The 144,179-nt window shown below is 32.0% G+C and overlaps 7 protein-coding genes across 8 annotated transcripts; 4 read left to right on the top strand and 3 right to left on the bottom strand.

Annotated features, from left to right (window-relative positions):
- Positions 1-39,724: 39,724 nt before the first annotated feature.
- LOC128987826 (peptidoglycan-recognition protein 1-like) lies at positions 39,725-43,158 on the top strand. Of its 2 annotated transcripts, none has more exons than XM_054408860.1 (3): positions 39,725-40,177; positions 40,894-41,021; positions 42,959-43,158. In XM_054408860.1, exons 1-3 carry the CDS (start codon positions 39,972-39,974, stop codon positions 43,132-43,134), a joined length of 510 nt encoding a protein of 169 aa, XP_054264835.1. In that variant the 5' UTR covers positions 39,725-39,971; the 3' UTR covers positions 43,135-43,158. The 2 variants fall into 2 exon arrangements, with proteins under 2 accessions (XP_054264835.1, XP_054264834.1); XM_054408859.1 differs by lacking the exon at positions 42,959-43,158 and adding an exon at positions 42,018-42,217.
- Positions 43,159-56,868: 13,710 nt separating this feature from the next.
- Positions 56,869-62,807, top strand: LOC128985265 (peptidoglycan recognition protein 1-like). Its single transcript, XM_054404655.1, has 6 exons — positions 56,869-56,953; positions 57,660-57,783; positions 59,584-59,730; positions 60,681-60,808; positions 61,331-61,384; positions 62,797-62,807. The coding sequence occupies exons 1-6, from the start codon at positions 56,869-56,871 to the stop codon at positions 62,805-62,807; spliced, it is 549 nt and encodes a 182-aa protein (XP_054260630.1).
- Positions 62,808-63,225: 418 nt separating this feature from the next.
- Positions 63,226-66,871, top strand: LOC128983932 (peptidoglycan-recognition protein 2-like). The gene is made up of 4 exons (XM_054403210.1): positions 63,226-63,334; positions 64,183-64,445; positions 65,519-65,676; positions 66,673-66,871. The coding sequence occupies exons 2-4, from the start codon at positions 64,198-64,200 to the stop codon at positions 66,846-66,848; spliced, it is 582 nt and encodes a 193-aa protein (XP_054259185.1). The 5' UTR covers positions 63,226-63,334; positions 64,183-64,197; the 3' UTR covers positions 66,849-66,871.
- A 1,286-nt stretch (positions 66,872-68,157) lies between these two features.
- On the top strand, positions 68,158-70,298 carry LOC128985338 (peptidoglycan recognition protein 4-like). Its single transcript, XM_054404752.1, has 3 exons — positions 68,158-68,432; positions 68,874-69,004; positions 70,094-70,298. Exons 1-3 carry the CDS (start codon positions 68,194-68,196, stop codon positions 70,243-70,245), a joined length of 522 nt encoding a protein of 173 aa, XP_054260727.1. The 5' UTR covers positions 68,158-68,193; the 3' UTR covers positions 70,246-70,298.
- A 9,711-nt stretch (positions 70,299-80,009) lies between these two features.
- Positions 80,010-83,054, bottom strand: LOC128988215 (peptidoglycan-recognition protein LF-like). The gene is made up of 3 exons (XM_054409493.1): positions 82,706-83,054; positions 81,646-81,773; positions 80,010-80,136 (listed from the first exon to the last, which is right to left on the bottom strand). The coding sequence occupies exons 1-3, from the start codon at positions 83,020-83,022 to the stop codon at positions 80,024-80,026; spliced, it is 558 nt and encodes a 185-aa protein (XP_054265468.1). The 5' UTR covers positions 83,023-83,054; the 3' UTR covers positions 80,010-80,023.
- Positions 83,055-89,849: 6,795 nt separating this feature from the next.
- LOC128985386 (peptidoglycan-recognition protein 3-like) lies at positions 89,850-92,901 on the bottom strand. The gene is made up of 4 exons (XM_054404835.1): positions 92,814-92,901; positions 91,654-91,861; positions 90,599-90,726; positions 89,850-89,959 (listed from the first exon to the last, which is right to left on the bottom strand). Exons 1-4 carry the CDS (start codon positions 92,860-92,862, stop codon positions 89,856-89,858), a joined length of 489 nt encoding a protein of 162 aa, XP_054260810.1. The 5' UTR covers positions 92,863-92,901; the 3' UTR covers positions 89,850-89,855.
- Positions 92,902-96,390: 3,489 nt separating this feature from the next.
- LOC128985603 (peptidoglycan recognition protein 4-like) lies at positions 96,391-99,331 on the bottom strand. Its single transcript, XM_054405236.1, has 3 exons — positions 99,154-99,331; positions 96,774-96,901; positions 96,391-96,556 (listed from the first exon to the last, which is right to left on the bottom strand). The coding sequence occupies exons 1-3, from the start codon at positions 99,303-99,305 to the stop codon at positions 96,393-96,395; spliced, it is 444 nt and encodes a 147-aa protein (XP_054261211.1). The 5' UTR covers positions 99,306-99,331; the 3' UTR covers positions 96,391-96,392.
- Positions 99,332-144,179: the final 44,848 nt, after the last annotated feature.

The following is a 144,179-nucleotide window of genomic DNA, read 5'->3' as shown; positions in this document are numbered from 1 at the left end:
GTTATGAAGTGATATCTCTAAAGGTAAGGGGCGCTTCTTATAGGGATGAAACCCTCGCTTATCTTTGATTGAATGTGTGGTTGGCTTCCAAGGCATTCATTAGCCCTCTGGGATGCTTGTGATATTGTGGCTTATTTTTGACAGTATATTGGTTTTCCCTGGCTTTTTTGTATGTAAAACCAAAATATGACTTTACATCAACCCCAAGCTTTTAACCTGCTATAAAATACGTCATAGATTTTGTATACATAATTGAATTATAATAGCATTATTAAAATATAAATGTATAAAAAGAAATTTAAACAATGAAAAAAATATTTTACTTTTTTTATTTAATTTCTAAAATATCGCCTACATATTTTATTTCATATTCGTATATCCTCACCAATATTATTTTACATTGATAATGTTTGATACGCTTTAGTTTGGTAAAACGAGCATAAATAAGCACAACATTTTGAGTCTTGGAATCCATTTTATATCGTATTTAAATTATGTTGCATTTTAGTGTCCGTTTATTGAATAATATATGTATTATGGGTAATCACATATTTTTTTAAATTGTATAGAGTAATGTATTGGATTCCCAATTATTGACGTTCTGGATTCTTCTGACAAGTTAAATTTTGTATTCTATGACTTGGTAAAACATTTATCCTACATGCACAACTTCCTTTTATATAACTTAACAATTCAAGTTTAAGACTAAGTTTGAGCATTGACTATTGTATAGTGATTTTGTTATATCAAAGAATAGTTGAATGAGCTAGTGTCTGCAATCCAGTTCATAGTCGGGTCATAACAGTTTTTATAGCTCACAATGAGTCGTTTCATCAGTTTAACTTAGTAAACACATCGTGCACTAGAAATGATTTACGTTAACACAATCTGCCGGTGGCTTAAATCAAGTTCGATAATTCCATGTAAAAAATACAACATGGGGATGGAATGGCTAGTTGCATCAATTACGAAAGGTTAAAGTCTGCTCATTAACATTATGCAAGCTTTTAGTTTCAGTTAGTAACTTGTCTGTAATAACAAGTTTACAAAAAAACTTGTATTTCACTTCCTCACAGTTGACAAGGAATATAAGACTTTCGTTGAAGTCGAAATTGAAGATTTGAACTTTGTTGCGAAGAAGTTTGCTGTGAGCTTTTTGCGTTAAGTTTGAGTTACGTATTTTACTTCACTTTAAAGGAAAATTCAGATCAAAACGAAACACTTAATTTATCTTTTTAGTTTCCTATAGTCAAAATAATCAGTTAGAAGATAAAAAACTTACATAATTGTCCGATTAATAAATAATTATGATGATTAAAATAAAATAAATAAATACAAATTTGAAAGAACATTTATAAACAAAATTATTTTACAGTCTGATTTTATTGGAATGAAGTTTCCTCTCTGTCCCATTGTGACAAAACGACCATTGTAGCATTGTTGAACGAATATAATTCACATTACATATGAACTCTTTGTAATTGAGACCTGTTTGATTGTATAGTGGATCGTAAGATCCCGTGTCTGAGCTGAGGGAGATATTAGCACCGAGATGATGTGTTAACTAACGTTGATAGGAGCAGATAGGATTAATTAGTTAAATATCACCAAATATGTGACGAATCATGTTAATTACTCGATTAGTTTGATATAAAACTCGCCCAAGCTCCGTTGAACAAATCTAACCTTAGGGGGGGGGGGGGGTGAAATAACAACGGTAATATTAGATTAATTAATTATTTCGCACTTAGTCAATGAATGTCAATATTTGTTTTATTGAAAAAAGATGCCTTATTTTATCACAAGTATAATACCCTTAAAGTTATTTCAAATGTTTTGTTCAATTACAAACCTGGTGATTCTTACTTATTTACTACTGAAAACAAAGTATCGCACTTAATAACGATCTTTGTATTTCTCGGTGAAGATATTGCCTAACGCGTATTTAGATAAAAAAACCTAATGAGTATCTGAAAGCATTTTTAACAATTTATGAATCAGATAACACCAGAAAAGTCAAAACTATAAAACAGTATTTGTCGCTTGACGTCAGTCTCTATCTAACTAAAACTAAACATTCCAAGGATCTTTGTCTTAAAACGCAACCATATTTGTTTTCATCTAGCCTTACAGATAGTGTTTATAATAAACTAAAAAGATAAAACAGTAATAGAATTTGAACTAGAATGTTTCACGCTAATAGAAATATACTTTATGTTAACAGTTGGGACGTTCGTTCAATTTACAGAGCAATAAAAATAGCAATAAAGATGCTTCAGAGTAACCTGTTAAAACACATTTAAAACATGTTATTACTTGTAGATTTACAACCATGTTATCATTTTAAACTGTATTTTTTAAACCTAAGAGAAATGTTGCAACCCTCTAAAGTATTTTAGTAATTCAAACTATGATTACCATTGAATACGTTATTGAAGTAACTAAATGAAAGGCCGTATTTTGAGAAAAAAATAAATTAGAACATTAAGCCTCTCCTAAGGAACTTTTAGTTATTTAAAGATTTTTATTTAAAAACTTTCCTTTAAAAATTGAAGCAAATTGACAGATTTACGTTAAACTTGATATCAATAAATAATCTTGTAAAACAATTCATTAAAATCGTAAATCCTTATTACTTTAATTTGTAAATTAATTGTTTAATTTTTTTTATCGTATACATTTTGGTAGAAATGGGCACTTGAAAGAGACAACATACATAATTTGCAACAGCATTTTTTTTGTATATAAAAGAGTCATGCTGAAGGTTGGCTATTCGGTTTACTGAATAAGAGTGAATTGGGTGATAATACGGATATTTAACAAAAATATCACAAGGATCACAAGGATAAAAGTGTTGGCCAGAAACTGGAAAATAAGTTACGTTCTTTAACGTTTATAAATAGTAAGAGTACACAACAAGAACCAAAGACATGCAAATTCTCAGTATCGTGTGTTTTTTTTTTAATTTTTATTTTCTAACACAGATTTATCAAAGACCACAATATCAACACGTCCTTGTTAATGTTATTAACAGCAAACATATAATTCGGAAGTAAAATTATTGTTTGACTTTAACGAGCATTTTGGACTAAAAATGATGTTCACTTGGGGTAGACAACAATACATTTCTGATTAAAATAGATTTAAAGGGACTTTTTGGCCATCCTGTAGAAAAAACAAAGACATTAGACTCAGAACCGTGTTTTTATCATTTTCAAACACAGAATTTCCAAAGACCACTCATACATATTCTAATACTAACAAATCTTCAATTAGGTGTTTAAAAAAAAACATTTCTTTTTTTCAGAGGTAAAGTTATTATTTGACTTTAACGAGCATTTTTGTGGAGAACAATATGTCATAACACATGACAGCTTTACGACCTGGTTTATTATTCCGTAAAGGTTAATAAATGTACCTGCAGTCATCTAATTTGGTTTTAGTCTCCATGAAGTTTATATTAATTACAATACTATTACATTTGGTAAAAATACCGTAATGTATTGATTATAAGAAAAAAAGTTATTCAAAAAGGATTCATTCTATGTATTTTGTTTATTGGTGAGCATTATTATACATAAACTTAATACATTTTAGCACAGTTTTTCAACCTAGCCGTTTCAGTGCAGTTCTTAGAATTGACAAAATTATTTTACCTAACAATACGAGTAACGGACCAATTAGGCCTCATCAATGATTTACAAATGATTGGGAGAAAAGAAGTAAAATTGTAATGCTCAAAATTCAACTAATCATCTGTTAGGGATAATTTATTGGGTGGTGCAATAAGTGTTTGGTTTAGTTTGGTACAATGATTCGTTGCCTCACGTTTAGTGGCAATGATAAGCAATAAACAAAAATATAACCCCTGAGTTAGTAGTGATTGTTAGTAATTAAAATAAATCTCGAAGATAAAGTACAGGGTGAGACAATGAGAACGCTACAATTTGTTTTACCTGTCACATGTTAATTGTTGCAACAATGAATGATCAGCTGTGCTTAAAACATCAATTAAACTATGCCATTTTAGTAAATATTATGCCTGAGGCTATTAACACTGAGATTTTAATGTGGAAACCTATTTATAAAATAGTGGTTCTTGTGTAAAAACCCAGAGATTGTTTGGACCGTATTCCATCCTTGGTCAAAATGGCGCTGTTCCAGATTGGAAAACAATGTTGAACTGGGTAAAATTATTTAGGATAATCGCAAAAAAAAAAAAAAATAATCGGTGGGTGCCGCAAAACTCTTTATACACCAGCAAATGTTAAAAGAATATGAGTCCAAGTAACTCAGAGTCCGAAGAGATTTGCCAGGAAGCTTTTGTTGTTGAAAGCTTTACGATGGCTAATTTTTTTGGGAGGGGGGGGGGTTGTTCTAATAAGCTACTTGACGTTCTAGGTTTTTCAAAGTCACCCGACAGATTTGCTTGAACCGATGCTAAGGATAGTCCAAAAACTAAAGTGATTCCTGAAGAAGTGCTGGAGGAGTATTTGATGGAGTTTCAAGCGGCTAAAAAGGAATGTCAAGTAGGAAAATGAAGTCACTTGTAGGATTTTGTTCTCAAGAAATGGGAAAATGACTTTGTTAAGTTAAAATTGCAAAAGATAAGCTGTGTTTTGGTGTGCTATTTATATCCATAGGGTGAATATTATTGAGTTTGTACTAATTATAAATTGGGGCGCTTTCATTGCCCCACCCTGTGCTTTACGGAACTTGCGTAAATCTTCCTTAGCAATCATTGCGTAATATACACGTTACTTTTTACATCTATATCACTGTTTGAGTGATGGCATACAATACAATCGTAATACAGAAATCGGATACTATTATTAAGACAAGTAAAGCCCTCCGAGGAATATCAGCCATCGTAAACTCACCCACGGGAGGCCTAGATACATTTCTGATTGTCTCCATTCTCCTTCCATCCCTGAGGAAATTTCCTGTTCTTTACGCTTAAAGGCTCGTCAGTTGCAACTATTTAAAATACAAAAAGTATATTTAATATATAAAACTGTAATATAAATGTATATTTTTTACTATTTCTCGTGTCAGAAATGTTGACATACCTTTTGATTTTAACGTCCACCTAGAGCTGTTGTTTAGATTTATTGACAACATAATGTTTGTAATAGTGGTTAAATATTTAATTTCTTATGTTTTATATTTAAGTAAAAAAAAAACAAATGTTACATTCAAAGGTAAACACAAATTATAACCACAATATACACCAAATATATTTGACGTGAAACATATATCTAAGCTAAAATTTCTTAGATATAAAGTGAACGAAACGAGGCAGTAAGGAGTAAATTTACCAGTTTATGCTTGCATTGAGATTTAAAACTATTTAAAATCCAATGCCTAAGAACTTTGAACGTCAAGTCATAGTGTCTTATTCTACGGTTTTAAATAATAGATTTATAATAGTTACAAATATACTTTGAAAAACGGGTGTATGTTTAAGAGTAGTATGTAATTTATTTAATACTGTATTTATAAGTTTGAAATTACTTTATACATACATATTAAAATTTGGGTTTTGGTTAATTTAAAATTTTATTAGAATTTTTTTTTTACGATATTTTATACATGGCCAGCTGTTTTCAACTGTGTATTTCTAATTTTAAAAGATATATTTTCTGGCAATTCAATCAACGAATCAATCAATTTGAATAGAACTTAGATTAACTATATTCAAAACTGTATCACAAGCTTAACTGATTAAAATACAAAATTGGACGAGGAGAAAATAACGAATTATATTACTAACTAATAATTAACTTATACAATTTTTGATCATCGTGACCCACTAATTATACATTCTCTGCATGCTCTTTTTGTAAATCATTGCTAAACGAATATATCGTCGTTAGGTTTATTTCCTCATCAGTGATGCACATTAGGAAATATATGTTATACATAACATGTATACTATTGTTTGTATAATAACTACTATAGAATATATTGACACAGTTTTATATAACAGTATAAACAGTTTGTTTCATATTACAATCAGAATAATTAATTACGCGGCTTTATTACAAAAGTTTTACTACGCTGTAAAATTCAAACGAATGTATCTGCAGTTGGAACATAAAATATCCCCTAAAACACGAAAGGTTTTAATTAATGTGTGAGTGAAATTTATTTATTTCCACGTTGAGCTTGAATTATCTTTTACTCTACGCCTACTTGGTTAATTTATTTTTGAACGTTGCTATCAATAAGTACATTAAAAGTGACTATTATTTCGGTGTTATAGTGAATTTTTTATAATATGTAGCGTAGCATCGTTAATATGAGTTCGTTTGTAAAAATTATTTTAATTGATACCTAGTAAACCGGTGTTTTATAAAAATCCGTTGTAGGGTTTTTTTACCCATAAAACTATTTTGGGAGTTTGAGAACCTTCTTAGAAAAGCAAGATTTAACTTAATGGTTTCAATGATTTCAAATGTTAAGTGGAAAGATGTTTCATAGCAAATATTGCTGATGTAGTTTTATGTCACATATGCTCAAAATGAAGATCTACCCAAAAAAAGGCTTTGCCAACATAAGTCCTAAGAATAATAAATTGCCTTGTTTATTCTTATTAAATCTTTTTAATAGTGTATCTAAGTAGTAATTTTAGTTCGTTGTGTGATTTAGATTTTACTTTTTTAATAGGTTGACACTAGATAAACAATCTAAAACCATGATTATTTCGGCATATAAATCACCAATTAATCTGGCGAATTCTTTTTAGCGTATTATAAACCACAGTAGTTCCATTATTGATTCTTGCAATCCCTAGTTCAAATTTTATATGAAGAAACTACTTTAGTGCACTTTCATTTGTTGTGTCCTTATTTATTTCTACATATTTTTTCAGTTTCTATAACCTGGTTTGAGTCAATCTCTGTTTCTACCTTAATTTTCTTTAAACTATATAATTACATATTTGAAACTGGATACATGATCAAAAACCAACTTGATATTCCTAATGACCCCAGTCACATCATAGACCATGGTTCAAGAAAACCTTGGCCAATAAGGTTTTTACTGTCATGTTTGTTAAATATTCTGTAAACTTTGTAACTTAGTATTTTTGCTTCAAAGTGAAATTAGCAAGCGTTACCAAATATAAAATTAAACATGTCCAATCTGAAATAAAATACTAATACATATTGCGGCTTAAAATTAAAAATGTCTAATAACAGATAAATTGAAAATTTTGATATAGATAAACAAAATGTTTAAACTATTGTGTTGTGCTTTATAACTAACTTTTTGTACGGTTCTCTTAAAAAATTGTTTTTTAAAAGACAATTCTTTGTTTCGTTGAACGTTTTATAAAAATAAAATCAAAATCAAAACAGCATTTTCCGTTTGATACGTAATAAAAACGTAAAGACTGTAATCTGAATGCCATTAAGGTGATATTATGCTGGAGTCGAATTTGATACAAATCTAAACTTTGTTACGAAGAAGTTTGTTGACACAAAGTTTCTTATGTGAAGTTTGAGTTACGTGTAAGCCCCTCGATGGAACACCTTTGAGGAAAAGTTTTAAACTGAGCTGGTTACTAAGGTTTTCCTCAAAACATAATGTAGTTTAAACGTTTTAGGTTGCTTGCGTACTTATGGTTATATGAAATCTACGTTTCAGCTATTGCTAATTAACTTTTAAGCTTATCTTAGCACAATCTTTTTATAGATGTAACGTACTATTAAACACAGCGTTAATAGTTTTTTTTTTTTTTTTTTTTTTTTTTTTTTTTTTTTTTTTTTTTTTTTTGGATTATTCGTTTTAAAACAATTTAAAAAATTATCAATAATAATGTAAACATTACAAAAAAAATTTGAAATCCAAAGAAGCTTCGAGCATTACCTTTGAGAGCTTTGAGTATGAAACACAAATTGTTTTGTTAATCGGTTCTTGTAAATACAAGGGATATTCTGATAATTATCGTTAAATTATATCTCGTGATTTTAATTCAAAAGCACACTCATATAATTATTTTTTTAATGCATGTTAGAGATAGTAAAAAATACTTAGATAAATACATGTATGCTGTTGTTGCAGCACTGTTTGCATCGAACAAACATGTAGAATATGCAATAACAAATTTATAATCAGATTTTGTAGAAAAGAAAAAATGTTGGCATGACAATGGATTGAGTATAGTAGTCTTTAAGTCACAAAGCACCTAGAGTAGAGGCAAACTCACATAACTGTCTGCATACATGAAAACATGTGTATGTAAAATACTTGATGACATTATGATATTGACCCACAGTCAATATCTCCAGAAGATTGTGTGGTCTATATTTTCAAAACAACAAATAACCATTGCGTGGTTTTAACAATAACTGAAAAATATAATTAAAAACAAATGAGGTTTTAGTTAACGTAAAGTCTGTATTACTTCTACACATTATCTGTGCTATTTTGCCTACATGACGCCTGATATCGGAATTGTCTGGGGACGAGGAGACAATGGATCCCTGCTTATCGCTGTAGGCTCAGTCTTGAGTGATGTTTGGGGATTTAACTCAACCTTAGGGTTCTCTCTGTACATTTACGTTTGCGTGCTATGTTACTATTATATGATTAATCTTCCATTAATATATGATTTGGATCAAGTATCATTTCAACAGTTGATTTATACTGCATGACCACTGTAGTGTTATATTGTAGCTAATACAAACGAAGCTGGTAAAGCTACTGATTTTGTAGATTAATTAAATCTTAAATCTGTTGTACAATAGTTTAAAGCTAATGATTTTGTAGACTAATTAAATCTTAAATCTGATGATCACAAGTGCAAAGGATAAAACACCGATTTATTTAAGGCTGACAATAATGTATATGGTGAATTAAATATCCAGATTTTAAAATGTTTTCAACGAGGAGATTTATTTAATTTATTTATTTAATTTATTTTCATACACTTATCCACTAATAAGAATGTATCATTTATTTACAACAACAATTCTACCAAATACAAAATTATTAACTATTTTATTTTTGATCTTACGGAAAAACGTATAATAAAACCCACCTCCAAGATTCCCTTCATATTTTGCATATAGGGTAATTGTATAAACAATTTGTTAAGTAAGTCAAGGGTAGAGGGAGGTAAGAAGGCTAAGATAACTAACGGAACTTCAGTAGCACATTTATCATACAAACGCAAAAAGGTTTTTAGAATAATGTTTTGTTAATATGTACAATGTGATTTAAAAACATACGTGCATACGTGGGACACGTCACTGTATTTCATATGACCTGAGCTTAAGAATGCTTTTATGTTCGCAACATAACAGTGTGTCCAGCATTGTACAGAGTACATAGCAACGATCTTAGGAATGTTTAGTATGATTTACTCAAACATCCTATGCAAAGACTACGTTACAACAAAATACTATATGTTTTTATTTTTTTCCTGTTTTATGTACCTTTAGGTCCATAAAAAATCTTAAAATACTTTTAAGTGGGTGAATTCAAATTAAACTATATGACACGTCATAAATGACTGGTTCTCATAATATTTGTAACTTGGGTGTAATGTTAGCGTCTAGGACTTCACTGCGGGATGAACGGGTTCAAATCCCGTCACATCTAAGAACTTTACTCTCACGTTGAAATGTTGTAAAATGTCCTCGGTGTAGACAAAAAAACATCCTGTTAACCTCTTTCAACAATAAGAATTATAACTTTTTTATACATATACAGCGCTACTTAGCATTATCAAGCAGTAACTAGCAATAACTTTAGTGTCAATTTCTCAAGCATAATATTCATTTCAGATCGGGCTAGTAACAATACCAAGTAGTAATGTTACGCTTGTTTCTAACAAGCTTTCTTAAGAATGTCAAGCAAAAACGTAACCAAGCATTCCAACACATTTTTATAGTCCTGTAATTTTGAAGACCTGACGTGTATCTGAAGCCGATGCAAGTGTCAACTTTTTATAACCACATAAATAGACCATTGTTAGGCCTATTCGCGTTCTTCAAAACAATGTTAAGGGTGAAATAATGTTGAATGTATGAGTGGAGAAAAATGAAAGTGTAATCTGGTCGTATTGTCGTAAGACACGAATCCAGATGAAAATGAGTGTTAAAGGCTCAGATCAATCATATTGCCATTCTGGTTCATGTTAGACATTAAACTGAACTTTCCGTCACATTACACACGCTGATACATGTTTGAACTGTACTGTTAAGCTGTGTTCGTAAACTGGTACAACAGTATTTCAGACAAAAGAGGTCACAAATGGTAAACCTTTTTTAGTAAAATACATAATTTGGAAAATGTACCATTTTTTTTAAGTAGCCGAAGTTTTTTTGGACTCAAACGAAATTACAACCAAGGTTAAGCTGGAAAGTCTCCTAAGGTTTTAGTAAATTGCTAAATTTCTGTTGAGGAAATTTTCATTTCTTATTATTTTCACAACTGATTACATTGAACTATTACATTTTACAATAAAAATTAGGAATTAAAACTAGTTCCAAATAGGCATTATATTTATTTGGTATATACAGTTAGGTTTTAGTAAGTGACTGGAAGGACGCAAATAGAAACCGTATAGTTTATCATTATTGACAAATATCAATATTTACAATAAACACATTGTATTTGTGTAGGAGACTACAAAGACCTCTTTAATTTTAAGGGTGTGTTTAGTAAACAAATCGTAAAACTTGAATAACATTTCTTATATTTCTCTCTCATATGAGCTTTGAACATTAATTTACATGTAAAACATCAGGCTTATTATCAAAAGATCTTTATTTTAACCAAAGTAAAACTCTTTATACATAATAGAATGAATTCAAGTTATTATTTTGAATTTTTTTTACATGTAATATAAAATTCGTAAGAGCTAATGACGGAGTATATTTTCAAGAAAACATGTAGAAGCAAACTAACAATTAATTACCAACATCGTTAACACATTCCGGGCTCGTGCGTAGCGTCCTTGGACAAAAAACATAAAAAAATAACTAAAAACCTGTACTATTAGATATTTTATAAGAATAAGAGAGTGAAAGAGATTATCCCCGAGACTTCTAAGGTGGCTCACCTCGTTATGACTCAGTCACAGTCGATTGGTTGTCCCATTCTTCGTGATTGGACCATAAACTCTATCCACAGGGATGGTGAAGAAGTCTTCGTTATTACTATAACAGTGTTCTCTTATCAAATTACAGCAAAAGTATAATGGTTCATTTTGTAACTCACGATCAAACTAAATTTTAGAATGTATGTATTATATTATAATTCTAAAATATTATTTTATTTATAGTATGTTACTGTAATGATTTGTGAAAACTTTATATCTTTGTTAATTCAGAAAGTTTTAAACATGTTTTATGTGACAATTAAAATATTTTAGTTTAAAATATAAATTCATAATTGAGATAAGAGTTAGTTGTGTTTAGAGTTTGAAATGATTGTTTGAATGTGGCATTTATTTCCTATTGACTATTTATTAAGTAGTTTTAATAACTGTCACTCTAGTATATATTATTGTTAGATTCCCAACAGGACTGTGGGGTGAGATTTCCCAAGAGCCCAGGTGGTGCCAGTAATCTATATGTGATCGTTTGCAACAGTATCCAGCTCCCCTCTGAGAGTTGTCCCAAACCATACTAGGATTATAGTTCAATCAACATATTCAACAGAGAGTATTAGACAATTTTCTTGATTTTGTAGCCTGTGTGTAAAATATTAGAACCGAAATGTAATTTTTCATTTATCCTTACCAGTGTGAATAGATATAAGTTTTTAAATAATATCTGGGATCAATCAACATTTTTTCGGATCCTAAAAAATTAACCAACCTAAAATACTTTAATTACGGAAGTAGTCTAAATTTGATACAATTACTTAGTATGACTATTGATTGTTTAAACTTAACAATCGGTCTAAATTAAATAGTAAATAATTTAAGAAACCCTCTTTGACTTTAGTTGTGTTTAATTAGTCTATCATTGCAGTCGAAAATTCCCGGAATGAATTTCTATAGACATTTAGCGTGATCGACAGCGGGAAATTCGCTTTGCAGTAGTTGGTATGACTCATGGGGAGGGCTTATCGGTAGTGGGTATAGCTGACGAGCCGTATAACAGCTTTGGTAAGCGCTTTTCATGTACCCGAAAGTCTACAGTACCGGTTGAAAAAATTGAATTTCATAAAGAGCATCATTATGTTAAGTTTTTTACTTAATTCTAGAGAAATTTATTTCTGATTTTTTTTACCGTTATATGTATTAAAATTTAACGATTAGTCGCACTCGTTATTCATTTTACGTTATTCAATACCTATCTTATGGTATTTCAAATATTATTTAAGCATTTTTAAGTTGCATTTCCGCTTGGCAAAACTTGAATATTTTAAGTTTTCACCCTTGTGTCTTCATGTATTGTATAAATATTTCTTGCATGTTTACTGTAATGTAGCATGGCATCATCGTCATTTCTTGTAAACATTGTATATAATACTTTGTACAATGTTACATAGATTAAGTAATATTACAAAAAGATGAATTAAAAAAACGCCAATGGTATAACACAAAACTGGATATTTTAAATTAAATATTCTCTATTAATTCTTTATGTAGTTATTTCTAGGTTTAATAAAATATTATTTCATATTTTTAACTAAAAGTTCTAAAAAAAACTCTAACTGTTAAAGATAATGCAAATGTCCAATGTAGAGTCACGTGTATATGGTTGTTATTCAAACAATTCATTCAAAACAAACTATTATGTATTAAACTTTTACGATTATTCGCACTCGTTATTCATTTTACGCTATCTTATGGTATTTCAAATATTATTTAAGCATTTTTAAGTTGCATTTCCGCTTGGCAAAACTTAAATATTTTAAGATTTCACCCTTGTGTCTTCGTGTATTGTATAAATATTTCTTGCATATTTAGTGTCATGTAGCAAGGCATCATCGTAATTTCTTGTAAACATTGTATATACTGTACACAATGTTTCATAGATTAAGTAATATTAACAAAAAGATTAATTTAAAAAACGCCAATGGTATAACAAAAAACTGGATATTGAAAATTAAATATTCTCTATTAATTCTTTATGTAGTTATTTCCAGGTAAAATAAAAATATTATTTCATATTTTGAACTAAAAATTCTAAAAAAAACTCTAACTGTTAAAGCTAATCCAAATAATCAATGTAGAATCACGTGTATATCGTTGTTATTCAAACAATTCAATCAATCAAAGCTATTGCACGTTAATTTATTATTTAACAGCAGCAACGCTTTGTGGTTACAGATATGAATTGTTTCATCTACGTCATAACGAGTAATGTTAGATATTTTGTTATTGTTAAGTTAACTCTAAAGAGACTATAGAAACTGTCCATAGAGTTGTAGGTTACTATTTAAATACCAGTACATGTGAAATTAAAAATGTAAAATGCAATTTTTAAATATTTAAAATCGAACCATTAAATGTGGAAGTCGACATAAAAAGCTATTGCTTAATTTTAATGTACCATAGTCCTTCTGTTTTAAATACAATACTAAAGGATGCAATGTTTGATATAAGACTGTTCTACAATTTCTTTGTGTTAAACTGTATTTTGCCTAAACCCTGTATGATACACATTGTGTACCTAAAATATTAGCGTTCAAGACATTAATTTTTGGCTGGTTATGAAAGGGGTAAAATTTTAGCAAAATGACGCAAAGCACAATTCCAACAAGTTTCAGAGTGTGAAATGTGACAGAAAGTTCAGTTTAAACGAACGCCATGACCCAAAATGACAGGATAATGGATCCGTGCTTTTAGCTCTATCATCAGTTTGAATTAGTTTCTTTTTTAATCCAAACCATGATCTATTTAAGCCTCTAACGACACCACGTGACATCATAAAAACTCAATTTGATCCTATTGTATTTTAACCTGCCCTAACAAAGTAACTGGCGTTTATGTAAAATTCAAAGCATTAAATAATTAAAGTGTGTATTAATTTGCCTTATTACTTTTTATTCAGAGATAATTCTTTAACGGCGAAATATTATGTTTCTACATGTATAATATTTTTCATGAATACGTTATCAAAAATATAAGTTTGTAATATTTATAGTAAATATGGAAAGTCTAAATAACCTGTATATTACATACATAAATAATATCACAGATTATAATAACCTTATCCACAATATATAAATGTTTATGTATGAGTTTAAAATAACTAAAGTTAATAAAAGCAAAAAGATTCATTATGAAACGATGAGGTCACTCACAATTTAATAGAAAAAACACTATTTAAAATTAATACGATGATAATTGGTTTCAACTTTTACCAACCAGGAAATATTTTGTTTTCATTAACATAACGATTTATTGAATTATTATAAAAAGATTGCGTTTATTAGTTTCCAGCAAACAGAAATAACTAAATGTTAAAATTTTTGATTCTTTATTCCCTTAGAATAAGAAAAGTAAAATACTTTTAAGTGACTCAAACTCAACGCAAGGAACTTCTCGTCAAAGAACCTCTTCGCAACTCAGTTGATGTTTTTCTTACTTTTCATTCCAGCGAAAGATCTTATTTAGTTTTACTTTAATTTTATTAAATAAAAGCAAAACATATTGGATAAAAAACACTGTCCAACAGAATGCGTACAAATATTTTTCCTTCTAGCACGTTTTAAGAGATTATTTCCCCGAAATGCACCTTTAAAGTTAGTTAACTATATTTATAAGATAGTTTTTATATCCATACGTATACTTAAACAACTTAAGGGTTTTAAAATCGGTTTTTAGGTCGACGTATCAGGAAACGAGATCGGTTCTAAACCTAATTTGACTGCAAGGTGTGCCAGAGCGAAGGATTGCACGTAACTCAAACTCCGCACAAGAAACTTCGAGTCAACACACTTCTTAGCAACAAAGTTTGGATGAGCATCAATTTCGATTTCAGCACAGAATTGCTTGAAAAAATCATTTAATTTATATTTATGTCACTTGTACTTTTGGTATTTGTGCCTATTTAATGTTTCAAGAAAGATAAATGTTGATGTTTTCAATTTAATGTCAATTCAACCATGAGTAAACACTTTTTTATTTATGTAGATGAAGATTAAAATCTTCCGAAAAATTTTGATTATGATAAAGTGAGATTTATTTACGGAATAAAAACAATTTTAGTTAAGAAATAATAATATTAGGCCTTCATGTTCCGGTGGCTGAGTCAGTAACGCAACAGGCATCATATAAAAAATAGCAAAGGCGTGGGAACAGGTTATGGATTTTGCTACTTCAAGTTATCATTTCAGTTTAACTCTACAGTACAGTACCAGACCACCCCTTTATGATGAAAACTTTCCTTTTTAAGGCCATATTCTGATGTGTTAACGGGCAGATGTATATTTCCGAACAATTAATGTTACTGATTCTTAAAAGTTATGGAAAACAAACTACGTATAATCAAGTACAACGAGCTTATAAATTTTTGTTTACAGAACAGAACACAGATATTTCAACTTATGATTCATCCATAGTACTAATACACGTAAACTTATTGCTGTCACATGTTTGATTTTAAAAGGTCTTTGATACGTTTACTGTACAGTTGTACCCACAAGGTTAGATAGTTTGGAATGAATACCCCAATGGGTACTTACCATTGTATAAAAATGTGTTTCAGTGTGTAAAGTAGGCATTTAGCCTATATAATTATTTAAATAACATGTTTTGAAATTACTAAAACTAAAATTATACTTAATCAATGCTAAGAAACACAACAAGTAAACGAGCAGAGTATTTTACCTTGTAGGTTTGTAGCTATAGTTGATAAGAAGGTCAAAGATGGTCGTGGGTTAAGCTTGCTGGAAATTGATTACTTGAAACTAGTGGTTGCTGTAGAAATTGTAAGTAAATGTTAAATTGTTTTATATGAAGATTTCAGAGAGTTTATTGTATGCAGAAGTTGTCAGAGTTATATTTGGATTGTAAAGCAAAGTAAAGTATAATTTTTAAATCATTTTAATTTGTTTTAACAAGTATAGAAAACTTGCTAAGTTCAGACAAACCTGTACATTTTTGTTCTTGAGATGCACACTTTCACAAATGGTTGTAAGGATCTTCAATCCACCTTTAATTATGCGATTGAGAGGGTTAAGCATTGATTTTGGAATACTGGAAGAATATATATTTTGGCTAAGTTTCTGTTATTAATTTCTGTCAAGTCTACTGTCAGCTTATATGGGGGAGCGAGCTGGCGTAGTGGTTAGAGCGCGGGACTTCAGTCCCTGAGGTCCCGGGTTCGATCCCCGCCAAGTCACCAATGGATTTTATCCAAGTGATAATGCCGCAACCCCTAGGTCTAGCCTGAAGTAATGTGAAAAACAATCCCAGGCTCGTGCCTAGCGTCCTAAGGACAACAAAAAAACAAAAAAACTATCAGCTTATAAGATTAATCACCAAATTAAAGAATAGTCTCTAATTGGCAAACCTGGTAGGGATATTACAGTAAACATTTAAACACTTGTCAGTCAAAAATTTACTCTTATTCCAATTTAGCTTCAATTAGATAATACTGTAAAGAAAAATAAAAACCAACTCCCTCCTACTACTTTTATATATTTAAATATTGTATTTAAATATATTTGCTCCTTGCAATGCTCTCAAATGAATCTTTACAAATGATGGTTGCCCCTGGGTTGGAAGAACTCCAGAAAATAAAAATATCAGACAGAGCTTTTTGGCAGTGGAAGCTTGATGTTATTGAAAAAATATGAGTGGGCCCTGCAAAATATAAATATTCCCAAAGGTCCTTAGGGGACGCCCTTGGCACTGTTTGTAGTTCTTCCAAAAAAGTAATACCTTTAATGAGAGCAATTTACCAGTCTTAATTCTACACCGAATTTACTTGCTCACTACTACACTAGTGTTTAGTGTTGCACTTAAAAGGTGAATCTTTTGTAGTGGCCTATTATTTACTGAATTACCTTTTGTTTACCAATTTGATACTATAGCATATAATAAAGAACTACCAGGTTATTGAGAACTAAAAGTGAGTACAATTTGATTTATTAAGCATTATTTAAGATTTACAATGATTCCAGTTTGACAATTTCTGATTGTGTGGTGCAATATAAAAATATGACCTTGAGTGACACAATCAGACGGAATTGATCTGTCTGAGAATGTTGAACGGATTTATTCAAAGGGGAATATTTGGCGCGGTTTCACACCGATCTCGAAGGTGTCAACGGAGGAGTGGTATTTAATTTAATTTGAGACGACCAGTGCCAAGCAAGTCCTGTTCGTTGGCCAACGATGTAAATATGAAGGTCGATTCTCGAAGGTCAACTGATTAAACAGTATTGCGTTTAATCGTAATAATATTTACTGGAACGTTGCTTATTGTTTTATAGCTAATTTGGCACTTTGGCGGTTCGTCTATATGCAAACTGGCACAGCCTCCGATAACACTTCCCGATTCAGCCGAACCAGCAACCTAATCCCTCCTTTGATATTAAATGATTCCCCCAAATTAAAATGCTGATTGTGACACTCTGTAACGAATTGTACTTTTAATAATGACTCTGTGCAAAATTCAAATACTATATAAAAATATTACAAAGCAACTCTGAATTACCCTATAAAAACATTTTCATATATTTATTCTTAATACTATAGAAATATCACAGTCTAATAAATAAAGCGGATTGCAACAATATGAATGGATTTAAAAATCAACAAATTGTGATCGAACCTATGAACATGTGCTTATTCTACATGAATTGACAAAACAAGACAGGAAAATTTACCAAAGTGCGACTCACTGAAAATCTCAATTTAACAAATAAATACACAAAATTACTTACAGTTTGGACGTCCACAAATATAACACAAAGGGGAAAGGATGGGAAAACGTAACTAGCCGGTATACTACAACACGCGATCAATTGAACTCGTGAATCGTTTGAGAAATTTTCAAATGGCGGACTGCGTTTGGCCGGTAACGAACTTTTGCACTTTTTGACAAAAACACTGATTCTAATTTCCGATCGCGAGGCAATTATATCACTTAGGGATATAGGCTGAACGACTTTAAGGAAATTTAAGATTGGCCGACCAAACGCCGCGAAATGAATTTAATTTCCACGAACGATAAACAATTTTACCGAACTAGCTACGATGAGACTTGGGTAAGGACTGAGTACTGATTTAAACAGATGGCCGCCCGGCTAAACCTTATCCCCTCTCCGTCTTTAGTGCGTGGTGCATTCTGGTCTATACTGATCTATTGTTGAAACCAGCTGACTGTTCTTCGCATTAACCTGTATTGATTTGTTGCCTTTTACAACAAAATCGGTACAAAATGCCCCCTAGCAGAAAAAAAATGATCCGTGATCGGCCCAGGACAGTCAAACCTATCGTACTACCTCGGAGCATTTTTGGCCTAGCCGGTGGACCACGACGATACACATGAACACAATTACAATTTACAATCAACAATAACGACAACAATCAGGCAACAACAATTTAAATAATGGTAACAACAATACTAAACTATTACAATGATCTATTTTATGACAAGGACACCAACTGATCATTTCCTCATTAAACACACAAAGGCATCCCGCGCACAGAATAGACACTATGATTTACCACATGTGGTAATCAGCAGAGCGTGTTGTCCGAGGTGGTGAACAGCTGGGCTCGTACATTGTTGTTGGTCGGCAGCGTAGTGGCACAGGTGTATTGGCTCTAGTGGATCAGTAGCACAGTGACCCAACAATGGTCCGATAGTAGTGCTGTCAGCTGGGGAGGGTGGGGCGGGCGCTCAACAATGGTTAGACAGAGAGCGGCGATAACATTGTTGTCAGTGATGCGATAAGCAGGCGATAACCCTCTCTCGACAGATGGACAATATCTCTTCTGCCGTTTTTATAAGTGTGTTTGAAGTATTCATTCTTCTTTATTGTAGTTAACGGTTGGAATTGTTTATGAAATTGTAACACTCGTACTCTGGGCGGATTATGTAACTATTGTATAAACACATTGATTTGTTTGATTTGGTTTTGATGTTGTGGGTTTCTGTTGAGGGTGGGGGGAATGGTCGAAATTATAATGTCTCTATTGCTGGCTTTAATGAGGGTTGTAATGATTTTAAGATTTGATTTGGTTTGATTCGGGGGTACTTTCTTGAATATATCATTTATGGAGCAGATAATAAAACAGGTTTTGTGGAGATGAGGCAATATGGGTCTTAATGCTGATTTTAAGTCTGTGGTTGTCCAACCGCCTCGGGTCCCACTGGCATTGAGATCAACACTGGGGTCGTCTATAGTCCATGTTTCACACATCCTTCTGGCCTGCGAGTCGCCCAGCACACTTACACCGTTGCACATCATTGATTTTTATTCACTGTCAGGGAAATCACTCACTGTTACTCCAATTTTTCACAACAATATTTATATAATACAATATAAAGATTCTTACGTTACCACATTTAAACATTTAAACACATACAAAACAATACGATACGATTCGATCCACCTACCGCTGATAATATTTTTTTCAATTGGCATACATGAACTACTCGATTTATACTGGGATCCTCGACTAATTCAATTCTGACATTTACTGAACTTAACACATTGGTTACGACGTATGGACCTTTCCATGTTTGAGTCAATTTGTGCGATACTTCGTTGGCTTTATTACTTGGTATGTACCTTTTATATAATACCAAATCGTTTTCTTGGAACGGCGATGGATTCCTATTTTTATTATATCTGGCGCTACTTTTGCGATGGGCTGATTTAATATTATCCATGATTTTTGCGATACAATCCTCTGTAACGTCAGTATCGTTTTCCTGATCGATGTCCCACTGTAATTGCAATGGATGATTAATTTCTCGTCCTAAGAAAATTCGCGCAGGCGTCGCTTTGGTTGTTTCGTGGACGGCTGAATTTAAACCCATGTTTAAATATGCGATATTTTCATCCCAGCGTTTTTGTGTTTGCGAATGGAATATCTTTAACGCTATTTTCAGATTGCGATTGACTCTTTCTGACTGATTTGAGTTTGGCCTAGCTACAGAAGTATTGATGTGTTTGATCCCTAAGCTGAACAAAAAACTTTTAAACATTTCTGACTTAAAAATGGATGCGTTGTCAGATACAATTATTTCTGGGAAACCATGTTGAGTGAAAATTTTTTCCCTTAGCGCTGCAATGATTGTTTTGGTGTTTGCCTTCTTTAATGGAATAATCCAACTAAACTTTGAAAATGTATCGACACAAACTAATGCGTACATATTTCCATTTGCGGTTCGTATTAATGGTCCAAAGGTATCGATGTGTAGTCGTTCAAAGCATCTTTCGGGAGGTTTAGAATTCATCAGGCCAATATTTAGCGCTTGAGCTGGTTTAGACAGCTGACAAAGGCTACAAGATCTGACAAATTGCTTAACCTCGTCGAAAATTTTCTCCCATGTGAATTCGCGTGTGATTCGCCCGATAGTCTTTTTTATTCCTAGGTGAGCTGATATTGAAATGTCGTGAAAATATTTCATTAACATTTTCCTCATTTGAGTCGGAACGACGATTTTAGACGGATTTCTGGGGTTTTTTTGATAACGTAGTATACCCTTTTTTATAAAATAATTCGGTACGTCGATTCCATCTTCGATGTTATTTATAATATTGAGGAGCTGTGGGTCTTCGCGTTGTTTCGAACTCAGTGACTCAAAGGTTTCAGGGAAGTGTTGTAGAAAGAAAACTTGTTCGGGGACAACATCATTTTGTGGTGTGAGAGTTTTAGTCGGCTGTTGTTTGTTGACTTTGACTCGGTCGGGGCCAACGTTGCTTTGTGGCGCTGGGGTTTTAGTCTGTTGTGGTTCATTGACTTCAAACATCCGGCTTAGAGCGTCGCTTACTATGTTTTGTGTGCCCCTACAATGCTCGATTTTCTCGCATGGAAATTGTGAAAATCGTAGTTTCCAACGCGCTAACATACCAGTAGTCTTGTCGGAGCCCATAACATATGTTACAGCCATACAATCGGTTTTAAGGACGAATGGGTTATCAGTGAGATAATCCTTGAACTTTTCCAGGCCGTACAATACAGCGGCAAATTCCTTCAAATACATGCTGTATTTTAATTGAGCACCTGAGAATGTTTTGCTGGAAAAAGCGATTGGAACATTATTGCCATTAATTTCCTGTTCCAGGACAATTCCTACGGCGTTTTCACTTGCGTCACACGACATTATAAATCTCCTGGACCAATCTGGAAGATGAAGTACGACGGGTGAGGACAATGTTTGCTTTATTTTGTCGAAACTAGATTGTTGATCGGGACCCCACCTGAATCTTACGCCTTTCTTTTTCAAGAAGTTCAATGGTCTACTGATTTCGGAGAAATTAGGTATGAACTTGGCATAAAAAGCAGCCATGCCGATAAATCGTTGCACACCCTTTAAATTGCGTGGTCGAGGAAAATTACTAATAACTTCAGCTTTAGTATCGTCCACATACAGTTTGCCATCCTTTACTATGTGTGACAGGAAACGCATGCCCCTCTTTGCCAAGGTGACCTTGCTGGGTTTGATTGTAAGTCCAGCGGCCCTTAGACGTTCCAAAACCATTTTCAAGTCATTGTAATGATCCTGTGGGTTTGCGCTATAAATGCAGAGATCGTCGACAAAGTTTATTACACATTTAAATTTTAAGTCTCCTAGCATTTCGTCGACTATGCGTCCTAACACCTGGCTACCGATTTTTATTCCTTGGGGACAAGTACGAGGCTGATATAAGGCATATCCTACATTGAAAGCGGCGTATTTCCTACTATCAGGGTGTAATAGGCATTGGTAATAGCTATTGTTCAAATCAAGTGTAGTGAAATAACGAGCATCTTTAAAATAAGGAAAAACTTTATCTACTTCTGGTTGTGGGAAACTGTCCATTTCAATAAACTTATTTAGTTCTTTATAATTGACTACCAATCTAAATTTTCCGGGTTCCTTTTTTGGTCTTAGGAAGGCGCTAGAACTAAACTCTGAAACACTTTTTTCTATTACCCCTTCATCTAATAATTGTTGCACAGTATTTCTCATTATTACCATCTTATCTGGCTGGACGTGGTAAGGTCTTTGTCGGAATGGCACAATATCCTTACTAAAACGAATTTTGTAAGGCTCAGTCTTGGCTAAGCCGATTTTGTCTGTGACAACGTCGCTAAACTGTCGAAGTAGGTTTTCGAATTTATTTCGTTCGTCGTCTGTGAGCGGTGAATCACCTAAATCGGGTTTATCACAAGTTGGGATCTCTCCTTCTCCTATCAAACAATATGATTTAACACTCTCCCTAAACTTAAACTCCGCTGTTGAATCACCTAAATTCACGGACATTCGCGCAAACTTCATAAAATCGTACCCCAATATTAACTGTAACGGAAGTTGATTGACTACCCAGAAGTTGTAGTCCCATGACAGATTATCTATCTTAAAATGAACTTTGACCTCTGTCCGCACAGTTATCTTCTGGCGGTTCGCGACTTCTACTGATTGATTAATTTTACTTGACTGTTTGATCAAATTAGCACTTCGCAACTTATTAAAAAGCGTTTTACTCATCAATGACCTACTACTGCCAGTGTCTATCAGCGATAGGCAGTCTATATTGTTGCCAAACAATACCTTAATTAGCGGCAGTTTCGCGGATACATCTGTTGCTTGCATACTTTTGTTGGGCGATAACTTTACAGTTCGACGTTGTGTGCCCTTGACAACGTCGGAATCTAGTTTAAAGAAACCCTACAGTTCCTAGCGATATGACCTTCACCTTGACAACGATAACATTTTACAATTCTTTCCCTGGGTCTGTTACGTAGATCGTTTTGCGACGTAATTGGATTGTGACGAGTTTGATTCACAACCCTAGGCGATGAATTAATCAATGGGCGTCGATTTGCATTACCAAAATATCTCTCTTCGGCACGCATTGAACTAGTGATTCTATTTGCGAATGATTTTAGCTCAAATAAGCTTTGTGGCATTTGACCGAACGAAAAATGACTTCGAACAGTTGGATTACATTTTGTCAAAGCAATCTCAATCACCTCGCCTTCTGACATTGACGATTTTAAAGCGAATGCGATAGATATGATGTGATCGACGTATTATGAAAAAGTTTCATTCGGTTGTTGTGGTCGATCTAACTCAAACGATGCAATCTCTCGTCGCCTAATTGACGGAATAAATCTGTGTAATATCTCGTCATGTAAGACATTCCAGCGTGCGTTACTCGATACTGCTTCTAAAAACAATTGGAACATTTGACCTTTGACCTTAGGGATAATAAGTTTAATGATCTCTGTATGACAATTCGGAGAAATATCAAATATTGGTTTGATGTTTTTGAGAAATGAAATTAATTCAAGTTCATCTGTGCCGTCGACTGTATTCAATTTATTAATCAGTTCAATTACCACAATTTGATCGGTTTTAGTAAGTGATTGACTAACATTGTATGCGTGAGCGTGTACGTGTGTGTCATGGTGAGTGTATGTGAGAGGTCGAGTGTGTGGGTGTGGGTGGTGTACAGTGGCACTGACCGGGGCAACAGTGGACAGTGAACCAGTCACTACAGGAAATGACGCGCGTTGTTGTGCAGTGACTATCTCCATCTCTCTCGCACGTTCGCCGTTTGAAGGTTGAATATCCACGTACGACGAGCTGTTGGCATGACTGTTATCTTGAGTTGCATTCGACGTACTTGATAGCATTTCAGTCAATTCGTGGTTGTTTAGGTCCATTAAACAACTATTAGAATTTTGTCTAATTGGAGATGGTTCGTCATCGTTTACGATCGGTAAACGACAAGCGGAATTTTGTCTATTTGACGATGGTTCGTCATCGTTTACGATCGGTAAACGACAAGCGGAATTTTGTCTACCTAAACTAACTCCATTATTATTTGGTGGAATATGCTCATTGTTTTGGTGTATCGGCGCATTTAAATCGATTAATTCCTCTAAATTTCTCCTTGACATACGATCGCGTCGGTCATTCGCAGTTGTATTATACCCAGGCCCAAATTGTTGGTGCATTTTTCCCGCTAGGAAAATAATTCAATTTACGATAATATATCTCACTTTAACAAAACGAATTTTCCACGATGACAAAAACCAATTGACAATTAATTACAGCACAATACACAACGACAATAACAATAATAATAGAATCTCTTATAATCTAAACAATTTCAGTGAATCGCACAGACACAAACAGTACCAAGAGATCACGCGATGATATCATTTATTTGTAAAGAAAAATAAAAACCAACTCCCTCCTACTACTTTTATATATTTAAATATTGTATTTAAATATATTTGCTCCTTGCAATGCTCTCAAATGAATCTTTACAAATGATGGTTGCCCCTGGGTTGGAAGAACTCCAGAAAATAAAAATATCAGACAGAGCTTTTTGGCAGTGGAAGCTTGATGTTATTGAAAAAATATGAGTGGGCCCTGCAAAATATAAATATTCCCAAAGGTCCTTAGGGGACGCCCTTGGCACTGTTTGTAGTTCTTCCAAAAAAGTAATACCTTTAATGAGAGCAATTTACCAGTCTTAATTCTACACCGAATTTACTTGCTCACTACTACACTAGTGTTTAGTGTTGCACTTAAAAGGTGAATCTTTTGTAGTGGCCTATTATTTACTGAATTACCTTTTGTTTACCAATTTGATACTATAGCATATAATAAAGAACTACCAGGTTATTGAGAACTAAAAGTGAGTACAATTTGATTTATTAAGCATTGTTTAAGATTTACAATGATTCCAGTTTGACAATTTCTGATTGTGTGGTGCAATATAAAAATATGACCTTGAGTGACACAATCAGACGGAATTGATCTGTCTGAGAATGTTGAACGGATTTATTCAAAGGGGAATATTTGGCGCGGTTTCACACCGATCTCGAAGGTGTCAACGGAGGAGTGGTATTTAATTTAATTTGAGACGACCAGTGCCAAGCAAGTCCTGTTCGTTGGCCAACGATGTAAATATGAAGGTCGATTCTCGAAGGTCAACTGATTAAACAGTATTGCGTTTAATCGTAATAATATTTACTGGAACGTTGCTTATTGTTTTATAGCTAATTTGGCACTTTGGCGGTTCGTCTATATGCAAACTGGCACAGCCTCCGATAACACTTCCCGATTCAGCCGAACCAGCAACCTAATCCCTCCTTTGATATTAAATGATTCCCCCAAATTAAAATGCTGATTGTGACACTCTGTAACGAATTGTACTTTTAATAATGACTCTGTGCAAAATTCAAATACTATATAAAAATATTACAAAGCAAACATTTTCATATATTTATTCTTAATACTATAGAAATATCACAGTCTAATAAATAAAGCGGATTGCAACAATATGAATGGATTTAAAAATCAACAAATTGTGATCGAACCTATGAACATGTGCTTATTCTACATGAATTGACAAAACAAGACAGGAAAATTTACCAAAGTGCGACTCACTGAAAATCTCAATTTAACAAATAAATACACAAAATTACTTACAGTTTGGACGTCCACAAATATAACACAAAGGGGAAAGGATGGGAAAACGTAACTAGCCGGTATACTACAACACGCGATCAATTGAACTCGTGAATCGTTTGAGAAATTTTCAAATGGCGGACTGCGTTTGGCCGGTAACGAACTTTTGCACTTTTTGACAAAAACACTGATTCTAATTTCCGATCGCGAGGCAATTATATCCCTTAGGGATATAGGCTGAACGACTTTAAGGAAATTTAAGATTGGCCGACCAAACGCCGCGAAATGAATTTAATTTCCACGAACGATAAACAATTTTACCGAACTAGCTACGATGAGACTTGGGTAAGGACTGAGTACTGATTTAAACAGATGGCCGCCCGGCTAAACCTTATCCCCTCTCCGTCTTTAGTGCGTGGTGCATTCTGGTCTATACTGATCTATTGTTGAAACCAGCTGACTGTTCTTCGCATTAACCTGTATTGATTTGTTGCCTTTTACAACAAAATCGGTACAATACTTGTGTGGAAAGAAAAACTTAAGTGAGTTTATGTTTGCTATCTACGCAGGATAGTCTACTCTGGTTTGCCATGCATTGACAAGTACCTATGACAGTTGGTCACGTAAAGGTGATATTTCAATGATAAAGCTTATCTTCCCAGCTTCACCTTAGTTAACACCTCATCTCAATGCTAATATCTCCCTCAGCTCAGACCTGAAATTCTACTAACTAGTTTGATTTAAGTTATAATGTGAAAAAGAGTTTAGCCATGAATCACAACAAAATTACATATTTACATGTATATATTGATTTAAAGTTTTATTGGTGATAAACAATTATTGCTGGACTAACACGGTTAAATGAAGTAAAAATGTTGATTTTCACACAGGATTATGTTAGAAAAACGTATCGTATAAGACTAGATGAGGAGCAATAATCATGGATGATATTAAGTATGTGATATGTTTTGACGTCACCATGATAAATTGAGTAGTGATTTAGCAAACAACGAGGAAAATTAACCGGTATATATTACCAAATATGTTACTTTTTTAATATGAAATTTTTCTGTCAGATTATTCTAAATATATTTTTTTTACGTAGACCTATAATATTTTTTTTTCTTCAATTCATTACAACCAAATTACAAAATAAAAGAGTGTTGGCAGAACATTTTATACTAACAATACACGTACAAAGGTAATCGAAGTATTTAAAATATACAATAAGCATAAACATACGATACATAAGTATATCAATGTTGAGTAAGATTTTAACAACATTATTTTTATGCTTAATATTATATTTTAGGAATATATGTATATGTTATTTAAAGCATTTATAGATACAAAGGCCGTCTTAAAATAGAAATAAAATGTTAGATAGATTGAAAAGAGAAGCTAATATAAAGTGCTATCAATAAAGGTAAGGACCGCTCTATGTTGGTCCAAAAGCCCTGCTTATCTTCGATTGCCTGGCTTCTGAGCTCTTCTTCAATCTTCCAAGAAGCTTATGAGCTTGCTTTATCTTCAAAGGTAAGGGTTGTTACCATATTGAGTTTTTTAAATTACGTAATTATTGAATATCTGTTATTCTAAACAATCTATATATTAATAGGCAAGCATGTTTCATATATATATAGTTAGATAGCTTTGTACCAATTCTAGGCCAAAGAGGGGTGATTGGGAAATCCAATAGTATTCCTCTCTCAAATTCATTTCCTTCCAAGCTATTTTTTCAGAATTTCCAATTTCTACTAAAGCACATAACATTTTGATCAGGTGTCCTACAACATCGCCCAATTCTAACAATAATTCCTACATTAAAAAACACGAGTAAAATGTTTAATGAATCATAATAAAATTTAAAATAAATGTTTGTTAAAAACTATAAAAACTGTCAATAAAATAATATTTTTTGCGAAACTATATAATATAATTAAAACAGATTTTAGTTTTTATATTTTTAAACAAATATATCGAAGTTTTTTTTTTAAGAAATAACCTAATTTAAATATTTTTTATTCGATTACCTAATGGTTTTTTTATAATAATACTAGTATATCTCTTTGGTAAATGAACTCTCTCCTGGCTTAACAACAATTGTTGTTCCATGGTTGTTAGATAATTCTTGCAATTTTGTTCTTATGTTTTTCACTTACATTTAAATTTTGCAATGGTTTACATTCCTAAAATTTTAAATCCAGGTTTTAGGAAGAAGGTTTGTGAAGAAAATCACAAACTAGTTTAATAAATTACACTGACAAGGTAAAAACATAGCTAGTAACATAACATTTTCATCTAGTCTTATAAACGCATCGACTCACAGCTTAATATATCAAATTTTGCAATAAACTTTTCTATATTAATTAAGTTTAAAGTTATGGATTTGTTAAGGGATAAAATGTATCATTAATGTAATCTATTTACATCGTAAAAGGTTATTTAATCGTCTAAGGACCTAATCAATAATGCATTATGAACAAATCTCTGATGAGAAACCAGTAACTTGTAAAAAATAGCAGTAAAAAAAAAACTTATTCGGTTAAAAAAAAGGGTAATATTGATGACTCTTTGGTGATCAAGAAGCGACAATTTCCCCAGGGATGGAAGAGGATTGAGGGAATCAGAAATATATCTTGGTGTCCCAGGGCGTAGTTTACAATGCCGTAGAAACTGCGTTCCCCTAGGGACGACATTGCGTGAGTGATGTTTTTTTTATTTGACGACCTTTTTTCAAATATACAGACATTTTAATTAAAGAGATAGTTATACAAAGTGAAAACAAATTTTTTTGTCATAGGTATTTCATAATATGAATGCCAAGAATCAGTGTGTCTTAAATCTTAACTGGTAATTAATTTTTTTAAACTCCCTATCCTTGTAATCAATTTGTAAACTTAATAATACTGATATCTAAAACACAAAAAATATATAAGTTTATGTGAATTGTTATATATTTGGATATGGTATGTTGTACGAGTAGTATAATAAAGTAAACTATAAATAATAATGTATGTGGTATTGTTCTATTTAAGTATGTAATTGATGCTATTGAGAGAGGGGAGAACTTAGTTGGAAAAAGCAATGGAACTTCATTCCAATGACTGTTTTGCGCATCGGACAAATTTTTGATACTACTGAATCTGTGAACCACCCATAGTTAATTATATTTGTTTATATTTTCATTGTAAAACATCCAGTAGTAATTTTAAACAGACACAAACGACATGAATTCTAATTTTTCTAAACAAATAAAATTTGCAGTACCTGAGGGTTCTATTCTTGGTATTTTTTTTTATCCGTTATATAAGGGAATTCTTACTTAGCTGTAACTAATTAACGCAATCCTGCTTCTATTATCGCGACGTAAATGTAATATTTTCAATTACATTAAACATATTGAAATGAATAAATGACCAAGAAAAGGCTTTAATTTACAAAAAAATATTGTTTTTGCACTAAATTACCGATACAAATTTTCAAACTTAATAATAGTCTTAATACAAATCGTAAGAATTAGAAAATACAGTGTTGTAATTATACATCTTATTTTATTAGAATAAAATTTAAAACTATTTCTAGAACAAAATAAATCCTAAATGGCCTCCGATACATATTTGAGGTTATTTAAAATTTTTTGATCAAGTATAAGTTTAAAGAATTTAATTTACTTAAATTGGATAGATAATAACTATAATATTGTTTTCTAACTATGTTGATACAGTATTTTTATGAACACTAGTTGTATGGATAAAAAATAATGTTTTGTGGTAAGGCCAGTATCATCAAAGACTTTGTTTAGGGGTAAAATACGTATTATTTTATTAACGAACATGGCTAATGTTTTGACTTTGCTTTGTAGGTTATGAAGTGACATCACTAAAGGTAAGAGGCGCTTCTTATAGGAAGGGAAACCCATCTTATCTTTGATTGAATGTGTGGTCGGCTTTCAAGCTATTCATCAGCCCAATGGGATGCTTGTGATATTGTGGTTTATTGTTGACAATATACTGGTGTTCCCCATCGCTAGTTTTTCCTGGCTTTTTTGTATGTAAAACTAAGACGTGACTAAACATGACCCAGGCTTTCACCCTACCATAAAATGCGTCGTTGATTTTGTATACATAATTAAATTATAAAATAATTATTAAAATAAAAATTTATGAAAAGGAAATTTAAACGGTGAAAAAACAAATATTATATACATTTTTATATTTTATTTAAGGTTTTAAGTCTGCTCATTAACATTATGCAAGCTTTTTGTTTCAGTTAGTAACTTGTCTGTAATGACAAGTTTACAAAAAACTTGCATTTCACTTCCTCGCAGTTGACAAGGAATATAAGACTTTCGTTGAAGTCGAAATTGAAGATTTGAACTTTGTTGCCAAGAAGTTTGCTGTGAGCTTTTTCCGTTAAGTTTGAGTTACGTATTTTACTTCACTTTAAAGATAAATGCAGATCAAAACGAAACACTTAATTATCTTTTTAATTTCCTATAATCAAAATAATCAGTTGGATGATAAAAAACTAACATAATTGTCCGATTAATAAATAATTATGACGATTGCAATCAAATGAATTAGAAAAAAGTTTTGAAAGAACATTAAAAATAATAATTTTACAGTCTGATTTTATTGGAATGAATTTACCTCTCCGTCGCATTGAGACAAAACGACCATTGTAGCACTGTTGAACGAATATAATTCACATTACATATGAACTCTTTGTGTATGAGACCTGTTTGATTGTATGGTGGATCGTAAGATCCGGTGTCTGAGCTGAGGGAGATGTGAGCATCGAGAAGATGTGTTAACTAACGTTGAACTGAGGAGATAGGATTAATTAGTGAAATATCATCGAATACCTGACGAATCTTATTAATTACTCGATTATTTTGATATAAAACTCGCCCAAGCTCCGTTAAACAAATCCAACAGAGGAGGGATGAGGGAAGGTGAAATAACAACTGTAATATTAGATTTATTAATTATTTCACACTTAGTCAATGAATGTCAATATATTTTTTATTAAAAAATATACCTTATTTTATCGCAGGAACAGTAACCTTAAAATTACTTTCAAATATTTTGTTCAATTACAAGCCATAGACTTAAAAAGAGCATTATTAATCTAGAGGTTAAATATATTGTTGTTAACTTAATTCTTGGTAGAATTAATGGCTAACGGTTTCGACACACTTATGGTGTCATTGTCAAGTCTAGACAAGTAAGTATTAAATCTACTAAGGATTACGTTGGTAACAAGGTATTTAACTTCTAGATTTGTAATTGGATTTAATCCGAAAGGCAACACCTCAGAAATGAGGAACATTATTAGTAAACAATCATAAACTATAAACCCTTTTATAATTTTGGCCAATTTCACTCTATCTCCAATCTTCAACACCTAAATTAAAATATTGAGAACACAAATATTGTTTTTAAAGTTTTTAAACTGGCCTAGATAAATATTTACAGACGTTTCGTAACACTTTTTCCTGGTTATGTAGTCTTCTAGAATCGTTGGAATAGAATCAAACAATATTTTAGACTTGTGTACCATTCGTATATCTTTGCAGGGTTATAAACCATTATAAACCATGTAGTAAAGCTGTCTTGCGTATAAAATATTGTTTTCTGCAAATACTTTCGTTGAATTCAAACTCTCAACTTTAAAATTCATTGTAGTAGCCCCGCAACTGTAACAATGACTAAAATTCATTTTATAATACCTAGGCCTACTTTGGAACTGACGACATCATCTGCTCATGTTTAGATTTCTTGTTATTATTTTAAGCTTAAGCATTAAAGCACTTATGATTCTTATAATCTGAGTTCTCCACAGTGTACTGTAAACATTGTAAAAGAACGTGCCTATTCTTCCGGTTCCTAATTAACATTTCTGTCTAAATAACATAATTATTTTAGAGTATTGCATTTAAAGACTGTTATCCTTATGTTGACCGTAAACCTTAATTTTATTCGTTTCGCTAATAAAAAGTATTTGCCTGTGAACGTTGAAATATATTTTTATAATATCACTTTGCAAAAAAAAAACATATGTGGTTTAAATACTTACCTATATCAAAAGTTAAGAACAGTATTATTTTTTTATAATATAGATAATAATGTTATATTAGCTATATGTACTTTGATAAAACTATTTTAAGTGGTTTAAATACCTGTAATGTCGATAATCCAATCGGTTGTGAAACAACTAGTTTCGGCTCACAAAGGAGCCTTCTTCAGGTTTTCCCAAGGACATTGTCACTTCTTATGAAGGTCGTCAATAGTTATAGACGAAGGTCGTATTTATATTTTGACGTGGTCAACTAATATTTTTGTTTTACGTACATTTTACAAGGTACGGTTATCCAATTACCAGATTTAATATTTTGTATGGATTTAATTATGGTAAAACGATATTAAATATGTAGTAGAGATACACAATTTTCAAAGCTATGTTACGGCTTTGTTATAACCGTTAAAATGATAACTCAACTGTAAAACAACAAGTAATAACAGGTTGTAAATTATGGTTTAACAGTTAAACCTCTAAATTTAATAACGGTGTAACTTTACTGCTATTTTTATTATCCTGTAATTTGAACACATGGATTATATTGCATATATAGTTTGAAAAGTTGTATTAAAAATGTTATTGAATATATCTTTGTTTTGGGTGTATTACAAAAACTGACTAGTGATGTTAAATCAATTAAAAGACTTTTCGTCACTATTTAAAAATATAATAAACATAAGCTACATATTAGTTTTAAATCTCTACAATATATAACCTGAACCACATTAATTTCATGTTTGTGAATTTTATCTATATATGGAAGAAAAATATAGCGTTTCATCTGTACAATAAGATTATATGTTGATAATTAGTTCAGGATAAGTATACTGTTTAGTGTATGAGAACTTACTTTTGTATATATAGATCCGTATATTAGGTGTGTAAGCTATGAATAAAGTGCAAGCTTCACTCCCAATGTTTTCGGGTACAAATCCCACCAAATCCCACCCTATTTAAATGCTCTGGGTAACGTATAAAACGATTTTCAGCTAAAGCCTAAACCTTAGAATGTAAAGGCACAACATAACAAAACAAATAAAACAATAATTTTCCAATTAGGTGTTTACTAAATATTTTGCTAAATACTAAACTACGATTTCTCAAATGGCAAATATTTTAGCCAGGCTTCAGTAATAATTTTGTATATATATATATATATATATATATATATATATGTGTGTGTGTGTGTGTGTTTTTTTAATATTTATTTTTAAATCTATGACAAAATTAGTAAACCTTTAACATAGTATGGATCCGAGCCACTTTTATTAAGCGATAGTCAGGTACGTAAACTTAACTACCTGTTATTTTTTAGCAACTATACTGTTATTTCATAGGATTTAATATTTACATTGCTTAATCCCTGATATTGATTATGTCTGGGGACGAGGATACAATAGATCCCTGCATATATTTGTAGGCTTAGCTTTAAGTGGTGTTTAGGGATTTAACTCGTTGGTCATCCTGATCAACAACAGTTGTGAACTTAATAATCATTACAATTTGTATCCATTATCTTATCACTACAAAGAAAATCTATACATGTTAATTTTCCTGGGTTTCTTCCAGGAATTTGTATTATGAAGATTTAATAGGAATGTAAAGGGAATTTTTGTGACAAATATTAAACAACGTAGGACTTAAATAAATTACACAAAGTAATATTTGTAATTACCTTTCAGCCTAGTAAGTTTCAAATCCGCCTAAACCAGCTGAGAGAAACATAAACAATGGAGACGTCGTAAAAGTCTTTGTCTAAGGCAAACTTTATTGCTTTGTTGAAGACATATAATCCATTAAACAAAAATGGACTTTTAGGTAATCTATGCAAGTGCTTATTTAGCATGAAGTTAATATGAAAACATTTGACTTTACTTGTAGCCTATATGTGTTTAGACGTAGCGAATATGTTCAGGCTTTATAAAAGAAATCTACTATTATGTAAACATGTACTATATCAAAGGAAACGTGACTAAAATCTTAAAGTCAAAGCTTCAATGGATCTGAGACTTGGGCACTAACAAGACAGTGTGGAAAAGCTCATTGACTTTGAAAAAAAGAAGGGTACTGAAAATGATTAATGAAATGGTGCAAGATTAATGGTGGACAATCCGAAAGAACCGAGAACTAAAAGACATCAATCCAATACAATATCGTTGCTAGTGTAAAAAGTATAAGAAAATTATGAACAGGAAATGTATGGAGAGGGTAAGATAAGTTTGAAATCAGAACTGAAGACCAGTATATCCCAGAAGGCAGGATACCACTCTGCAGGGCTATGCTTCGATGGAAGGGCAAGGTGCTGAGGAACCTAGCAGTATTAGGAACCACTCCCGAGAAAGCTCAAGATAGAGATCAGTTGGAGAGACATTATTGGCGATGCTAACAAACTTCTTAGGTTTCAGTGGCTAAGGAGGTAAGGTAAAGAAAACATGTGATACAACAATTACATTCAATTAAAAATAATTCCCATGGTTAGCTTAAAACGTATGGCTTTTAAACAGAATACAATTTCATTAGTTTAGGTAATTGGTGTGATTTTAGACTAATGGCAAGCCATTAAGGGTTCTGAGTTGTTGATTTTAATCTTACTTTTCGATGTTGGAGCTCAATATAGTACAAAGTGTATTGCGTTGAATGAATTTGTTGTTAAATTAACCCCTTTCTAGTTACGAAAAGTAGTATTTTTATATTTGTAAGAATTTGATTTTGCCGCATAGTCTAATACACAGTAAAAAATGTTTATTGCTCGGTATGTTGACAGTATTGTTTAAGAACCCAGTTTAAATTTTTCTTCTATAGAAATAAAACGCAAGTAATTGCATAGTAATAATAGCTTAACAAAATTTGTTAGTTATGTTTTAAATATGAAGTAAAAACATTAAACCATTTGAAGACATTTTCTGCATGCTAAATATAAAGTAGTTTTCAATATTCACTTATTAATTGCAAATTGCGAAAATCTTTCCTACAATTGACTTAGTCAAACAATAAATCTAGGGTAATATAAAGATAAGTAAGTTTACTCCAATTAACTTTTTATACATTTTTATATTACTTCTAAGTCATAAAGAATGTAGAAACAAGAATATAGTAATACAAATACAATGATACGTAATTTTACCATGTGGACACTGAAATTGTCAAACGTGGACAGTTAAAACCAGCATTAAAAAGCAAGAAGCGTTTTCCTGAGGTAGGGACGTTCTTTTAACGATCCCGGGGTTTTACGTTCCTTGCAGGCTAGTCTGGTTAATTACGTTGGAATGAAACACATTTGTTGCTACCTTCGAATATCTTTGTGTAGTAAAAGTGTATTTTTTTATATTCTTAAATTAATGGGTTTATTTGCTTATCAGTGGTAGTTGCTAGCAACAAAAAGTTTTAGATATTTGGAGGATATTCGTCAGGTTTTAGTAGGTTTTACGAGACGTAGGAATTGGCTAACTCAGGAACTCGCTAACTCGGTCGTGTGGCGGAACTGGCTAACTCTGGAACTGGCTAACCGTCTCAGTCAGGAATTGGCTAACTCCGGAACCCGCTAACTCGATTTTGTCTCGCGGCGGAATTCGCTAACTCTGGAAGTCGCTAACCCGGCCGCGCCCACTGCTCGGAGCGTTGCCAACCTTGTACGACAAAATAATCGTACACTGCCGTATTTCAAAATGTCAGTGTCTATAAAGATACAGTAAATGTTATTTTTTTTTATCAATTCCACTTTTAACAGATAACTAGCCCAAAGTAATTAAAAGACAGTTAAAAAATCATGAAAAAGTGTTTTTTATTAAACTGTACAATGGCCAGTTAAATGTTTATGATTTCGATCTTAAATATAAATGCCATCAGTATAAAAGAAAATAATAGAATATGAAAAATATTCAAAATTTAGTTTATTGGTAATAAATAATTAAACCTCTACGAAAATAAGCTAAAATACACGCAAGTTCTTAAACACGGAAAACAGATTTAATTGTAATGTCGTAATAAACCAAAACCATTAATTAATACAGTCATCAACCATCGTAACTTTCATAATTAATTCATAGATTTTAAATTAAATGTTCGTCATTGAACCGTCCAACTTACGTGTACAAATATGATGACATAGACTAAGTTTTTATCTAGGCCTAATAGTTTGAACCAAAGCATTGTAGACCTACTAGTAAATAGTTGCCTAATTCGAAAATGTGTTGATTTTTTTAGCAATAATGTTACATGTTTCAAAACAGTTTTTAGATTGTACACCTAAGCACCACTAGTAAAAAATAGGAGAAGATATAATATTCATATAATAAAACGTGACAGGGTTATTTTAATTCACGATTTTTAATAAACTAATTGACGGATTTTCCTGATTTGAGTGTAGGGTTCCTTTATATTGCTTTCACAAACGATATAAACTATACCAAGCCATTGCTCGGTTCACCATTCCCCAGTACTGAGCTACACAATAGACAATAGCTTTGTTTTTGGATAAGATAGAATCAGCCTGGAAAAAAACTCCAGACTTTTAAAAAGTAAGCCTACTGAAAGAAGTAAAATTAATATTAATTCAACAAAATTAAGAGGATGACCCGGGTTCTACACTAATAGCCTACGATAAAAGAAATTTACAAGTTGTATTTATGCATAGACTAACTTTTAATGCAATCCATGAATACATTAGGCCTACCACTTTATAATGTATTGATAAATATTTATTTAAATTCAATAGCTCTATTTAAAAATACATAACCACTACAATGTAATTCTGTAATGACGTTTAACGTAAAAATTTTATTATGATTTATGATTTAAGGTTACTACAAGCCCAGTATATAAAATACGAACTCAAAAATTTTATTTGCAGAAGTTCACAAAATGGTATTTATTCGAATAAAAGAAATAAATGGCGGACTACGAAAATAGATATTTCATAACATGTAATAGATCCAAATTAAATGTGTATTTTTATCTTTTTCATACCAATAAGCTACTATTTAAGTAAGAAACCCACATATAAAACATACTCCCTTATATTAGTACATTTCTCATCCTTATGGATGATCTGAAGACAGTTGTATTGTTAGTTCTGTCCGGTGTACTGTCTTTAGAGGTCGTGTTTGGTTTACAATTGTTTCTTGTTTTCAGTAATTTAAAACCTCGTTTAACCAAATAAAACGTTCTAATCACAACTAATAACACGTCCCCTAGTTATATAACCAAACAGTAAGGAACAAATCATGAAGTTAACTATAAAATAATCGAAACACAATTTTGTCGACACTAGCGATCAGTGTCACCGGACATGAACTAGACACGAAAAACGAGCTTCAAAGTTTACAATGGGATGTAAAGTTTACTTGTGTTGGTTAGTCTATGGTAAGACTATAATGCATTTTCCACCCTAATAATCATAAGAACTTCTCTGTGGTTAAACATACTTCAAAATATATTTATTTTATCGACTACGTTGCTCTTACTCCTAATTAAGCGTAGGATACGACATTATGGTGCCGATACGATACAGGTACTACACTTTCGGCAACACTGGCCAAAAATATTCGTGCTTGGCTCCCATTGGACGGCCCGCGAGGCCTCTGATTGGGAGTTAGCGAGTTCCGCCGAGGGACCGAGTTAGCGACTTCCGTACGAGGACGGAATTCGCTAACCCGGCTCTAGAGCGGGATAGCGGGTTCCGGAGTTAGCCAATTCCGAAACCGAACAAGTTAGCGAGTTCCTCTCATCGACCAAATTTGAAGATAGGGCATTTAACATGGGGTTAGCGAGTTCCAGAGTTAGCCAATTCCGCGGACCCGGTTTTACGTATATCACTTATGTTATGTAACACGACAATGAGAACCCCAGTGGTTCAAGAGAATGTTTCAAAATTCATCGTTCATTGTTACTAGTTTGTTTCCATTCATGAACTGCTTTTAAAATACCTTCAATAAGTAGGACTTATTTTCATGTAGGGTTTATCCATTGGTTTATCTTAAACCCCCCCCCTCCCCCTTTGAAAACTTAAATTTTTCGATTTATTTCTTTGTCATTATGAGAAGCTCAGAAAGAAAACTAATTTCATTAAATGGTCAAATAAATGTAGTTTGCTTGTTCATGGGTATATTTTTATTATTTATATTTCAATTACATAATTTACGTTTTACTGAAAAATATATTCCTTTGTAGCAGCGAATCTATGTGCTCATTAATAAACCTAATGCTATTTTAATAGCACCTAATTTTACATGTTTAGTAAAGCATTTTAGTGATAATCAGGAAATAGCAACTCGCTTAGTGTGCAAGGGTTATTGGAGGGTATTTTCATAACGACTTTTCACTTTCAAATGGATAAATGTAGAATTATTTCTCCAAATACAATATTTCTTTGTTGAAACAACATTATCAGTACTGTCCAGATTGTGATTTAACAATTAGTATCATAAACATTAAGTAATGGGACAGATAATAAAAATATAATAGCCTTACTCAACATTCTTAATATTCATTTCAAAGTATTAAATGTCAAATTAACTTGATTATCAACATAAAATATCCGTACAACAATAAATTTAAACAATTCTCCACATATTTTGAGCACAGTAAAATACTATAAAACTAGCAAAATACATAAAGGATTAAGGGATTAGGGGCCTTTTTGTAAAATACCAGTAATGAGATTAAACTAATTTTCCAAATTGATTCATTATGCAAATTGAATTACCCAATTCGTTGCCTAAACCCTTAAATTACAATCAACAAACACTAGATTCTCGCTGATTAGCAGGCATTTGAGGAAGGAATTTACATTCAAATTAGGTGTTAACCCCAACCGATGCGAAACGACTGCTTAACTTTGAAAAGATCGTAGTTTTTGGTTGTTTAACGTTTCACTAAATAATTGGACTATTGTTTGTTTTAATTAACCTATTATTAATAGGCCAATTATGGATTACATTAAATATAATTGCGACCCTAAAGCTAAAATTGCATTTCGTTACAAAAATGTAACTGTTTGTAATCAATAAACCAATTTAAAAAAAAACATAATTATATAAAATAAAATTCAAATAGTAATCATAAAGCTGTATTATATTAAATACTAATCCGGTTTTAAATACTTCATCGAATTTTCAGATACATGAAATAGAATATCTCAGCTTCTTGTAAGTATGAAAAAAAAACCTTTGGTATAAAAGGTTTACGCAATATTAGAAAAAAACTACCACAATGCTAATGTCCATTTTTGTCAACCACTTCTTCTAAACCATCGTGTTTTAACTTCCTTATTGTCCAAGGGACAAAATGGCTCTGACAAAAAGCAAGGTACAGTAGTTAGTTATGTTTATCCTGACACCTAAAGGTATAGATAGTCAACTACCAAACAATCTAATGTTTGCCAAATTTTACAGTCTCACCACGACCTAGGTCTTATAGAGTTTCAGTAATGTAATCCATTTTTATTGTTACTTAATATATTATGATTTCCAAGAATTGTATACCAATCGAGTTAGTAAGTGAAAAATCGAAAAGTGATTTTTCGTTTTTGATCATGGTATTGAACATAAATATTTTACTAATAAAAGTGTTCAATGTTACTTAAACATTAGTTTTACTTGTCATCAATTTTTCGTATTTTCGAAACGCAATAGGTATATGTTTTTGGATAGTTTTTCGCAGATTTATGAATATATTTTTTAAATAGGATTTTAGCAAAATATTGATTTTAGATTAGTAACCTAATAATTTACTAGGTAAAACAATAAACAAATTATGTCCGTTATTACAATGGTAGATACAATATTATCTAGCATTAATACAAACTAATATATATGAATAATTCTACTTATTTAACGACAGGAAATAGTTATTTCAGCTGTCTGTAAGTACAGTTCGACCTACACCCTATATTTGAAACAATATTGTAAAACAACACATGGTTTACTCCGAATATAATTATATCAGTCCAAATGAGCCGATAAATTTAGTAATTTATCTTATCAAACAAATAAATGATAGCGTTGTTCCACAAATCAGAAAAACGATAAGTAATATAAAGAATAGTTTGTAAACAAACATCAATATGGGAATGTTGAGTAATTTCTTCTCTAAAGAAGACAATATTTGCTATACTTCTTTGTTTATATGTTTTATTTATAGTTGGTACGTGAGACTAAATAATTTTGGTGTCTTTGATTTTTCAGATGACAAGTAGTGCCAGTTTGTAAATTAAAAACCTCAGACAACATAAAATATATGTTTGGATGCCGTGAATTAGTTTTAATTACTATTTTAAATATTCTGTAATCTGAAATACATCAGAGTAATTTTAATATTATGCCTCCATTAACTATTGTACCAAGAAGTGATTGGGGTGCTTTACCCCCTCAAAAGGAAATTGCTGACCTTCCTAAACCTGTCCTTAAAGTGCTGATGACTAAAACAAGGACACTACCTTGCAATAATGACGAAGAATGCAAATTTCATATTAGGAAGATGCAGGCATTTCACATGGGAAAAGGATTTGAGGACATCGCTTACAAGTAAGTTTTAAAGCTTAATTCGATGGTAAATTGTTCCATTTAAGTTGGCTGAAAAATTTGTCAATAATGTAAAGAGTTTTATAAAAAAAAAACTTTAGGTCAAAGTCATTCATATTTGTTAGATAAGGAGCAACGTAGAAAATGTTAAGTAATGGTGTATGTAGAATTACACATCAATTTGTTCATTTAATTTCTTAACATTAATATTCCTATTTTAGATAGATGTAGCGAGCAATCAAGCAATAATAGTGGGGATTTTGGCAGCATAGTTATTATTATTTGACATCAGAAACATATTGATTAATCTCATAATGTTGGAACGAATAAACTATATGTATTTTATGTAATTTAAACCAGAAGGGAACTTTGTTTTAAGTACCAGCTGGTGTGCCAATTAACAATTTCTTAAAACCCAGATTTGCATCTAGGGTGTTGATGCTGATATACTTTGTAAACAGGCTTTACGTTTGTAGCAGCCTTCTAAATTTTGGTTGTCGGAAGTGGTGTGATCATAAATAGGTTTTCTGTTGTCTTCATGTACTATGTCAAAACGATGGCCTGTCATTTTAACTCGTAATGAGTTCGAAGTCTAGCCAATGTAATATTTTGGACCATGTTTAAATTAAACTTGATAAAGATATATTATAGTTTAGTGATTTTTTTCTAAAAAATATTTTCTTCAACAACATAATTATAACTAACTGCCTTACTATCAGTTTCATAATCACCCCCGATGCTAAGGTGTATGAGGGGAGAGGATGGTACAAAGTGGCACCAACCCCTGTTGAACGTCCGGAGTTCAAGGATGCGGCTTTAGTCATCGCTCACATTGGAGACTATCCAGGTAACAGCTAAACCCATATATCAATTTAAAAGGTAGCCTGAAGAAATTATTTTCAATTTTATACTAGTAAAAGGAACTTTGTTGTAATATATTGTGTCTAAATTGTACATACTTAAAAATTCACTAGATTTTAGCAATTTTAAATTTTAAGTGTCAAGTTTACAACTACTGTAGGTAAGATTTTTTTATAAGAACCTGCAACCAGTAACGTATTTATAATGTAAAGCAACAATTTAAGAAAGGATTTTTTTGAGTTATCTCACACATAGTAAGTCAATTTTTTGTCATTTTTATTGTTGGTATTTTTTATCTATAAAAACAGGACTTATAAATGGAAAAAATAAGCAACTCATTTATTAGATTTTTTACGATCAGTTAAATAGGTTTTCTTGACAAACTAACATTAAAGCATGAATAAAACCTTTATTGTAAACTGATTATTTTTTTTAGATTTTTACAATATTTTAAATTTAAAACATTCAACAATGATTTGTATGGTAAGTATAAAAATATAGCAATAGAATTATCTTCAACCAATGGTTTGGAAGGCAAAAGCGAATACATATAACTTTAGTTAGTTATATATTGTTTTGGTAGTGAAACATTTTCACTAAGAGGACAATATACACAGAGTTAACAGAGAAAATAAGCATTTTATAAATAAGTACAACAACATATACGGCATTTAAGGCTATTTATATGATCCTAAGTATGTATAGAATCATATGGTAACCATATCTCATTTACCCCGAAAATGTCAGTTACCACAACTGTGCTTAGCAGGGCAGTATAGTTGATTATACTTTATACTCAAAGGCACTTTTTGTTTCATAAGTGTTTGTAACACTTCGTATTTGCAAACTTAGTGTAACCATAATCTTAAATTAGTTCACTGTACCCCAAAATAAATGTGTGACTAAAATACGTAATAAATAGTTTAAAATTGCCAAATAAAATGATTTAAAACTACAATTTAACCACAAAGATCTTTTTCAGCTACGGATGAAATATACAGATGGCAAGTAAGGTCCACTATGGCTATCATCGATTATGGAATTTTAAATAACATAGTGGATTTTGAAGTTAGAATGGCAGAAATGTATCCATTTGTTTGCAATGAGGGGTTCGAGTTAGAAGATCCTAATCATAAGTTTCCAATCGTAGATGTGACAGATAAGCCAGAATAAATTGTAATTTTGTGTATCCTTACTGAAAAATAAAAAAAATCCTCAATTCAATAGTGTACACATGGACAGTAACACTTTTGGTAGATGAACTTATTGAAGATAACTGCCATTTCTAAACTGGTTGATAGTTGTTTAATTGTGTTACTATTGGCAATATCAGCTTAATTAAACAAAATAATAAAAACACAGGTTTTTTTGGCATTACATTTAGATTTTGAACTATTGTACTCTGTAACGATTCACCAACAAAAGCGATAATTAAAATAAAAGTACTAACCAACAATACAACAGAATTAGAACCATACTTAAAATATGTATTAATGGTACATGTGTACTTTGTAAGTAAGTGTAACTCATTAAAAACACTCTAAAGCTTACTGAGTAAATACTAATTTAGAGGAAGATTTGTGTAAATTGTATAACGTTAAAGCTAACAAACCTTTTTAATGTAGCACGTTATGACTATATAATTAGTACAACATTTCTGTGAAATGTTAAAAACCTTTAATCATTGCTAATACACAAATTAAGTTAGATGTTAGTTTTAAAAATACAGTTGAATTAAACAAATACTAAAATCTACACAAATACAGTTCTAATATACCAAACGTTAACCACTGAAAACTTAGGAATATTTTAAGATGAATTGACCATACAGTTTTAACCAAGTATTGTTAACCTAGAGCATATATTTTGCAACATAGGTAAATGTCCTAATTTCAAATACTTCCTAAACGTTTTTCATTTCAGTACTCGATCCAGTGCGAAAACAAATGGATAAAATTATGTACAAACTGTTAGATTATGGCATGGAGTTAAAAATAATCAATGCTGGAAACTGCGATTTTGAGCTTACTGAAGAAGATCCCTGGGTGGACAATGGTATACTAGCAAAAGTGTTTGCCAGAATGTTTGATAAAGCTTGACCACTAGTTATTACAGAATAAATGTTAATATCCACAAAGAAATCATTAAATCTATAATGTTTTTGGCCAGACAGCTATCCGTTGCAAAGGGAAATGTATATAAAAGCCACAAACCTCATGGACTTTGCTGTTGCCAGCAAAATGTGGTGTGAGGAAGTCGACGTGCGGTACATAACGAATTGGATTGACGATCCTAGCTTTGAGTTACATATCAGTAAACTTGATGAGGACGTAAATAAAAAAGATGTTTTCTAACACAGTTGTGCGATTATTGAAAAGGCATCCCTTTAATGTGGACTTTTTATAGTCAGTTGTCCTTTTCAAAATATGGCCGAAAAAGATATTCACTAATAGATAAAAAAGGATTAATGCTTCTGGAAAGTATCATCCGAGTTTAAAGTGTGTTTGAGAGTGATCGTAAAATTGTTTTGTTACCCTACTTTGGTTAATAAGTATTTTTGATAGTATGAGGGTTTTAATCGTTTAGGAATGCGTATACAATATTATGTTTAAGGTAAATATTTAATGCATGGATTTTCATAGATATAAAAAAAACATGTAATTAGTGTTATATAAAAATGTTTACAGTTTAATAGCAAAAATGATAAATATAATGCTTGAGAGGTAAATGCTCTGGGCTAACAATTATTCTTTCCGCTTACCTGCTGTAATAAAAATTGACATAATTATAAAACATCTAATTAAAACATAACACGTAGCGTTTTATTTGCTATTGAATTACCACCCTTTGGCATGCCCGATTTCTCTTTATCCATGCATTGTAAAACATAATGACTATAAACAATACTGTATTTATATTTACAAGTCAAATCACTTTAAGACAACTGTAATTCAACATAAGTTTTTTATTTAACCTTAAAACCGTTTGAGGAGCTTGTCTTTTTGTACAACCAAAATCAACAACATAAAACTGTTACTATCTGGAGTTATAAAAAAATCTTTTTTTACAGTAGTACAATAAATAAATGTTATCTAAGATAATAATTTATTATTATCTTAACTAATACTCCAATATTTGGGAGTTTTTTGTAAAAATTATAAACGATTGCTTTTGATGATACGCAAATAAAGCTCTAATCGTTTAACCTAAATAAACATCAACTAGCAGAGATCAAAACTAATTAAAGCAAGGATCCGTGGTATTGTAGTAGCTATATGTTTCTTGCACTAACGCCCTGACTGTCAAATGGACACCGTTGTGACGACAAACTCAATAAAAAACAATTACATCGTTATAGTCAGTTAGCAAATACAAATTCTTCAGTTTATTGCAGCATTAGTATTGATTTTTCAACCTTTTCATCGTATTACAGAAAAAATTACTGTTTTCTGTTATGTGTTGTTGGGCTTGTTGAGAAGTTTTTCTGTCTAGCGTATTGGAAAATCAACTAGTGAATAGTAAACAATGATTGTTATGATCTTCAACATTTAGTTAACTGATTTTCCGGAAGAAAATAACCGTGATAAAAAAATACTATGTGATCTTTATAACATTTTGTGTTTATCATCTTGTTAAGTGGTTAGTTTTAACATTTCATGCATTTCCTTTACATTATAAACATATTAAAATGTATATAAATTTTGAGTATGAAGTTAATCATGAATTTGTTATCATTAGGTTGGTGGAGCTAGTACCAAATATAACATGTAAATGACAGTTACAAGCGGTTCGTTGAAAATAGAAACCGGAGAAGTAAATGTATTTTTATAGTTAAGTTACTAGATAAAGTGATAAAAAATATTAAATTTTTGGATTTGTTGATTAATAATGTTTTTTTTATCCTAGTAGTTTTTTTTTCATAATCTATAGGCTACTGAGCCTACTCTAAGTACAACCACAAAAAAACTAATTTTCGTCATATTGCAGCAAAAACAGCAGTTTTCAATGCATTCGTTGCGGGTCTAAAGTAGCATTTGTAGTCTCTATGGAGTCAAAGTCCGCTGTTGTAAAAAGTTTTAAATTTCGATTCTGACAATTTTATCGATTGAAATTATTTATCGCTTTATTTATCAGATAAGGTTTTAGCCAATTTTTGTCGATTGCTCGACATATTGGTGGTATTAACACAATCGTAATAGATGAACTAATTGAATCACTTGCTAAACAACTGCTTATTTGCATTAGCATAATTGAAAAACGACATAATTGGAGGTCGTTTTGAGAGGTTATCTTTGCATACAAATTATTTCGTTTTCTAGCTTTGTTTTTGTTAATTAATGATTGTACCATGACAAATAATATAGTTTACCACACGCGCAAAAAGTGACTTTTGTAGTACCTCGCTCATTTTTCGACCTCGGGTAAAAAAGAGACACTTTAGGCCCTAGTGATGAAATATACTATTAGCATAGCTTGCAAACTGCTTTTCATGATGATTTTATTATACGGAATCAAGATATAGGTAATAATAGAATGTATTTTGGGAGCTAAATTAACTAAGTATACAGTATTTCCTATTTCAAGTAAATTAGAATAAAGGGTATAAAGTATATTTATTGAAATTAATCTGTTTGCTAATAAAGATATTCCTCCTTATGTTAAAAGGAGTCACTTAGAAAGTAGAAGTGAAACATATCATTACACCTATTAAAGCACTAATTTTGACTTTCTATCGAGTTTCCTTTACCATTAACAGGTTTAATGTTTATATATTTTACGAATAGGTCTAATTCCAAAGAAATCTTATTGGTAATTATAAATGCTTATTTGTAAATCAGCTATATATATTCTTGAAGTGAATATGATTATTTACATTCCAGTGAAAAATGAATTCTAAGTCCAAAAATCTGGCTCAAATAGAACTAGTGACCTTTAGATGTGTAGTAGAGCACTAAGAAGTACTTCCCTGATACTCAGACAGCTAAAGAGTCAGCAAATATACTGGTTTTTTACTTTCTCCCCCTATACCATAGTATATGGAGAAAGTATTGTTTTCGTCAAAATATTCGAGTTTGAGTTTTGAGTGGATATATCCGTTTTGGGTCCTCCTGGACCCAAAAATGTGGTTTTCAAAGTAATGTCTGTGTGTGTGTCTGTGTGTCTGTGTGTCTGGATGTGTGCAGAGCTAGGGACTACACCTGTGCTCCGATTTCGATGAAAGTTTGTATGTATGTTCTAACCCATGGTATCTCCAGGCGTTTTTTTTCATTTTTTGAAATTTTGATTTTTAATAGGGATTCCCCCATAAAAACCTATAAAAAACCGGAAAAATCTGATTTTCTCAAAAATGGCCCAAAACGATTTTGATAAAAATTTAGTATGTTATAGCCCTTTAAATTCTGACCAAAATGGTACAAATCCCATTTCTTTAAAAATTACGGTTCAAAAGTTATTGTAAATTATGTGATTTTCCCATAAAAATCCAATAAAAAAACTAAAAATAGGATTTTTGAAAAAACTCCGGTTTTTATTTAACATAGTATATTACGGTCCTTACAGCTTTGATAGTTGTTTTCATTTTTTAGAAATTTTGATTTTTAATGGGGATTTTCCCATAAAACCAAATAAAATAACGGAAAAATAGGATTTTCCCAAAAATAGCCCGAACGATTTTGATAAAAATTCAGTATGTTATAGTCCTTTAAAAAATTGTACAAATCCCATTACCGTATATTTACTCTAACTGCTTACACATGATAAAGGTTGTTGACAAACTTATGGGAGAAAGTATGTGTCAGAATGCTGATACCGTTTATTTTTTATACAAAACGATTTTCCTCGTAAGGGAGTTATCTACATAACAGAAAGGCAACTATTGGCTGGAGCTCGAGCAAAGGCAAGGTAATAAAGACCGTGTCGCAACTAAAACAATAGACCTGGGTCTTGGGTTAATTAATATTGCTAATTTGCCATCTGATGTTCCTCTACCTTACACAATATCTCTTCTTGCTTTCTACGAAGTTCAACTAACTAAATGTATCTCAATAATGCTACTAGTAGAATACGTAAGTGTTTTTTACAAACAGTTGGGAAATTATCCATGTTTACCGATTATATTTTGAGAGAATTGTTTATATATTATGAGAAAACTGGTCTTTTATTATAGTGGTATTAGTGCTTATCTTTTAAATTTGGAGGCTGCTGGCACTATACCAATCGGTTATTTTTACACATAGGCATATGATATTACTATCACATTATGATTTATCTCAGACTCAGTAAATTATATTAATAATCCACACTACAAAACATTTGTATGTATGTATGTCATAAACATGTTTAGCTCTCTTAAGGTCTGCCTAGTACCTATATTGTTTTAATATTTTTAGCAATTTTATATCAGAGATAATTAGCATGCAAAACTTTGATGTACAACTATAACGTATTAACTTTTTTGTAAAACCTAGATGTTTTTTTTTATAAACACAAGAACCATTTTGATTCTTGTCATTCGCCTATTGTTTCTGATGATGATTGGAGCGACCAATCGAAATCGATCACTACATTCGAACCACTTACCATCTTGTATATATATTTATTTAACGTATTGTGAGTAAACAGTATAAGTGTAAATATATTATTTTATATTATTATAAGAGTCATTTGACGTATCTTTTATGCTTTCAGGTATCAGGTTATAATAGGTTATTTCTTGCATTTTAACATTTTTATAAAAAATATTTATAGTTAGGTTTTTTTACAATACCGTTAAATGTTAATTCGTAATAAATTGCAACAATTTATTTATTATTTCCTCAACGAAATAATTTAGCTCCGTCAAGTCCAATGCACATTATTATGATTCTTATAACCTATCATAGTTTTCTAAATCATGATTGTGTAAATCAGAAATAGTAAAACTATGCTTAAAAAGAGGAATAAATACGTTGAACTTAAATTCTCAATAGTTTAACTCTGTGACATTGCTCTGTTACATTTAACCTGCCTACTAAATAACGTATTAAATGAGTAAATATTTTTTATAATTTATTGCATTCAAAATTATTTTAAATAATCTCGTAATACTGGTTGATCATTAAAATATTCATCGGGTTCATAAATACTTTATTGATCTTACAGATACATGAGTGTTACTAAAAATTACGTGGATTAAAAGAAAAAGCTCTCAAATTTTGTTTGACATTACTTAAGTTTCTTAGCTGTCTGTTTTCAGCAAAAAATGTTTCCAGTCTATGGTGCAACTCTGAACAAACGTTGGCTTGTCACTGCAACAAGAATCCTTTGTCGAATCTCTGGCAGGGATTGAGCTAATGGCATGATGTCCCTGTCCTTCACATAACCCCAGAGAATGAAATCGCATACAGTAAGTACCGGAGAACGTGATGACTACCTTAGGAGAGCTAAGTCATCTTCAGCCCATCTAACCAACCAATCTAACCATCAGGAGGTCTCTTAATAAAAATATAAAAAAAACTTCGAAGATCGCAGTGCCAATGAGGTGGGGCCCCACCTTGCTGGAACACGAAGTGTTCCATGTCCTCTTAAACCTCTGGAAACAACATGTCCAGATATGCAACACCAGTTAGAGTTCATTAGAAACACTAATATCATATCTTAACACAGATAAGGTTTTTTAACAATTGTAGGCATATAAAACAATTGATCCAAGTAAACCCACAATGAAAACGATGAACAATAAATGATTATAAATCTTCCGATGATTGTTTTATGGATACCTGGTATTAAAATAACATAATACGCAGATGTGTTATGATAATGCTCAAAATCCCCTTATAGTACCGTAAAAAAGTTAAATTAGTTTCCTTTGTTTATTACATCTAATTTTGGTTTACTAAGCTACTCTGATCACTCTATTCTGCTATTGAAACATTAATTAATTACCGCAAATAAACACCCCGAGGCAAATTATCAAATTAATTAACCTGCAGGCCAGCCTATTGTTGCCAGAGGTAGCGTCTTTGTTTTCATCCTAACAGAGACTATTACAATATTTCATGTTAATTTTTTCGCTATATAAAGCCACTGTCTAATTATTCTTTTAGCCAGAGTAATTTGTGAAAGACCAAGCGATGCGTTTTCACAACTTAAATTTACAATTTAAGGAAAACTATTTACAATCTAACTCATATATAATCAACGAACCACATTGATGGTGAAGAATATGCATAATTAATAAATTAACTCTAATCCATATTTAGGATTTTTTGAGAGGATAGCAGGCTTACCTGAATGGGAAAGAGTCCAAACTGGCACAGGAAACACAAAACAAAACTTTACACTATATACACAAAACATTAGAATTCTAATTGTAATATTTGTGTATATTGTGTATATAGTGTAAAGTTTTGTTCTGTGTTTCCTGTGCCAGTTTGGACTCTTTCCCATTCAGGTAAGCCTGCTATCCTCTCAAAAAATCCTAAAAAAATCTAGGCCCTTGTGCTCTATGCTACACCCCTAATCCATATTTATTTTGAACCTCGAGAACAACTGATGACGATGTAAATCAACAGTTTATTTGGTGATGACGTGTAGGCTGTATACTTTTGATTACTTATTAGTTTTCGCTAAACTGCACACTTTACGTTTGTGATTTGCAGTTCCTCGTGCAGACATCCTCTTAGCAGGCTATTAATATTATGAATGGAGTAGATGCATTTAACTAAAACAGTGTATTTGTTAACGAAGAGAGGCTATATGATAAAAAAAATTTCGACAAACAAGTTGGATTTGTAGCACTGCTACCTGTACAAAAATACGTTTTTGTGGTTGAATATTTCCAGACAATTAATTTAGATTTTCTTAATAGGGACGGAAAAAGCTTCTTTACATATGCAAGTTTCGGTTTCCAAGTATAGGGGTTTTTACTTCATTTAACAGAATTAATCGAGTGAATGTTCAAAGAATTTGTCTCAAACTATATGAGAACGTTTCACATAGTGAATGGATTTTTTATACAGCCTCCAACGGTTATTAGTAAGGCAAAGAAATTTTCTCACATCCTAAATCATTGGCAAATACAGCGTGAGTAAAAAAAAATGCTACCCCACTCCAACCTTTAATTACAAAACAATAAACTGCTAAAGAAACGTGTGCATGTATTCGGTGGAATCGCAGCCCTAGCGGGTCGTCACCGTAGGTCATCAATGTATAATGTGTTAAAATGATTCTTAGGCTAGAACCTACGTACTAAAGTTTAAAGCACTAACTTTATTACTTATTAAACTATATAACCGTCCCGGGGCTTTTTCCACCCTGTATATATGATAGATAAAGTTGTTCGTAGATGATAGAAATAAAGTTTACAAATGTTAACTCAGATTTCATGTATATCTAAATATACATATTACTAAATTTAAATATAGTGCTATATTTAAATTTGTCTCATAAAATGTTATTAAACCCTTACGCTTGTGCAATGTGCATGTATGTCCTATTGTTTATCAAAAAAGCTTATTTCAAAGAAATTTTCGATAAGGAAAATTCTTTCAAGTGTACTTGACCTGACAAAGCTCCTGTCAAGGATTATGCTTTAACGTATAAGAGGGTAATGTGCTTACCCCCCTTATGTTTCCTTTTAAATGTTTCACTTATAAAGTGTTATCTGCAAGTAATGTATTTGATATATAAAATAAATACACATGTATATCAAATATATCGATTTTAAATTATTACGCAACCGTAAACTGATTACACGTTAAAAATAGATCTTAATAAAATTCGCATCTAACTTTTTGTCGCAGTTTGTTTGTTTAGAAGTTCATCGTGTATTATGATTTTAACTATTTCCATCTAAGTCAATTCTTCTGAAACTATGTACAATTTAAATGTTTAAAAGGTTTGTGTTTATACTGAATGTATAATTATTGCTTCGTATTAATAGCTCCTTGAAAATTATAACAATGTTAAAAGTTAGAGAGTACTATTTGAGAAGAACAATTTGTTGAAGTCAATATTATATTCTCTTTCATTTACTTCAACAAGAATGTTATTTAATATATATATTCTTCTGTTATCTCATGGCCATGATAAACTTACAGACAAGCGGTTTCTCTTTGCAGAGCAACAAGAAATCTTCCAAATATATTTTAACCTTGCCTTTGTTATGCTTTTATCTGAGATCATCAGATTTTATTAGAGTAAGCCTAATATATTAAACTGTAAAATTCACGTAAAAACGATAATGTATTCACATCTAAATCCGGTTATGATATTATGAAAGTTATTACTAAATGGGATTGGCTTTTATGTAGACATTACCTATCATCCCATGTTAAATCATGAAAACTCGTTTTTATTTGTAATTATGCTTTCAGGCTTTTTTTTAGCAACGTAAGTATATATTTCAATGTTTAAATACTTTATAATATAAAATATTTAAAACGATACACAGAATTTACAAACTGGCTAGCATAAAGGAAAACTGCGCTTTTCAGGTGTTATAAAGTACATATAAATATCAACAAAGGGATGATCGCTTACAGGAAACACAACACAACAGACACACGCCTGGATAGAACAAAGAACCTACGTTCAGAAAACATTTCACTTGATTTAACTCTACACTCACTCTCTTTACAGTGAATAAATCATGTTATCTCTTACAGTAGATCGAGATCGAGATCGTCTTTGAAGCCTTTAATCAATATATTTTTCATTTTAGGTAAACAATGTACTCAAAGCGAATACTAATAAAGCAAACCCTGTTAAAATATTAAATTTGTTTTTGATAATTGCTCAGGTTTTAAAGCCACAATATGCGATGTTACTAGGTTATCTTATTAAAGACAAAACTAATGTGTGGATGCTCTCTCAATTGAACTTAGTTATTAAATTAGTAAATTGATAATGTTTCGGAAGCCAAACTTATATAAGAACACTTTATGTCGTGTTAAAACATTATTACTTTCTATATGAAATGCAATTAGGGGCCTAGAGTTAGTAAAATGAAATAAAATGATGAACTTCTTTTTGGACACCATATACCTTTATAAACAATAGACCCTATTATTTCCAACAAAAATAATACTTCAACTAAATAATTTCAAATAACAAATCGTACTAATAAAAAATTCACAATTCAATTCAGTAGATTAGACATCAAACCAATTTTCTGGATTTTTCAATAAAATTGTTTGATAAGTTATCAACAGTTTCAAACATAATAAATCTTTAGTTAAACGAAAAATTTTTTAGGACAAAATAATCGTTCATGTAAATTGCTTCATAAGAAAATTGGAAGCAATATAAATTGATTTAGGTAGTAAATGATATATATCACAATTGTTAAGTTGGTTATTGCCGCATATTTTACCAGGGAAATGACACATTCATTACCAGATATCAATAAAACGACCGGCGAAAACCTAAAAATTATTGGCTTGATTGATTGGTATTGAAAATACTCCCTTTTTGTTGTATTAATAATTTTATCAAACAGTTTTTTTTGTTTTTTTTGTTTTTTTTTATAGCGAGATTAAACAATTTAGATTTTACATATTTTTAAAGCAATATCTGCACTAGTTTGGGGTAAGATTAAAATATAACTATTTTTTATCTTGGTCCATCAGTGTATTTTATAGAGCATTTATTATCACATACTTACATGATGATTTCAATTAATTACTTTATACGTAGGTTAATAGTAGTGAAGTGTTCTTAATCTAAAACAAACATGCTTACTTAAGAAATGATTTACTCGAAAGACAAATTTAAATTGTAAAAAATTCCAGAATTCTCACTCATTAAGGACATTATTTGTTTCATAGTGATACTATGTATGCTAAATGTTGATTTGACGGTATTAAAAATCCCATTTAAGTAATGAAAAATACACAAATTTTTTCCTGCAATTGTTGTTGTTGCAATGTACATAGTTATAGCATGTTCACTAATCAAATTACAAATGCAGTGATTCCAAACTCACAAAATTTAAATTTACGGCACTTGTATATAAAATTCTCTACAATATATGCATATAGAACTAACTATAAAGTGTATAAAAGCACGACTTCTATGATATTTTTAAAGCTAAAAAACCATCCATACTTAAAAAATAAAATCTAGATTAATTTTTTAGTTTTATGTTACCATACCAATAGTTGAACTAATATTTCTGTTACCATGCCAATATTTCATCTTAGATTTCTGTTACCATTCAAATAGTTGAACTAAATTTCTGTTAGCATACCAATAATTAAACCGGCTTTAGAAATCACGCAAATCGTTACGTTACTATACAAACTTTTCAAAGTTTGGTGCCCCTCATTGTTACACGCAACGTTTAGCTGAACTAACTCGTTTCCAGCGTACTTAATGCAAGTATGGCTGGTCATGGTCTGTAGCTATCTTGAAGCAATAGAGAGGTCGTTATCCTAACGAAAAGAGGATTTGAATCATCTTTCCGGTACAAGTGGGAACGTGACTGTAAAAATCAAGCGAACGACCAAATTCCTTGATGATTACTTGAAAGGTATACCATAGTATATAAATAATTAGTAGACAATAGATAAAAAGTAAAAATAAAATTAGAAAAATTCAGAAAAAAAATTGAAAAAGTAGAAAAAAGTGGAAACAAGAAGAAACAAGAAGAAAACGTAAAAAGTAAAAGTTAGACAATAATCTGAGCTAAAGAGACCAGATCTTTCATACGTGTACAAGGGTGGTAAAAGTGTAAGATCACTGCCCCAAGTAACTTGATGGGCTTTCCGTACAGACGGAAAAAATCTCGGGTGTCTGCAGTCCAGGCACTGCTTCTGTACGGTTCTGAAGTGAAGATGGATGTGCAAAAAATAAGTGTTGGTCGAGTCTTGGACGAGTGCATCGTAAAACGCACCAAATCTAGTGTCCAAAGAGATTTTAGTTAATATTTTATGGGTCTTAAACACATATGATTGGTTGTCCGAAAGTGTAAGGGGTCTACAAGTTATACAACATAATATCCATTAACACTTATCAAAAAGTAGGAAGAGGTTTAAAGTAGAATTCAACGCTGAAAAAAGTGATCATCTACGGAAACACAAACCTACCGCCTTACATGTCTGGATAGAACAAAAGGTAATGTTTCATAAAATAAGATAGGAAGAAATAGGTAAGAGCTCGTAAATAATATATTCCATTTTAAATGTTTTAAAATGTTTATTTTTTTAGCATCTTAATTTTTACTAGAATTGAATATGTTTTCTTCTACTTAATAGCCTGTAAATAATCTTTGTTCTAGTGTAAAAAAATAGCCAAACATTTATGAAATGGGTTTTGAAACATTTTACCTTTTATAAATAAAATTAGTACCAAGACTTAGATCATATAACCGATACTAATTTTCATCAGCCTCAACAATTTATTTTAATTTTGAGCAAACTTCTGATTTTATACCGTAATATTTTTATCTGCTCCCAAAATACTCCATTTTGTTTTAGTGGGAGAAATGTATATACCAAATAAAAATCAGACCTTTACACCATTTATAGGTGTGTGGAGTTACGTTTTCTTTGATATTACCTTTAAAACGTTTTGAGGAGATGTTCACACTGTTGTCTAACTCTGTTTATTAACATTAATATGAAAATTGTTTACTACTGTTTGTGACATTTAACCGCTTTATCTATTAATTATAATTTAAATTTATAAGATATTTGTTTTAAAGCAATGAAAATACAGTACTACAAGTTAAAGTGTTATAAATTGTACTAAATTTATAACTATTCAATTCATATTCACAAACATTTGAGATTAAAATATGTTTGAATAAACTCTTTCAGGTTAATTATAACATTCTTCTGTATCAAAAGAATAGTTGAAGTGAAAACAAAGACTTTTATTTGCACCCACTTGTTCCTTTGTACTTTGCTCAGCAAGACAACAGTTTCATATTTCAACATCTCAATTTTATAGATTATAAACAATTGACGTCTTCAACATATTTCTTTGAAAGGATGTTTATGATATCTTTTATAAATTAAAACTAAGTTAAGCGTTTATCAACAAGCGTAAAAATAATTTAATTATTATTCAAGGAATAATTAAGGGACATCACCTTTATCAATTATTTATGTCATTACGTTTTTTACATTTTGAAATTTGCACTCACACACTTACTTAACACTTCATTCTTTGATATTGCTATTTATAGTCGATCAACTCGCAAAGCAAATTCGATGAAGTAGGAATTGGAAATATTAAATTTAGCTTAAGAAGAAGAGATAATATTGTCATATCTGACACAAATTAGGGCAAAGTAAAACTACTCATTTCCCGTGCAGTTAGCTTTGAATTAAGCTATGTAATGTTTTTTCTGCAATACGTTTGTTATTTTAAAAAGCATATTTTTATACGACTTAATATCCTTATACCTAATAATTCGCAAATGTGCCTATCAAATCGAAGTGTACTGTAGTTATTTATGCTCTAAGAAAACAGAATAACACGAATATGAGTCTTACATTGTTTATCTATTTACTTTCCATTACATAGTGATAGCTATAACTACTTTAAAACATACAAGTGAAAACAACTGTCTTATGTCAGAGGATAAAGATGATTTAATACAAACCACAAACTCAATAACAGTAAAAACATAAAAAAACATGATTATTTCATCTGCGTAATATAACTTTTTGGGTTGATTTAAACAACAAATTATATTATCTAGAAACGTTCGATTGAAATTCAATTTTCACTTTCCCATAATATGAGTATTATTGATGGTTAATTATAGACAAACGGGTAAAATAAGTTATTTTGTAATAGCTTGTCTAGCACCTAATCCTTTCCTGTAGACTCGACATTTTTATGCTCAAGAATAATTGTTGTAATATTAATTTTATCATCCTACATATTCAAAGCTGATTCAAGATTGAACCAACTACATTCACAACATTATTTTTTCAATATTCTTAAGATTAGAATTACCTAGTACCATGGAAAAATATCATCAGTTCCAATTTTAGCAAAAATTTTGTAAAATGTTTTAATGGAAGACCGTTATCAAACATTTCAGCTCAGAAATATATGAAACTCACTATAATTGTTTGGTTGATAGTTAAGATGCAATGATACAAGCTCAATAACCAATAGGATTAGACATTATGTTGTTGATGAAATTAAGTAAGAATTGCAAGCAATTGAAAAAAGGTTGAAAGCTCCAAGTATTATTGATTTTTATTGTTATGGTACATTAACACGTAAAGGAAAAACCAAAAAAATAGAATATTAGAAAATACATTTTACAGCAATGCAATGTACGCCCATTCAAACAAAGGAACATGTGGAAACCTGTGTCTCTGGTATTTACCGATTCTTTTGTTTTAAACTCTTTTGTACCTTTAAAAATATGAAATATCCCTGTTTGGATTATCCTTACGGGTCGTTTTATTATGTTAGAGTTTACCGTGTTTGTACTCAAAAGAAAATTTACAGCACTTTTTTATTCATTTTATTTTCATTTAAAATAGAATACTTGATTCAAGCCATATAAACTACAGGCTATTGGGAAGAATATAGTATTGATAAAAAGGCAGTATTAGTGTTATTTCTCCATCGCATTTTAAAGCCATTCTCTTTATAAAAATTTTTCAAAAATCATGTATGGCCTTTTCGTTCTCTTACCTGCACTCCTCTAATAACATTTATTTATCTTTATCTTTAGATAAAACATCTTTTAGATGATAAATCTAGTGGCTGTTTTTACCTTTGTAGTTTAAGCAACAAAATGAAGTGATCTGTTTGGAAGAGTCTAGAGCAGGTGATTTATGAGCACGTTATCAATTCTTCAGATATCTTCTATCTCATCAATAATGGCTGGAGATAAGAGATCAATAAACCATCGATACATCACATTGTATATAGTCTTCACTTATGTCTACTATGCCATGTCCAATGGTGAGTATAGTTGTTGTAAACAGTTGCATTTATCTCCTGTACCATATGTACTTATAGTATTTTATATTATACATTATATTATTAAATTTCATAACACATAATAAAACCCTTCAATAAAATATTCTATTATTATTATATAGTAAACTATTAAAGCCTAACCTTTAAAAAATGTTTGGATTCTTACCCACAAAGAGTATTATTTCGATTTAATACTGAGTATAGCTGAATACCTTTTAAGCGAAGCAAGGTCTTTTTTCTTCCCAATTATGGTATGATGTAACATATATGTCTCTAATATCAACATTTAGTAACATCAATTGGTATTTTTTTGCAAAACGATTGTCTTAAAATAGGGAAATGATTTAATTGTAAAGATGATACAAACAAATTAAAACTTGTTAACCTCACGAGTTTTCTTCACTCTTTACGTATTCATTACTGACACTATGTCAAGTATAAAATATGTTTTACGTTCAATAACAGACAAAGGAGTCACAAACTAACATACCTATATCCAGGTTTTAGTGTATAATCAAAAGTGGAACTATAAATAAATAGGTCTTCATTTGGAAATATGCACAATAAACTTATTTCATACAAGTTGTAATAAACACTGTAAAAATACAAACATGAATTAGGTTAAATTACATATTTCATTTTATTCTTACTTCATTACAAAATGACACGTATTGTTTTGGTTTATTAGCTTCAGAAGGTAAAGACCAACATCCTGGAGTTGATGGAGCTTCTGATAAACCAAATGTTTCAAAAACAAAAGACGAAATACCCAACTTGATCAAAAGAGAAGAATGGGGTGCCATGCGCCCGAGGTGTGTTCTAACTAGATATATTAGAAATTTAATGAAAATAGACATTTAATAATTTTGTTTGTAAGTGTAAATACTATAAGAGTCATAACTGAAATTCATAGAAACTTAATTTTTCATAGACATTTGTATTACATTTAGTAAAACACCTAAAAATATAGAATTTAAGTAACATTATATGAATTTTCATTCATTGGTTCTTGAAAACGTAATTTTACAAGCAAAATAATAATTAGAACCATAATTTGAGTAGAAATACAGTATTTTCTTACTTAAGAGAGTATTATTAGAGAAATACAAATACACTTATCCCAATAGTTAGTTTAATGAGGTTAAAATACTTACTGAAATATCAGTATTTTTTTTTTCTTTACGGTGATTCACATTAGTTTAAGACATAAGGATTATTTTTATCAATAAAATTAAAGATTTTAGAAATGTGGACTTGTCCTATCTAAGAGTATTATAAAGAAGCTTTGTTTTATGTTTTGTAAACATGTTAGTAAAAGGTGTTTTTAATTTAACCAAAATACGAGCTACCGTGAGGATTTTTTATGTAAAAATGGACTAATAATTTGGTACCCCAATTTTCTTTATCAGCTCATATGAATTTTTGCATTGATGCCCATGAGGTATAATATCTTTTATTGAGAAAGTATTGTAAATAACACTCAACATGGTGTTTTTGTAAGGTAAATAGAGTAAATTACGTTGTAGGTCTACGTTTGATTGGTTTTCTATAGATCCGATTTTCTTAAACGTTTGACATATACCAACAGTAGATTTTTTGGGCACTAGAATCACACTTAAATATTTTTAATGTACTTATTCGTCGAGCTTGCAAAAACAACCAGTTTTGCCTTATTCACAATAAATTCCAAATAACAATAACAACATTATAATAACTATGAAACAATGCATTTCAGTTGATTAGCAATGTAGCAAGAAAACAAAGCAATGCCAAAATATGAGCATATTTTGTCGTTAAAAAGTGTCTCATGATATATGTAATTTGGTTCCGTAAAACACATAATACTTCATCTAGGTTGAATGCAAAACCAACTGAATCTAGAGGGATAAAATTGTACAAACAAAAGTTGGATAAATAATCTATCCAATATTTAGGTCTATCTAAGGCCATTGATATTCTTTGGCCACACCCTATGAACATTAAAATTAAAATGTTAATGATGATCTTTCACTTGTAAATCTACCCATAACAAACCTCAACGTTTAAACTTTATTTGTGTACCCGGCCTTATGTACATTTAGCGAGGGTTATTATAGATTATACAAGGGTCGAGTAAAGATAGTGCTAAGTTACTAACAATCACTACTCATAGCTTCTAAGAGTCGTCATGTTTTCGTTTCTCTCATTGCTACTGAAAGAGGAACAACAACTCATTGTACCAATCACTAATTGCACCACTCATTAACAATAAAATTGCTCTCAACAGCTGATTAGGACCTAGTTTAAGTTCAAAGCATTACAAATTTCACTTGTATACTCTCAATCCTTGAACCTCATTACTCCGTTGCTCTTGTTGTAGAGTAAAATAATTTTGTTAAGTTAATCTTTTTATTTCTAAGAACTGAACTGAAACTGATAGTAAAAAAAAACGGTCGTGGATATAGTTATTTTCACCCTACATAAATATATTTAAAATAAAGCACAACTATAAACTATAAAAGATCAAAAGGTTTAGACATAATATACGCACTTTTAAAATCTAAGCCTATATTTTTATTGTGAATGATTTTGCAACTTAAGTTTCAATATCCGTTTTTTTTGTCTTATTGCAGGCTGTATCACAAGATAGAAAAGCTGATTCATCCTGTACCGTACGTCCTGATATCGTACTTCAGACCTGATATCACTGATGACAAGATCGCTCTCCAGACAATACAATACAAACACATGGAAGCTGGGCTGCCGGACATTCAGAGCAAGTAAACCATACCATTGTTTAGTAAACGTAGTTTTTCCAACCTTTATATATTCCTTCATTTATTTTATGTAAAATAAGAAAAGTACTAAGTACATGTAGGAAGAATGAGCTAATTACTAATTGTGTATGACAATTAGTTTGTAAAATAAATCCAATATTATTTTTTTATTAAAGCCAACCTTAAAATGCAACTTGACAAAGATATGCTAACCAGAATATGATACGAAAATAGGCCTACATTCAAAATTATTAATTAAGAATAATAGTTAATACTAACGTAATTAACTGAACCATTGACAAGTATAACTTACTAACAATGTACAATAGTCATTGGTAAAAAGCTTCATTCGTAAAACACAACAAAAATGTAACATATTTTAAAACTTAGAAGGAAAAACTACATAAGTAATCAATTCACAACAAAGAGACGACGAAGTATGTAACTATATTTTTTGCTGAGCAGGGTGCAAAGGAACTATTCAATGTAAATAAATGTCTCCGTTCTTACTTTTGATTAAAGTAGAAGGTTTTAGTTTATCCCGCAAATTATACAATACAAATATTTATATGTATTGCAGTTGCTTAGTACTAATTTTAAAATAATTGTCTTTACATTTTTTACATTTTTAAATCCATCACCATTAATTGTCATTACCTTAATAATTGTGCATTACCATTGCTGCTTTTGGTGGTATGGATCACCAAATTTGATCAACATTAAATTAAATGACTCTTCACATAATGGGAACACAAAAGAATTTCTGGGTATTTATTGATGATTTAGTGTTTTGCTGTGACCTAAAACACTAAATTGATTTCTATAACTTTATTTCCTTCAGAGTAGATCAAAACCTAATTAAATTGATTTAATACTAAATCTTTTAACAACTTAAATACTATTAATGATGTATACAGTACTAATAGTATGATTTATAAACTATTTGTTTACAGCTTTTTAATTGGTAAAGACGGAAAGATCTATGAAGGAAGAGGATGGGAGTTCCAGCCGGCTGACTCCATAGAACTTCCAACCTACAATGGGAAATTCCTAGAGATCTCTTACGTTGGAGACTTCAATCGTAAGTATCATTTTTATTTATTCTTTGTAACTTTTTAACATTGTTTTGCAAATTTATGTTACTTTTTATCACCTGGATAGTTGAAAAAATTCCAAATTTGCCTTGAAGATAAAATGTCAGTTTTTGTATGCGTCAAAGCGTTTTATGTACCTCTTTTCGTCAATTGGATTCACAGGTAGCATGGAAAAGGGTGTAGTCAGACATTTGAAAGGAAATGTTGATGTCTTATGGTGTCCGTGTTTTTATAGATCCGTGTGAAAAGTTAGACGTATTTTTTAATTTGGATCGTTACCTTTTTTAGAAAAGTTTAATCCTGCGGTTCTTTTTTCTAGCAATATATATTTTACTGTAAAAAAAAAACTAAATGATTATCAATATTCAAATAGTAATAAAAACTTCTATTTTGGATTAAGGGTTTAACCTAAAGGATGTAGCGTTATCAATTAATGAATAGTTTAACTGTATACTGTATAAATATAATAGTAGTCTAGCTTTTATATGTAACCTCCTTCTATGTTTCAGACGAGGACCTTAAACATCCAATTTTCCAAGCAACGTGGGCTGTGATGGACTTTGGTAGAGAACATGGTTACATCGATGGGAACTTTCAAATGTTATCAGAAAAATATAAATATAACAAAGATTAATCACAAAACATTATTTATCTTACTGACCATATGTTTTAATTTTAGTAAATTCAGTCACAATAGTATGTTGAATCATTGTTACGCTGTTGGTGTTGGTATCATTGTTTTTGGTTGTCAGGTATACCGTACACTATTAGGTTGAATAATTGAATATGTTTGACTTAGATTGATTATTCTTGAACATTTACTATGTAAAAGATCCATCGTCATGTTTGCTTTTCACAGACCTTGTCAACCGTAGTATTGCATTTCAATGTATGACTCGTGTTCATGTTTTAGTTATTAAGGAAGGGTTTTAATTTAGCACTAATAATATGTATTTTTTATTATAGTTTTATAATTATTAAAATATTTTTGGAAATTAAAGGGTAATTTTTTCAACTGTCTCAAAAAATCTAAATGAAGTTTATCAATGTTGATGTTTTACATTAAATTACTTACAGTATTAACTTACACTAATAATTATTTTCTGGATAATAGGATAACGTTCTCATGAATGCCTTATTACAATATGATTTTTTGTTTGAGGGTATTGTGAATTTGAAAATATCGACAGAAACAAGCATTATTTATTTTGTTCTTGTACAAAACTCATCTATTAATAAATACTCAAAATATGTTATTTATTTTAAATAAAATAAAATTAACATATATTTCAACGATTTACTAATCTAGCTAGAAATTAGGTTGTATTTATCACCTTATTATTTCAAGTACAAATAAGTTAATTAACATATCAACGTATTTTGTAATACCTGTGGCTAAACTCATGAGTTCTATCAAAAATGTATAAGCATTGTCTGTAGATAAAAAGTCAATGGTATACGCATTGACTTTATAGGTGTAAGTAATACTATTTACAGTCAAATGAAAACCTTTGACGCCAATCCAACTTAAAAATTAAAATATATATAACAAATTACAAATTAATCTTATAAACATCTTGCTGTTTTATATAACCAATCGTTTTCATCGCGACATTTAATGTTTAATATAATTAGGAACCTAAAAATCTAAAAATCCACTGTATTTTAAGATTAGGACTTTAATTATATCTGTTTATAGCCTATTCTCGTGCTTCTATTTCAATAGCCATGAATCAAGATTTTTTGGAAAAAAATAAAAAACAACTTTAAAATTGTAAATTAACAATATTACAAACTTTAAGCTATGTATAGTCTTCTTTTGTGGGCGAATCATTTGTAAATACGACAAATAATCTCAACTCTGATTACCAGAAGGGTCTGATTAAAAGACGTTGAGGTGTTAAGTGATCTAGGATACTGTAATATATATGTTAAACCATAAAAACAGATGCTTTTGGTGTTATGTTTTTTGTAGAACACAAATAAGTAGATACGTTACTTGTCACTATCGTTCCTAAGTATAATTTTAAAAGGGGTCAGAAGTCAAAATACATGATATACTAACAGTTGGTTGTGAATTAAATTTACCAAGTTTTCTCATGGCTATAACTTATTTCGTGTTTCTTTTGAGTAGGCGTCATTGTAGTGTGTGTGTTTTTAAATTTTAGAAGGAATGAAAATATGCTTTTATTCAATCTTAAAATAGATAATTGTTTATCTTAAATTTCTCACCAGTTATAATTTGAAGATAATTGTTATGGTTATTTCATACCTCATCCGTTTTGTTAGCATATCATAAGTATATCATGGTTATCATCTATAGGCATGTGTTACAAGAAATGTTACTTCTTTAACCTTTTAAATATTTTTAATGTATATATAGTAAAGACACAGTGTCAAATAGAGAATCTACAAAACTACGTGAGAATCTAGGTCTGTGGTGTTGAGTACTAAGTCATAGTAATGGGAATTTAAAATTACAAACTTTGCATATTTTTCTAGTGTAAACAGTGGTAAGTCAATTATATAATATATTATTAAGTTTGTAGTTTTTGTAACATTCTGTTAATAATTTTCAATTTTTCTTATTTGTTCGAATTGTATTTATGTTTTGTCAGAGTAAATGATTTAAATTAGTTTTTTGTAAAAAAATATATACTGTATATTAATTTAGAAATACTTCGTGGTACCTTTTATTTGTAACATTGTTTTGTAAAAAAACTGTTGGAATAAAAACTCTTGAACTATGACAAAATCTTGACGTTGTTTATAAAAAAATTTAAGTGTATGGAAAATTCTCAAACAAAAAATGTGAAACAAATCAAATAATTTTATGTCTATTTAATAACATTTAACCCATTAAGGTGTTCGTGCTATTAAAATACATTTTATTTTGGAATAATTTATATAAAATATTATGCTGTTAAACGGCTAAAATGGTTAGCATTTTCACAATGAGACATTCCTAATACATGTCATGAGATAAAGAAAATTGTAATATGAATTACGGAGGACCCTATAACAGTTTTATTTAAAATCTACCATAATATTTCTATAATATTTGAAATTTGTGGTAGTTTTTACCTTTAACTACCAAATAGAGGTGTGGCTGGTCTTGGTTGCAAGACTTCTATCTTGAAGTCAGGTAGCCCACCACTAATGAAATTCAGCTGTAAACCAGTGCAACCAAAGTTGCAGGCTCATATTAATAGAAAAAGATACATTATTAGGTTTCAAGAACCATCTCTGGGATTAAGATATTTTTTTTTTAATTCTCACGGTGATTTGCTTAAACTTAGTAAAATTTTGTAAAGTGTGTCAAACGATTCTTCCGAACTTAAATACACATATAAACGTACAGTTTAAGGTATAAGCCATGGCCGGGGAAGCAGATCCTCCGAAGCCTTACCAACACAAAATGGCGAAAATATACCCACGGATAGACTGGTCTGGTCAAGCTACCTATCCGAAGAACGAGGTGCCTATGGTCCATCCCATCAAGAAGGTCATGTTCCACTTCAACACTGACGTGGACGTGTGTACTAGCTGGATTGACTGTATTCACACAATGCAAGTGCTGCAGAAACGGCACTTACTCGAAGGATCTGATGACATAAAGTTTAAGTAACTACCATTATTTTATCAATAGATTATAATTAATTTGAAATAACAACTTCACCAATATTTCTGAATTTTTAATTTTTATGAGGCCTTTCTCCAGCTATGCTGGCATCATCAGACACATCACAAAAATTCAAAAATATTGGTGAAGTCGTTATTTCAAATTAATATTAATTCCAATATTACCAGTTCTTCTTGAACATTATAATTAATTAATTGCAAGGGACATTTATTTTGTGATTTGGATATTCATGCTATTGTTTGAAATATAGGTTTTTATGCAAAGGTCAATTATCTCATTATGGTGTAAGGACTTGTTTAGAAAGACGATATAATGAACAAATTATGTTTATACACTTCAATGGTGAAAAAATCTGAAAAACTTCAATAGCCAAGACCAGACCTAGTAAGTTCAAGCCAACCCGAAGTAATATTAGGTTTCTGATACTAAATACCTCCTGTATCTAACCTAAAATAGTTTTTTTCCAAGTGGGCTTTGTTAATTATTTACGATTAATATCAATTTAAATCCCTAATATGGATCATTACTTTGCTCCCAAAGCTGTATCTGGTGATATAGTAAATGGTCTAATCTTGAATGAAAGTTTCTCCTTGACAAGAATTACAGGGCCTACTTAAGTTTTCAAAAGTCAACCAATACTGGTCCAAACCATGATTAACATGGTTAGATATTATTTTCAATGTAGCTATTAGAGGATTTAAAAACTTAATTGGACTTAATTGCAGACATTGAATAAATATTTGGTGATTTAGTTTAATGCAAATTGAACGCATGATGTTCTATGAATAGATTACTAAGCAGCTAAATCAGTTGATATGTTTGTTTTTTTTATAAATGAGATTTTAATTAATCTAGCGAATACATATATAATTTTTTTACAATTTTTTGGTATAACTTCCCCTTTCAATACGGGTATATTTCTCAGAATGAAAAAAACGGCCAAAAATGAGGGAGCATTATTTTTATACATGTAAATCAGCTTATTTTTACATAGTGTCTCTTTTAATTTCACCAAACTTTAGGAAAATAATCCATCACATTGAAATCTTTACAGTTTCTTAATAGGAGGGGATGGCCAAGCATATGAAGGAAGAGGATATGACTTCAAACCCTGCCCAAGCCTACGTTCTCTTATCACGTATCCTTGGCCTATCAAAGGCGAGGAGGACTGGGAACGTATGGATGTAGCTATCATTGGGAGATACGAGTCATGTAAGTATAAATTGTACATGAGTAGAAAAGCAGATAGTGGTCGTGTGGATGTTTGGATTAGACAGTTTTGCATGGTATGAACAATAAAAACATGACAAAGTAATTTGTATATCCTGTGTAACTTTCACGATGTACTGAAAGCATAAAAGGAACTCAATGTACCATATTGTAACTTAAATTGTGTATATGGTACGTTGGAAGATATCTTGAATAGGTTGAATGTATACAATTAGCTGTTCCCCTAGATAGTTCTAGACTTGGTCTAAACATTGAAAAAGTTGCTGAGAATGTCACCGTAACCTGCCGTTATATGGAAATAAGATAAACATCCTTTACTGTAACGCAATGAGTTCATTTGTGTTGCCAAAAGACAAGCAATGGATATTTAAAGTTCATAATAGAATGGCCTCTGGATCGTATGACTTAACTAATAGATATTTAATCTACATGTTGATAATTGGTAGGTTACCACGACTACAGCTGTTTCGTGCTATCAAAATGGAGCAAATATTCAGGTCAAAATGTCGTGCAAGTAGCCCTCATGTGGAGTTTGTTGGGAATTGAAACAAATCGAAAAATACATTAAAACGATTAATACTTGACGATGCACTAAAAAAACTGGTCGATTTGACACGAGTCACGAAACCGGGGGAAGGTCGATAAATTGCGATTTTTATTCTATTTCATGTTTGTTTTGTTTCTCGATTGTTTTAAATATAATCAGGTAACTTAAACCTCTATCAGCTTTTCTATGGAGTACATTCTGTACAAAATGTGTTTCATACTAGTATGCCGAGCATACATTTGTTATGTTTCATTGTCAATGACTGCTGTAAAAACTAGTTTCAAGGGAAAGAAAAAAAACATTATCCAGCTAAAGATTATTTTTTTTATATTTACTCTCAACTTTGGAACAATTACCAGTTGTGTCATGGCCTTATGGCTATCTCAATAAGTCTTTCGTCTTTATAAAAGCTAATGCATAGCATGTTTCAGATGATGATGTTCCCGTTCCCGTGCAGCTTGGGATGTACGATGTAGTAGAGCTTGGGGTTAGAAAAGGAATCGTAGACGAGTTTTACTCGTATTACGAAATAAGGAACGAAGAACCTCCCCTGGAAATTCCAGGATACAGAGCTGACGTTCCTGCAACGATCGATGCGGAATACTAAATATTGTTAATTAGATCAAGTCAGTTTGTTCACAAGGAAGAGTGGTCTTGTGCGAAATTGTTCTTCTTTATAAATTGATCTACGCACCTTATGATCAAAGGGGGTTACGAAAAATGTGGAGTGTTAGAGACTATCATACATCTATTTACAATTTTGAACAATTCCTTAAGAATTTGTAAAATATTACTGTAAAAAAAAATCTGATAGCTATGTAATATTTTATTTAATAAGGGAATATTTAGTAACAGTACGAAAAGATACAAAAGTAAATAGTTTCTTTGAATCATCTGTTTGAAAGTTTAAAAGTTATTCAATAATGATTTCAGAAGAGAACTTAAGTGTACTCGTTGTTTTTTGTCAAATCCCTTTCTTTTACCAGCAACTTCGTGATGTAAAGGGATTTATAATAATTGGAGTTTATGAATGTAAAAAAAGTTACTTTGTTTTTTTTTCAAATAAACTGCGTTTTTAAATGTGTATTTAATTTAAATATTGCTAAGTACATCTAATTTTATGTATGAAACGACTACTTAGAAAAATAACTTAAAAATACCTATTTCTATCTAAAGTTTGCATTCCACCATATGTCACATTTAAATCGGACACTATACATGTGCATGCACATAAATAAAGAGAAACAAACTTTGCTGTTAGAATGTCACGTAATTTAAGGGAAACTTGTTTGTCGCAACATGTATTTCTGATTCTGAACAAGTGTAACAAGTCGTTTCCATAGTTACAAACATTGTTACAACACGCTAACTTTATTTTCCTGACTGTTAAGCTTAACAAATAACTTGATACTTGGTAAACAACTATTATACTTTCTAGAAGCTGCAAATAAAAAGATAAAACTCTTAAATTTAAAGTTAGTTGCATGACAACTTCTTATATACTTTTTATATACTTTTACTTCTTATATATTTTTTTGTGTTAATAAGAGGTCACACAATTTTAAATTTAGATGATTATTTCATCGAATATATATTATGGTTTCTTAGAAATCTATTAAATCATGTTACAATATTGTAAAAGATATAGTTTTATCAATGACTTGATAACATGATCTTGTATCGTTATAATATTGGCGACTACAAGTTAATTATTCATTTAGTGTTTCAATTAGATTTCGATTAAAATCTTTAACCTAAATTCAAGATGATAAGGTTTTTACACGAGGTATAATGATTGTTTTGTTTTATGTTGTAGTTTGACTTGGCAAAATGTTTTTACTAACTATTTGTACATATGAATTGTGTGTTTGGGTCACTAAGGGATGGTTAACAGAATAAACTGTGAATACATTTTAACCACGACTTATTTGGACTGAAGACTATAATTTAAAATGGGCGACGAGCTTCCGAATCCTTTGGACACGGTTGAAAAGTTTGAAATTTTCACTAGGGAGGAATGGGGTGCTTTGCCTCCGAAAGGTTTCAAAATACTCTCAAATCGCGGGGAAAGGGTGATATTTACGTATGATATACAAACAGACGAATGTAAGACCACAGAGGAATGTGCTGAAGTGGTAAGAGACATGCAGAAGAAACATATGGATGAAGGATCAGACGACATAAAATACAAGTATGTAAGTACCATCACATGAGGGTTAGAGTAGGTAGTTAATGTGCTTTTCGACATTCTATCTTTGTGGTTGCGTATGAAATCATTATGTACGGTACCATAATGTATAGGAAATGCTCAATGTTTTAAAAATGTAGCCATACGATATAAAGATTTTTATTCTAAATAGACATTTTAACGATTTGAACATTTATCCCCAGTTTTGGATGTAAAATAATTATATTTTAAATTAAAATCTTCAACACTTGCACAAAAGGTTAACCAAAATATCATAGTTTCTGTTTTTACCACTTTTTAGTGAAGGCTTGAATACTCTTACGCCTATAACTGTATAACAACTACTCTCTAGTATTAGCAAAGTATCATTCAATATTCCAATATTATGATTTTATTTGGACAAACATTATATTGAAATTACTATTATATGTCTCTATGTTAAAGCTTTCTCATTGGTGGGGACTACAATGTATATGAGGGAAGGGGATGGAATGTAAGACCCTGCGAAACTCTAAAATACTCTGCATACAGGCACAAACGGATTGACTTTGGGTTCATTGGCAGATTTGAAGGACGTATGTATACTAAGATACATATTTATCATAAACATTATGGCCTATCGTGATCTCCAATGGAATATTAATAGAAATAATAAACAAGCAGGTCATGCGTCATTTAGTGTATTACGAGGTGGTTTATGCATTTTTAGACGTTACTGTATTCACTACCTTAGGTTTAAAGTACCTTAATTTTGTCTACCCACGAACGCCGGGGACTGTACTGGCAAGTTCATGGGACTGTACCCATGAACGTCAAGTGATCACCAGTATCACAAGGATAAAAAATATTGGTTTCGGATGATTTTATTTATTTATTTATATTTTGTGTGTGAGTGACAATACAGTAATAGATTTGTTCACTATCCTGAAAATATCTCATTAGCAGCAAAACATAAGGTGTAATAGAGATTTTTCAGTTATGACTTCTCAATTTTAAAAACAAAAATTTACTTTGACATTTATTTTTGGGACATTATTGTATATCACACATTAAATTGAAGCTTGGATCAAAAGGAATGCAACCTTAATCAGAATAGATATATCTGCATTTTAAAGACTAATGTAGAGTATAGTACCAAATGTTCCACATAAAGAGCCGCCATTTTTTAACTAATCACCAAAATGTTTGTATCAACAAGAGCTTAGTAACCATGCTTAGTAGGATATATATTTGTACTTGACAAAAGTGAGATTTGAACTGATCAACCTCTAGATTTCTGTATTCAAAAACATTTAAGTACCTTTTTAAGTTATTCTTTAGGGTTGGTTTAGAGGTAACATGTTTTATTTCATAATTGTAAGACCAACAGTTTGTCTGAAATCAATACTGCAAACAAAACACACACATTCAAAACCCATACAAAAGACAACAAAACACAAACATACAAAACACACATACATACAAAACACACATACTTACAAAAGATTGAATCTGTATATTTGTTTTCCAGTGTAAAGTTTTCAACCAATTACTTATTTACACCTACTTATTTGTAAAAATAGGTATTTGTAAAATATTATAAACTATTTAAATTGATTTTAATTCCAATGGGCGGGCTTAACGTGGTCTAGTATAATATTATAAAACCATATTCTTTGTTGCAGATGAATATGTACCAATTAGAATGACTGCGATTGCGTTTGAGCTTCTGCGGATTGGGGAACGCTGCAAATACCTTGAAGATCCTGTCAGAATAAATGAAATAAGGGGACCACCGGCTTATGAAAATATTGTGCATGACATACCAGGAATTTGATCGATCGATCTAAAATCTGTCTAAAAATATTTTCTATGGCATTTTAAAATATTAGTCAGGCCTATAAGTTTTTTTCATATTAAGTTTTTCTGAAGCAACAATAAAGGCTTCTAGGAATCAACCATATATGATTTTTGTAAATCTCTAATCTTTTATTGAATTAACAACTTATTACATAAAGTACACGTTTCATTGTACAATAATTATGAACGCTATATTAACTAAACTGTTCCCATAAAAAAAAATATTTAAACTTACATTTTTATTGTGTATTTTGTATTAAATGTACTGATGCACTTAAATGTATGATTAAATAACACACCATAAGTTGACAATTAACTTTTGAAACAAAATCGATTGACTAGTCTACATATAGGATACTGCACGACATCTAATGTTAAGAACTAATTCTTTATGCTTCATATACAACTTAATGGTAGTAGGGCTGAGACTTTAAAGGTTACAGGGCGAGACACGTATGCCAAAGATTTTTTGACATCCTAACGATTTAAAATGTGTTTAGCTATGTGCTCATGCAGAAACTATGATTTATAGCTCAGTCTAAGATAAATATCTATCCTTATATTCACAAAACTAGGATTATAGTTCTATTTTCGGCCTGACAACTTTTAACCACTCCCTCCACTGTAAACAAATCAAATGCAACCAACCCTTTTAAACAGCCAAATATCAGTAAGCATACTACATAGTCAGAGATGTTGACAATAGTATAAACAAAACTTTGCTACCCCTATTTTATTTATACAAGATAAGGAGTAAACATCAATGTAACAGACAATTTTTCGGTTATGTACTAACGTTAAAAACAGTGTAGGAAAGGCCTCCATGTCAAAAAGCATGTGACAAAGTTATCGAATATTGTGATTGTATGCATTTGTTGCCTCGTCAACTAGGTGAAGAAATATTTAAAATCCGAATAATGAATAGCCTAACATTCTAGGGTTGATGTTATAGCATATATTCAACCTATGGGCTTAGAAGTGAATATTCCAAAAGCATAAGGCTATTTTTTACTTATAAGATTAAATACATTTTTGGTTTCATGTATAAAGAAATTTATTTGATGTGTTTTTTTTGCTGAAGTACGTTTACAAAAAAAAAATATTAGACAATCTTAACGTAAAATAATTATGCCCTATACCTATTGAAACCATAAAGCGTTTGTTTGATTATCAAAGTATTACAAATACTCTTCTCGCTAGAACGTTTTAGTGAATGCCAGTGTTTACTAGAACGAAATTTTATTCGTAACAAAGAAGCATCAATAGACAAATCCTTTTGAAATCAAACCGGCTTTTGGAAGAACGTACGACTGCCTTCATTGTGCTTTTTAATAAATATAGAGATGGATGTTGGTATGATACAAACATGTATAATCCTCTCCCTCTAACTTTACCTCCAGTTATTACATCTTTTGTAACTTGGTTTTACACTATTTCGGACCAATCAGCTAGGTTTTATCAGTTAAATTATAGAATACTTTGTTAAATTTGTTCGCCCGTAACAGATTTAGGCCTAACATTAAATTTAAAACCACTGCTAATTATACTGTACAGTACTAAATTATTTGCACTTAAACACCATGTGTATTATCATTACCTACACAAATTGAGATTTTTCATAGATCAAGTACGAGTAGGCCCAATATAGTTTTGTTGACAATTTTAATGGAATATTTATTCGATTAGAATTGAGTGAGTAAAATTTACTTATAAGACAAGGTAAAAGAATGTCAAAGAGATCAGATTAAATTTTAAATTAATATTTTATATAGTAAATTTATATATGTACATTTTTAACACTATTTAGGTTCCGGTAATCGTTTTTTAATAATACTGTAATACTTAATCGTCTCAAATTGGATAAACTATATAAAATATAATAAAATAAAATACGGTTTAAACACATTCCTATACAACGAGGAATCATCTCATAAAAATGGAAATAAAAATGGATGATAATTATCAGAAAATATATTTTGTTGTTAGTAAATTAAGGCGTTGGGGAAATATTTCTTCATTGCCTAATTTATTACAAAGCTGATTAGGCAATTAGGAAAATACTAAATTCTAGACAAGATAAAAATAATCGTATTACCTCCAGGTTGAGAAAATAAATGGTGACATAACATTAGGTTGTAAGCCCTCTTGACGAATGTAGGTATTATTATCCGCTTGTTGGGATTAGGGAGTTTGACAAATAAGGGTTTAAAAATGGTCCAAACAGACAGCGAAAAAGACGAATAGAGCATTTAAAACTACCTTTAATCAGAATGTAGTTTAAAACCCTGGCAATCGTTCATTGTATTTGAATTCACATTTTTACTTATTGTATATTTTACCAGTGGTTAATCAAGTGTGTTTTACAAGTTCTCTTCTCCAATCAATGTTGAAAGAAATCTGTAAGTAAAGCAAGGATTTGATTTATCAGTCTTTCGTTTTTCAGCCAAGTTTGGTCAGACATTAATGGAATTTATATAAAATTAACTAATTTAGACGTAGATTGAATTTCTTTTGTAAAGTAACCAGTTTTCGTGAGATTTGGTATCAATTTATTTAATAGCAGTAAAATTAACATTTATGCAGAATTTTGATGTAGCCTAAACCGTTAAGGCGTGATGATTTTATGCAAACTAACAGATGATAAACTAACTGAGATAGGGCATATGTTTGTACTCCTTTTTGCTTATTTTGAACTAAGGAATCACTAAAGAAGTTAGGTCTAAAATGTCTGAACACCATGTATTTATTCCACAGACATCGGGTCAGTCGCCTAACCTAATTCCAAAAAAAATTTGCCAAGTTTGAATAAAATATTTCAATAAACAAGTAAACTACAATATTTTTCAATATTCTTCAAAAAAATAACATAGGAATTTTAAATTTGCTGTGTTTTTAAATTTGTCTGCAACTAATAACCTAATAACCGTACAAAACCGTACACAAACACTTTGGTATACTAAATTATTTGTTTTTTAAGCTCTTTATAATGGTTTAGAGATAAATTGGGAAATTTTGTGTTTTGAGGGTCATAAATGAGAAACCACATTTTTTCACCCCATAAACCCCCCCCCCCCTCGGGAAAACCCTGTTTCTATGGTCAGATTATGCTGGATCGAGAATCACTCAAGTTGAACCCACCTTACACCTTCAAACCAAATTTCATCAAAATTTGCAAAGAATCCATAACAATTTGTGATCTCCATTGAACTTATGGGTGATCTTACATTTAGCACTGATAAAAAATAATACAGCACGATACATCAATTTAGTAATGCAACTTTGTTATTACCTTTGAATATTTATCAAATGTTTTCTTAATATTCTCTGTTTATATACATATGATCATAGGCAAATCAATACATAATTGTTATTTGGGATATTGCAACTTTGAAATATAATTTTTTGGGAATAAAAACCCGATTTTTTCCCATTGTTATGAATTCATATAATTTATTTCCAGCAATCGCAGATTACACATAAGTAAGCGATAATCTGAAGATAAACGAAATCCCTGTGAGGTAGGGAAAACAAATGGTGACGTTGTCTAAGAACGTAAGCCTCGTTGACGAATGATAGTATTATGACCCGCTTTGGGATTTTGTACGTTTAAAACCAGAGCATATCAAATGGTAAAATGCATCTGTTAAAAATTCTGTTAAGGTTTTGCACCAAAGTCCATAGTAATAATAAATATGGTTTAAATAGTTTATCATTACAAATGTAAACATTTCATAACGGATGTTTGTTATTTAAGAAGAAGAGGCAAGATATAATATGAAAATAGTTTTTGATACAATATTTTTTATTAAAAGTGTACTATTGGTTCTTAACACTGAAAATATGCAGTTTGTCTGAGCATACAGATTCCAAGGTACAATAAACATTCATATATCAAAATAACATCTAAAACTCACTTTTAGGGATTTGCCATTTAGAGATTAAGCTGGATTTACTTTTTTTGTTTTGATGTCCCCAGAGGTAAAAATGAGCATTCGTTTCAATGCATGTGTCCGTTAGCAAGATAACTCGAGCTAAAATCATCCGATTTTGATTTTGAACAACCGTGTAAACCGGGGGTTTTATTGGGTAAAAAGTGGCTTATCTCATTTTGTGATACTCAAAACATAGAATTTTCTAAATTTTCTTTAAGCCATTTTTTAAAACATAATAAAACAATAATTATTTAGTATTTTGAAGTGATTTTGTACGGTTATTGGCCACGGAGAAAACAATTACAGCAAACCTGCAGACTAAGCGAATTTCCATTTGCCTGAGTCAATTTTCACAAATCTATACAAATAGCATTCAATCTAACAAGTTCTTAAGTTTGCTGCTACAGGGAGGGTAATACAGTATGTTTTATGTCAAATATATATACAGTAGCATGGTATGAAATACATAAATTTGCTTTGTTCAATCAAAATCTATTAATAATCATAGCCCTTTAGTAGCTTTGTTTAGTTGTCATTAAGTTTGGTGAAAAGTTTTTATTTCGTATGTTTAATAGAGTGGCTCGAATTTCTTATTTTTTTGTAATCAAATTCTAATAGCGAGGAAAACCTGCGCATAAAGGGAAAAATAATGATTTTTTTAAAATTTTGAAATCGCTTAAAGTTACCAAAAAAATGAAATTACAGGTAATTTTTAAAAACACGTAACAATTCTTTTTCAATTTTTTTTTAATAGTAAAAAAAGTGCTTCAAAGAGTGGCCTTAATGCATATAAATAAAAATTAGACCCAATCCCATCGAACTGAAATCGCGCAAAAGGGCTAAAGTTGCAGGATTTTTCGTAAAAAACCGATTTTTCATAATTTTTAAACTTATGCCAAAACCATACAATTTTTTATTTAAATTTTTAATATTGTTGACACTATTCTGAATAGTTTTCCAAACACGTAAATCATACTTTCACTTTTTAATTTTCTCATTAAACCATTTTTTGGGGAAATTATAAAGTGAATATAACAAAGATGTGGCTATGTGAGTAAACAAGGACTTCCGGACAATATTAATGTGGTATTTAGATATGTTTCTTACTCAGAAACAACTCTCTAACATTTTGGTAGAGAAATCCGGGACATTCTGTATATAGGCTACGTATCTATTACAAATTATATTGAGTCCAATGGAAAGTAAAATTGTTATGTAAATGCCTGGAGCAAATTGAATTTCCATCTTCAGGTGCAACATTTGCATGTTTTATTGTAAGTATGAGCATTTAAAGTTTTTAAAGAGCCATTAGGGCTAGTTTGAGGGGTTTCTTTGGTCTGTTAATCATACTGAATATCCTTTACATCCGAAAAACCAAGTCATTTACGGACTTACCTATACATAGTACATTTTTATTAAGTACTGTCTTGTCAAACTAAACGTAGACTGACTGCATATTGTAAAATATAAGTGCTATAAGCTTTTATTCCATTGTGACAAGAAAGATAGGCGCTAAACAATTGCTACTGTAGACCAATAAATCACGCATTTAGCGTTGGGACTTGACAATAGAGTGTTGGAGACAGTCATTTGTTGCATGAACAAAGCTTCAGGTAATATAGTTCAGTTGAAGCGTTTTGGGAAACTTCTACCTTCGTCAAAAGATAATGAATCGTATTCCATCATGACGATTTCACGTCACATTGTTTGGAAAAAACTGTATTCATTATTTACTATAATAGCCAGATTTAACGTTTAGTATTAACATGCAATATCAATTAACAAAATTCATTTTGGTTCATTTAAAGTATGTTAGCAAATAATAAAGAATTGTTTTAAACAAACTGAAAATTGTGTTATTTATTTACAGCGGTAATCTTCTATCTACCTACACTATTATAAAATAGAGGTGATGTCTGTCTTTTTGTGACATATTACTTGTTTTCATTTAACATTTACATGTATTGTCAGATCAAGCCTTTTGTCCTTGTTGAATATTATAGTCTTTCTTAAGCATTGTCAGGCAAGATTTATTTAAACGCATATCAGTAAGTAAAATTTAAATATATAACAAACTAAATGGTAAATAACCAAGGAGGTAACATGCAATTTAAGTAAAAAAAAAACAAGGCGATAGACTATGCACGAATACATTTAATGTCTAGTCTAGATACTTTACTTTTTCCTTGACATTGCGATGTTTTTCATCAGTGAAGCTTCAACAATACAAAAGGAAATAAAGTATTCGAATCACTCAGCATGTAGAAACAGGTGCTCACCTGTTCATGGAACAAATTGTATCGAGAATGTGAAGAAACACGTATTTGCTCTGATTCTTTTGTTGCGCTACACTACAAAAGCACCTTATTCCTTAGAAAACGTGGCATTTTACATGTTTTAATACATTGTTCAGCGTCTTTTCTTTATTTATATAGTTTTTGATATGCTCGTATTTTGCCATTATATAAAACGAAATGCAAACAAATTATGGCGTATTTGAAGATTAAATTTTAATAAATGTAAGAGTGTGATATTAGATCATAATATCATTCCGGGTATTTTATCTTTATGAGTAAATAAATAAGATTTTACTACCAACATATAAATAAAGCTTGAACCATCATTTTATCCAGATGTTTCCATTTTGTTGGGAGTAAAAACCATCAAAATGTAGGATATATTATATTTTTCATTCATGGTACTATATTTTTTCTTTTTGCCTTCAAAACCGTTCTCCTTGTCCTTTTTCTTTTTATGTACCATTGTCGTGGTTTGTTACCCTCCTTGTTGAATGAATGAATGAATGATTCATATTATATGTATATATATATATGATATATTTGATTTATTTTATAATTTAAGTAACTCTCTCACCTGACAAAATAAAGTATTTGATTCGGAAATAATGTAAAACATTGTTTTTGTCTACAAATTGTCATGATGTTCGCAACAATCGTTCGAAATATATATGACCTTTAATTATGATATTTATGTGCCCAGCCTTACAAGGTCCGCGTATGAGATCCCTTGGCCTATCGACTGGAGATCAAAGGGAAGAACAGGTTACCATAGTTAAAAGGATGTAATGGTTCACAAAGGACCTGGTATTTGATGGAGAATGAGGACCTGTGAATGAGGGCTGTTCCAGCTGCGATGCAATCCCATGGTTACTTGTAAGACTGGCCCTCTGTAAAAAAACCCCCTAATCATTATAACAAATGAGCCTCTGTTCTCCTCTCTTAACATTCTAACCATCTTTAGTCAATATGTACTTGACTGCGTCTGCTACGTTAAGGAGAGCATTGGCGATTTTATACAGCGTGGTGCAGTACATCAGCACAACACTAGAAGAGCTATCGATCTGGATGTGCTAAGATGCAGACTGGCTAAGTCACTGAACAGCTTCCCAGTTATGGCAGTGAGACTTTTCAATAGACTCCCAATTGAAGTAAAGCAGGCGAACAATGCCCAGCTTGGAAGATTGGCAAGGGAGAGACTCCTGGTGGACCCCCTATTTGACACAGACGAATTGATGAGGGAACCTTGGAGAGGAGCCATCCGCAATGCAAGATAGCCTAGACATGAATTGACACAGCCTATCCAGATCATCTGGTCATCGGCGACGCAGTGGTAATTAAGGTAATTAATTAAGGTAATTAAATATTGTATTTTACCAGTTCATGTAATATTATTTGAAACGATATTTTATTTCTTTTCAATACAAAATCTTCCTGTTTTGTTTTTTGTTTTTATAGTATAATTACTTAAGTTACAAAGTTTCAATACAATGTCCTAGGGTGTAGTTCACCCATGCGACAAAACTTCGGTGTTGATTATTTCTCATGGGTGTAGTAGGCTAGATGAATCCGTATAATGGAGAAGTATGTTAGAGGACTTTAGGGATGTATAGATAACAACAACTTTCCCTGTAATTTATTGGGGTAATATCATCCAGGAATGGATTAGATATACTTTGGCCACTTAGTATACATTAGGCCTCACAAATTCATAGGCGTTTTTAAGAACAGGATATTTTTACAAACTTATTAACAAATTATTTATTATTAAAAATGTATTTTGTACCCAGTTTTACTCTATTAGTCTCAAGTGTTCACATATTTCCTTGGTGATTAAGGCTAACGAACACAAATTTTAATGCCTATGCACACATGATTTGTTTATTGTTGCTGAAAAAAAAATAAAAAATACAAAAAAAATATTGGCTCTTTGCTCATCTGTTTTGTTTTAACGTTTTATTGTCAATCACAACTTGTATTATGTAAGCTATCTGCAATCAAGTGGCACCACACTCCACAACGTAATTCACTAAAGTAAACTTTTAAATAGTCGATAAACATCAGCAAGTGAATTAACAATATACGATTTTTATTGCTTACTCATAGTATTTTTTTGTTCAGTAGTTTTGCTGTTTGTCATTTGTTTTGGTTACAAGAGTATTGCATTAGTTGTCATAGTTAATTTCATTTTGTAATTTTGTATTTTGTTAGTTTTTTCTTGTAAATAAAATTACTTTCTTGTCTCAACTATATATACACTTATTCAAATATTTGAATATTTTTTATTTTATTTTAAAGATATTGAAGGATTAAAGATAGGGAACTAAAACTAAACATGTAACTATCTACTGCTAAATAATATGCCCAATACCATTGTATACTCAATGTAATACATTTTAAGATTTGTGAAGTACGTTGGTAAAGAGTTGGTTTATTTCACAATAATGTTTACATATTATGGAATAAACATATTATGTTTAGCTACAAACTAAAGACCTAGTAAATATTTTAGTATTACATTTACTTTATCTCCAACAATTCTACACTAATAACCTTTAATAATGAATATCTGTAGTAAAAAAAAAATAATTTCTGTCAGTTTTACTTGAGTGTTTTCCTTCGAATATTTGAGAAGGCCTAAAGATAGTTCTGGCCTTTTATTTAAAACTAGACCTAGAGAGATAGAAAGAAATAATACAAGCCTCTTTTCCAGAATATTTAAAGCGCGGATTTATGTATGAAAATAATAACTAGAGCTTGTCCATAATACTTGTTCTTAGTGTTTGTATAGCTCTCCCGTCTTCTAACAGATCGGTGGTCTAAAATTTGTTTTATTGTGGATTTCAGCTAAGCAATATAAAACATGTTTATCTCTTAAACAAATTCACATACTCTTTGTTTGAAGTTCATTGTTGGTGATGGTGAGTTAATGTTGTTCAAAGGTTTATTGCGGACATTTTCCATCACGAAAGTAAAAAACAATACACAACGTTTCGGGATCTGGAATCTGATCCCGTCTTCAGAACAGAACAGAATCGCTCCGCCATTCTGTTGGTTTTACTTTTCCAGGGACCGGAAGCCATTTCTGTTGTCTCCGTGTTTCCGATTGGTCAGCCATGTTGGTTCAGTTTCATTGGTGGAGTCATAGCGTACGGTGTTGTTAGTGTTCCATTGTGTGAGTTTTTTGTACGTAAACCTTTTATAGATTATAGTGTTTTGTGATTTGTTATTAATTGCATGTTGTATCATGACTTGACTGCTATACAGTGCATATTTTTTGACTACTACCCTCGGTAGTGTATTCCAACTTAGGTTGGGCGTTTGTGTATTGTTAGTTGTAATGTGTTAGTTAAGTTTTTTCACCTGAAGACGGGATCAGATTCCAGATCCCGAAACGTTGTGTATTGTTTTTTACTTTCGTGATGGAAAATGTCCGCAATAAACCTTTGAACAACAAATTCACATACATAAAAACATTTTTCTGCTGATGTATACAGAGGCATTTTACAAAACGTTTTATAAATGTTTACTTGATACATTGGTAATATAAAATTCTCTTAGCTATGTGTGACTCTTCCATCCCTAGTTTGATCAGCTCTCTTCTTGATGACAACATCTCATCCGTAATGCCATCAACACCTAAAAAATATGTTTTGACTTGTTTGAATACAAATTTTGCAGAAAACAATGCTATTACACAACAATAATAACGTCATACAGCAAATAAATAAAATAAGTAAAAAAAAGTCAATGACCAACTACAATATGGGAATAGCAATCTGAAAAACAAAACTATGGCAAAATATAAAATATATTTGTTCCACGTCTTCTAAAGGTGTCAACAAAAAGGACGAATCACTTAGTGCCATCTTCAGGGCGGCGTTACTTACCACGGATTACAAATAAAATGATCGAGTGATCTATATCGAGACCGAAACGTTGGTGAGTGTATGTGTTTAGTCCATCGTTATTGACACGGTCGTCCTTGGAAAACCTCGATTCCACATAAAGTGACCGTGGAAGCTTATCCAGTGGTTCACAAAGGACCTGGGATTTCATGCAGAATGAGGATGCACAATAAGCTGTTCCAGCTGCAATGCAGTCCCATGGTCACTTGCAAGCCGATCTCTATGTGAGTTAGGTGTCTTGTATAAAAATAAAATAAAAGCACCAATGTAAGCCGATCTCTAACCATAAAATGCTATGATTGTGTATGTGAGTTAGGTGTCTGGCATGAAAATAAAATAAAAGCACCAATCTGTATGTTGATACTTGTAATCAAACATATATTTGTTGAATTGATATCTAAATACTATGAAACAATAATCGATTACCTGAAACTAACAAAACTATTCATCTATAAAAAAAGTTATCTATAAAATTTCAAAAATATTTTTATTGCTAAGTGAAGTTCGCATGTATATATTTTATGTTATAATTGAAAATTTAGTAGTTTCTTACAGAATTATTATAATCTATCAACATTACTGAGCAGAATGTCAAGTTGAGCCTATTAAAAAAAATATATGAACTTTTGTGAACTGAGCCAGCCACAGAGAACACTAGTGGAATCATCTGACTTATTTTAAATGTGCCTTGAACCATGATAAATATAAAGGGAAAATGAAACTATAGCATTCGCTTTGGGGCCTACGCGAAAACAATGAGGGCAGGATTAGTTTTGTAGCTCACTCAGTAAATGGATACTATTGCTAATTTATTTAATATCTAAACATTAGTCTATGCGTATTTACTAAGTGTCCAAAACACAATGATAGTGCATCTAACATCTTTGGCATGGCTTTAGTTTTTAAATGGATACCGTGCATAGCGAAAGGATCAAAGGGGAATTTTTTCACTACAGTACGGTCCACGAGAGTCTGCAGTTGAGAGAGGAGTCTATTTACCACATGACTTCCAAGGAGCCAATAAGGACCGTGCGGTGTTGCCAAATCCAATAATACCAGCTGATTTGAAAATATTGTTTAGTATATTTTAATAAGTGTCGAAAAGTAGTGAACGAGGGATGTTGCAACATCGCGCTAGTCCAGTCTTGGTATTGGCTGCCGTCAACTGCAGACTGTCGTGGCCCCTAGTATAGTTTTGTATATCGTTATTGTAAGGAAGAGACCAATAAGTTGTAGTTACCTCCATATATTCCAATGTATCCTATCAAAAAAGCATTTGACTCGAGATGTTTGTATTTTTCAGGTAACTCCGGTGTATGGCTCCACCCTCGACATTCAAAAACAAGTCCTGAGCCGCCTATGAGAAAGCTGTGGAATAGTTATTTCTTTATGATTTTTTAAAAATCTCCATTTCCTAATGATAAATATCATATTGCCATATTATCATATTTTCCAGCTACTTTTAGATCCTCACAATGTTCATTGCTTACTGCCTCGTTACTAGAAATGCGATTAAAACAATATTTGATTGGATTTAAGACACTGACTCAGAGCTGAAGCGTATTTTAAACTAAAAAAAAAAAAACATGAGTTAAAAAATATATAAATTCAGATGACAGGTTTGGTTTTAACTAAGTTCAGTAGTTTTAGTTATTGGCATTTACTAAAATTCTAATTACAAGGGTTACGTGTATGTATTGATCATCAAAAATATTACCTTAGGATTAATCCTTAAATCATCCTTTCTCAGCACACTATACCTAAAAGTCTGACTCAAGTGCCTAGACGTTCTAACTCATAAAAAAATTAAAAAATATACAATGAAAATTTTGCTGACAGTGCACATGGTATTTAAATTACAATCACTTCGTTATTTGATCGTTTTTAAATGTCAAATCACTCTTCAGCAGCTGATTCAAATTAAAGAAATTAACATTCCTCTTATGACCTAGAAATCGAAGATGACCTTCAGCTTCCATGAACTCCCTTGGTAAAAAAGCAAAACTACAAAGAGCATTTCTAATCTTACAGTATTATACTCATTTTGGTGTTTAAAAAAAAAAAAATGCTGATAATTAACTATTCACTAGCTGTTTAATGTTTTTCAAAATGACTGCTAGCCTCCCAGAACACTTAATTCGTCCATATTTTACTTAAAATATATCTATAATTTAGTTTTGTAAATCTCAACAAGCCTTATATACTCTAAAAACACCATTGTACATTGATGACATCGGTTACTGAACCTAATCAATATTTAACAAATCCTATAAAAAGATCTATGTTAATAATTTTCTTACTTGTAAGGAAGGTCTGTCTTTCCTCCCTGGTCCATACTTAGCCTCTGAAGTCTCTGTGTGCCCATGATACAGGACATATCGTTCCAGCAGACGTTAGTTCCTGTGAAGGTGGTCATGACGAATTTTACAGGGCCATCTCTCTTAGTAGCTGGTTCAGTAGGTGGCAGGGCCTCCCATTCCGCTCTACTAACCATCTGGTCTTCAAACTTCCTTTCTACAACTTTATCATGAACAATCCATTCTACTTCTGAATCAGGAATTTCATCGTCCCCATCCAAAAACTCATCCGACTCCTCTATTTCTGGCGTGTCAACCATTCTGAACGCTCAAATAAAGCTTTTACTTAATTGGGCTATTTAAGTTGCTGCAACAAATAAGAAACATAGAGATTTTTGGTTCTTTCCAAAGGTTTATGAAAGAGGCTCTACCAAAAATCCAGAAATTGAATACATAGTAATAACAATGCTGTGAGAAAATATGGAGCCTTTAAAACTGTTATCGTAAATAAGGCATAAATGGGCATTGCTATTAACTTGAATCATTTTACATATAGATTTTATAAAACATAAATTCCATTTATTTAGCGTAGATAAACCAATTTCCAAAGTTTCAACTAAGTTTTAATACATTTCTTAGTCTTATAATGGTCATAGGTGTTCTTGGTCTTACCGTTCCGTTTTATTGTCATAAAATTAAATTTTTTCTTCGTTTGATAAAGGAAAAAATATTTGTGGTGAAAAGTTTTATTAAAAGTTTGAAATGAAATGAAATGAAATGAAATGAAATGAAATGAATGAAATGAAATGAAAAATCCTTTATTTTTTCAGGCAAAGTTAGGGCCACATGGCCCTTTCTTACACTTAACCATATTAAAAATATAACATAAATAATGTAACATAGGGATAACTTAATCTAATTAAACATAAAATATTTAACAATTCAAGTACCTACATATCTAAAAAACATAAAAATTTAACAAATAGAAAAACACATTCACACACTCTCGCATACACGCATCAGCAAACGCGCAAGGTAACAGTAGCCCTAGGACACGCCAGCCGAGACCATCTTCTCAAAATAGAGCTTTTTCAGTGCCGCCACAAACTGGGAACGTTTTTCAAGGGTCTTAATGTGTAGGGGTAGGCCGTTCCACAGACGACAAGCGGTAACAACAAAAGTTTCATCTTCTATTTTCATATATTTTTAGCGAATTAAATGTTAGAGCTAAATAATGTGTGTAAAAGCAACCAACTATTATGGTAAAAATATTTTTAATGCAAAAGGTTCATAGATTTTCACTTATACCTGATTTTCACTTATACTTATATATTTTTACTCTGCAGTAGGCCTACCTTTTAAGAAAAAGCTTAAAAAATTATTTACTTATTTGTATCATGTAAAATTGTGTTCCTGTCAATTTTTGACGACACTTTTGATAATCACACGTGACACGCTCAATAAACTGTACCACTATAGTAACAGCTTTGGCTACTTATCTAATCGGAAACTTATGTTTAGATATCAAAATAATGACTTATCAATTGATAAGAGGAACTATTGTTGGAGGCTTAACCTCAAGAGGAATGGAGAGAGTTATAAAAAAAGTTAAAATTAAATTTAACTATAAAATAAAATTGAAAATTATCCACTAAAACTTAAAAGGAACGCTAAGCGTTGCCGTACACATTTATTTGATTTAATTTAATTTAAATTTTGCATTTAATTTAATTTTACAATTTGTATTTAATTTAATTTCGCACACTTGGCTTTGTAAGGTGATTCCTTATTTATAAGAAATAAAACAATGAAACATAAATGTCGTAACCTAACGTTACGCTAGAAAAGTGGACGATATAGCAAGAGAACCACTTACGTTCGTTGGTGGACATAGAAAGAGGAGCCGTGACGAATCATCCCACTTCAGGGCTCAGTGCACAGTGCAGCCACCCCGCAAAACATAATAACTCTTCCGTTACTAATAATTGACTGTTCATATATATGAAACTATAATGACTTCTACTACACTCGTCTTCCCCATAAAAAAAAGTCAATACCATAAATTCAAAATTAACTCAAAATAAAATAAATTCACTTTCAATATAATGCAACAAAAATTTCTTCTTCCCATTATTCATTAATTATTTTACAAGTCCAGCCTGTGAGGCTTTCGCACAGTCCGTCCAGACTTCCTCAGCGAGGGTGGTGGGCTGCACTGTGCTAGCGGCGACGCAGGAGTTGGCTGAGGCTGGGCTTGCCCTAGGCTCTCCCTGGGACTGGTAGTAGGCCTAGGTACAGGTGACATCATCAGGGGACTAGATGGTCGATCCTCCGGCGGGGGTGAATTCTTGGGTACTTGGGGTGATACAGCGGGATCCTTGGGTGATACAAAAATCTCCTCCTCTTCTGCATCCCGAGCTCTCAAGTGGTCTGCATGACAAAATCGGGGTTTTCCACCAATGACACTCACAAGATAGGTGACCGGACTTCTCTTTAGAATTATTTTACCAGGAACCCAAGATATCTTTTCATTTCGGACAGTTTTGACATAGACTGCCTGACCTTCTGAGAAAAATCTGCTTCTTCCCCTAAGCCTATCAGCTGCATCTTTTTGTTCCCTGTGTTTTTGATCAATGGATCACTGGAGATTGGGTTTTAACATAACCAACTGAGTACGAGGCTTCCAAGACAGGAACATTTCTGCAGGGGTTAAGCCAGTAACTGTATTTGGAGTGTTGCGGTACGCAAACAAGAAATTATCTAATTTCATTTGAAGAGTGGTACGCTGAGAACGCTGATGTTCCTCAATCACTTGACGCAAAAGGTTTTTCTTGACCTCCTGAACACTTCTCTCCGCAGATCCATTTGAAGCCGCATGATACGGGGGAGTTAATGTGAACTTCACATTGTTGTTATGCAAAAAGGTTTTGAACTCTTGACTAGTAAAAGATCTTCCGTTGTCCGACACCAGTTCGACAGGCAATCCATACGATGAAAACAAGGTACGGAGTTTCTCAATAACCTTGGAAGAATTCATGGAACTCATGATAAATACCTCTAACCATTTAGAGTATGTGTCAATCAAAACTGAAAGTTGCTGTCTCGACTCTGGATCCTCCGCAAAGTCAATGTGTATCCTCTGCCATCGGGTTGATGTTGTAGGCCATTGCTGCAACGGTACTTTAGGTACCGAATTCCTAGTTAACTGACACGCAGAACAAGAGGCCACCACGTCTTCAATCGACTTCTCCATGCCTGGCCACCAGACATAACTTCTCGCCAGCATCTTCATGCGTGTAACTCCCGGGTGTTGATCATGCAACATTTGAAGCACAGATGAATACAGTTTCTTTGGAATCACTACACGAGAACCCCACAGCAAACAACCTTGTTCCACGGACAACTCGTCCTTCTTCCTTAGAAAAATAGCTAGTTCCGGCTCAACCGAGCTCGTCCAGCCGTACATCACAAAATCTCGGACCTTCGAAAGAATCGGATCCTTATCCGTCATTTTACCTATATGCAAGGCAGTAATAGGTGCAATGTCCTTGACAACACAGAAATTGTTCATCACTTCTGTACACATATCTACATGTGAAACAAAATTAGCATCCAGCTCTATAGGTTCCGCTTCTGCTAAGGGTAACCTAGACAACGCATTAGCGTGAGGGACATCCACTCCCTTCCGGTACCTAACCTCCAAATCATATGCTGATAGAATCAAGGCCCATCTCTGCAGCCTAGCTGCCGCCATACTAGGAACGCCCTTTTTAGAGCCAAAAATAGCCGTCAACGGCTGATGATCAGTCTGTAGAATACAGTGTCTTCCATATATATACTTATGAAACTTTTTGACTCCAAAGATCAAAGCCAGAGCCTCCCGATGTAACTGAGAATAATTTCGTGCACTGGAACTTAGCGTTTTCGATGCGAAGGCAATTGGCCTTTCCTGACCATCGATAAGATGAGATAGAACAGCAGCCACCCCTCTGGGACTCGCATCACACGTCAGAACTATGGGCTTTTTCACATCATAGTGAACTAACAAACTTGAGTCCAACACCCATGATTTACTCTCCTGAAAAGTCTTAGAACACACCTCCGACCACACCCATGGATGATCCTTATGTAATAAGTCATAAAAACAGCTTATTCTAGCAGACAGGTTAGGTATAAATGCATGATAATAATTTATTAGACCAATATAGGCTCGTAACTCTTCCTTAGTACTAGGCTCCGGCGCTTTACGCAGCGCAGTTAACAAACTTTCTTGTGGACGGAGACCATCTCGAGTAATCACATGTCCTAAATACTCTATTGACGATTGCAAAAACTTACACTTTTGTTGGTTTACTCGAACACCAAACTCATCAAGGCGTTGCAGCACCTGCGCCAGACGGGCAAGCCCCTCTTCCTTAGAGCGAGCCGCCACTAAGACGTCATCTAAGTACGCCACCGTTCCTGGAAGACCTGTTAAAATTTGGTCGATGGCTGACTGAAAAATTGCAGGAGCTGAAGACAAACCATATGGTAGCCTTTTTAAACGATACAGACCCTTATGGGTAGCTAGGGTCAACAGATGTTGCGATTCATCCGCTACCGCAAATTGCTGATACGCATTTGAAAGATCAAGGCAGCTAAAAACTGAGCAACCGCCTAGAGTTGCAAAAATATCTTGAGCCTGAGGAAGCGGATAATGTTCCATTTCAATACAATGATTAAGAGTAATCTTATAATCGGCACAAAGCCTAACACCATTAGGCTTAGGGACAACCACAAGTGGAGTGCTCCACTGTGAATTAGTAACTCTGTACGCAACATCCTCTTGAACCATGCGGTCCAACTCACTCTCAACTTTCTCCCTTAACGCAAAAGGCACTGGTCTCGCCTTACAAAACTTAGGGACTGTCCCCTCCTTTAAGACAATATGAGCCTTAACACCCTTAATTTCGCCCGTTCCAGGCTGAAAAACTGACTTAAATTTACTCTTCAATTTAGCAATGTCCAAATCGGAACTGTGATCCACAGTGGCTTTACATGAAAACACATTTTGCCAATCTAACCTCAACTGGCCTAACCAGTTTCGCCCCAACAGAATCGGCTGACTCTTACTTTCTAAACTAACTACTGTCAAAGGCAAACTCGCCTGCTGATTATTATATTTAACATTGACATTCACTTGTCCCAGAACAGGTACATCATGACCTGAATAAGTAGTAAGTTTCACATTTGCTGGCCTAAGTTTGAGGTTAGAAAATTTTTCATAAAATATCTCAGAAGGACATATAGTCAAGGCACTGCCTGTATCTAGAATCATTTCTAAATATACATCATTAGCCACTAGGCCTACCTTATAGCCGTTGTCTGATCCTGATTTAAGGTTGTACAGACCTATGTCTGCCATTGGAACTTCTAGGCCTAGGCCTACCTCTTCCTCCACTTGATGGACCCCCATCCTAGGTGTCGAATTTTTACAATGGAAACTAGAAGATTTCTTGGCTTTACACACTTTCTTGAGATGACCTACTCTCTGACAACCGTGACACTTGTAACTGGCGAACGCACACGCACTAGGCCAATGACCAGCAGAACCACACCTCCAGCAAGAGTTTCTAGAATTTTGATTTTCACTACTCCTATGCATGAAAGTTTTAGGCCTATTTTGACTTTTCACAATTGATTTTCGCAATGTCCCCACGAGGTTGCACAAATAGGCTTGACTGCGATTCGGCCTGTTCCAGCCTGAGCGCTGACGCATAAGCTTCGTCAAAGTCCAATTCCTCCGACAACAATTTCTGCCGGATAGTTTCATTAGAAATGCCGGAAATCACTTTGTCCCTCAAAGCGTCTTTCAAAAAGGTACCAAATTTGCACGAACTAGCTAAATGTTTTATTGACACCACAAACTCCGCTATGCTTTCGCCCGGCTTTTGCACACGAGAGTAGAATACATATCGCTCCGCCACAACCAACTTCTTGGGCGCATAATGTAATTTCAACAACGCTGCAAGTTCATCATAGGTCTTAGAATCTACCTCTACCGGTGATAATAAATCGGATAGGACCGATAAAACCCTGGGACCAATAACTGTAATTAAAACCGACACCTCGTTTTCCTTCTTGACATTGTTCGCTTTGAAAAAATGTTTCAGGCGCAACAAATAGGGCACAATGTCCTCCTCACTTGGATTAAATTCAGAAATCCTGCCAACACTAATACTCGCCATTTTTAATCATCTCAACTATAATACGCACTAAAACAACAACTGTTATCGCGTACTACCCTAACTATGATAAAAAGGTTTATTACCGACTGCGCCAAAATGTCGTAACCTAACGTTACGCTAGAAAAGTGGACGATATAGCAAGAGAACCACTTACGTTCGTTGGTGGACATAGAAAGAGGAGCCGTGACGAATCATCCCACTTCAGGGCTCAGTGCACAGTGCAGCCACCCCGCAAAACATAATAACTCTTCCGTTACTAATAATTGACTGTTCATATATATGAAACTATAATGACTTCTACTACAATAAAGAAAGGATTTTTAAAGTAATACTTCAAAGTAAATGTGTAAAATTATCCGGGTACGGTAAATTAGCAACATTTCATTAAAAACGTATAATAATTTAACAAATAAATGAGAATTTGAAATTTTTTTTATTTACTATTTACCATTCTATTGATTATTTCATTAATTGATGTCTTCAAAAGACGGTCCTGGTTAGAAAACCATCAAATTGGCGAGTGTCGGCGGACTACATGCTAAAACTCTCCTTTTGACAAGTAGTAAAGCTTTTCCTCGATCAATTCCTCACCTATCCTATATTCGTCTTCGCCTTGAATTATGATTCAAGTTTGTCACTGTCGCGTATATATTCTAATTTAAGCTAAATTAACTATAATCTTCTACTTAACTTTCAACAAATTAGTTTTAATTAATTTAATTTTGTTGTGTATAATTGGTTTTAGTATAGTGTGAGAAAACTTTACTCATATAATGTATAGGCCTATGCTTACGTTTGTTTTTTTAAAGGGATATTTCTTGTATATATAACTACCACTAATCATTTAAAGGAGAAAATTGAGAGATTGAAAGAAAACACTATTACACTTTAAAAATGTATTTATATAAATAATTTACGAAGCACATTTACATAGTAAATATTAAGATCTTTTTATCTATGTATCCTTTATTGACTCCATCAAGAATCAAATTATCCTTAGCTTTGAACATTTTCGCCGAGGGAGGCGTGACTGAAAAAATACAATTTTATAAATCTATGAACAATTAGAAATTAATTAATAACTTATTCCATATATGGGATATTCTCTAAAACCACAAATCTAATATTTTAAGCAAACAAAATCTATCTCTCAAACTGAATTAACTAGTTTATAACCCCTGTTTACTATTTCATACGTCAATATAGGTTTTCCTCCTTTTACCCTTACAAATAATGATTTAAACAGTTCTGAAAGGCTAGAAGAGAAATGTATGCGTATAAATGTTCCATTACGGACTAAGAAGTAAAGTATTTTAAATTGGTAGCAATAACTAATGTGTATAACTAGGATTTCATTTAAATTAAGTTTTAAAGATTCGTTTTTAGGATATGTTCTTTTATGTATTATTGTTATTTGAAAGTATTAATTATTACCATTAACATTGCATTTTACTGTAGATCATAGTAAATAAAAATTTGCTCTACTTATATGTTGTTTTTTTTGCGGAAATTTTCTGCTGTTTATTATCTGGTTTCAAATTTATAAATTAATAAATATTTGCCATAAGTCATTTCGCTCATTGAAAACAATATGAAACCTGTGGACGAATAAATGACAAACATTAGGAAAAAGAGAAAACTATTTTGTTGCCTAGAATGGTTAACTTACATTTGAACTTTCCCACAAAGGCAATGTAAAGACTTCGAGAAGAAATACCCGCAAACCTCTTCGGGGCTCGAGGAAGTATTCCCCACCCTCTACCCTCATATACTGCTCCATCTCCGCCAATCAGGAAGCTGGGGAATCATATTTTATTTTTAATTCAAGAACAACACATTTGTCATCTCCCTTAACCATACGTTGTAGCAACATCATATAAAGAAAATGAATGTAGTGAAATTTTGTCGTTGATAGATTTCGCTGAAGAACTGACTTTAATAGAGCTATTCTAAAATTACGTTATATATTATAGCATTGTATTTTTTATCAACTGTTTATAGTATAACAAATACGTAGTTGTTATACTAATTAAGTGTACCAAATTATGTGAGGGCTCTTATGACTGTATGCAATATGAATGCAACATTTGTTAAGTCATGTATGTATAGTCTACTTTAGTATCTAAAATTTAGTAAAAGACGATACTATTTTATTGCAGTGTATGAAATAAAAATAAATACCACACAGAAATTACACATATTGTTTGTTAAACTCTAAACCGAAATTAATAAACGGTATCAGCAATCTGACACACACTTTCTCCCTTTAGCATGTCAACAACCTTTATCATGGGTAATAGTTGGGAGTAACCATGATATTGTATATTGTATATGGACGTAAGTTGTAATAAATTTCAACCCGTAATTTTTACAGCAATGGGTGGTTGCACGATTTTTTTTAGAATTATAAGGACCATCACAGGAAAATTCCAATCAGAAGCGGGTTTTTCGAAAATAAAATATTCTCTAATTTTATGCCTTTTAGGAGAAAATAACATAGTTTACAATAACTTTTGAATCGTATCGTTTGTTATAAACAATTTTTTGCAGCTTACAATATTACCTTCAACGTTTCAACAAAATAACTTATTGATAAATCCAGGTTTGAATACTTTTTTGGAGGGATTTTAAAAAAAAAATTTAGGGAAAGAAGGAATATTTTTGACATTGTGAGATGTATAACTTAACTTACACACGATTCTAGACAATCTCTCCCATAATTACCTGTATCTCACATCTGGGTTGTCGGGATACTGCATGTTTTTACTCTGAACAAACTTGATTTCATGACTGCATGTGTCGTGGTCTAAGCACGGTCTACTGTTGGTGTAGGTGCAAAGTATGTAGTTCACTAAACCTACTCTCCTGACACTTCTTGGAGGCTCGGCACCCCATCCCAAACGAGGTACATACTTGTATTCGTGGCCCGCATCTGAAACCATAGTTGTTTATTGGAACAGTTTGTTTTACTTGGCAACAGTTCCTAATATCTGTTGAACTCGGTACAATAATAATTTTATACCGTCATGGCTGTGTTAAATTAGCTGGTGTATAAAATGCTTGCGAATTTAGAAAGCTTGAATGAATGCGAGATTGAGACTGAACTTTAGAAAACAACCAATAATTTATTACTTTAAGTAGGATGGTAGCAGAACAAAAGCTTGACATACGAAGAAGTATGTTTCAATGATTGATGATAATTTATGGTTTTACATTAGTAAAACCAACGTATAAGTTACAGGTCACAATGTTATCCACCAAATGATTATAATTTGCAAAAGATGAATATTATATATCCATCATGTGTTAGTGAGTCAAACATCTGACAGGTACTAGTGGGATATTTTGTACTCTGATTTACTTTATTACCAAAACGTCCATTTAAATCTGAAAAGTAAAGTGTGAGTATATCAAGATAGTAACTCAGAGCAACTAAGATTTTTAAATGCTAGAATTTAAATAACAAAAATTACCTTAAACAGTTTGACCCGATAATTACGTTTAAATATTGTTATGTTGTAACACAAATTATACATCAAACGCTATTTAAGAGTGTTTAATATATTTAGGTCGCATTTTTTACCGTTGTTGTACAAGCACTGTTTATATTATGTTAAAAACCATGTAGCCTAAAAATGTGTTTGCTGTCATATGAGTATGTAGTTCAAGGTCGTTTTGAAGAATGTTAAATATCATTTCTACACTATTTATAGTTATTAAGGTATCGATTATAATTAGAAATTGTCAAATGATATGTTAAAAACGTAAACAATATAACAACAAACAATATGCTTTGCCAAAAAATAAATGAGCAATATACGGGAAATTCAACGTTTAGTTGGAAATAAAATATGTAAAACTATTAATGAAACATAATAACAAACCTCCTTCAATACTGCTTAAATTTGACACTGGCTCATCGGGTAAAGGCATTATTGAGATATGGTGTTATACATTTTAGCTGATTAGTTGAACAGCTGATTAACTGGTTTGAAGATAACCGCATTATCAGAGCTAAGAGATAAAGAGATTTTCAGTTATTATGTATTATTCACTTTTGTGTTTGGTGATCAATAGACACTATTTGGTGTAAAACATGAAGCTTGCTTGAAACTCATCACCAAGGATGTTTAGAAATATAAATTAAAACATGTTCTTTAAAGTTGCAAGTAAAACATGGATAAAAAGTGAATATTACCCTAAGACGTAGGTGATACCTAGCTTAAACAGTACGTTTGTCAACAGTTATCTTTTATAACTCAATTAACACGGCTTTTTTGTGTTAGTGATTAATTGATTAACGAGTTCCTGGAAACAGCATAGTATTGAATAATTATATTTTATTTATGGAATATTACAGTTGCCTACAGATTGGCCTTGGCGATACGAAGTAAAGGTTAATAATTTTTTTTATTACGGTGCATATTTATACCTTGTGAGCCTAGAAATGGACCTAATACTCCAATTGTGAGTATTAGGTTCAAAAAGATTTTATTTGCTTTAATTAGCTTCGTAAAATACTGAATGAATCAAACTTATGAGTTCTTGTTTGCGGTATTGTTTTTAGTTCAACAAGGTATGTAATTTGATTTACCTATCTACCTATGCTTACCTTTAAGACCTTAAAATTACTCCGCATGGACCATCCCCCACAGGTGACCTCCGTCCACCTTGTATACAAAAAAATAGCTTACAATTACTATTATTGATGTGTAAAATTTTGTAGTGATGTATCTTTTTCTTTCAAAATTATAAATCCGCCATAACAATTAAAACTCGTTAAAAATTTTAAAAACCAAAAAGAAAATTTGTAATCTCACAGTATACTAGATATTTTAAGTACAATCTCTCTGGTGTGAAAAAATATTTTTATATGGTAAATAACTCTTCAGTGGCTATTTGAAATCAACGATTTTAACATTTCTCTAATGGTGGTAAAATCCAAGATGGCCGTTAGCTTCCATAGGACTCTTAATATTGCCAACCTGTATAAAATAAAAACTTAAAATTTCCAACTTAAACTTTTTTTCTATTCCGTAAACAATAACTTGTTTATAAGTACAGCATCCCAACGGACGCACAGGTAACAATGACTATTAAGTTACCGTCTTTATTTGTTAAGGTTTTGGGCCAATTATAACAAACATGTAATTTGTATTGCTAAAGAATTTGTAACCCTGACTTAATCTGTATTAATAAGCCCATCTTTAGCCTATGATTGTTTTATTAACTGTTTATTCATTTACCAGTTATAATTATGCAAAAGCTGCACAATCTTCATAATTTTTAATAAAGAAAAACTACGTAAATGTTATTTGGATGCAGCTCTTGAGACCTTTATCAGTTTTTACCGAATTTTCTATATAGGAAATGAGCTATTACCGTAGCTCTGTGTGTCCGTTATCACGATAACTCGAGCAAAAAGTATCCGATATCGATGAAATTTGGTACAAATGTGTAAACCTACGTTTATTTGAACGAGTTCGTGAACCAGCATGATCGAACCATGGGAACGGGGTTGTATGGAGAGATTTATGGTGTATTTTTTTACCCTTAAAACTTATAATTTCCCAAATTTTCTCTGGACCGTTTTGAAGAGCTTAGATAAACAAATAATTTAGTGTATTGAAGTGTTTCCGTACTATTATTGGTTACGGAGAAAATTTTAAATAAAAATTCCCATGTTATTCTTAAGGAGAATAAGTAAACTGTTGTATTTTGCTTGTTTATTTAATATTAAGCTTCTAATATGTTACTAAAAACAGTCTTTTACCCTCCCTGTAGACAGCAAACCTAGGTATTCGTTAAACCTAATGTCATTTGAATAGATTAAATTGAAAATAAATTCAGATAAATGGAAATTCGCTTAGTCTGCAGGTTTGCTGCAGCGGGGGGTATTTTAATTACCTTGGATTTTACTAAGCCAATCTGCGAAGCCTCGTCAGTACATTCTGCCGTGGGGATATATATTACATTACATTGAGATCCGGCTCAGGTGTGAAACTTAATCAAAACTTGTCCGGCTTCTCAAATCAAATTCGGTTACGTCTCGTTGGAACAAAATTGGAGTGAAAAGGTGAAAAAGAGGACGAAATAGAGACTGTATTAGATACTTTATTAATCTTCTTTTCGTTCATTTACGTATTGTTTACATTTATAGTACGGTATAAAATTATAAAAATTATAATTAAGTATCGTATATGCTAAAAATATATTTAAGTAAGTTGTTTAAACAATATTTTTTATATATTTAAAATATTAAATTTATCTTAAAAACCATTAAATCTTCTTTACTATTGTTAAAATTTCAGACTAATTTGAACCCTAATTTACTTAATGCGTCATATTGATTCAACATTAACATATGGTTCAATAGTTTATCAATTATTTATTTAAATTTTCAAAATTATTTCAATTATTATACTGTGTATTTCGCTGTTGTATTTCTTATAGTTATTTTACATATCGTATTCGTTGTTTTTCATCATATAATGTTTTTATAGCTTGTGATTCTATATGCATACTTGTATTTTACGTTTCAGATTTGAATATTTTGTTGTATCATCTTATATTTTTATTCTGAAAATTTTCTGGCTCTCTGTCAGTTGATTGTGCGATTACATTAATGTTTAGAGGATATATAAATAATTAAAATAATACTTACAGTGCAAACCTTTTTTTTGTAATAAAAGCTGTTTAATAAATAAATAAATATTCAGATTGTTTTAATTCACACAACAAATGGAACAATTTACCTTAAGGAGCTATCCATCTTTTCAAACGTTACTGTCTTAATTTAATTTTCTGAAAGATATAAAACAGTGCTCTTTCTCTCCCTGTCCACCATTTTACAGCTTTCTTTACAACATAGTAGAGTGACACAGATGGCCGTTAGAAATGTGCCTCTGATGCTAGTAGTTTTTCGTTTTTTCCCCAAACCTTATACTGAAATACCTTTGTTTAAAAACTCAAACCTTAACGTATAAAAATATGTTTACAAAAATATAGGGTTATAAAAATCAAGTGTTTTTAATTTTTTATTTTAAACCCCTGTAAAGTTCATTTATTAAATGGATAACCATTTTTTCAACATATGAAACTTAGATTTGAAACTACTATGTTTGATACATATAGTTTGTTTATTAAACGAAAATGGTATAAAACTCACTAAAAGAGAAAACTATGTGGTTTTTGTCAAAATGGCCCACGGTAGTTTAAAACTAGGCCCAATACAGTAGTGTCTTGCTTCTGATTGAGCACATCATCAGGTCAAAATGTAAACAGGGTTTAAATGCCCTTCATGTTATCGCTCGTCTGAAGTAAAAAAAAAAAAATTAATCCTCTCTTGGTAAGAACAGACGATCCAGAGCCCTTCCCATCATGAAGAAAGACAAAATAGTTTTGGATGTGAAATGCAGTGTTTTTCCTGTATTACCTTATTTCTATCCTTGGTAGTATATATTTCACTTAGGTTTCTTTTTTCCCCAAGGTTCTTTTCCAGTAGCGTACAGTTGGTATTTAGATGATATTTGAATGAGTAGAAATTTAGGACTGATGTACTGATTCGTTATTCCATATTGTATCACTTTTTCAGCCAGGTCAAGCATTTGCTGTGGGGGTTTTCCATCTGCAAGTAAAACAATAAGCTTATTACAATTAATTGATATAATTTATAATGATTTTGAGATTGCACAGTATTTTTTTTTTCAAAGAACAACTCAAAAATTATGTTTCACTAGTGTTGTATTTTTGAATCTAATATTATTAATAAGCAATTGTTGTAAGCATACCATTAGATGATGAATGTTGTCTACAGTTACAAAAATAAACCAAACTTTGGTTACCTGGATACTTTCCAAAGAACCCTATCATGAAGCTTATAGGCTCCAGTTTCTTGTATCTGTCTGTCACTGTAGGGCTGTTGTGCCAGCCTCTGCCTTCGTATATGTTGTTGTCTCCACCAATCAGGAAACTGCACATTCGTAAAGCCTTGTGTAGTTTGACGATTTTACATACCAAGGAAGCAGACTAATTTACAATTGTAAGGGTATTGTAAAGAAAGCGATGCCTACTCTTGAAAACGTACAGTATTTGCTTATGAATAGTTTTACTTAATTGGTTTTTGTATTCTATTTTACTATACATTTTAAGCTCCATAACCTCTTTCAATCCGATATGTTAAAGATTAAATTGCAAAGTACTAGAACATATAATTAATAAAGAATAAAATTTTAGTTTGTTTAGAACTTTGTTTTTGACGTTTTTGCAGAATATTTTTATAGTGCATTAAATATTTATTTTCGCCAAGATTCATTTTTTTTATTTGTTTCTTGTATGAGTACACATTGACGGTATACTTACCAAGAACAACATATTTCCTTTAAGAACCTGATGAACGTTCCAGTCCACGCAGCAAATTGATTTTGTGCACACCGAGAGATCAGTCAGCCCACCCGTTTAATCTGAAATGTTTCAAAATAGACGATTTTAACTATAACATTACTATTAAAAATACTATCGAATTATTTACGATATCCAATTAAAATCCTGCTGGTTTAATTAAAGGAAATATGTTAGCTCACATATAGACAATACTTTTAAATAACGTTAATAAATTTGGTTTACACAATATTGGACTATTGCATGGTTCATACCCAATTCATAACCTTGGAACGAGCATCTTAAAGTTGAATAGGAGATTCAATCGAACAACTTATATTTACCTACTGTGACATCAGTACTCAATGAATTACTGAAACTTATATAAGTATTGTTTTAAGATGTATGTGATTTTTTATCCAGGACATAAATAACATTTACAGTCTTTTTTGCGTTGAACAAATTTGCACCCAAAGATACAGTAGGATGAAACTACAAAAAACATTGATTTAATTAATAAATTACCCATTTAAAGACTAGAGAATGTATAAGTTAACGAGATCGATCCATTGCTGGTTGATTTGGGTTGCATCAAATGATAGGCTAGGTTTTTATCATCGCTGCATTTTAAACGTTATTGACTGTCTGAGAATATGTGTTGGGAAAAGTGATTCATTCATCTTTATACGTTTCATATTTTTATTCCTATGTTTCATGCTGGTATGGATAGCTATTGTAATAACAGTCTATAGTATTAGGTATATTAAGCATCAACTGGCTATTACCTCCAATATATTAACTAAATATTTGATGATTAATGGCAAGAGGATACAAAATCAACGATCTCTGTGACAATCCAAAACCCTCAAAATGATTACTTTTTTATTTCCCTTGTTTACAAACTAGCACGCTATGATCTCTCCCCGAACCGGTTTATATGTATTGCTAGGCTTACATAAAATAAATTTATTATTGGCAAAATTTGAACCAAGACTATTTGGAATTAAGCACCACGCTTTCCCACTGGACCAGCAGCTTACTACCCCCTACGAATACCAACAATCTTAATATTAGTGGTGTAATTTTACACTTGATTTATAGGGGGTCTCACCTAAAGTGAACCAATAGCTAACTTGTTTATTATAAGCGGGACAGTTAACTTTGTATGATACTTTTTATTAACTATTTTTTTTATCTTTTTTGGGGTCGTTTTAATTTTTAAATATTGCATCACCATTTTCCAAAACGGCAGTCATCTTTAATATTTCTCAACATATTAAATTCACATTTACATTCTAAAAAGGCCACAAAATACACTTATCACATTTTCAAGTTAGCTGCTAATTTGGAAAATGGGGGCCATATTTTTAACATTGGAATCAATACTTAATAATGTACTTTATGGTCTTTTCGGAATATAGATGCAATTTTAAGACTTATTTACTCTATGCATTTTCTCTCCAACCTTTAACATTTAGGAGCTACAGGATAGAAAATTTTCAGAATGTACACTGCAAGCAAAATTTCCTTAGTTGTAACGGGCTTTAACTCGTAAACGAAGAGCTCTAGAGAAAAAATGGTAAGAATTAAAACGCTTTTAAATTGCATTTACATTCCAAAACAATCATGAGATATAGGGTAAACTTTATAAGGGGCCATATAAAGTTTATGGCCATTTTGGAAAATGGTGGTCATTTTTTTCAAATTCAAAACTGCTCCAAAAAAGTATTTTTAAAAAATGGGAGTGCCTCATAGGAAGTTAACTGTTTCTTTCTTAAAACAAGTTAACTATTGGTTCACTTGTGAGACACCCTTATAATGTTTACATATTCCACTTGTACTAACTTGTAACGGATGTCACTATCGTTCCAGCTGAACGTTTGATGGGCGTACATCTGCATCATCTCTTGAAAGCACTTGTCTCTCTTCGTGCAAGGATCTCTTCTAGTGTCAGTCGTGAACACTAGTTTTGCAGGGTGCTTTAGAGGCCAAGGCATGTAAATTGGGGGTCCCAGACCCGCAGCACGTCGGGGTACCACTTCTAACATGATGGTAATTAACTATGCCTAAAATTTAAAACAAAGTAGAATTTAAAAATTGACTTGTTTAAGAATATATTAACGTGGAAAATTAATTTTACCTTCAAGTGAAGAATACTTTGATTTAGAGTCGCCTTTATCATTTTGAAGCATAACAGAAAGCACCGAAGTTAGAGTGTTCGTCTAGTTTTATAAATCTTCATAAACGTTAGTGAAGCATTCTTGCAAACTCGTTTATAAGAAGTAGCTTAATAAATGAAGACGAATTTAAAATTGTTGGAAAATCTTGTTAATCATAAATTGACTTTCTTTCAAGCATATTTCCCCTATAATAAGTTAATTTTCGTACCAGTTTGGAATGAAACTATTATTTTAAGAACATTGTATGGTTATTTTATAGTTAACACTGAGGATTCATTTTTAAACTGTGTGTCAATGTTTGGTTTTACTTAATCAACAAAAATAAACAGGGAGAAATCTTTGTACTTACAATTGAGAAAGCTACATTATACACTATCCAGCACACATTATATTGACCATGATAACTTTATTACCACGACATTTTAGTATGCAATACGTTTTAGATTGATACACAGATTATCATTTACGTTTGATATCAATTACGTCCGTACCTCTTCAAACACATAATAGCATTAAATGTGTGAACCAGTGGGCAATGCGCTTTTCACGTTAGAAAAGGTCACAAAGCGTCATTAAAAGTAGTCTATGTATTAAGTTTTCAATTCATTACAGTTTTCAATAACTTTAAGTGCACGTTACGGTAAATGTTGGAAAACAAAGACATAAAAGTGATTTATAAGGCAAATTATCTTCATCGGTAACAATCCATCATTCCTTGAAACGATATTGATTATCGTCTCTTGTTATCTCCGTACTTTATTTTCTTGTGTAACATTTTAAATTAAGATATTTATATTTGTATACATAATAAATAGCTTAGTTGTCCTAAACGAATTGTACCAATGTCTGTTAGTACAGTGTAAGCTTTAGGATCTATATATATATAAAAGGCAAAGCCCTCACTGACTCACTGACTGACTCACTCACTCATCACTAATTCTCTTAATTCCCATTTACCTAGGAGGCTGAAATTTGGTACACTGATTCTTTAGGCATTAAATAGGAAAACTAAGTTGTTTTTATTCTGACCGGACTCTCGGGCTCCGCCCCAGTGGCTCTGGAGTTTCCCATGTTAACCTTATGAGTACTCATATTTAAATGGAATTAATTAATCTTAACAGCTGTTTCAATTAAACAAGTTGGTTCTGTTCTATGATGTTCAATAGCATTAAAGTTACAAGGATTACCAACTGGGTGCAGCGCTATTATTTTTTTCAAACTTATGACAACAGCTATTTTGCAACCAAAAGGAGAGTGAGCGTAGCGAACGAACTTCATCCAGGACGTGATTGAGCAATGTGAACGAGTTCACTTATGAAGTTAAACGGGGCAAAGCCCGCGGGTACAGCTAGTTCTATATAAATGTAACTCTTTCATAGACATTTATTTTACCTCTCCTCATTGATGTATGTCTTTATTTTACTTTAAATATATCGTTTTAAAAGGGGCTAGAAACGGAATATATGAAACATTATAAAATATATAAACAATTATAAATTATCCTAAATTTACATCACTAGTAAATTATGTAAACACAAATTATCTTAAAACACACTATAATGCTAATTAAGTTATTGGAAGTTTACTGACTACGTTATATTGACAATGCACATTTATCGTAGAAATAATTAAAATTTATTTCCGTATCCATTGATGTATGATATAGTGTGTCATGGATAGAGAATTATGAAATAATTCAAAAAATATTAGTTTTGCGATGATTCTAATTTTACAGAGTCAAAACTCTTCCTAATAACCTACATAATTTTGCAGTAATTAATAATGATTTTATTAAGCTTTTTTTAGATCTATATCTAACAATATTTAATATAAAGACCTAGATTTAAGCTTAGTGAATACATAAAGATGTATTTACATTACTCTACAAAGCTGGAGTTCAAATCAAATCGTTAAAATTTAAATGCGAAAAGATAGTATGAGAATACTGTAAATAAAAGGAGGTTATTCATAAAACTACTTGAAAAACTATATATTTTGAAAAAACCACAAATAGTTGGCATTTAATTACAGATAATGTTAATTACAGATACATTAATTTCAATCAATTAATTTAACAAATTTTTGTTTGTTCTTATTGCAAATTGAGATAAAACTGTTAGGCAAAACGTTGAGCAACGACCAATAAGTAACGTTCAGCAATGTCAGTCAGTTAGTCACTGTTTATTATCACTCCGATTATTACCCAGTAAACAAAATTACCTGGTAATTACATATCCTTTATTTGCAGACAGAGCATGTTAATTTCAGCCGTTGACATTGTTACACTCACCACCAATAACGAGCAAATCAATCGAAATTATTATTTTTTCTTCAAGTCAACAAAAGACTTGATATATGCCTACGTAATGAAAGGTAAGGCTTTCTTAAACCAAGATTTAGGTCGGTAATTTAAGTTCATGATTATGATTTATGTGTAAACACATCACACTTGTACATTCAAGGTACTCTTGGGAAACATATAAATAAAACGAATTGTTTCAATATAAAACGATCTGATTGAGGCAATATCCAATGGTAATTCAAGGCTAGCAATGCAATATTGACGAAATGTTTCCCAAGGCCCTATGTTTCTCTTATGTACATAGAAATTGCATTTTACCTCAACTTGTATACGTTCCATTAAAATTTTCAAGAGTTATTATTTAACATTACGCTGTAGTTTTGGTTCTAACACACTAAATTCCAAAATATTGAAGTAACTTTTTATGTAAAAATAATAAGTGCTTTATTTGTACGAGTATAATACAAATACCCCCGCCACAGCTAACCTGCCAGCTAAGCGAGCTTCAATTTTTCTGACTTGATTTTCAATTAAATCTATTTAAAAAACATAAGGTTTAACGAGTACCTAGGTTTGAACAAGGAAACTAATAAAATGTGTTTTTTTTTTGGAAAGTAATAATAGGTTAGTAATAAGGAGTTGTCATCACTATATGATTTCTTAACACACATGGTTTGTATTATTTTTTTATGTTTATGTTTGTGTTTATATATTTTTCATTCAGTTAAAATAGTTGAATAAAATGGGTTGTACATTCTCTTGTATCTTGTTTTATATAATTTAAGGACTTGATACTGGCGACGAGGAAAAACTAAAATGGAGTCAACTAACATTGCATCACATTTAAACAGTTACAAAAGGAAAATGTAATCTTTATCGTAGAAATGCCTGGATAGCTTTAACTATTTCTACAACTGAATAGTACAGAAAATCTAGAATATACCGACCATTCCCTGTTGAAACTTAATAAGCAAAATAAATTCAGAATCGGACATTTTCTTATTAAATAAAATAGAGGAAAATAATCAGTATGTGGAAAATAGATACAATCATTCATGTTATAGAAATCATGGTGAAAAAACGTGTTTATCCACTTTAATTATTATTTAAAAGCGAGTTGATTCTAGTTTTAACGGTAGTTTATTAGAGAAATATTGAAATAAGTCTTTGAATATAATTTTTAAATAGGGTTTCACTTAGCCCAGAGTGAAAATATGAACTTTTTAGAAAAAAAGAGACGCTTAATCCACTTAAAATAATTCTAAGAATTGCTATTGTGACGAAAGTTCATCCATGATTTAGATGAAAACGTAGAGGAAATTACGATTAAAACCACATAAAGTTAAACCATTTGGGTTACCTCGTCAACAAAATGTGTTGTGCTTGTATTTGAATTGCTTGTTACAGTAAATATTGGTACAGTTATGGTCACTGGTGGTACATTGTTGCATTTAGTTATAGCTTTGATGTTTAAACAAGCAATATGATCAATAATTTAAAATGTTGACAAAATATTTAGATTTTTATCTAAAAAATGATGGAAATTCGCTTAGTCTGCAGGTTTGCTGCGGCGGGGGGATTATATCTTCGATATTTATTAAGCTATTAAGCTTATTCAACAGTAATTTTCTATGGTATTTTTCTTAGTATGTATAATTTTTGGGCTAAGTAGTTACTAGAAACTTAACTAACACTAAAGAGGTACCTTGGAACTTTCAATTGCGTATAAAACATAAATATTATTAGATTTTTAATGAATATGTAAACTCATTTACTGATCCTCCACAACAACATTTAGTGATTTTTACTAAGAAACTCATTTACTATGAAAGTCTAAAGTGCCTTTTCGTATGCTTCTCAAAGTGAAAGGATCAAAAGAGTACTTTGGAAATCAAGCGATTTACGAACATGTGATTTTCGTTTTCACCGACAAGAATAATTTAAACTTCTGTTGCCTCCTTCACTTCTTTCATGTTATTAGTTATTTGAGATAGATTACCTTCGTTATCTCAGCAAATTATTAATATATCATTGTAAAATAATTAATTTGTATAAGTAAAATAAAATGAAACGTAAAAATAAATAAAGGAAATGTCAATGAAAACTAAAATTTTGTCCTCAGGTCAACAAAAGCCTGTTAAGTTGATTTCTTTCGTCTATAAATACATCAAAATCTGTATATCGAAAGTAGACTACTAACTCTAGGGAAATTATGGACATTCCACTCCTGAAAATATAAATATAAAACGAATCGCTTCAGTATAAAACAATCTGCTTACATTGAGGCAAAATCCAATGGTAATTCAAGGATAGCAATACAATATTGACGAAATGTTTCCCAAGGCATGTTTCTCTTATGTACATGGAAATTGCATTTTACCACAACTTGTATACATTTCATTACGTTTTCCAAGAGCTAATCTTTGACCTTACCAGGTAGATTTTTTTTTTTATTTGTTCTGACACCACCCTAAGTTTTGTAATGACAAAAACATATTATTTTGGAAAAAGCCCCGTCACAGAAAACCTGCAAAATAAGCGAATCGTCATTTGCCTGCTTGGATTCACACTAAAATGCCTCCTTAAAAATATCACATATATTCTCTATTTAAATAGAATTAGTGTAAAAAGTACTTAGGTTTGCTGCAACAGAAAGGTTAACAAGTGTTTTTGATGTTAATATTTTAGTATAAATGCATTTTTCCAAATTTGATCAAAATATGTTCATAAAACAAGCAAACTTAAACAGTTTACTTATTGTCTTAAAGACAACATGATAATTTATAATTTAATTTTTTTCATCCGTAAATGTTAGGCGCATGATAAAGCTTCAATATACAAAATTATTTGTTTTACTAGGAAAATGATTAGAAAAACTATTTCTAAATGTATGTTTTTTCACCCATCCCCCCTATTTTTCACGGATTTACTAGTTTTAACCTGACTAATTTACTGTGTCTCTTGCTACGGGGGGGGGGGGGGGTGCGGATCGGACACGGACGAATTTTATTGCTAGTTTAGCATGCTCTACCTTCTCGCTGGTTAGCCCAAAAAGATTTTCTCGTAAGAAGAGTGTGGTAACGGTCAAACATTTCCACGTGCTTCACACGCAAAAACGGAAGAACAAATCCGGCTGATAAAAAAAATAACAAGTGTCGCCCATGATTTATTAGTTAGGCCTATTAGAGATAGCTTATCATTTTAATTTCTACTTATTATGAATGTAAAATGTTTGACAATGCTTGTAAAAGATTTAATTTTCATAGTTAAGGTTAAAATAATGTAGAGCAGTGATAGAGATGAGTCTCCTTAGACATTAGATTTATTTTAATCTTATTGTAACCCATCAAAATATAGACTACCTATAATACATTACAAATTTATTACAAGACATATATTTTAATAGTAACAGCATATATTTTAAAGATTATTATTTACTTATTTGTATAAAAAGAGCATATTATTATGAAATATTTTGTAAGCTATAACATTACCCGATATTTAATATACATTTGGTAATACTAGACGTCATGCCAATGAATACCTTGAGTAGATTTTTCAACATATTGCTAACGATATTCTGATGCTATATAGAAATTACCGCATATTAAAAATACTTAGGAAAGCCACTAAACCACTATGGGGGTTTAGAGAAAAATACATTCCTTTTATATTTAAATTAAACGAGCATTAGCCTTGATTCAAAAGGAAAATGATGTTTCTTATTTGCAGTACACTTTTGCTTACCTGTGCTTACCTCATTGTTTTATATAGATTCACAGTTTTATAATCCAAATGTTACTTTTAATAAGTTTCTTTTGCAAGACTATCACATGTTATTACTTACTGATATTATATACCCTTCTTAACCAAAAGTTAATTTTATTTAACAATAAAATCATATTTTTTTATTTTATTTTTAATAACGTATTTACTAGAAGAGGTACCAACAACTATACATACATGGCAACCTAAAAATTTACATTTTTATTTTTATAAGTCTTTTTACTGGAGGAATAGTTTATCCTACAATCTTAGAGAGGTTTCCAGTTGGTACCAGAACAGGTGGTGCATAATGCCTGCTTGCTTATTTTTAAAATACAAATTATTCCAAAAGGTGGGCCTATTTAGTAGAATTTATTATGGATTATTTTCAATAAAATGCAAAAATAAATAATTATTGTTTTACACTTTTGACTTGTAAAACATTAAATGTATTGGTCATTCCAGCATTTTCAGCTATAGCAGTAGTAGGTCCCCTTTGTTAATTATCATTATTCAAATCATAGAGGCAAATTATCCAGTAACCATGTAGGCCGTGTTTAGACAAAGTGCATGATCATTTCAGCTGTTGGCATTGTAGCACAACAACGCAATGCATGCAATTTATGTGGAAATGTCAGTCATACATATAATGTTGTACTGTTGTCAACCAATGATATGTGGGATGTTTCTTATTAAGATTTGGTTTTGCTTCCCCAGACATAGATAAAACATTTTTAGGAATAAAATGTCGATATAATTTTTGTTGAATACGTTAAGAAAGGTACGTAATATTTCGAGGAAATTATAGATATTTTTCTACTGAAAAAGATAAATACTAAAATAATTCGCATAAATATAAAAAGATATTTTCGTCTAATGGAGATATTAATAGCATTTCATCGTAAAAACATATGTCAGGAACATAACCTTAATGCAAAAAGTAATACAAAAGGAAAAAAGCATTTAACAAAATTAAGATCCCAAAAGCTTAATATGGGCTATTTTAACATATATTTAAATAACACCCCTTAAAATTTTGTATTATTTTCTATACTTTGATTGAAATCATCGTACAAGATAAGCTCTCACGATCAAAACTATCAATCAATGCAATGTTAAAATGTTAGTTACGTTTATTGATACTTAGAGTTAGAATAACGTTATAAAACTAGTGATAATATTAATGTTAGAATTACCAATCCATGAACTGCAAATTAGTTGGATTATGAACAGGAATATTTTCGGGAAGCAAAAATAATAGTTTTGAAGTATTTTTTTAATAATTGGCAACATTGTTGCTTGGTTTTCTTAAGTAATTGAAATGATATATAAAAATAAAGAGGAAATAAGATTAGACTGTATGGGTAGGATAATGATCGAATGTGTGAAATAGTAGTTTACGCAACGATTGCGTTAAGTTAGTCTTTACGAAATTTAAGGCACGAGCCTTGGCGAGTGCCTTAAAAACTTCTACGAGTGTCGTTAAGACTATTAACGCGAGTTGCGTACACTACTTTACCTACGACAGTTTTTTAATTACTAACAATCTAGTTTTTAATTACTAAAAAATCACTACCTACTCATTACTTCTTAGAGAGGTTATGTTTTCGTTTATTGTCAGTGCCAATGAAAGGAAAGTGATGCAACGTCTTATTGTATAATCAGCTGATTTCCTGTAATTACGTGTTTGTAAATCTTCGTTAAAAAATACGTTACCTTTTTCAGGAAATGTTTTCTGCTAGCAGCATTCTTACCATAAATACTGCATCAGGTACAATTAGGAAAATTTTGCATTTTGTTTTTACAACTGAATGATTATAGTAAAACAGTTAATTTACAGTTAGATCTCAGCATCGAATATTATAGAATAATTTATACTTATAGATTATAAACAGTTGTTCTCTCATTTCCATCTCGTCAACTTCACTTTCACTAACTGACATTATTAAATCAGTTTAATCTACCTTCAATTAACTTCCACAAACTTAGGTTAAGAATACGCGAGTATTAACAGGAACAAGTCAGATCAACAATTAAATTGGTCAACTGATCAGCTGATCACATGATTAGTTGACGTTCGAAGCATTACAACTTTAATTTTTTTCTCTCAATACTTGAACCTCATTGGTCCGTTACCCGTGTTGATATGAGAAAAACTATGCTGATATGAAAGTAAACAGCTGTTAAGTGAAACTTTTCAATTCTAAGAACTGAACTGAAATGGCTACTTTAAAAAACGGTCGTAGGTAAATAAATAAACTAAACACTTTTTTCAGGGGGCTTTAAGGAACAGACATAGAAAACCACAAAGAGGAGTCAATAGAAGAGATATAGTCTTAATCCTCAAATCACGGTATTGAAAAGGGAACCGCGACGTAATGGGGGTGATCATTTACATCGACACAACTTGAGTACAATCTTGTAAATTTATCTGTTGTATAATGCGTACAACTAAATTATGTAGCCTAATATATTAGTGGAAAGTATAAATTTAGTGTGTTAGTAAAAGATATTCTAATCAATACATTCTCAACAGAGTTAGGAATTTCTTGGAAATATCTCATAAACTTATAGAACAAAAAGGTAAAGAAACATTACCAATATGCATTTAAAGTGTTAATTACGTTTTACCTACACTAGTATAACACAGACTTTTTTGTTAATTATTAAGAGCCTGGCAGAGTTTGGTTTGTAAAGGGACACTAAATGTGTACAAACTTTTTCTTGCCTATAATGTTAGTCTAGGTAATTTAAAACCTAACTCAGTCCAACATAAAAAAACTAAATATTATAGGTTTTAAGCGATGTTAACGATGGCTCTATCAGCAAACTCCACTCGTTATAAACGCGTTCAAAATCTAACGAACTAACCCAATGAGTTTTATAGTCTTTTCAATAACCAAATAAAAGCTTAAGTATCATAGTAAAGGAAAACTGGATTGGAAACAGCTGTTTTTCGCCATCTACGTACTTACTTTAGGAAAACTGGAATTTAGTTAAACTTCAGGTTTGTGAGTTAACTGGAGATTAGTTGAGAAATATAAATCTGTACGGTTATACAACAGTTTCCAATGTATTAGGATTTGACCCATGAGTTGACGTGGAGGAAGGGTACGTTTAACCACATAGAGTTGAATAGTTAGGTTTACCCTGTCAACAAATGTTTACTGCCAAAAGTTAAATTGCTCGTTGCAACACATATTGGTTCAGTGGTGTTTGCTGGCTGGGCAGTGTGGTGTGGTTGGTTATAACTTCCATAATATATCGATGTGTCATACAATCATGTATTACGTTCTGTTATTTATAATGTTAACAGACCATATATTTTGGAACAACGCACATGATTTAATCGATTCGTGACACTTTTGATGGATAAAAATGTATGTAATATAGCGTGTTGTGAATTATATTGCACGTTTGGGCTTAAAAATATGAAGAGCATCCCCAAAAAATATAAACTTGAAAATAATAACCTTTAACTTCAGGTAATGGCTATTTTTTTTTTTTGGAAAATGGTTCGTAGGGGCAGACATTTGCACTCTTACTAGGTAACAGTGATTGTTGAAGTGTACTGTTTTTTATTGTTTTCAAATGAGCTTTTTTTTATAACTGGCCTTTAAAAATTGCACATTTCATTGAATATCGTTTTTAAATCATTACAATGGATGTATGATTAACCGGTTTTTCTTTACCAAAGATAACATTTGACTTCCTAAATGTTATAAACTGGCTTTAAACGTTGTCTTTCACAAATTTGAAAATCTTATCACTATATTGCTAATTAAACATTATATTTTTTCCTTTCAAGTTATTGCCTATCAAGGGAGTTTGTGATGTTATATTTTTAACAAGCAGACTGTATAAACATGCTATAACGTTTCAAAATGATGTTTATAACTACTATGATTTTAATAATAGTTATACTAATAATTATAGTATACTAATAATTTGTTATAGATAAAATTTATACTCAAGAATCATGACAGAAATTGCGAAAGATATATCACAACTACAACTGTAACACCTTGAAGTACCATCATTATCCTGAAAATAGTAATTCCTTGTACAAATATCTTTTCATCTCTTTTTATGAGAAATGTCTACGAATGTAAACTAATTACTCAAAGACCACTGTGAAAACGTCTTCTCATATTAAATGTTAAAGTTTTACCAGGGATTTTAAAGTGTACTGAAGATGCTCATTGTACGTGCATCAGTTGCAAAACATTATAACATTATTTTACAATTTGTTCTAACCAATTAGGAATAAATATTTAGTTACTACACTAAGAGTCATACTACATTTACACTAATATTTACAAGTTCATTCGTAATTTTCCTAGCTGAAATCAAGCAATTTGCGTTTAATAATACCGTAAACATGTTAAAAAAATTTGTATGATATTCCTCTAATACGTGATATTCCTTGTAACATCGTGATGCTCAGTATTTATTAATAAATACTTTTGATCCAAATAATAGTCGTTTGGCTTAAGCTAAAACAACTTTTTTCTATTTGATTCATAATTTAATAAATGTGTTAAGACATGTGTTGGTTTAAATACTGTAAGTTAATTTTACAAATATTTTTTGTAATGCTTTCAAAGCAATAACAATTATAAAATTAAATTTGCTGCAAATTAACCATCACTTAGGGGACCAGACAAACTACACCAGTGCTTCAAAGACAAGTATATTTTATGTACATACATTGGTAAATATATTTGTAAGTAATTTAAGTGACTTTAAAATATACGTTTAACATTTTTTAACATTTTTGTCATATGACACTAGGAATTGTTTTTCACATTGCTTCAGGCTAGACCTAGGGGTAGCAGCATTATCATTTAGTTAAAATACATTGGTGACTTGGCGGGATTTGAACCCGGGACCTAATGGACTAGAGTCCCGCGCTCTAACCACTACACCAGCTCGCTTCCCTCTATATAATTAAATAGAACCATCAAAATCCATACACTAATTTGTTTACAAATCATTTTCATATGTATCAAATTTGATATTAATTTCTTGATTTATAATTACTATACGAATTTGTCAAGAAACGTTTGTCAACACATGTTCTGGCATTTTTCCCACAGTCAGACAGCCAATCATTTAAAAGATCAACCAGAACTGTGCAAAGCTGAACCAATCCGATTACACGTGTATTTTTATCATGTTGCTCTGAGATATTTTATGTTAAATACTGAGTTAAATTTCGGTTCTTTTAAATAGTCTCTTTTCAAAATATAGAATTGTGGGTTTGTGCGTCACGTAATATATTAAGAGAACGCATAATGCACAACACTTGTTTGGTGATCACAAGTTTTCATAGTACTACTTTTCACATAGATATATTTTGATAGCAAACTTATTGTAACATTACCTTATAAAAAAAATTCTTTCAACCATTGATGATCAAACATTTTGGTAAAAATCGTAATTTCCAATAAAGTAACAAGCACACGTTAATATAAATAATAACCCTACCGCAGCAAACCTGCAGACTAAGAGAATTTCCATTTACCAGGCTGGGTTTCCACTAAAATATTCCCTTAAAGATTTCAGATTAATTTCCTATTTTAATAATATTAATTTTAATGAGCACTTTGGTATGCTGTTACAGGGAAGGTATTAGGGCGTTTTTTATGAGATGATGATAGTTTATAATAAAATAAACAAAGCTACCAAATTTTATTAAAATATATTCATAAACAAGCAAACTCCAAACGTTTTTTTCATTATTTTTTTTTATTAATACTGTAAAACAAAACAAAAACATTAATAAGAATTTAATTAATAATTTCAGTGACATTTTAAGCTCTAAAATATTCGTATTATATGTTCGCATCAATTCTTTGTATTTTGTATTTAAGTAAAAAAAAACCTACAATAGTGGTAAACCCTCAACAATACTACTTAGCATTAATGTTGTAATCAGTTTTATACTATAATTTTTTAAATGTATACGTAAGCTTATATAAATCTTAAACGTTTATAGAACCGAAGTTTATATATGAGTCAGTTTTATTGGAAGAAGATCCCTTAACATTCTGATCAAGAAGTTATTCTGATAAGTGAAGCGGGAGAAACTCAAAATCTGTCTTAGGCTTCGTTGAACTGAAATTTCACGATTTTATCGAATATTTTAACGGCGTTAAAGCGAGCTCTAGTGGAATCTCGTTACTTAATAAAATAATTAATTCACGACCCGAAATAATAGAAGAACATGTAGTTCAAGTCAAGAAAAAATAAAAAAAAGGCAAAGGAGTTCCTGATGTGAAATAAATTACATAATATAATCTAACAAAGCAGAGAACATAAACAAATAGATTAAGCATTTACCATATTTTCATCTAATAACTTCTATTAATTTAGTTTACAAATTTCTTTCTTTTAAAATAATACTATAAAACAATAAATCATTATTTGTAAAAAAATAATTTTAAACACGTAATTCCATATACAGTAATATTGCATTATCCTTAGGTTTTTTCGTTTCAAAATAAGTTAGTAACTATAGTTAAAACGATTAAAGCCTTAAATTTTTAATGATTTGTGATGCATGAAACGCTTGCTCGATTGTCTTGAGCATTTCATTGCTGATCATTTCCTATTACAGCTATCTAGGATAGCTAATGTAAATTACTTTCTCTTGCAGTGAAATTGCCACACATAAGGGCCATTAGTTGTGGTTTAAGTAAATTTTCATTATGGACATCCAGCCCTTGAGATGCTCTATATTATTGAGCATGAGACATCACAACGGCATGGAGATTATTTTACTTAATGTGTCTAACCTTTAAAACAATAATGGTAAAGAGAACTGTTTCTAGTTGGTTTCAGGATAATACAAATTACTCATGTTCAACGTATTCACTTTATAGTTCCAGGAGCTTAGGTTTAGAGTTTAAACTTTGATATTGCATCAAAGATTGCTCATTATAACCAAGAACACCATCCTGTTCCCAAAAACTAAATTAAGTTGATCCAACCCTACACCCTCAACCAAATTTATAAAAAATATGACCAAAATTACTCAAGTTATAACGTTCACGGACACAAATATATACATTTATATAAATATAGCCTATACATGAACATATGAATAAACAAATTCAACGAATATTGTTTTTTGCTTCTGGGGGAATCTAAATGAAACAGTTAATCGGCCTGAAACCTAATTCACTTAAATATAACAAAAAGGCATGTATACGCCTTTTTTCTAATCCACCCGATCATTTGTTTTGTTAAAAATTACTTGACTACAAACCTAAATACTCTTAATATCAATTCACCTTTTTTAACATCATTTACTTTATAGTTTCATTTTACAGTTTTTAAATGTCATTGAAATTCACTTAACATCTTAGAAGATCATCTTACCATCAACAGGAACAAGGGAATTTATTCATGAAAGTATATTCGTAGTCAACGTCATAAATTAACTACCTACTATTAACAAAATACTGCTTTGAAACCAATTAAGTAAATGGCATTAAATATAAATATATTTTTTATAAGCGATTTATTAAAAAAATTAACTTAAGGAAATAATTTACTATTTCATCTGAGAAGCCGACAAGCAAATTTTTCTTAAATTAGATTTTATCAATTTATAATACGCATAACATTTAGGGTACTGGTATTTGTAAAACCTATCCTCATTCTTAATATAATATCATCATGAAAAATCATTGAAATAAATATTAAAAGCGGTAAAATAATGTAGATCATTTCTCGAACATTTATTTGTGAATAAATTTGTTGGTCTAAATATTCTCATAAAATGCATAACATATTTAAGACTGTTAACACAGGAATACAAGAGATGAGATTCGTCTTGCTGCATATTTACAAGTACTTAAGCGACCCGCCTACCCACTTAAGTACTTAGAGTTTTTATGTGTAAGTTTAAAAATATTACAAAACCCTTAATAAATGACACGACCATTTAGATACATTTATATGGTTAAAGTATATGTTGTTTTGCAATCTCATTTACATTCCCAGCCAATTTCCTTTTAGACCTTTCTGAGCAACTTTTATAATTATCTCGTATAACAATCCAACATTGAATTGTATAAAATTACGTTTAGGACTTAAACACATAGTTTAAGATACAAGTTTTTTTTTATATGAATAGAATTTTATAAATAGAAATAATAATCGAATTCCAGAAAGACCGTTTTTGTATCTTTTCAGTATGTCTCGCTTGAATTGTAACCACGCTATTCACATTTTATATACTTTTATAAATGGAATATTAATAATAGAGGTTTATTACATTTTATGCTTTTTACAGTGCTTCAAAAATATTTTATTTTATGTAGTTTTAACTTGTATGGTTCTGAATTGCATATTTTATGTTTCTTTAACTAACTAAGAATACTATTTTATGAAAACGTGGTCAATTTCCATAAATTTTTTCGCACCATAAAATATAAGCATCATTAACTTTTATGTTAAGGAAATCAAAAAAAAACATGTTAAACCTTTTTCAGAGGCCCTAGATTGCGTTTGACAATTGTTAAAAATAGGTTTCATCTTTATTATACTTATCCCATTTTAATACAAGCAAAGCTCAATTAGAATAAAGAATTATTGAATGGGTCCTACTTTGATTAAAATGTATCATCATATTTAAACTGTTTACTTTAAAATCCCTGGTAATGAATGATTCTCATAAAATTCAATATAATATGTCGAATTGGTCAGGCATTTTGCATAGGAACGATCTGATCCAGTAGGGATGGCTTGTGGAATCTATACAACTATAATCCACCTTTTGTATTGAATTTCAACGCCATATACGCTCATTGTATACGTTTATACTGTGTGTTTAGTTTTAATAATGTCGTAGTAACTGGATGTGCCTTTTGCAACAATGAACAATGTAACCACTATAATTTTGGTAATAATCTAAAAGTGTTTAATTCTCTCACACTTTTTAGAGCCAATAATACTACTTCATATCACATATCGATCCTAACCTTTTGTTCCTTTTCGATTTAAAAAAGATAAGTTGTCTGCACATTTAGTGATAAATAACTAATTCGAAAGAGGTTTGTTGTAATTTTACAATATTTCAAACTCCAACTTAACCATAGCATCCATTTAGCCCTTATACACAACCCGTAAAGTCTGCATGTGTAACTCTTGTTTATATAAACCACAACGAATTTTACAAAACAATCTTTTACATTCACTAATTTCCATTGTGTACAAAACTACACTTTTTTATAATTTCGGTTTGGTAAAGTGTTAATAAAAGTAAACCGTTTACCGTAAAATGTTATTTCCATGCAAATGGACTGAAAATCCCCTGCCTTAGGGAAACATTTAATTCCATATAATACGATTACACACTGTCTCCTACTGTACATTTAGTTGGCTCTAAAACAACTGGTGCATGGAAGCTATGTGCTTTAATTTTAATCTTGATACGATATTCTAGTACTCGCTACTAGTTTTTGCTAATGGCTTTGAACTTTTCTTAAAAAATATGATTGATTTAATTTTCTTAAAATATTTTATAATCGTTACCTTACCTAACCTCACCAGACCAGTTATATTACATGTTTTTTTTCTTTTTTTTATATTTTATTTAGGCAAAAACAGTTTTTCAGGTTTTACAAGTAATTTCATATTTTATGATGTGTTGTTATGTTTATAGAATAAAAATAATCCTGACTGTAATATTTTTTTGTTTTTACCTAAAATAATGTTTTAATATGAGACTCTTTTCCATAATTAAATCCGTGGATTAAGGCATAATTACCAAGAAATTTAGATAATTCTTGATATATTGTTCTGGCATGTTGGTATATGCACTTGTTAAGCAATGACTTTAGGAATTTTTTGATACAAGTTTTAAAGACGGTACGGTTTATATGTTTAAACAGTTATACTAATAGAAGTTAGTAAAAAACACAGTTGAAAGACTAATTAATTCAATTTGGTCTCTTAAAAATAATCGCATGCGTTATATTTAGTTCTAGGCTTATACATAACATATTGGAAGGTGTTGTACCTCGATATAATCGTCACTTTGTCGCTTTATTTGAGCCTGATTATTGAGTTATTGCAGTGATTTCTAAAACTACTTAGATTACCGGAATGTTATTCCACTGTGAATTCAGTGCAAATGTTTTTTTTCTACAGATAACTTTTGGTTTTTGTGTGGTAAGTAATTTTTTTTCGTATTCGGATGATTGTCTAATTAACTCGAACTTTAAGAAAAATATTATTTGCTGTAAATACCATAAAGTTTAGTGAATCCAACATAGCTTTTAAAACAATTGTAGATAAATCTTCAATATATATCGATGTGTTTTAAGTTTAACAGAAGAGTTGTACGTTGCAAGCAAATTTTAAAGAAATGTTTAATAAACGATAACTACCAAATAGCAATAAGCAAATATAGGTGTGGTACTTAAATCATAAGGGTAAAGTGCATTTTTAACGTTAAAAATCAAATACCCCTGCTGCAGCACACCTGCAGACTAAGCGAATTCCCAATGACAGGCTGGAATTTTACAAAAATATACCTAAAAGATTTTCAGATTTATTTCCTATTTAAATAACATTAATTTTAGTGAATAGTTAGGTTTGCCGCTAAAGGCAACATATTAAGTTGTGTTTTTGTATTGCAATGTTATTAGCTTAGAATAAAAGTAATTCCAAAATTTGTTGAAATATATTCATAAACAAGCAAACAACAACAATTTATTTATTCTCCATTAGAACAACATTAGAAACATTTAATTTCTTTTATCTCCGTAACCGTTGTGCATACAAAATTTCCGTTCAAAATACAAAATTATTTCTTTTTTTAAGCTATAAAAAATGGTTTGGAGAGAAATTATGATATTTCGTGTTTTTAGTGTCAAAAATTGGAATCAATTTTTACCCCATAAAACCCCCATACACCCCTGTTCCCATAGGCCGATTATGCTGGTTCGCAATCTCTTTCAAACAAACGTAGGTTTATATTTTTGTACCGAATCTCATCACAATCGGATTATTTTTGCTCGAGTTATCAATGGCAGTGAGCAAATTATAAAACAGAAAATGCCCCAAGGTACAAAAGCTTTTCCTATAATGGCTGGCTGAGAAGATGTGTGGTTATTTATAGTGCTCGCCTAACAATCAAAAGGCTGTCAGACAGATCCTGGGAAAAGTCAGTAGCTTTTGATGGTTCAAAACTGGACCCACTCTTCTCTGATTTTTAGGCGTTAGATAAATCATGGCTAATGAAAACGGGTAATATGAGTCAGTAAAAAGGCTAAGAATATGATCTATTTCCATTTTGCACTCTTCATTAACTTACGTTTGTGTTAAAATACGCACCTAGGTGGCGTCCACATTTCAATTATTATTATAATAAATAGTATGATTGAGTGTTTGTATACCCGTACCAGATAAAAAGTTTAAGGAATACTCATTTGTCAAATATTGAGTGCCTGTAAACAAATAAGGCATATTTTTGTTGTGTCTACTTTCCACTTTTTAATATCTCCACTGACATGGAATCAGGCGTGAAAGTTGAGCTGTTGGTGGCTAATACTGTGAGCCCAATCTGTCCCTTATTTATTCTTGTACAGAAGCAATAAATTTCTACCCTACGAAAGTTATATCTTTGCTAACTTTAACCCTCCGTAAATGTACTACCTCAATAAATAATTACGCCTTTATCTTGCAATCAAACTATAGAACAATCGAACTTTTATTTAGATAAAAATGTAACCTATTATTATAAAGGTAATCCAAAATTAAATAGCCATATCCAGTTAGATAATACAAAGTGGATAAAATTATTAAGTATCTCTTCAGTAATATCTTCCCATTATATAATAATAATATTTTATAAAAAAATACAATATTATTAGGTATTTAAAATTTAATATTAGATTGGTTGAATAATCTTTTTGTTACACAATCTTCATGTTAAATATATTAACATTCGTCATTTTTACAATACCGGAGATTCTCCTCCTTCAATTTTTAATATTACTTATACAGCTACTTTTAAATACATCCACTTAACAACACTAATATAAGGCACATAAACTTACAAAAAAAAATAACATAAAAAAGTTGTAGTAGGGTGGTTCATAAAAAAGAAATTGTTACGAATATTAAAATGCAATCTTAAATAGATCACTAAATATGGATACAATATTCCTAACCTTAGTTGATGCATTAAAATAAGAATTACAAATGAGTATAGTTAGCAGTTGTGAGTTAGTGTCAGAGAGATGAGTTATGACTGAACTAATGTCATGTATCAGCTCGACTGGACCTGCATAGTTTGACATCCCAGAATATGTTATGTGGGTAGTCCGAAACTTTGTTAGGTACATGTTTTAGCATAATAGACCCATTAGCAAATAATATAGTTCTTCTTCTTTGTAGTGTTCAAGAAGATTACGGAAGATGAAATTTCCATGACAGTTAAAATTGCATCTTTTTAGCGAATTTCCCATATAGGGAATAAGCTTATACCGTAGTACTCATGGTAAGACCTGGACGCGGGACAGATTTTTTTATTTCGTTTTGAGGTCCCTAGAGGCCAAAAACACCATCCTTTCAAATTCATATATATATATATATATATATATATATATATATATATATGTATATACATTTATATATATATACAGGGTGTTTTTTAAAAAAACTTGATTCTTTATTTATGTAAAATCCGCAATAGATAGAAATATGCAGTTTGCGGGAATCATCTATTGACGTAGGGGGCCCAATTTTTTTATTCAACGTTACATTCACATACCCCCCTTTCCACCCTTGCCCCCAACTTAACTTTTTTAAATAGCAAGGTACCCCTTGTGACATATCAAATGAAAGAGCATACAAAAAGAAAATGTTTGGTGAAATTTATTTTTTATTTGATATGTCACAAGGGGTACCTTGCTATAAAAAATAAAAGTTATGGGTAGGGGAAAAGGAGGGGGGATTATCTCACAAATTCATGAGTCGATTTTCAATTTCTTTTCACCAAACATTTTCTTTTTTCATGCTCTTTCATTTGATATGTCACAAGGGGTAGCTTGCTATTAAAAAAAATAAAGTTCTGGGGAGGGAGGGGTGGAATATCTCACAAATTTATGAACCGATTTTAATTTTTTTTCAGCAAACATTTTCTTTTTTAATGCTCTTTTATTTGATATGTCAAAAAGGGTACCTTGCTATTAAAAAAAAAAAAAATAAGTTGGTGGCAGAAGGGAAAGGGGGGGGGGTGTGAATGTAACGTTGAATAAAAAAAAATGGGCCCCCTACGTCAATAGATGATTCCCGCAAACTGCATATTTCTATCTATTGCGGTTTTTACATAAATAAAGATGCAAGTTTTTAAAAAAAACCCTGTATGTGTCCGTTAGCTTGATAACTCGAGCAAAAATGATCTGATTTTGATGAAATTTGGTTCCAACGTGTAAACCTACAATTATTCGAACTAGTTCGCGATCCAGCATGATCGGACCATGGGAACGGGGGTCTACGGGGGGTTTTATGGGGTAAAAATGGGTTTTTCCCATTTTTGACCCAAAAACCATAAAATTTAAGAATTTCCTTCCAAACCATTTTGTAGAGCTTAAAAAAACAAATAATTTAGTATGTTTAAGCGTTATTATGCGCCTAATGGTTACGGAGAAAATTCCAAAAAATTTTAATTTAAAATTTCCATGTTATTCTTATGGAGAATAAGTAAACTGTTGTAGTTTGCTTGTTTATGAACATATTTTGATCAAATTTGGAAAATGTTTTATTTCTTACTAACTATTAACATTTTACAAAAAAAAAAACAGTTTTACCCTCCCTGATGCAGCAAGCCTAAGTACTTGTTAAACTAATTCTATTTAAATCGGGAATAAATGTTATATTTTTAAGTAGACATTTCAGTGTAAATCAAATCAGTCAAATGGAAATTCGCTTAGTCTGCAGGTTTGCTGCGGCGGGGGTATTTTCTTATAGTAATTACTTACAACGTTTTCTAGAAATACTGAATAGAAAAGTCAGCAGCTGTTTGGTGATTCGTACCTTGAGGCATCCGATTGGATGATTGGAGTCACACGCTCTACAAAACACAGCCTAATTTTGTACGTATCCGATGTATCTGATGAAGAGTGTAACACCTGTTTGCTATGCCACTAGAGTTATCTGTTAGTACAGCAGCATAACTCAGGACACAGTATATGCATTTTGTACTGTTTGCTGTAGCAAATCTTTTATGATACTGCTATTATATGGTGATGCATAACTAGAAACTTACTACTGTTCAATTTACTTGAAGTATTTTGATATTTTCATAAATTACAGCTAGTACTAAAAAAAGAGAGATGTAGCAGGATTAAAGCCATCAATATAAAAACAAGTTTATACCAAAAAACTGTAAGATAATTAAATTCATTGACTTGAAAATAAATATAATAACTTTGTAAGATAGTGACTTTGTAAATAAAATTCTTTATCAAATGTTATCTTATCTCTCTATTATTTTCGGCTATTACTGGTGTATTGCTATTGCATGTGTTGCTATTGCATGTTTTGCTATTGCATGTATTGCTGTTGCATGTATTGCTTTTGCATGTATTGCTTTTGCGTGTATTGCTGTTGCATGCATTGCTATTGCATGTATTGCTGTTGCATATGTTGCTATTGCATGTATTGCTGTTGCATGCATTGCTATTGCATGTATTGCTGTTGCATGTATTGCTATTGCACGTACTATTGATGTAAGTATTATCTTTTTTTATCTAGTCATGTTTTCCTTAAGTATATTATCGATTGTTATTGTTACCAAATTGCTATCAATTGTTATGCTTGCTATTCAACCAAGTCTTTTCTATTAGTTTTTTATGTTAGTCCCTTATCTGCCTTTCATAAATTTCTTCAAAAAAAGTAAAACAAGCGTAAGAAAAGGCAAAAGGGAAGTAAATTTAATTAGGCTAAGTAATTATGCTCCTTTTACATTTCACTTGCATTCATGTATCACTTTTTGATCATCTAATCTCAATTGTTCAATATTGTATCGATATCTGCATGTCAACCCTATAAAAATGGTGTAGCCGTAATTAAATAAATAAATGAAAAATAAAAATGGTGGATCGATAGTTTTGAAATTAAATAAAATATTATAACAAAAATAGAGGTATGGAATGCATCAACGTAAGATTTATTTGGCAATGCGCATTTTCAGCCAGAGAAGCCAATTCTTACAGTGGAAATTCAATCATTCGGGTTTCTGCTCCTTCACATCCAATCAGGCTGCCATATATATAACCGTACCTTGTCTGTTTATCCATATGTGTTTCTTCAATCATGTAAAATGTATTTTTCTTAAGTGCAAATCGATAGTTTTTATACCTAAACTTTGTAACATGTCAATCACGGTAGGCCTGTTGGTAACATATCATTATCTTTTATATAGTAACACTTAGGTATGCTGTATTAATTTGCCTTTTTTATACATAAACAAAATCAAATTTAAAAAATCCGAATAATGTTTTTTTAGCACCATTTAGAGTTTCTAAAATAATTCTGACATACAGATAACAGAATAACATAATGATGTTATTGTGAATTGAAAAAAATATCGTTCAAAGACATTCCAAATAATAAACTAGCAAATTCCTACCAACTTTATTGTAAGATTCAAGAAAAGCAGTAAGTATGTACAATAATGATACACTTTTAAGGTAGTCTTTATTAATACGTGTTAAGGGTGTTTTATAAACGTTTAAATACTTGTATGTCATGAATTAATGAATCTAAAGGTACTACTAGTTGAGTAAATAATTGTTATTTGGGTTAAAAAAGGGCCAAATATAGGTTATACCCACAATTAATTGTGACCTAAAATGACCGGAAGGCCAAAGCATTAGTGAAGCACAGTGAGAGAGTACAGTTAGTTAGTTTGACTAAGCCTGCCACGTCTGTAGTTTGGTTAAAGTTTTTAACCAAATATTAAAATATTCAAACACTATAGTTAAATAGTTTTTATGAGTAATATTTTTTTCATATGTGAAACGAGCATTGAAAACACTTAAATTTGTAAAACGTTGTCATTTTTATCTTTATACGAATCGATCCGCAATTACTTACATAATAACTTATACTTGTACATAATCTTAGCTTGTATTAATAAATTTGTTAAATTTGTCCACTTTCTTTTAAAATACTCATAGCACATTACAATTAAATTTAAACATAGATAATAAAGTTGTTATAATAAAACCTCTTATCTGTTGAATGACATATCTGAGAAACGCACGAGAAGACCACAGCGAAGAGAAATAGGAACGTAACCTATAGTTTTGTTTTTATATCACCTTTCACTTTAGATGATAATTATTAAAACTATTTAAAAAATCCGGTCGTATTTCAACTTAATAAAAAATGTGACAATACCAAAATGCAACAACCTACAATGGACAAAATTTCAAACCACTGACTTAATAACTATCGTTAAAACACTTAACATTACAATAATTAATTTCAGTTAATTCTTTTCATTTTTTATCATAGTTACTCTATACTGCGTGGCTTTACAATAAAGCATCGTGGTCTGTAAGAATAAATCAGGTTTATGTATTTATCGGGATTCAGTGTTCCACCAGTTGACAGTTGACACCACGATTTGAGCTTGCTATAGAGCAGGTAACTGATGATATATGCAATTGATCGAGAGTGACTAACGGATATAGGAGTAGAGTGGATTATCCTCCATTAAAGCATCATCCACCCTATCTCCATTGATTGTTCGTAGAGATGGACTGACTATTAAAAACACTTGTGGTAGTTAGTTGATTCTGGTTCTGATGTTGTGTATTCTTTATTAGACCCTATTAAATATTATTGAATGAATAGCATTTTTGCTTCATTTGGTTTGAGTTAGCATTTTATTTCTTACTCAAAACTAACTCTGTAATCTTGTTAATTTAGTTAGGAACGAAACTGCATTCATGAAGGAGAAACCGTTGAAATAAATTAATAAATAAATAAAATGCTAGCACATTTATAAAAAAAGTGTTTCAATAACGATAAACAGATTTTGTAGATATAACATCAAACTAAAACACATACCGACACGAATAACACATTTTTAAATTGTGTAGAATACAATATAACTATTTACAGTTTGTGTTTGAGAATGAATAAGTCATGAAAACTTAAATGGAACCTAAAAGTCTAAAACTAACTTCAATAATTACTTATACAACTAGCTGCTATGTTTTGGTTTTTAAAATTTCCGTAAAATTAACCAACTTGAAATTATCTTTAGTTTATTGTCTATAAAACAGACCTATGCTATATTATGAATGCTTACAATGTAGTTTTGCTTAAGACACTGATGTCGAAGAGCATCCTAGGGGGTATCCTAGAACAGCCTTAACTTGAAGGGGTTTCAGTTCCCTTGACTGACAAAACCAAACTAGAACACCGATGTCATCATTACGTATACATTTACAGCATCCACGGGCAACAAAGTACAAAAGTTTGTGACTAAAAGAGTTCTCGGGGAATTCATTGATTTTCCTATTGGTCTGTCTTTTTTTATTTTGTTTTGTTTTTTCACATGCTCATTATTCTAAAACCAATCACTGTATTGATATATTTAATTTAGTAAGATTCAATTGCAGGAATAGTTGTTGTATTTTTGAATTTAACTAAGCCTACAAATCTGTTTATGAAATAATTATTTTATATATTTTGTTTATTATTTTAGGATTCAAAATGTTTAGTCATATACTCAACATGCTGATTGTTTAGTTACTACACCCACAAGTTTATAGGTAAAAAAATATACGGATTTGTGTTAAAATATTTTGTCTCTAAATAATACAGATATAATTAAAGTTGAATGATAAAGGTATGGACATTTCTTTGCTGAAATCTCATTTATTTAATCCAATATTTTTTTAGCGTAATTGTGAAAATCTTTATAGATTCTATGTTTACTTAGATACAAATGTAACGTCAAGTAAAAGTTGGAAAATTGAGATGTATAAAATCCAATACACTTACAAGTTCAGGTGTTGTAGGTCCTTACAATACAATAGAGAATGTAGCAAACACTCATGTAACACATTCTTAGAGATGTAATGCTGTAACTGTCAGCTGGTGTTTCTGTTACATCGAAGGAACATCTGGGTTACGTAAACCGTATTAGAAAGGTATTAGTAAAACTCAATATTTGTAGGTCTTACAAAACAAAAAAATCTTAGATGCTTAAAAATATCCCTATTACTTCAATGTACTTATCTTAGTAGAGTATTTAAAAACGTATTATTTTCAAATACTAAAGATTGCTGGTTAAAGCTACCTACAGTGATTTTGGTGATTTCTTTAGCGTTTGAAGCTATTTTTAGCAATAGTCATTGAATTATAAATCCATCCGCAATCTGCCTATTTTTGCACTGTTAAGTTGAATGATAAAACAACTAATAAATGAAAGTACTCAAATTTTATTTTTTCCTTACCTTATTATGGCCAACATTAAAAACATATGACACTAACTTTTACAAAAAAATATTTCCTTATTCCATATTATTTATTTATCGTGAGCCCCCAAAAAGGTGTTTTCTGTACAAGGATATGCAGTTCCAACCAAACTTCATACTCATCAAAAACATCAATTCAAGAATATTATTAATTGCAAAGTGAAATAGTTTTACTGTTATTAAACAAAAATAACTGTAAAATGTTACGTAAGAAAATTAATCATTACTTTAACACCACTGATATAAGTTATATATTGACGTGAAGTATCAAGATTTTGCAAGGGGAGATGTAAACTAATAGTGTTATGTTGTAAGATACATAAAGCAGGGGTTACAACCAATAATATTCAACAATTGTGATAATGCTGTTGCATTATATAGATAAAAGAAACAAAAAACAAACGGCTTCCTCGGTGTTCTGTGTCGTGTTTGTCCTGAAATAATATTAATTATTCAGATTCAACACGGTCTCAAAATTACTTCCGTTTCCTGAAGTTAATTCTCAGACTTCAAACTTACAAGAGACTTGAAAGTCAACATTTGTTTCGCAAAATGAACTAAACATCCGAATGAAGGATGTATTAAGTTTGCAAATTTCATACCATGAAATTGTATATAAAGTTAACTTATGTTAACCACACAAGGTTAAAATATACTTTTCAGATACAGATACTGGACACTTAGTTTGTAAAGGTAACTAACAGTGAGTTTAGAAAGCACAAATATTTTAGGGTTCCTAATTTTATATGGCTGGGTAGCTAAGTAGATAGTATTCACCTGAGGATCAAGAGTGTTCCGGTTCAATCCTAAAAAGTTCTCCCTTTCAAGGACACCTTTAAAGGTGCCCTTTTTGAAGGTGACCTTTTCGATCATTGGGTTTTAATAAACGATAGTGGCTTAAGAGCAAACTAATATTATTCGGCCCAAAAACCATGCTATTTATTAAACACATCGTTCATACACCTTCGACGTAAAGTACACACCATGTGCGTGACCTCTTAAACGACTAGATTCTCCATTCTCTAAGACTATCACCATGAGGTACAACTTAAGAAAAAAAGCTGATTGTGGGTGTAAAAATGTATATAACAATCTGAAATACAGTCATTTATGAGATACACGAATTCGATCTTTTGACGTAGTTATGAAAATAATCTGATGCATATGGCTAAGATTTGTATCACACCTAGTCATTATAACAATATGGTTGTCAATGTAAACTTTGTATTTCATTAATTTTAATAGTTATTTAAAATTACCAGTTGGTTTAATGGTTCCATGTTACCTACGATTTAATTGATACTTGTGTATAATATTTCCTGTATACTTTCTTAAAAACTTAATTTTATGGGTGAATAAACATTTTAAAGGGCATTTAAGGCTATGCCCTGAACTCTGGCCAGTGTGTTGTGATGAACACAACCTGACGCCAAGCACTCTTTGTCCACACGTAAACCATTTCAACCAGTTTCTTAACTGTGGGAAAACTAATACTAGTTCAACTTAATTCCTAGCCTCCTAACCGTTCTCTAACTTTTATCTTGTATTTTATTTAAAATTATCTTTCAATATCGAAAGCGAATGGTCTATTTATTTGGTTCACATAAATAAAATGCCTATTAGCAGTATACAAAGTCAATAGTTCACTTAAATTGAATGTCTATTTGCAGTATTTAAAGTCAAGGATACGTCGGGTTCACGGAAATGAATTGTTTACTTGCAGTAAGTCAAGGGGTTATATTCACAAAAATTTGAAGTCTTCTTGTAGTATCCAAACGTAATAGTATGAATATATTTGGTTCAGATAAATGGATTGGCTATTTGGAGTATTTAAAGTCAACAGTGCCATTTATTGGTGGCCATTTAATTGTCTATTAAGAATGTCAAGGAAATGATATGATGATTAGCTTTTTACAGTTTGAATTCACATCAGTAAATTTCAGGGGCAAATGTAAACAGGAGAGTTACATTTGATACATCCAGCTGATAGGATGTGAAGGAGTGGAAACCTTGAGTGATTGGATTTTCAACGTAAGAGTTCGCATCTTTCGTAAGAAATGTGAATTGGAAAAGAAATAGTATAAAAAGTTGTCACCAACAATGGACCTATTATTCATTCATCGTGTTATTTCCAATATTAAAAGTTACAGTCAATAAGCTTTTGGTTTCATATACCAAGTTTCAAAACAATTGCGAAGTTCATTACTGGTATTACATTCGATACGTCGGCACAGAATTACTGTAATAATCTCACATTCTTAAATACTTGACTCGTTCAAAAAGGATTCTAAATATTCCTAAAATGGATTTTAGTTTTAAAACTACATCATATCCTGTAGTAAGCCTTGTGCTGTGGAAATTCGTAAGACTTTTACCGGTGAATGATTATTTAATCGTATAAATGGGAAAAACAATGATTAAACCAGGAATATAAAATATAAAAGACATTTAGAATCAATGAGCGATTTAAAAGTATTAGTTATATATACCTATGTTGTTGGGTGTTTACAAAATGTGTTAGCATAATTGTAAATCTATTCTACCTCTAATGAAGAGGATTAATTAGGGTTTTGCTGTGCTGGCGTTACTAGACCTACAGACTCAGCATACTTGGGTATATTGACGTAGTCTGATCATTGTCATATAGTAGGACACTGTTAGGTAGCTTAGGTAGGCCTATGTTGACACAACTTGCTTACCTTGCAGTTTTAGTTCATGTTCATGCATAATAGTACATATGTCATATAGTGGAACACTGTTAGGTAGCTTAGGTATATCGTCACAACCGCTTACCTTGCAGTTTTAGTTCATGTTCATGCATAATAGTACATACGTCATATAGTGGAACACTGTTAGGTAGCTTAGGTATATCGTCACAACCAGCTTACCTTGCAGTTTTAGTTCATGTTCATGCATATAGTACATATGTCATATAGTAGGACACTGTTAGGTAGCTTAGGCATATCGTCACAACCAGCTTACCTTGCAGTTTTAGTTCATGTTCATGCAAATCATACTACAGTACTTGGTTATCGTTTCAGCTTTTTTTTCTTCAGCTCTTGGAAAAATGCTAGCTTAATTATTTGAACTAGCCTTTTGAATTAAATACTGTCTAAACTAAGTACTTGATACGCATATGAAGTTAAAAACTAACTTTCGGATAGCCTAAATCAAGTTCAGTTTTTATCAATAAATAATTATTTGCAACATTGGAATTAAGTTTTGATACAGCCTACTAAATGGCAAACATTGTACCTAAGAAAGTAAACAAAGGACGTTGAATAAATTATTTTCGTTTAATATTTTATCGTAAACTATAAAAAAGTATAAAAATAGGTCATTACTACAATGGAGCTCGACAAAATTGTTCAATTAAAGTAAAGTAAGCTGAAAAAACAGGAACCACATTGCCATCGCTCGTTAGTTGTAAGAAGATATTGATTAGCATAATTCAACACAGTCTCATAATTACTCCAGTTTCCAGATGTTTAGTTTTCAGAGTCAAAACTTTGAGAGATGTAAAGTCAACATGTGTTCTCAAGACAAACTTAATATCTAATACCAGTTGAAACAAATATTGGACAAGCAATGTTAGGGGTTTCGTTTGTTTCACGTAAGTCATAATGTTCAAACGTAATACAAAATGTGTTCTTATAGAACATTAGTAGCTTCAGCTTGGAGCATGTACTGACATAAAAGAAAATACATATTTTAAAAACATCCTGTCTTAGGTTACGTCAAAATGTAAACTATTATTGCTTAAGCAACTTAACCAAAATTATCATTAACATTTGACTTCGAAAAGAGAACCGATGTCCTAATAAATTAGCCGAATAGGTTTGTCATCAACAGATGCAGTCATTAATGTAGAGTAGGCCAAATTAATATTTATTAATTACTAGCAGCTATACCCGTACCTTGCATCGGGGGCAGTATGCAAAAGAGACAATTTTGGTTCTTTGAAAATGGTTTAAAAATTGTTTCACACCTACCGTTTAATTTAGAAACGAAATTGGACTGTATTACATTACTTGATAATCGTAAGTTTTTGTTAACTCAGACTCTGAATACTTATTTAAGCTATCTAGGATACAAAATTCATGATATTATTTAAGGTAAAACTAAATAATATGTTGAATGGGTCGAACTGTAAATGAAAACCTATCACAATAGTTCCAAACCTTTCAAAAGTGTAATTTTCAAATACATTTTAGGGAAATTATAATCATCATCAAACCAATGGAAATTCGCTTAGTCTGCAGGTTTGCTGCGGAAGGGGTATTTTATTCGGTACTGTTTAGATAAAGATATATCTAAAACATAATTCTCATAAAACTCAGGATAAGAGCCTATGTTGATACGACAATGATTAGAGTATCTTAAATATTTCCTATATCCATGAATATTTCTTTTACGATGGCTAATTACCTGTAAAATTGTATTTACGGGATTTAACAAATATTAGATCAGACTCGTTATGCACATTAACAAATGAGGTAACTGAAAGACTCCATACTTATGACATTATAGGGTTTGATAATTGAATTTATGTAATGTTAACATTTGGGCGAGTCACATAATTTATTTATGTTTATGATCTATACCCGTTCTGTTCTAATATTCGTTCAGTATGTAATGTGTTTGAACCAGTGCTGTGTGAACATGTGAAATCATAATTCAATTAACAGTTCTGCCTGTTTACATTTTAAACTTTGTGGGTTTTTCATTGTTACAATTGAGACAAAACAATATTCACTTTTAAGGCTCGCAGAGTCCTATGTCAATATTTAAGTGGGAATAGCTCTATAATCATGTACCCTCGGAGCTGTCGCTTTATTTTTTTCCAATTTGAGTCCAGTTGGTTCAGTAGTTTTATAGTTTAGCTCATACAAACACACACACACACAGACAGACACTACGTCTTATTTATAATAGTATAGATTATTGATATAATTGGTATACATACATGTGATCATTCACGATCAATTCTAGCATTTTAACACTGAAATTAATGTGGCCTGTTCCTAAAAACTGGGTTTATATCCAACCCAACTAAATATTACTTGATAAGCTAACAGCTAATAATTACAGTTTAGCTTTTTTAAAACCTATAAACTAGTTCTATTCAATTTTCATATCAGTAAGTTTCACGGAAGAGTAAATCTTAATTTTATTACAACTAATTTATTTTTAGCAAATTTTAAAACATAAAGATCTACTTCTAATTACACTAGTAATAATATATTTACACTTTTACTGTTGACTACAAGACGGGTCACCTATTGACGGGGTTCGCCTATTGGGTATAATGAAATTGGAGTGCCCAATCGAAATCGATCACCACTTACCATCCGTCATATGTATTTACCGTCTTGTGAGTCAACAGTATAAGTGTAAATATATTATTACTAGTGTTATTAGATTTATATCTTTATGTTTTAAAATTTGCTAAAGATAACTTAGTTGTAATAAAAATAAGATTCACTAAGATAAGTGTAAATAAAGTGTTATTAGACATGTATATATATTTTTTTTTCAGGTAACTTAATAACACGTACATTGCCTGGGACTGATTTACTTTTCTGTTTTAAGGTCCCAAGTGGTTTTCCAGTTATTACTTTTACAAAAATATAAATATTATACGTCCTCATTTTTATTTAACCATTCCATAATAGTTTTAGGTGTTTAAAAATGCTATCAATGTAATATGTTTTGATTTTGGAAGTGTTAGTTAATATTTGATTACTATCTCTGTATTGTTAAATTAATTTTTTCACTAATATGAGAAGTAAATATTAGATGTTCATAGCTAACAACTCTGTAACCATATTATTTGTGTATTTGATGATGTTCCTGTCCAGGGGGAAGAGTGGACCTTTGGTCTAAATCAGAGCAGGTTATATAAAGAATTTGTCAATTTAACAATCATTTGCTTAGAGGTTAATACCACTATTCGTGTCAGTGCAAAAACTGAAGAAAAACTATCCGATTTTAATGACATTTGGTCAAACGTGTAAACCTTCGTTTATACGAACGATTTGATGAACCAGCATGATCTACTGATAGGAACGATGAGTGTTTAAGGGGTATTATGGGGTAATTTTTTTTCTCTTTTACGACCCTAATAACATATAACCGTGCAATTTATTTTCAAAACCATTTTGTAGAATTTAGCCTTAAAACACCTGCACGGTTTAATATCCAAGATATCGCCTAACACAGAACAAGCCATATTACTTCTGCTTTTGACAATACCTTACTCAAATTTCCTTTCCATCATTTAAACTTCCTAACTTTGCCTCCTAATAGTATCAATTATCAATTATTGAGAAGGGGATTCCTCCTAGGTGTGTATTTTTACCCAAATATAAGTGCAGAATGGGTGTAAAATAGAGTGAGATGATCTTTGTAGCTTAGTTACTGAATAAAACCAGTTTAGTTAGCTTAGTTTTTTCATTAGTTGGGAACATTTATTGAAAGCCCAATGATTAAGGTCAGCTGGGTCCAGTATCGAACCATAAAGAAATAACAAATCTTTCTCAAGATTTAACAGTAGACCTTATAATCGAGCACTATATCCACTGAGCTACCCATCTAAATCTTTTCAAATATAATAGCTTAATATTTGCATCACCAACAGATTTCTAGGTTTATGGCGATATATAAAGAAGTTTATAAAGGTTTCACGGGCTTTCAACAAAGCATACCAGGTGGATACAATACGATACGAATGATAAATAAATACATATATTAAATGATACAATCCTGGAAATAGATAAAAAAATATGATTTTCTGTCATTGGTAGGGACACATTTATTTATTGACCCACGTGATTCAAAAACGCGCGGACCCGAATACACTGTCTGTTGTATGTATTCGATGATATTTGAAACACAATTGTAACTTTTACTTGTTGTAAAGCAACCATGATGCTTTGATAATTTGTAACAAAGCATTCCCTATGAAAAAACAACTGTGCGGTTATAATTAGTAAAAATAACAGTGAATTATTCAACTATAACTAGCTATTGGCTTTTAGTAATTTAAGGAAAATTAACCTTCATTTGTTATGTGAAATAACGATTTTAGTGTCCTGGATTTTAGTGTGTTGGAGCCTTAACGTTCTAACTCGTAAAACGGCTAAAAAACTACAAAGATAATTTGTAATCTCACAATATACTAGATATTTAAATTACAATATCTGTGGTGTTTTAAAGAATATTTTGAGATGGTAAATAACTCTTCAATGGCTATTTGAAATCAATGAAATTAACATTGCTCTTATGCTGGGCAAATCCAAGATGGTCGTTAGTTTCCATGGACTTCCTTGGAGGACAATTCTAAATTACAAAGAACATTACTTATATCACAGTATACTAGATATTTAAATGACAATGCCATAAGTGATTGAAAAAAAAAAACTTTGAGTGATAAATAACTCTTCAGCAGCTGTTTGAAATTATCCATCATGGCCTCTAGCCTCCAAGGACTCTTAATCTTTAGTTAAAAATACTTTAGTTAGCAAATAGATATACAACCGTACAATTGTTTACTAAAACAGGTCATGTTCACCTTCATGACATATAAGGATAATATAGGACATTTGGGATCACTCTAGGAAGAGTAATCCCAAGTATACACAAACATATGAATAATCGTGCACCTATACTTTAAAGTATTTCATTACTGGATACTAGTTATAATGCAATTTATTGTCAAACATAATTTTTGATACCTTTCAAAGGGACCTGATTAGTAAAACAGAATGATGAGTATGCAAAAACGCTTATCAAGATTTTTGTATGTAGTTTAAAGATCAAATACTTTTATTGAGTTTCACTAAGGACTGTTTGCCCTCAAATCATCTAATAAAAGCTATATTACCATTTAGTGTATTTTAATTAATATTTAAGCTATCTCTGTTCTTTATTTCCCCTTGGTTTTATGGTTTTATCGAGTATATTGTTTAATTGACCATCCTGCGGTTAGCGAAAAACAATATCGAAGAGTTCTAATAGTATCATTTAATTGTTCAATGGACGAGTGTAACATAAGATTGATTAATAGTAAAAAATCACTTAATCGCATGAATCTAAATTGTATTTTGCAATGTACATTTCCAGTGAGAGAAGTCTATCTGTATTGGGGAATCCAATCATTCAGAGTTTCTGCTCCTTCACATCCAATCAGTCTAGTCTGCATAGACGTATCTCGTCTGTTCATATGTGTTTCTCAACCCGATTCAAAAGAATCACGAGAACGATTAATTGGATAAATATATTTCAAATAATTTTATTCATAGTGTATGCAGTTGTTTTTATATTATTACAAACATAACATTTCGGTGGCAAACCTGTTTTCTCTTTTGGTAAACCATATTGATTATGTGGTGAGATCATAATATTAAATAAGAAGTATATAAATGTTTCATGTGTTTAGCTGTTAGAAGTGGTATGACCAAGTCAAGAAGGATGTGATCCAGTGCGGAGGAGAAATCCTGATGGCCGATAATAGAGAAGAGTGGAGGATGCTAATCTACGGGACAATAAATCTACTAAGATTTGTGACGCCCAGTAAGTAAGTAAGTAATGGTATTGCATATACTCCACTAGTTTTGATTGCATTCATTTCTATCAGTAACATGACTGAAAGACCAACGGTCCCATTGTCTTAATTCTTTATCATGTTGTTCAACAGCATCAACATGTAGAGTGTGATGTATGTGCATGGCACCCCCGGGCTACATATTACAACAGTTTGTCAACAAAACAACGTATGATCATATACTCATTGAGAAAGGTTTTCGATGCTTTACACAGCACAGTTTCAACAGTAGTCGTTATACTAATAACTATCATTTGTGAACAAATAAATTGTAAATGGATAATTACCAAAAATCGCTAAATTATCACTCACATTAGCCTAATTAAAGTTCGCATTAAACTATGTGATTTTATTTTCAAATCAACTCAAGGTATTCCTTTAATGAAAAACCCGTTTGAGCAATTTAAATACAACTCAATGGTTAAAATCATAAACTTGAGGAAATATCTGATAGATATACTCAGGTGATGTCAGTCCTAACAGGACATAGGAATGTGAAACACTTGTATTGCATCTTAGACGTCAATTGAGTTTGTGTTTCCTAGAATGTCTGCCATGTGAAATAAGAAAGATTATAAAAAAAAGAATTATTTGACAGATCCAAAAGTTTCATCACATATTATATTTTCAATTTTGAAATATAACTGTAGCGATGAAAATTACCCATTTCGTATACATTTTTTAATAATATTTATAAAAATATATTTTTATGGCCGAAAAGTGTATTACCTGTTTTTTATTACCGTACACTATAACAAATAATTATTTTAGACAATTGATTGATTGATTGATTGATTCTGTAGGGGCGGACCTTGTCCTGTTGCACGTCAGCCACTGATGGGCTTTTTGCGCTCCCCACATGGTACTTCAGAGTCCGTCAAACCTGAGTTGCTTAATGAACTCAAGCATCCTGTCAATGAGCTCCTCCTGAGGAAGGTGTCTGCCCCTTGTCATTACACCAAGAGTACTGTCCCTTACCTCATTCAGAGCTGTGCAGTCGTAGAGTAGGTGATCAGCAGTCTCCTCTGATTGCCCACATTTCCTACACGCAGTGTCACCATTGTGGATCCTCAAGCGATGCAGGTGTAATTTCAGAAAGCCGTGTCCAGTGACCATTCCTGTGATCTGTCTGAGTCGCCTCCTGTCCAAGCGTAGGGCATTGGAGGCGACCGTCTGGGAAGGAGAGAAGAGGGTGAGCTTACTTACCCTATGGTGCTGAAGCCTAACCCATCTTTTCCTGTGTTCCTCCTGAGCCCATGCCATGACTGAGTGACATGCATGCCCACGAGAGATTCCACAGAAAGGCTGTGGTCCCACGAAGTCTGAGGCTGACGCGACATTTGCTAGCCTGTCAGCCACCTCATTCCCTTCTATCCCTGAGTGCCCAGGAACCCAACAGAGCGTTACCTTGTTGCGCCTGCCCAGGTCACATACCGCAGAAAGGCAGTCCCAGACCACCTTAGAATTAAATTCATAGGAATCAAGCGCTTTGAGCGCAGCCTGGCTGTCTGTGAAAATGGAAATGTTGATGTCCCTGAAGCCTAGCCTCAGGTTTTCCCTAGCACATACCATAATCGCAGTCATTTCGGCCTGGAACACAGTTGGGTGAGTGCCCATAGGAAGACAAATGTCCACCCCGTTCTGCACTCCATGAATTCCAGCCCCAGTCCCACTTCTTACCTTAGAACCATCAGTATACCATTCAAGGTCGCCTTGTGGAAGAGGATTCCCACCGGACATCCACTCATCCCTGGACGGAAGGAGGACAGTGAATGGTCTGGCGAAGAAGAATCGAGTCGGCATGTGATCCGAGGGCATGTCCATTACCTCCCCTCTTACCTGCTGAGTGATCCGAGAGTGACCTCGGGATCCTCCAACATCCAACCAAAGGTTTTCACACTGGAGTCTGTAGGCAGTCCTCCTCGCAGTGACCTTGACATGCAGGTCAATCGGAGTGAGGTTGAGAAGGCAGTCCAGTGAGGCTCCCGGACAGCTGCTCATTGCGCCCGTGATGATGAGACAGGCGAGTCTTTGGACGGCAGCCAGATCTCTCACCGCCGACACTGAGTCCATCTTGGGCCACCACACGAGTGAGCCGTATGTAATGGCGGGCCTTACCACGGAGACAAATAGCCAGTGCATGAGCGCCGGCTTGAGCCCCCAGGTTCCTCCCACCATACGTCTGCAGGCCATGAGTGACCACTTACCTCGATCAATGACCTTTTGGAGTTGTGGCCCCCATTGCAGCTTTCGGTCCAATACCACCCCCAGGTACTTTACCTGATTCTGCATTTCAAGCACTGTGTCTTGTAGTCTCAGAGGTCCAATGCCATTTAGATCGCGCCTCCTCGTGAAGGGGATAACCGCCACTTTGGAGGGGTTGATAGAAAGGCCTACCTCAGTGCACCATTGTCCGACTGACCTCAAGGCTGTGTTCATGAGGTCGGAGACCGTGTTGTTGAATTTACCCATAACTAGTATCACAATGTCGTCCGCGTATCCTTGAACGAATACACCACTATCACTGAGAGATCTAATTAAGTCGTCCACAACAAGGTTCCAGAGAAGAGGAGAGAGTACACCCCCCTGTGGACACCCTCGTGTGGTCCTGGCCTCCAGAACCTCATTGTGAAGAGAGAGTCTTACCTTCCTCCTCTTAAGTAGAGACTCTACCCACCTGCACACCACCTCATGGAATCCACGAGCTCTGGCAGCATTGATTACAGCCTGGGTTTCAGTGTTGTCAAAGGCGCCCTGGATGTCAAGGAACGCCCCAAGGGCAATCTCCTTGAACTCAAACGCCTTGTCGATTCTGCTTACCAGGTGATGTAGGGCAGAGTCACAGGATCTTCCTGGGGTATAGGCGTGCTGGTTTCTATGTAGGGGATTGACTCTGAGGACTGTGTCCCCCACATACCTCAGCACCAGTTTCTCTAAGGTCTTCAACAGGAATGAGGACAGAGAGATGGGACGGAAGGACTTGGGATCCGTGTAACTTGCCTTACCAGGTTTTGGGATGAAAACCACCCTTGAGATGCTCCAGGCCGGGGGAATGTGTCCCAGGGCCAAGCTGGCCCTGAACAACTTACTCATTGCCGAAAGTAATATATCGATACCTTGCTGGAGACAGACAGGTCTTACCTCGTCAGGTCCAGGTGATTTGTATGGGATGAGTGACCCTATGGCCCATCTCACACGACTGTGTGTCACAATGTGGCACGCAACCCTCCACCGAGTGTTGTTTGCCCTTGCGACAGCTTGTTCCTCATCCTCCGGCACCAATGGCTCGCTTGGGATGATGCAGCCAGGGAAGTGGGTGGCCGCCATGAGCTTTAGCACTTCCTTAGGTTCATACAGCATATCTCCCCCAGGCTCCTTGAGGGGGCCTAGCTTGGAGGAGTTGTCCTTTGTTAGGACAGTGTATATCCTAGATGTATCTCTAACACTTTCTAGCTTGCTACAGAAATGTTTCCAGGAGAGCCTTTTGGCCCTCCTTACAGCCATGTTATATTGGGTTAGCAATCTATGATAGCCATCCCAATTATTTGTCCTCTTCGCCCACCTGAACTGAGACCTGACTCTCTTTTTCAGGCTGGTGAGCTCTGTGGTCCACCAACTCACTTTACCCTGCTTCCTCACCGTTAGCGGGCAGCTCTCGTCAAAGGACGTGACAATGGCCTCGCCTAAGCTCCCAGAGGCAAGGTCTAGCGTGTTGGTGTCTCTGACCCAAGGGAACTGTGTGTCAAAGCATTCAATGCGCTCTTTAAGAGTTGATCTGTACATATCCTAATCTGCCTTTCTGGGATTCCTGAACTCAGTCTTTTCCAAGGAAAAGTTACCAATGTTGAACAAGATATGTCTGTGGTCAGAGAGGGAAGGTTCCTGGGATACCCTCCAATCCAGAATTCTGTTACTGATCCCCACGTTGGTTATAGTAAGATCTATTACAGATTCCCCAACCCTGCTATGAAAAGTTGGTTCTGAACCGACATTAGCAATCATTAGACCATTAGAGGCTAAGTATTCAAGAAGTGCCTTACCTCTTGCGTTATTATCCCTACAACCCCAAGCAGTGTTGTGGGAGTTGGAGTCACAGCCCAGCACGAGGTCGTCGCCGGTCCTGGCCGAGTGCTCGACCAGCTTCCTAACTTCCTCTTGCGGAGGCTGCGTGGGCTCATCTTGCGGCATGTATACTGAAGCAAGTAGTAGACGCCGTCCGGACTCCCTGCATTTGGTCTCTACCGTCGTGATGTCTCTGGAACAAAATTCCAGAACCGGCACACAAATGGTGTCATTGCTAGTCCAAATGCAGGTTCTAGGATTCCGGACCTGAGCCGAGAATACCTGGCCCCTAGAGACCCCCATTCCCGTTATATTGCCGTCCCTAACCCAGGGTTCCTGGATAAGGGCAAAGTCAAAAGCCCCACCCGCAGTACTCGCACAGAGTACCGCAGTGGCAGCTTTACTGTGCTGTAGGTTCGCCTGCAGTATTCGGATCGTCATCAGGAGCACCTGAAAGAACCTTGAGTTGAACCCTTGTTATACCCAAGAAAATCCTCCAGCCCCTGTCCCTCAGGAACTTGGCACTCCCGCAGTCAATTGCCAGAACCAGAGTTTGGTGTTCCGCCTCTCGCTTGCAACTGACCACTCTCCAGTCTCTGGTTGACAGTCCAGGATTCAGCTTCTGGACAAACTCAAAGATTTCTTTAGGATCTTTCCTGGCCAGGATCCAGTCGGTATGGAGAAGGACCTTGGTTGTACGCAGGAGATCTTTATGATCCCCCACAATCACACTCGGCCCCCCCACGCCCACCGGACCCAGACCAACAGCCACCTCCTTGAGCCAATCTCTGGTCTCCTCGTTTCCGCACAAGACTGCGAGGGCACCTTTGTCCTTGTAGGTTTTCAGGATCTGCTGAGGAGTGGCGGCCATAATAACCATCTCAAACAGTTTCTCCTGTAACAGGCAAAATTGTTCATCAGTGAACCTATCGTCAGGATAATTCTCCGGAACAATCGCCATCTTCCAGCCCGAGAGTTGGTCCTTGAAGGTCAAGTCCTTGCTGGCATCGCCCTCTGCAGCGCTCCTTGGCGGCGGGGGTGGGACATCCCACCTTCTCGGCCGCTTTGGAGTCTGCTGAGTCTGATGCTGCTGCGGTGGACCTGAAACTCTGCGCATAGGAGAAATACCAGAGCCCTCTCCTCCAGCAGGACTGGGAGTTTCAGCCTGCCTTTTCCTCTTGGGCTTGTTGACAAACCCTTTGGATTTTTTGTACTCAGCTTTTGAAAGCCAAGTACCCTCAGCCTCCTTCCTTGCCCTAACCTGTGTCCTCCACACACTAGGGGGTAAAGATGGCCGTTGTCTTCTCTCCTGTTCTGGAACAGTTGCACATGCCTGGGTCTCTACGCACAGATCCGGTGTTGCCACCTCAGAGGTAGAGCCCAGGGTTAGATTTGAATGGGCGCTTGAGTCAGCCACACTACCCGCCAAAGCCCTGTGTGCTTCCTCAAGCATTTGAACGTCGTCGATACTAAGGTTTTGTGGAGATCTAGCAGTGAGGGAGCTCCTGGCAAAAGCCTCTTTGCCCCCCTCCACGTTCGTCTCTGAAACAGTGCCTGATAATTTGCCCTCCCCAGAATCCATGGGCAAGCCCTCCAAGATGGAGGGGTGGGATTCACGCCTAGGCGCTGACCCACCTGGGGTATTTTCCGTAGTTTGATTAGCAGACATCATAGCTTCTGAAACAATACCAGGTTAGCAGTTTGAAGACCGTACCGTGTTCCATACACTCCGCTCATCAATACTTACTCCAGCACCGCTGCACACATACCAGAACTGGAGGGCAGTGCAGCAGCCTTACCGTGATCCATTCACTCCGCCTGCTGCTCAATTGACACTGAGCCCGGACCGGTGTCCATCACCTCGGCCTCAGGTCATACTAGCGTCGCTGCTCCCCGACCCTAGGGCAGACATTCACTCTGCCACCATAGATCCGCTGCCTTTAGTGATAACAGTGGCACCCCATGTAGGCTGTGACTAAAGGACACAGTACAGATTAACTGACTCACAGCGGTCTTGAGGGAAGGGTGCCATAAGGGCCCACATCCCCCCTGAGGGGCTTACGCTTACCTCTCGCCACCTTTTTAGACAATTTCGATGCTTAAAATTAATTTGAGTCCAAATGCGTTACGACTAATTGGTTGGTGGTTGGTGGTTCGACTAATTAAATTAGGTTAATATACCGAATTGTTAGTCTCTCTTAATTATACGTTGTTATACTACCATAGTTTTATTACTTGAGTTGATTACCCGAACTCAACATAAAATACCTAGTGTTTAGTTTGCCTGAATGGATGGTATTCGTTTATAGCTTTATCATAGATTAAACATACTCCCTAAGGGAGTATGTTTAATGTATGGTGTTATAGATAACTGAGTAGAATATTCCATGGATATGCAACATTGCATGGGTTTGTTCGTTTCAAAACTATTCCCAAGTCACTTAATTAACTCATATAAACATTTGTATTCTTATATAGACTTTATTCTAATTGGATTGTATTGCAAAGATAATTTTGAATTAAATTAAAACACGAAATAGAATTAAGGCTAAATATAAAAGCGTAGTGCAGCGTGGAATATTTCGGTCAATCTACTGATGGGTACATTTGAGTTATGAACATTGCAGCTACATGACAGAATAAATGACTGATCTAGAGTGACTATCGGATGTGTTGGGAGAGTGGATTAACCTCCATTAAGGAATCATCCACTACACCTAGTGATTGTACACATCGGCACTGAACATTTTGATCTACATTGAGGATAGAAAATATTGTACAAAACAAGAAGATATGGTTTTCAAAATTGATTTTTACCTTTAAACTGTTACAAATTAAAGAATTGCTTGCCCATTTACAAAATTGACATTTTAATAACGGAAAGTAAATAAAAGATACGTCTTATAACACTTAATTCACCTATTGGGCCTGATTTACAGACAAACTACAATCTACAACCACACAGACTCACTAAAACTAGCAGAAATCCAAAAATAATAGGAACTAAAATATTTAACACATTGCCAAACAACCTAAAATCAATAGATTCAAACACTCTTTTCATAAGAAAACTGAAACAATACTTAATCAACAAACCTTACTATAGTCTAAATGAATATTTCGAAGACCACACACCCTACAACAATACATAACAGTACCCAAAGAAGAAAGAAAAAGAAAAAAAAACAAGAATTTGGACGATTCCCTGGTCTCAACGACTATGGAGAAGAGGACCTAGGTAAAAGGTAAAAGGGGGTAAAAGGTGATGATGATTGGAGTGTCCAATCGAAATAAATCCCCACTTACCATCTTTTTTTGTATATTTACCTTCTTGTGAGTAACAGTATAAGCGTGAATATACGTTTTAAATTTAATAACACGTACATTGCTGATCAAGAAGTTATTTTCATAACAGCTAAATAAACTAAAATTTTCCAAATATTCTTTTAAATTCAAGTTATACTAATATATAAATATTTAATCTCGACATTTACATTAAATAATTCAATCACCAAAAATAAATTATTAACAATAGGCCTATTTAATTCATACTAAATTGCAACACAACAATCAAGTAATATCTGGATTCTTACAGCCTAAACTTAATGATTAAATTGTATTCATCCCTTTAAAAATGGTAAAACACTAAGAAACTAAAACATTAACTATTAATGTGGCAATACAACTAATAAAGTCCGTTTATTTTTCTAGTTATAAGCCATACTTACACAACTAACACATTGCAGAAATGTTTTTACTACGTGTTAATTCATTTTTACATTTTTATTACACCTACCAAAGTCGCAAATAGTGCTTCAAATTAAACAGATGGTACTGAAGATTTAGCGTAATAGAATGAAAGGTTTTCCCACTTATGTTAATGGGCTGAATAGAATCTTTATCTCAAAAAACTTTTAGCTTCTCAGATTCTTAAGTAACGATGGGGACTTAAGAAACGTATTTTATAAATCAATATTAGGTAACAGTCGGTTTATACTCTTACTAATTATTTATATAATAGAATAATGTTTTGTTCAATGCTTAAATAAAAGTAATAATGCATAAGTATCTAAGTTAAATTGACCGATTTTTTTTAAATTTATCTTTTCTAGATTGATTAGTATTATTCTTTTAATGCAAAACAACTGATATCCTCAAGCCGACTTACTCGTATTTAATGGTAAGTTGAATGGTGTAAGTCTGACAATTTAAAATCACTAAAACTGTTTTAGCTGCTTTATTAATCCATTATTAGTATTTAAGTAGATTACAGTAATAATATACATTACTGCAATTTCATTATCTTAACTTAGTTATCAATGGCTACAAGATATTATTCAACTCGCAAATAGGAGACAGATTTTGGATTAGGTTGAATTTTCTATTTTAATTCTTTGGTAAAACTGTCACTCAAAAAAAAATTCTACAAAATTCCCAGACAATATGCTATTTACTTACTAAATTGAAAGCACAATAATGTGATAACTAGGATGTACACTTATAAAAAACGGATTATTGTTTTAAATCAAAATACTCCTCCTTTAGTGTTTTTCGTTCCTTAAATTTCATCATGCAACCATAAATCTATGTTTTATTTGTTATGTACACAGAAACCGTGGATTGAACGGTATTAGAACCAACATGACTATTATATCAACAGACGTGTGACATATCAAACATTAAATTCTACCCAAACATATCAAACAGTGTAAGTTGCGACATAGTTCAGATATGGTTTATTATTTAGTAGTGTGTACATTCAGAATTTGATATACAGGGTGACAAAAAAGTCTGGAAACGGCTTAATATCTTTTTAACAAAATCCGTTAGAAAAGTCAAACTTTTCACATCAACTTATATGTATGAAAACTACTTTTTGCAAGAATTACCATTTTTTTTCCTTCGCCAGGGGACGGCCCATGAGGAGTAGGTACATAATCTTTAATATAAGCATAGGTTGATATGCACATCATTTTAAAGGTCTCGTCAAGTGGAGTTCATTGCCGGAAATCGCATCTCAAAAGGTTCATCCGTTACAAAATGGCGGCTGTCCAAAGTTCTTGTGGAATATACCTTTACAAGCCTTAATATTGGTAAATACTCGTATTAAACATTATCTTGAGAGCTGAAACTGTATTTTAAAGTGAAATAGACCATAGACTAAGTTTATTCAATCTTCAAAACAAATTTAACCGGGTTTCAGATTTTCCGGCTAATTTTGACTATGTATATTTACCATTACTAAGGCCTGTGCAGGTATATTCCGCAAGAACTTTGAAATGCCGCCATTTTGTAACGAATGCACCTTTTTTGATGCGGTTTCCGGCAATGAACTCCACTTGATCAGACCTTTAAAATGATATTATATCAACCTATGCTTATATTAAAGATTATGTACCTACTCCTCATGGGCCGTCCCCTGGTGAAGGTAAAAAAATGGTAATTCTTGCAAAAAGTAGTTTTCATACATATAAGTTGATGTGAAAGGTATGAATTTTCTTACGAATTTAGTTAAAAAGATATCAAGCCGTTTCCAGACTTTTTTGTCACCCTGTATGTGTACAGCACCCATGGGCAACATGGTACAGCAGTTAGCGAACACAACGTTGATATTGCCATATACTTATACGACATTCCAGACATTAGTTATGTTACTTCCATTTATTAAACCAAGAAAATGTTTATTTAGGACATTCGTTCTTTAACTTTAAAAAATTACTAAAGCTTGTGATTGGATTGTGGATCAACGTTAGTAGCTTTTTCTAGTAAATAATTTTTACATCATATCACAAAAACACTAAATGTCCTTTTGTCAATAGATTTTTAATTTCCATTCGATTAAAAACTCCGAACTTCGATTAAAAACCCCGTAAACAATCTTGCATTTATATAAAGTTACCATACGCACCCCTGAATCAGTAATGGATCATTAAAACATATCAACCCGACCACGTATTACATATGAACGAATTTAGTTTATATTCTTCCCACACAACAAATTTTCCGAGCCATTAACATTGTTATTAGAGCTATCCGTACACCTACCTCATACCAGTTGTAGGTAGTGGTCTATTTTGGAGTGTCGGGTGTATTTATAAATACACATAACAACTGAATAATTTACGTTTTCCAACTTTTAAATTTGTCCTATAAATAACACATACATGTGTTTGAATTGTAAAATAATAAAAATAATGTAACAATTTAGAACTTTAACAACAGTTTGTATGGACCATATGTTGCAACGTAAAAAAAACGTGAATTTAGGGCAAAGAAAACAATCATTCGTTATTTGACCGATAAAAATGTTGTATGCAAGACATATGGTATACGATGGTTTGTAATAGGTTAATAATAATACCGTATATATTGTTTTTCATTTTAAATTTAAAATTTGTATGTAATAATATTTCATCTTTTAAACCTAAAAACACGTATACTAGGTGCACGCTCATTCTTCCCGTGTGTGGACGAAACGAAGGTAGCCTAGTTAGTAAGGCGACCAGACTCCACCGTAGTACTCTAGGTCGGCGCACAAAGGACTACACTGGATCGAGCAGGCATGCATGCTCAATGCTCAAACATTGTCTTGCAGAGCAGATCATTTCGAGCATGCCTGAGGCCTTGGTGCAGATGTGGTGAATGTGTATGGTCATAACTTTAATGACAAGTCAACAAAACATTATGGCCTTTGTTGGTTAGACGTCCAGAACAGGCTGTCATATAGGAAATATTCAGTATCCAGAGCATTTTGTTTTATGCTAAAGTTCATCAACTTATTTTTGGTGGGATTGACATCATATTACCTTTGTACTTGGGACAAAACTTTGCTGAGAACATCATTATCAGCAAACTAAAGAAAAGGGGTTTTGACAACTCTCTTTATGTCATTAATTAAAATGGAGATCAGAAAATATCTAATTTTTTGTTGTTGTCTTCAAGTTAATTTTGAAAGAAATCATTTTCGCCCCATAAAAGCCAGTTCACATGATCTAATCAAGACAGTTAGTAAAACTCAACCTGATGAGTGTTTATTGTATTCAACCAAATTACATTAATAGCGGAGCTTTACCTTAGTCGCATTAGAACTACATCGGAATCTGTATTGGAAATTTTCTCTGTATGGTAACCCTTTATCAAACAATAATATTATGATAGAGTGAGTATGATAAATTGAAAAAAACCACAACAATAATAGATCTGACAATAGTAATTGTTTTTTTAGCTTTAAAAAAAACTTCAGCTAGAATGTGGAATTTGGAAGTTTTCAAAGTAAAAAATACAACAATAAAATATATTTGCCCCATAACCCTATAAGAAATTCTGTTCTCATCATATGGCTAGGAAGCTTTCGCTTTTCATGCTAGAAAAGTCTTCACTCTCTTACATCCAGTCATATCAAAAGTGGAGTTTCATCAACAGTTTAGCAGCTCTTG

Source organism: Macrosteles quadrilineatus, unplaced genomic scaffold (genome assembly GCF_028750875.1).
Source record: "Macrosteles quadrilineatus isolate MER2022 unplaced genomic scaffold, UCM_ALF_1.0 Scaffold_2__2_contigs__length_208266976, whole genome shotgun sequence".
Lineage (NCBI taxonomy): Eukaryota > Metazoa > Arthropoda > Insecta > Hemiptera > Cicadellidae > Macrosteles > Macrosteles quadrilineatus.
Note: the sequence above shows the minus strand (reverse complement) of the source record. Positions and strands in the feature narration are given on the sequence as shown.

Coding starts and splice junctions, on each gene's coding strand:
- LOC128987826 (XM_054408859.1), top strand. CDS start 39,972: ATGCCTCCATTAACTATTGTACCAAGAAGTGATTGGGGTGCTTTACCC. Junction 40,178..40,893: donor TTTGAGGACATCGCTTACAA/GTAAGTTTTAAA, acceptor CCTTACTATCAG/TTTCATAATCACCCCCGATG. Junction 41,022..42,017: donor TCACATTGGAGACTATCCAG/GTAACAGCTAAA, acceptor GATCTTTTTCAG/CTACGGATGAAATATACAGA.
- LOC128985265 (XM_054404655.1), top strand. CDS start 56,869: ATGGCTGGAGATAAGAGATCAATAAACCATCGATACATCACATTGTAT. Junction 56,954..57,659: donor CTACTATGCCATGTCCAATG/GTGAGTATAGTT, acceptor TTGGTTTATTAG/CTTCAGAAGGTAAAGACCAA. Junction 57,784..59,583: donor TGGGGTGCCATGCGCCCGAG/GTGTGTTCTAAC, acceptor GTCTTATTGCAG/GCTGTATCACAAGATAGAAA.
- LOC128983932 (XM_054403210.1), top strand. CDS start 64,198: ATGGCCGGGGAAGCAGATCCTCCGAAGCCTTACCAACACAAAATGGCG. Junction 64,446..65,518: donor TCTGATGACATAAAGTTTAA/GTAACTACCATT, acceptor AAATCTTTACAG/TTTCTTAATAGGAGGGGATG. Junction 65,677..66,672: donor CATTGGGAGATACGAGTCAT/GTAAGTATAAAT, acceptor AGCATGTTTCAG/ATGATGATGTTCCCGTTCCC.
- LOC128985338 (XM_054404752.1), top strand. CDS start 68,194: ATGGGCGACGAGCTTCCGAATCCTTTGGACACGGTTGAAAAGTTTGAA. Junction 68,433..68,873: donor TCAGACGACATAAAATACAA/GTATGTAAGTAC, acceptor TCTATGTTAAAG/CTTTCTCATTGGTGGGGACT. Junction 69,005..70,093: donor CATTGGCAGATTTGAAGGAC/GTATGTATACTA, acceptor TCTTTGTTGCAG/ATGAATATGTACCAATTAGA.
- LOC128988215 (XM_054409493.1), bottom strand. CDS start 83,022: ATGGTTGACACGCCAGAAATAGAGGAGTCGGATGAGTTTTTGGATGGG. Junction 81,774..82,705: donor AAGACAGACCTTCCTTACAA/GTAAGAAAATTA, acceptor ACTATTCCACAG/CTTTCTCATAGGCGGCTCAG. Junction 80,137..81,645: donor ATACATTGGAATATATGGAG/GTAACTACAACT, acceptor CATATTTTTTAG/GTGTTGATGGCATTACGGAT.
- LOC128985386 (XM_054404835.1), bottom strand. CDS start 92,862: ATGCCTTTACCCGATGAGCCAGTGTCAAATTTAAGCAGTATTGAAGGA. Junction 90,727..91,653: donor AACCCAGATGTGAGATACAG/GTAATTATGGGA, acceptor ATGATTCCCCAG/CTTCCTGATTGGCGGAGATG. Junction 89,960..90,598: donor CTTTGTGGGAAAGTTCAAAT/GTAAGTTAACCA, acceptor GTATTTTTTCAG/TCACGCCTCCCTCGGCGAAA.
- LOC128985603 (XM_054405236.1), bottom strand. CDS start 99,305: ATGCCTTGGCCTCTAAAGCACCCTGCAAAACTAGTGTTCACGACTGAC. Junction 96,902..99,153: donor GATAGTGACATCCGTTACAA/GTTAGTACAAGT, acceptor ACGAATGTGCAG/TTTCCTGATTGGTGGAGACA. Junction 96,557..96,773: donor GTTCTTTGGAAAGTATCCAG/GTAACCAAAGTT, acceptor TTTTACTTGCAG/ATGGAAAACCCCCACAGCAA.